Source organism: Nipponia nippon, unplaced genomic scaffold (assembly GCF_047370975.1).
Source record: "Nipponia nippon isolate SJK-2023a ecotype South Korea unplaced genomic scaffold, ASM4737097v1 scaffold_30, whole genome shotgun sequence".
Classification (NCBI taxonomy): domain Eukaryota; kingdom Metazoa; phylum Chordata; class Aves; order Pelecaniformes; family Threskiornithidae; genus Nipponia; species Nipponia nippon.
Window position 1 is genome coordinate 2,386 of NW_028262348.1, and position 121,896 is coordinate 124,281.

The 121,896-nt window shown below is 43.8% G+C and overlaps 4 protein-coding genes and 4 long non-coding RNA genes across 27 annotated transcripts in view; 2 read left to right on the plus strand and 6 right to left on the minus strand.

The window, feature by feature from the left end:
* The window catches only part of LOC148054374 (uncharacterized), a 12,745-nt gene extending 1,599 nt beyond the window's left edge, over positions 1 to 11,146 (minus strand). The window contains exons 1-4 of one of the 5 annotated variants that reach the window (XM_087768802.1): positions 10,844 to 11,146; positions 8,265 to 8,364; positions 7,641 to 7,736; positions 1 to 1,577 (exon numbers count right to left, since the gene is read on the minus strand). The exon at positions 1 to 1,577 is cut by the window's left edge and continues 1,599 nt beyond it. In XM_087768802.1, the coding sequence (XP_087624928.1) occupies positions 1,563 to 1,577; positions 7,641 to 7,736; positions 8,265 to 8,364; positions 10,844 to 11,115 (483 nt within the window). In that variant the 5' untranslated portion in view covers positions 11,116 to 11,146 and the 3' untranslated portion in view covers positions 1 to 1,562. Of the gene's footprint in view, positions 1,578 to 6,480; positions 7,740 to 8,264; positions 8,365 to 9,223; positions 9,283 to 10,843 lie in introns of those variants that run through there. The other 4 variants (XR_015707236.1, XR_015707237.1, XM_087768804.1 and 1 more) reach the window with 4 other exon arrangements.
* Positions 11,147 to 15,085: 3,939 nt separating this feature from the next.
* On the minus strand, positions 15,086 to 20,793 carry LOC148054375 (uncharacterized). Its single transcript, XR_015707242.1, has 2 exons — positions 18,651 to 20,793; positions 15,086 to 18,206 (listed from the first exon to the last, which is right to left on the minus strand). It is a non-coding gene; the product is annotated as an uncharacterized LOC148054375 (long non-coding RNA).
* Positions 20,794 to 23,798: 3,005 nt separating this feature from the next.
* Positions 23,799 to 27,508, minus strand: LOC148054376 (uncharacterized). Of its 4 annotated transcripts, XR_015707239.1 has the most exons (4): positions 27,415 to 27,508; positions 26,545 to 26,603; positions 25,586 to 25,685; positions 23,799 to 25,054 (listed from the first exon to the last, which is right to left on the minus strand). It is a non-coding gene; the product is annotated as an uncharacterized LOC148054376 (long non-coding RNA). The 4 variants fall into 4 exon arrangements; XR_015707238.1 differs by having other exon boundaries at positions 25,586 to 26,603; XR_015707241.1 differs by having other exon boundaries at positions 23,799 to 25,057; positions 25,586 to 26,603.
* A 4,139-nt stretch (positions 27,509 to 31,647) lies between these two features.
* LOC148054377 (uncharacterized) lies at positions 31,648 to 33,330 on the minus strand. Its single transcript, XR_015707178.1, has 2 exons — positions 32,290 to 33,330; positions 31,648 to 32,089 (listed from the first exon to the last, which is right to left on the minus strand). It is a non-coding gene; the product is annotated as an uncharacterized LOC148054377 (long non-coding RNA).
* A 2,741-nt stretch (positions 33,331 to 36,071) lies between these two features.
* On the minus strand, positions 36,072 to 38,450 carry LOC148054378 (uncharacterized). Its single transcript, XR_015707184.1, has 3 exons — positions 37,315 to 38,450; positions 36,689 to 36,784; positions 36,072 to 36,590 (listed from the first exon to the last, which is right to left on the minus strand). It is a non-coding gene; the product is annotated as an uncharacterized LOC148054378 (long non-coding RNA).
* Positions 38,451 to 45,282: 6,832 nt separating this feature from the next.
* On the minus strand, positions 45,283 to 110,467 carry PI4KA (phosphatidylinositol 4-kinase alpha). Of its 13 annotated transcripts, none has more exons than XM_087768317.1 (57): positions 110,221 to 110,349; positions 108,184 to 108,400; positions 107,607 to 107,723; positions 106,279 to 106,372; positions 105,513 to 105,601; positions 104,717 to 104,789; positions 104,115 to 104,374; positions 103,354 to 103,420; positions 101,446 to 101,594; positions 100,757 to 100,822; positions 99,624 to 99,720; positions 99,047 to 99,238; positions 98,184 to 98,284; positions 97,297 to 97,426; positions 96,105 to 96,237; positions 95,337 to 95,432; positions 94,410 to 94,593; positions 93,520 to 93,623; positions 92,398 to 92,566; positions 88,563 to 88,613; positions 75,323 to 75,431; positions 74,632 to 74,768; positions 73,568 to 73,701; positions 72,498 to 72,580; positions 72,150 to 72,220; positions 71,908 to 72,032; positions 71,301 to 71,382; positions 70,499 to 70,582; positions 70,049 to 70,138; positions 68,721 to 68,840; positions 66,989 to 67,081; positions 66,479 to 66,635; positions 66,076 to 66,203; positions 65,294 to 65,392; positions 64,653 to 64,811; positions 64,235 to 64,386; positions 63,607 to 63,714; positions 62,775 to 62,902; positions 62,575 to 62,694; positions 61,841 to 61,920; positions 61,499 to 61,692; positions 60,670 to 60,760; positions 59,702 to 59,869; positions 59,091 to 59,144; positions 57,720 to 57,840; positions 57,292 to 57,421; positions 55,092 to 55,162; positions 54,142 to 54,214; positions 53,951 to 54,021; positions 53,242 to 53,351; positions 52,526 to 52,630; positions 51,933 to 52,058; positions 51,487 to 51,607; positions 50,124 to 50,283; positions 48,768 to 48,857; positions 47,809 to 47,892; positions 45,283 to 46,002 (listed from the first exon to the last, which is right to left on the minus strand). In XM_087768317.1, the coding sequence occupies exons 3-57, from the start codon at positions 107,703 to 107,705 to the stop codon at positions 45,951 to 45,953; spliced, it is 6,234 nt and encodes a 2,077-aa protein (XP_087624443.1). In that variant the 5' UTR covers positions 107,706 to 107,723; positions 108,184 to 108,400; positions 110,221 to 110,349; the 3' UTR covers positions 45,283 to 45,950. The 13 variants fall into 13 exon arrangements, 9 of the variants coding, with proteins under 9 accessions (XP_087624443.1, XP_087624440.1, XP_087624439.1 ...); XR_015707141.1 differs by lacking the exon at positions 108,184 to 108,400 and adding an exon at positions 48,349 to 48,459 and having other exon boundaries at positions 45,865 to 46,002; positions 110,221 to 110,465; XM_087768314.1 differs by lacking the exon at positions 108,184 to 108,400 and having other exon boundaries at positions 96,105 to 96,234; positions 110,221 to 110,465.
* Positions 75,987 to 85,959, plus strand: SERPIND1 (serpin family D member 1). The gene is made up of 5 exons (XM_009461725.2): positions 75,987 to 76,930; positions 78,992 to 79,863; positions 83,661 to 83,934; positions 84,898 to 85,042; positions 85,458 to 85,959. The coding sequence occupies exons 2-5, from the start codon at positions 79,008 to 79,010 to the stop codon at positions 85,647 to 85,649; spliced, it is 1,467 nt and encodes a 488-aa protein (XP_009460000.1). The 5' UTR covers positions 75,987 to 76,930; positions 78,992 to 79,007; the 3' UTR covers positions 85,650 to 85,959.
* Positions 110,468 to 110,665: 198 nt separating the features above from the next.
* On the plus strand, positions 110,666 to 121,024 carry SNAP29 (synaptosome associated protein 29). Its single transcript, XM_087768614.1, has 5 exons — positions 110,666 to 111,165; positions 112,723 to 112,919; positions 113,684 to 113,769; positions 114,875 to 114,979; positions 116,649 to 121,024. Exons 1-5 carry the CDS (start codon positions 110,947 to 110,949, stop codon positions 116,804 to 116,806), a joined length of 765 nt encoding a protein of 254 aa, XP_087624740.1. The 5' UTR covers positions 110,666 to 110,946; the 3' UTR covers positions 116,807 to 121,024.
* Positions 121,025 to 121,896: the final 872 nt, after the last annotated feature.

Here is a 121,896-nt window from a genome sequence, read left to right on the forward strand (position 1 = left end):
AAGCACGCAGAGGAACGCGTGTTGATGACATCTCGGCTGTTGCACCTGAGAACCAGCGATGCCATCAACTTCCGGAAGACGTGCTGTGCTCGGGTCTTTGGAAGCAAACGGACTTTTCTTTCTTTTTTTTTTTTTTTTTCTTTTTTTTTTTTTAAGAGAGCGGAAAGTCTCGCTGCTGCTGACTTCTACTGCCAAGCGCATCACCTCTGAAGATCCCCACTCTGATGGGGAGTTCATAAAACACACTTTCTCTCTTTGAATGAGAAAGACTTCCATTCTGGAAAATCTCTTTCCAACTGAAGTAAGAAACCACACGCTGTAGGTTAAGGAAAAAGGACGCTGCCGAAGCAGTAACTCACCGAAACCACGTCAGGACTCGCTGTCGCTACTTACAAGGCTGGCAATGCTTCTCGGGAAAGCGACGCCGATTCCTCCTCTTTTGTCCACGTCTCTCCTTGGACCTGGATCGCTTTTAGTACGGACGCTAGTATCTCAGTAAGCTTTTCAAGTACTACTCTAAGATATTTTCAAAACTTACTGACTGAAAAAGCACACAACAGACGATCCCTCAGAAACATCTGTAACGCGACGCTTCCCGGACACGTCCGTGCTTTAAGCTACGACGGCAAGATAAGCAGGGCTCAAGAAACGCCATGCCGATGAGGCGACGCGTTCGAGACCCTCAGGAGGCTTACCGAGGGGCCCCATGATCACCAAGAGCTACGGAAACATCAAGACCCGAGAAAGCCAGGGTACGAGACACAGAAGACAGACTACGCAAAAGCAGAACGCACAGACACAGGATGGAACCGCCCTGCCCAGCCAACGTCAGCAGCGTGCTAAGAACAGTAACCCGGTCCTTTTCCCTTCCCAAAGGAGACTGCTCCTGGACAGGCCTCTCCCCGACACCAACTTTATAACCCCTCCCTGCAATTCCTATCCTTGATACCTCCTCAGCCCTCACCCCGCAACTGAGCTTTCAGAGGGCCAGGGATCTGAATCCACCCTCAAAAAAGAAAAAAAGAAAACCACCACACACCGAACTAGAACATTCCTGCACTCACTCAGTTCTTCTTCATCATCTCAAAAAAAACCAAAAAACAAAAAACAAAAAAACCCAAAACCTCCCAACCCAAAAACCCACAGCACACTAACAAACTAAAACACAGTGCTGGTATTCAGCATCGGTCTGGTTACTGCCAACCGCTTCTGCGACACCCTCCCCCTCAAAAGCACCGCACCGCTCTGCTCCCCTGCTCCACGCCTGTTCTCAAGAAAGATGCTGCGGCTGTCGCTCGGTGCGCCTAGGATGCCAGGAGACACAAAGTTCCCGTGGCGCTCGGGTGAAATAGCCAGCCCCGTGTGCCTCCCCTCTACCACCCAGCTCACCTCAACTTCTCGGCTGATTCTCAAGGCAGCCAGCACAGCTCCCACAAAACCAAACGGGAAATGATTAACCAACATGCCATTTCATACTTTACTATTAAATGACGACCCGGCTGACAACCACCTCGCCTCCTCCAGCCGCTCCTCAGCGGGAAGCGACGCCCCCTCCGAGGCTGTTAAAAGGGAGGACCCTAAGGAAAGAGAACAACTCCTTGAAAACTAAAGACAGGGAACGGGATAAAAGCAAAAAAAAAGTCAATAATGACGGGAATTAGGGCAACAAAGAGAAAAAAATGAAAACCGGGGACAGTGAACTAAAAGAGAGACGTAGGAAGACAACTGAAAAAGCAAAGGTACTAATAGAGACAAGGAAGAATTAAAAAAGGGAAACGGCAAACGGAATACAAGTAGACAGAAGCTTTTGTCGTGGTTTAACCCCAGCCAGCAGCTAAGCACCACACAGCCGCTACGGGGGAGAAAATTGGAAGGGTGGAAGTCAGAACACTCGTGGGTTAAAGGAAGAACAGTTTAACAATTGAAGGAAAAGACAACAGAATAGTAGTAATAGTACTAGTAGTAATAATAATAAACCAATAACAGTATACAAAGCAAGCGATTCACTCTACAGGTGCTCACCACTCGCCGACCGATGCCAAGCACGTCCCCGAGCAGCGATCGCTGACTCCTGGCCAACGACCCCCCGTTTCCCTACCGAGCGTGACGTCACACGGGAGGGAACAGCGCTTCGGCCGGCGCGGGTCAGCTGAGCTGGCTGTGGCGCCTCCCAGCTTCTGGCGCACCGGGCAGAGCACGGGAAGCTGAAAGGTCCTTGAGCGGTGTAAGCGCTACTTAGCGACAAACAAAACGTCAGTGCGTTACCAACACTGTTCTCATCCTCAATCCAAACCGCAGCACTGTGCCAGCTACTTGGCCCAGCCCCGTCTTCGCTTCATGGGTCCCACCTGGGCTGCCCTAGCTGGAACCCATCAGGAACTGAGGCCATCACCCCAGCCCCACAGCACATCACTGCGTCCCCTGGACCCAACCGCAGCCGCTCACCCAGAGGCCAGGGGCTGGAAACACATCTGGGGTCACAAAGGAGGCAGCAAATGTTTGTTCCTTCACGCCCATCAGAAATCCCAGCAATGAGCTGGTTACGAGGCTTGGTGCCCAAAGGCAGCGGGACAGAGGGAAAAGAGGGACGAGGAAAGCAGAAGGAAGGATGGAGGGAGGTAGAGAAGAGGGGTAGGACAGGGAGCCAGAAAACGGGATACTGGGAACAAGAGAGGGACGGGGAACCGCACAAGGGTGTTGAGAGAGAGAGAAATGGAGTGCAGCGAGGAGGAGGATGGGGAGATCCCACAGGAACAGGGAGCAACAGGGGGCAGGGGAGAGAGACAGAAGGGACCGAGCGGGACAACAGGAACAGCAGAGAGGGACAGAGAGAATAAGAGACACGCAGGCAGCGGCGGGGCGGGGCGGATAGAGGGAAGTACAAAAGGGGGAAAAAGCAAAAAGAATTAAAAAAAAGTGACAGGAAGTTGGATAGAGGCAGTCATAGAAATAGAAATTAAAAAGCAACAAACATAGGCAAGAATTAAAAATTAGAGAATGTAAGACAGAGCGAGAAATAGAAAGGGAACAGGACAGAGAGGCAGGAAATGTAAAAAATTGTTAGAGAGAGACAGATTTGAAAGGGAAAATAAAAAACAATGGAGTACAGGAAACACAGGAAAGAAAAATGGGACAGGGAACTAGATAAATGGAGACATAGAAATAAGACGTTAAAAGCAACATGGTACGTGACAGGAAAGTATTAAGAATAAGGGAAAGGGAACTAGATAAATGGAGACATAAAAAGAAAATTTTAAAAGCGACAGGGTAAGGAAAACCAGAAAAAATTAAAAACAGGGAGAGCAAACTGCGTAAAAGATGAGAGAGAGAAAAATTCAAAAAGGATGGGACAGGAAAGAATTAAAAAACAGGGATAGGGACCTTGATAAAAGTAGACCTAGAAGGAAACTTGAAAATGCCAAGAGGTACAGCACAGTCAGCAAAGAACTAAAAACAGGGACAGCAAACCAGATTACATATGGAAACAAAATTTTAAAAGCCGAGGGATAAAGAGAGGGGAAAATGAAAAAAATAGAGATGGCAATCTAAATAGAGACATACGAAGAAAAGAGATGAAGTGAAGCACAGGCTGGAGGACAGACAGGAAAGCATTAACAAATAAGCGCATTGGATGGGATAAAATTAGACATCGGAAAAATAAAAGCCACGTCTCTTAGGAAAGACAAGAAAAAACTACAAAATAAAGAAAGGGGGACAAAGAGAGAGACGCATACAAAGTAAATTTTAAAAGCAACGGGGTACGCAACAGACCGAAAACTATTAAAAAGTAAGGATAGGGAGCTTGATCAAAGTAGATGTAGAAAGAAAATTTCAAAAGCAACTGGGTAGAGGGACAAACAGAAAGAAAATTAAACACAGAGGCAGCAAACTAGATAAAAGTAGACATAGAAACAAAAATTTTAAAGCCGAGGTACTAAGACAGGAAAGAATTAAAGAAATAGCAACAGCGAACCAAACAAATGCAGAGAGACAGAAATTGTAAAAAGCGACCGCACTAAGGAAAGATGAGAAATAATTAAAAAATAATGACAGTGAACGGAATAAAGGTAGAAAATTTTTAAAGCAACAGAGTTTAGGGAAATAGAGGAAAAAATTTAAAAGTAGGGGCACTGAACTGAAACGGGGACACAGGAAGAAAATTGAAAATCAAAGGCACTAAGGAAATAATTAAAAATAAAGACATCGAAGGGAAAAATGTAGACAGGGAAAGAACGTTTTAAAAGTGATGGGTATGAGGGAAATAAAGGGAAAAATTAAAAGATAGGGACAGCGAACTAAAACAGATGCGGAAAGAAAATTTAAAAAGCAACGGCACGAATGAAAGAAAAAGAAATAATTTTTTAAACAACAGCAAAGGGAATAAAAGTGGGCATAGAAAGAACATTTAATAAGCAGAGGGGAACTAGGGGAATAAAGGGGAAAAATTGAAAAATAGGGACAGCAAACTCGGAGATGGAGAAAGAACATTGAAAAAGCGAGGGCACTAAGGACAGACAAGAAATTATGAAAAGAAAAGACAGCAAAATAAAGACTGCAAAGGGAATAAACGTAGACAATTTTAAAAGCGACAGGGATTAGGGAAATAAAGGGAAAATTATGAGATAAGGAGAGCAAACTAAAACAGAGATGTAAAAATAAAATTTTTAAAGTGATGGCACTAAGACAAGAAATTATTAAAAAAATTCAAAGGTAATAAAAGTAGGCATAGAAAGAAGATTTAATAAGCAGAGGGGAATTAGGGAAACAAAGGAAAAAATTATGAAATAGGGACAGTGAACTAAAATAAATGCAGAAAGAAACTCTAAAAAGCAAGGGCACTAACAAAAGACAAGAAATTATTAAAAGACAAGACAGCAACATAAAGACAGTGAACGAGGTAAAAGTAGAAAAATCTGAAAAGCAAGGGGGATTAGGGAAATAAAATGGAAAAATTTAAAAATAGGGACTGAACTAAAACCGAGATGTAGAAAGAAGAGAAATAATTAAAAAATAAAGGCATCAAAAGTAAGAAAAGTAAGCATAGAAAGAACATTTTAGAAGGGGGCGATAAGGGAAAAATTAAAACATAGAGACAGCAGGCTAGAACAGATTAAAATAGACCATCTAAAAAGCAAAGGAACTAAAGAAAGGCAAGAAGTAATTAAAAGAACAGCATAATAAAGACTGGGAACGGCATAAAAGAAAATTTTAAAAAGTAACAGGGATTAGAGAAATAAATGGAAAAATTAAAAACTAGTGGCAGTGAACTTAAAGAGATGGAGAAGGAAAATTTAAAAAGTGAAGGCACTATGGAAAGACAAGAAATAATTAAAACATAAATACAGGGAAATAATGACAGCTACTGGAACAAAAGGAGACAGAAAACTTTAAAAGAAACTGTGATTAAGGAAATAAGGATAACATTCAAAAATAGCATCACTGAACTAAAATGGAGGTGATGAAAGAAAATCTAAAAAGCGATAGCACTAAGGAAAGACAAGAAAGGACAATCAAAAACTAAGAGCAGCAAACGGGATAAAAGTAGAACATTTTAAAAGCCAAAGGACGGAGAAAGGAAAGAACTAAAAAATAGCAGCAGTGAACCACAATGCAGAAATAAAAAAAAAATGCACTAAGGAAATACAAGAAATCATTCAAAACTACAGATGGTGAACAGGAGAAAAGTGGGCAGAGAAAGAAAATTTGCAAAGCCGTGAGCATTAGGGAAAAGAAGGGGAGGGAACTAAAAACTAGGGACAGCAAACGAAAGGCAGAGCAAGAAAATTTAAAACGGGAGGGCCCTAAGGAAAGACAAGAAATAATTAACTAGAGCACAATAAAGACAGCAAAGGGGATAAAAGGAGACAGAAAATTTAAAAGCAATGGAGATTAAAGCCATATTGAGCAAATGAAAAAACGGCGATGGCAAACTATAAGGAAAATAAGGAAAAAATGAATCGAAACTGTGAACTAAAAGAGAGATGTAGAATTAAAAAATTGTAAAAGCAATGGCAGTAATGAAAAACAAGAAAAAATAATTAACATCTCATGACAGCAAAGGAGATAAAAGTAGAAAATTTTAAAAACCAATGATCAAGATTAAGAAAGGAAAAAAGGAAAACCCAAATATTAAGATTAAGAAAGGAAAGCACTAAAAAATAGTGACAGCTAACTACAACACAGACATAAATAGAAATTTTAAAAAGCAAAGGCACTAAGGAAAGACAAGAAATCATTAAATAATAAAGACAGTGAACAGGATAAAAGTAGGCATAGAAAGAAAACTAAAAGAAAAAGAAAACAAACTAAGAGAGAGCTGTGGAAAGAAAATTTTAAAAGGTAGGGCACTAAGGAAAGACAAAAAAATAATTAAAGATAAACACATCAAAATAAAGACAGGAAATGGTATAAAAACAGACAAACTTTTAAAAGCAATGGTGATTAAGGAAATAAGGAAAAAATTTTAAAATCCCATTGGTGAACTAAAATGGAGATGGAAAAGAAGATTTAAAAAGTGATGGCACTAAGGAAAAACAAGAAAGAATAATTAAAAATTAATGACAGCAAACAAGATGCAAGTAGAAATTTTAAAAGCCAAAGGATTAAGAGAGGAAAGCAGTACAAAGTAGCAACATTGAACTACAATGCAGACATAGACAGAAATTTTTAAAAGCGACAGTGCTAAGGAAAGACAAGAAATCATTCAAAATAAAGACAGTGAACGGAATAAAAGGAGGCATAGAAAGAAAACTTAAAAAGCAATCAGCATTAGGGACAGTGCACTAAAACAGAGATGCAGAAACAAAATTTTAAAAAGCAAGGGCACTAAGGAAAGACAAGAAATAATTGGGAAAATTAAAAAACAGGACATCAGGAAGTGATTTAAAAACCCGCATCGGTGAACTAAAACGGAGACGGAAAAAACGGAAAAAGACAGAAAATTATTTTTGAATCATTTATATAATACAGCAGATATAGGTTTGTATTTGGAAATCCTTCTTTTTATATATATATATATATATATATATGAATTCTGTATATATACATATGAATATTATTTATTTATATATATATATAAAGGCGAGAGATTTTTCTCTACTGCAATGCCTCACACCCGTATTTACAGTTTTGAACGTTTTTAATCACACACACGAATTTTCGAGGCTGATTCCTCCTCTTTTGTCCACGTCTCTCCTTGGACCTGGATCGCTTTTAGTACGGACGCTAGTATCTCAGTAAGCTTTTCAAGTACTACTCTAAGATATTTTCAAAACTTATTGACTGAAAAAGCACACAGCTTCTATGACGAAAACAAAGCCTGTTTCTTCTGAACGCCTGAACTCTTACAAACGGCGTCTTTCCTCTTTTAGGACGCAATTATTGTCCCCGATATCATTTCCTAGTAAGCGCACAGAAACAGAAGATTGCGCTTTCAGGAAGGCAAAATAAACGGAGGGAAGTCGGCTTTGCACAGGCAGAACACGCTCCAGCGCAGACCTTCTTTTCCTTTTAGGATCTGCGTTAAAATAGCTCCTAGAAAAACTACAGAAGGAAGGAGAGCTGGCGCATTCTTGACGTTAACTTGGAAGTCCATGCTACAAGCGCCTTAGGAAAAACGCGGACACGCATCGCGGACGCACCTTGTACTCGCAGACCGCTACGCAGCCTTTCCGTCCGTCTTGCGCTTTCACGGCAGAAGAAAGGGCGACCACGGTGAAACGGCGGCAGCTGACACTCTGCTGAGAGAGGAAAAAAAAACTGTAGCATAAAGCTGGGGAGGAGTCCCAAGCTGCCCGGTTTTGTGAAGTCTTGCAAAGGCTACAGCCGAGCAAAGGAAAAAATAGCCGTTTGGAACATATTGCCAAACAACATTCGGCAATAAAACTCGGAGGCGTTTGACACGCGCCCAGTTTTTGGTAACTTGCTATTTGCTTCCTGTTATCGTTGTTCTTCCTTCAGAACCTCTACTTGGAGCCAACTTCTTTGCTATCCGTTCAAGCGTTTCCCTTCCTGGTATTACTAGCACACGGGCCCAGGCAAGTCCCTGAACTGCTCTTCCGAACTTCTCCAAACGACAATTACAGCCACAAAAGAGGACTTCAAGAGAGGAAAAGGAGAGGCCGGGCAGCAAAAGAGCTCTGCAGGCTGCCACCAGTCAACATTCCACTCTTTTTTTTTTTTTTCTTTTAAATACACCCCCCCCGCCCCCAAATACAAACAAAAAAACCCCATGACCTTGTATTTTTTTTCCTTTGGGAGCTCACCCCTGTCTCAGCACAGTGTCCTCCACAGAGCAGGAAGCGCAGACGATCTGTATCCCGATCTGCACGCGACGAATCCGTGTTCAGAAGAAATAGGCCAGATCTGTAAGACCGGTGTTATTTTGGGGGTTTTAACAATCACAACGCAATTGCATCGACCGACGCGTTTGTGAGAAAACTCCTTAACTTCTAAACGTAGCACCTCCTTGGGTAAAAAAACGTGTGCGAGACTGAAAAAAAGGGATGATTCAGAGCTCCCGCTCACGATGGAGCAGTGGCGAAAGGAATGAAAGTGAAGACAAACAGCAGCAACAGGAAGTGAAATTCGGCTTTAATTCTAGGCACGTGCTTAAGAGACTCGCCAAGCCCACACCTCAATCCTAGGAGCGACTAGCCCTTTTCTGGAAGGACAAACTTTGTTACTTCAAAGTCCTAGACCGAAGGCTCCACGGAACAGAACGTGCACCGAGCCACAGGCCACCGTGCCATCAACGCTCTGATGGCAAAGAAAAACCAAGGAAAACTAAAGTTTAAAGATCGGTTTCCATCGCGTTTCATTCCTTACGTTTCCACTGGCACCTAGGTGCTCCAAAATGAACTCTACTGACCCCGCATGTTACTAACAATTTAGTTCTGCGTATCAAAACAACAGGCTATTTCCAGCTCGCCCATCAAAGTAGCACGACCGACCAGAAGAGAAACACCGGACCCTAAAGAAGGGAACAGGCAGCTCTTCATTTCTCCTAGAGGAAAGTCTGTTCTTTTGCCCGGAAGGCAAACAGCCGAAACTGCCAAGGGAGCACTGCAGGAACGCGGCGCGCTCTCTCAGCTGCAATTTGTCATCGGCTTTTCGGCACGGGCAGCGGCGTTGCCTTTCCTCTGGCTTTGATGTGGCGCCCCTGGAGCGTCCTTGACCCGGCAAGGGTTTCTCCCCGCTCCCGCAGCCCCAGACACGCGATTACCTGAGCGCCGAGCGGAATCACCCACGCGGGATTTTCTTCCCGGGACGCAGAAGGTGACGCTGGGAAAGGAGGAGGCAAAAAAGGAAGCGGTTTGTCCGGCAGCCACGGCCCTAGAAACTACACCTCCCGGCATGCCCCGGGGAACCAACGTGGCCGACCAAAAGCCCCGGATGCCAGGGGACGCAGCCCTCCGTGCTTTGGGATCCTGCGGGGACACCGTTCACCGCGCCACCGCCGCACGTGGAAGCCCCGCCGAGCCCCCAGCGCGGCTCCCCCCCGCCGCCCGGCCCCGGAGCGGAGCGGTGCGGCTCGGCGCGGGGCCCCCCCGCCCCGCACCGGCGCGGCGCCCGCCCAACTCCGGGCTCACCTCGCCACCGGCCCCGACCCGACGCGCCCCCCCTCGCCCGGCTCCGGGAAGCCCCGCCCGCCCGGCTCCCACACGGCACCGAACCCTCCCCGCTCCGTGCCTCCCGCCGGCCCGCCGCTCCCCCGCAGGCAAGGGAAAGGAGGAGGCAAAAAGGAAGCGGTTTGCCCGGCAGCCACGGCCCTAGAAACTACACCTCCCGGCATGCCCCGGGGAACCAACGTGACCGACCAAAAGCCCCGGATGCCGCGAGACGCAACCCTCCGTGCTTTGGGACCCTGCGGGGACACCGTTCCCCCCGCCGCCGCCGCACGTGGAAGCCCCGCCGAGCCCCCAGCGCGGCTCCGGGCAGCCCCCGCCAACACCTCCGGCTGCCCGCCCCCGCCCGGCGCCGACGCGGCGCGGCGCCCCCCGCCGCCCGGCCCCGGACCGGCGCGGCGCGGCTCGGCGCGGCACCCCCCGCCCCGGAGCGGCGCGGCTCGGTGCGGCGCCCCCCCCGCCGCCCGGCCCCGGAGCGGCGCGGCTCGGCGCGGCGCCCCCGCCGCCCGGCCCCGGAGCGGCGCGGCTCGGCGCGGCGCCCCCCGCCGCCCGGCCCCGGAGCGGCGCGGCTCGGCGCGGCGCCCCCCGCCGCCCGGCCCCGGAGCGGCGCGGCTCGGCGCGGCGCCCCCCGCCGCCCGGCCCCGGAGCGGCGCGGCTCGGCGCGGCGCTCCCCCGCCGCCCGGCCCCGGAGCGGCGCGGCTCGGCGCTCCCCCGCCGCCCGGCCCCGGAGCGGCGCGGCTCCCCCCCCCCGCCCGGCACCGGACCGACGCGGCTCGGCGCGGCGCCCCCCGCCGCCCGGCCCCGGAGCGGCGCGGCTCGGCGCGGCGCTCCCCCGCCGCCCGGCCCCGGCGCGGCTCGGCGCTCCCCCGCCGCCCGGCCCCGGACCGGAGCGGCTCCCCCCCCGCCCGGCCCCGGAGCGGCGCGGCTCGGCGCGGCGCTCCCCCGCCGCCCGGCCCCGGCGGGGCTCGGCGCTGCCCCGCCGCCCGGCCCGCACCGGCGCGGCGCCCGCCCAGCATCGAACCAGCGCGGCTCAGCTCGGCGCGGCGCCCCCCCGCCCCCCGGCCCCGGAGCGGCGCGGCGCCCCCCGCCGCCCGGCCCCGGGAAGCCCCACCCGCCCGGCTCCCACACGGCACCGCACCCTCCCCGCTCCGTGCCTCCCGCTGGCCCGGCCGCTCCCCCCAGGCACCGCCGCCCTTCTCGGGACTTTCCCCGCTCACCTCCTCCCTGCCTGCAGCCGCAGCCGGGCTCCCGCTGGCCCCTCCGCGGGGGGAAGCTCCACCCACGGCGCGATGCCCGCCCCCGATGCACCTCGCAGGCGCTGGCGAAGCTCCGCCCTCCCAGCGGAAAACCCCGCCCTCTGCAGCCAAGCTCTGCCCTGCACACAGCACGCATGCGCCGGTGAAGCTCCGCCCCCTCGGCAAAGCTCCACCCTCCCATGGCAAAGCTCCGCCCCCCCGCAGCAAAGCTCCGCCCCTGAGACAGCGCGCATGCGCAGACAAAGCTCCGCCCTTCACAGCAAACCTCCGCCCTCCCACGGCAAAGCTCCGCCCCCCGCAGCAAAGCTCCGCCCCTGAGACAGCGCGCATGCCCTGGTCAAGCTCCGCCCTCACGCGGCAAAGCTCCGCCCTCACCCGGCAAAGCTCCGCCCCCCCCGCGGCAAGGCTCCGCCCCCGACGCATCGCGCATGCGCTGGTCAAGCTCCGCCCTCACCCGGCAAAGCTCCGCCCTCACCTGGCAAGGCTCCGCCCCCCCCGCGGCAAAGCTCCGCCCCCGAGGCAGCGCGCATGCGCGGCAAAGCTCCGCCTTTCACATCAAAGCTCCGCCCCCACGGCAAAACTCCGCCCCACGACAGCGCGCATGCGCCGGTTAAGCTCCGCCCTCACACGGCAAGCTCCGCCCACCCGCGGCAAAGCCCCGCCCTTCAGAGCAAAGCGCCGCCCCCCCCTCGGCAAGGCTCCGCCCCCGAGACAGCACACATGCGCCAGTGAAGCTCCGCCCTCGCACGGCAAAGCTCCGCCTTACCACCGCTAGGCTCCGCCCCCCCGCGGCTAAGCTCCACCCCAACACAGTGCGCAGGCGTGGTCTCCAGGGGCGGGGCCTGTCGCTAGGGGTGGTGCCCTTCCCCTGCCCGGGGGCATCCAGGGGCGGGGCCCGTCGCTAGGGGCGGGGCCGCTCCACACCAGGACCGGGGCAGTCGGCGGGGCGGGGCTGCAGCGGAGGCGGACGCCGCGGGGCGGGGCTGCAGCGGAGGCGGACGCCGCGGGGCGGGGCTGCAGCGGAGGCGGACGCGGCAGTGCTAGCAGCGGCAAGCGCCTCCCGTGCGGCGAGAGCGGCGCTTCCTTACCGGGAGGCAGCAACGGCTGCGGCGGCAGCACCCCGCGGCCACCGCGCTGTCGCATGCCCGTTACCGGCCACCGGCACCGGCGACCACGGGGACGCCACCGCCCCTGCGCGGCTCCCGCCCTGCAGTACCCGCTTTTGGCCGCCAGGCGGCAGCACCACACCAAGCCCGGCGCTCCGACCGCGCCCCGCGGGGAGAAAGGACTCGCCCCCCGGCCCGCCTGGGGCCGCCCGCAGCCGCCGCCGCCGCCGCCGCCGCCGCCGCCTTACGGGGGGCGGGGGGTGTCACAAGCCTCGCCCTTCTCTGCCCCTGCTCCCGCTCACAGCCCACGCAGCCACAGCCATCGCCTCGCCACCAAAAAGCACCCAAGCGGCTCGAGCATTTCAGTCCTCTGCACTTGACAGCTTGCAGCGGCTGCTGGCCCTTTCTCTCCGCGCCCCCCACCCCAGCACCCAGCCGGGGGACGCAGCACAGGGAACCTGGTCAATACCTTTGCCTTGCCTCGGCTTTTTTGCCCCCAGAAAAAGCCCCCGGGAGTGCTGGATTCATCTGCATGTGGCATCAGGGGTGGGAGAGTGACACCAGCGAGTCAACAGACCCTGGAGAGATTTTAGGAAAAAAAAAAAAAAAAAAAAAGAAAAAAAAAAGAAAATAAAAGCGACACCGATGGCATCCTCAAGGCACTGAAAGCTGCTTTGCGTCAGAGGGGCAGCTACGATTATCAGGAAGCGGTGCATGCGAGCAGACCACGGGCAAGCGCGCGATCTGCGAGCGAGCGATACGCTGGCGCCCCTCGGGCTCTGCTGCGGTGCCCGCCCTCTGCTCATCCTGCACACGCACCGGGCTTCCCGCGCAGGGCTTGCCGCTTAAACAAGACGCTGCGCCATGTTACTTACCGCCCTGCCCTGCGGCGTGCAAAGGAATGAGACGTGAAACAGGGAAAGCAAAGGGGCACGGCGGCCCCTCAGCTGGCCGCACCAGACGGCCGTAGAGCCCTGCCAGTTCCCTCGCTGCTCTGGACGGCAGCGCAGCTCCGCGCTCCCTGCCGCTCCCGCCAGCACGCGCGGCGCCCGCGCTTGGCCGCCTGCAGCGCGCGAGACTCGGGAGGCTGGAGGGGCCGCTCGCCTCCTTCGGCTGCTTCATTTGCCGCCTTAAAACAATCGCTTCCACGCTCCGTTTCTTCATTTGAGACCCCTCTCCACATCTCCTGGCCTGCAAGCCATTTGCAGCAAGCAACACGGCTGAAATCCTGTGCTGCTAGACACCTAGCTGTCATCTTGCTCCCACGCCCAAAGGCTTTGGGAACCTGAACCCCCTGCTTGGTTGGGCATCGAGACTGCGAGGCGAGAAACACGCCTGGACTCCACCAAGCCAGGCGCCTGCCACATCGCTCAGCACGGTGCTACGCGGCTGCCTGACCGACACCTTCTGCCGCTAAAACCAGAGCGCGGTTCCCTTCTGAAGAGTCACCGGCAGCGCGGAGAGTCCCTCGCCTTTCCCTGCGCCAGGTCCCCCGGGAACAGCGTCTCAGTCGGACTGGAGCGTGCAGCAGCCTCCGGTCGTCCCAGCCCCTCGCCCGTCCAGAAAGCGCCTGCCTGTAGCAGCGGCAGAACCGCTGCTGCCCAGAGGGGAAAGGAATGGCTCGGGGCAAAGCTCCCCAGGCTGCCCGTGTCCCGTGCGGAGCTGGGGGTCCAGAAGCAAAGGAGCTATGGGAGGGGGGAGCAGGGGAGCGGGGGCACGAGACTGGAGGGCAGGGGACGCGGGGGGCACGTCACGGGGAAAAAAAAAAACCCGCACGGGGGGAAAAACCTTGTGTGGGGGGACGTTTGGGTGGAGAGCACTTGGGAGGGCGCAGAGACAGGCAGAGGAGGACGGGGGGCGGAGACGGACACGGACGGACAGCGGCTGTGTGTGGGTAGAAAGGTGCACGGGGGGACACGGGTGGGGATGACCTACACCAGGGGGTCCGCCCGGCATAATCCACAGCAGATAACTCACCTGGGATAAGCCGCAACGGATAGTCCGCTCCGGAGAAGGAATCCACGCCAGATAATCCCCAGCAATGCCCCTCAAACTGCCAGCGGTTCACCCCAAATTGGGCCCAAATTGGTGCGGGTTTTGCGTTTGGGTTTTTTGGTTTGTTGGCTTGTTTTTTTGTTGTTGTTCTTTTTTGTTTTTTCTTTTACATCATACAAAACTTGGGGGTTTCTGCTTTTCAAAACTATTCAGTTCTGGGGTTTTCCGGCGCTTTTCCACATCATAACAATGGGTCATTTTTGGTTTTCTGCGTTAAAATGGGGGGGGGGGGGGGGGGGGGCGCGCGCGCTTGCTTTCCAGCTGCACAAATCCAGGCGGAATCGGCTTTCCTGGGAGCCCCAAACCGTGTTGCTCTTGGATATTTTGCTCTTGGACTTGGATATTTTGACACTTTGGTATCTTAGACTTCGGTATCTACTTACAATTCTGTCTATTTAGACTTAGTTATCTGTTTACACTTCCATAGAACCTTTGCTTCCATTACACAGACGACCTACTTTGGCTTACTCGGTGACACACGGTAAGCGTAGATACCTCTACCTATCCAGACTTTCTTCTGTTTTAAATTCCTTCATCTACATCATCTCTTTTTGCGTTTTAAACTCCTTTATTTCTTCACATATAGACAAGTTCTTTTTTATTTTAAAACCCTATCTATCTCCATTTAGATTTTTTAATAATTTCTAGAACGTAGCAGGTACAGGTTTGTATTTTGAAATCCTTTTCTCTCTCTCTCTCTATAGAAATGAATATTATTTTTCAATATATATATATATATATAAAGGCGAGAGATTTTCCTCTACTGCAATGCCTCGCACCCGTATTTCCAGTTTTTAACATTTTTAATCACACACACACACACGAGTTTTCAGGCATTTTGGGGCTGTGACCCCCCCTCCTCTGGGGGGGAACCTCCCCGTGACACCTTCATCCCCCACTCACCTGCTCCTCTGTTTCATCATCACACCCCCCGCCCCCAGGGACGTTGGGGTGCCCCAAATGACATCATCACCCCCCAGGCCCCTCCAACACTTTTTCATCACCCCCCCCAAAAAAGGCACAAAACAAGGAAAACAGCCCCGACCGGCAGCTCGCTACTTTAATAATGCCGTTTACATATGTAGGCGCCCCCCCGAAAAGGGGAGCTCCGCCAGAGAAATAAAATGGGGGCAGCCCCCCCCAGCCCCTGTCCCGCAAGCCGGCGGCTGCCCCACGCCGCGGGGGGAGCCTGCCAGGGGACGGTGACGCACCTCTCGCTCAGGCTCTGCTCTGCCGTGCTCCCCCTCCGTTCCCGCGCTGGGACGGGCTCCCCGGGGCAGCGAACCTCCCCGCTCCCTCTTGGCCCGGCACTCTCCCCACCAGACAGCCCTCGCTGACGCACCCGCGGGGCACCCGCCGGAGACAGAGCCAGGAGCCTCCAGGCACGGGGCCGGCCCCTTACCCTCGGGACGCTTCACGACCAGCAGGCCAACCTGGGCCGGGGGGGACCTAGCGAGCATCACGAGACGCCTGCAACGAGACACCTGAAAAACAAAAATCCCAAGCGATATTTCCGCATGTGAAAAAAATAGCACAGCAGCGAGTAGAGGAATTCAGTCGGAGCAAGGGAGAGGAGAGCAGTTGAGCTCAAGGAGGATTCGAGGTAAGCAGGTCAGCTCAAAACACAAGACGTCCTTTAAAAGCTAGAGCGACCTGAACGCTTCCAATCAGCATGAAGACTAACCGGTACGATTCCAAACACGTTCTTCGCGTAAAAGTACGCGCTCTTGCCGGCGTTGGAAAACGTCTCGCCCCTTCCTTACGGCACGGCTGCAGGGAGACAACCCTGCGAGGCTGCAGGACAAGGGCGTACCGCAATCAGAATCTACGCTTACAGATCCGCCGCAACAGCTACGGTCCTCGCGCTCCTGCGCATCTTGCTGGCTCGGTCGATAAAGCTGGAAGCGAAGCGTAACGCTTTCGAGGGTAAAAGGAAAACCAGAGGACAAATCGCAGCAATTCGCTTCCTACTAAAAAAGCTGTGCGTGTGCTTACAGACATCCAATAAAAATACTTCTACTGGAGAAGGGCTGGATTTTCCTTTTGCGTTAATTTAACTTGCACAGCTGTGAATCGATACCAGCAGATTATCTGTCTCCAAGATACGCAGTTATCATTTGACCAGGGTTTTTTTGCGCCTTACGTCATTAGGAGCGACATCTGGCCAGCCGCGCTGCCCGAGAGAGATGCTACTGAACTGCCAGGGAAACGCACCCTTGAAAGCCAGACAGAAAGAAAAGTACTTCAGAGCACTCCGTCAAACGAGCGGGGGGGGGGGGGAAAACCCGTAACGTTCAGTTGCCTCTCCTGGTCAACGTTTAGAACAAATACCTAACGGCTCAAATACACCTAAGCAATTGTACGCCACAGCTAGTTGGCAGTTGCAGGTGAAACAATGCAAGGCAGTTTGTATAGACAATTTTAACTTTTTTTTTCTTCCTAAAGTTACATCTAGGGTAGAAAAATCAGTGAGAGAAGAGATCCCCCATACGGTTTTACTTTGCGGGCGGAATCCAATCCCCGGGGCTGCAATGCCTAAGGCTACCAGAAAGGACCGGCAGATTTGCTAACGCTTTTGGCTGCACCGAAGCACGCAGAGGAACGCGTGTTGATGACATCTCGGCTGTTGCAACTGAGAACCAGCGATGCCATCGACTTCCGGAAGACGTGCTGTGCTCGGCTCTTTGGAAGCAAACGGACTTTTCTTTCTTTTTTTTTTTTTTTTCTTTTTTTTTTTTAAGAGAGCGGAAAGTCTCGCTGCTGCTGACTTCTACTGCCAAGCGCATCATCTCTGAAGATCCCCACTCTGATGGGGAGTTCATAAAACACACTTTCTCTCTTTGAATGAGAAAGACTTCCATTCTGGAAAATCTCTTTCCAACTGAAGTAAGAAACCACACGCTGTAGGTTAAGGAAAAAGGACGCTGCCGAAGCAGTAACTCACCGAAACCACGTCAGGACTCGCTGTCGCTACTTACAAGGCTGGCAATGCTTCTCGGGAAAGCGACGCCGATTCCTCCTCTTTTGTCCACGTCTCTCCTTGGACCTGGATCGCTTTTAGTATGGGTGCCAGTATCTCAGTAAGCTTTTCAAGTACTACTCTAAGATATTTTCAAAACTTACTGACTGAAAAAGCACACAACAGACGATCCCTCAGAAACATCTGTAACGCGACGCTTCCCGGACACGTCCGCGCTTTAAGCTACGACGGCAAGATAAGCAGGGCTCAAGAAACGCCATGCCGATGAGGCGACGCGTTCGAGACCCTCGGGAGGCTTACCGAGGGGCCCCATGATCACCAAGAGCTACGGAAACATCAAGACCCGAGAAAGCCAGGGTACGAGACACAGAAGACAGACTACGCAAAAGCAGAACACACAGACACAGGATGGAACCGCCCTGCCCAGCCAACGTCAGCAGCGTGCTAAGAACAGTAACCCGGTCCTTTTCCCTTCCCAAAGGAGACTGCTCCTGGACAGGCCTCTCCCCGACACCAACTTTATAACCCCTCCCTGCAATTCCTATCCTTGATACCTCCTCAGCCCTGACCCCGCAACTGAGCTTTCAGAGGGCCAGGGATCTGAATCCACCCTCAAAAAAGAAAAAAAGAAAACCACCACACACCTAACTAGAACATTCCTGCACTCGCTCAGTTCCTCTTCATCATCTCAAAAAAAACCAAAAAAACAAAAAACAAAAAAACCCAAAACCTCCCAACCCAAAAACCCACAGCACACTAACAAACTAAAACACAGTGCTGGTATTCAGCATCGGTCTGGTTACTGCCAACCGCTTCTGCGACACCCTCCTCCTCAAAAGCACCGCACCGCTCTGCTCCCCTGCTCCACGCCTGTTCTCAAGAAAGATGCTGCGGCTGTCGCTCGGTGCGCCTAGGATGCCAGGAGACACAAAGTTCCCGTGGCGCTCGGGTGAAATAGCCAGCCCCGTGTGCCTCCCCTCTACCACCCAGCTCACCTCAACTTCTCAGCCGATTCTCAAGGCAGCCAGCACAGCTCCCACAAAACCAAACGGGAAATGATTAACCAACATGCCATTTCATACTTTACTATTAAACGACGACCCGGCTGACAACCACCTCGCCTCCTCCAGCCGCTCCTCAGCGGGAAGCGACGCCCCCTCCGAGGCTGTTAAAAGGGAGGACCCTAAGGAAAGAGAACAACTCCTTGAAAACTAAAGACAGGGAACGGGATAAAAGCAAAAAAAAGTCAATAATGACGGGAATTAGGGCAACAAAGAGAAAAAAATGAAAACCGGGGACAGTGAACTAAAAGAGAGACGTAGGAAGACAACTGAAAAAGCAAAGGTACTAATAGAGACAAGGAAGAATTAAAAAAGGGAAACGGCAAACGGAATACAAGTAGACAGAAGCTTTTGTCGTGGTTTAACCCCAGCCAGCAGCTAAGCACCACACAGCCGCTACGGGGGAGAAAATTGGAAGGGTGGAAGTCAGAACACTCGTGGGTTAAAGGAAGAACAGTTTAACAATTGAAGGAAAAGACAACAGAATAGTAGTAATAGTACTAGTAGTAATAATAATAAACCAATAACAGTATACAAAGCAAGCGATTCACTCTACAGGTGCTCACCACTCGCCGACCGATGCCAAGCACGTCCCCGAGCAGCGATCGCTGACTCCTGGCCAACGACCCCCCGTTTCCCTACCGAGCGTGACGTCACACGGGAGGGAACAGCGCTTCGGCCGGCGCGGGTCAGCTGAGCTGGCTGTGGCGCCTCCCAGCTTCTGGCGCACCGGGCAGAGCACGGGAAGCTGAAAGGTCCTTGAGCGGTCTAAGCGCTACTTAGCGACAAACAAAACGTCAGTGCGTTACCAACATTGTTCTCATCCTCAATCCAAACCGCAGCACTCTGCCAGCTACTTGGCCCAGCCCCGTCTTCGCTTCATGGGTCCCACCTGGGCTGCCCTAGCTGGAACCCATCAGGAACTGAGGCCATCACCCCAGCCCCACAGCACATCACTGCGTCCCCTGGACCCAACCGCAGCCGCTCACCCAGAGGCCAGGGGCTGGAAACACATCTGGGGTCACAAAGGAGGCAGCAAATGTTTGTTCCTTCACGCCCATCAGAAATCCCAGCAATGAGCTGGTTACGAGGCTTGGTGCCCAAAGGCAGCGGGACAGAGGGAAAAGAGGGACGAGGAAAGCAGAAGGAAGGATGGAGGGAGGTAGAGAAGAGGGGTAGGACAGGGAGCCAGAAAACGGGATACTGGGAACAAGAGAGGGACGGGGAACCGCACAAGGGTGTTGAGAGAGAGAGAAATGGAGTGCAGCGAGGAGGAGGATGGGGAGATCCCACAGGAACAGGGAGCAACAGGGGGCAGGGGAGAGAGACAGAAGGGACCGAGCGGGACAACAGGAACAGCAGAGAGGGACAGAGAGAATAAGAGACACGCAGGCAGCGGCGGGGCGGGGCGGATAGAGGGAAGTACAAAAGGGGGAAAAAGCAAAAAGAATTAAAAAAAAGTGACAGGAAGTTGGATAGAGGCAGTCATAGAAATAGAAATTAAAAAGCAACAAACATAGGCAAGAATTAAAAATTAGAGAATGTAAGACAGAGCGAGAAATAGAAAGGGAACAGGACAGAGAGGCAGGAAATGTAAAAAATTGTTAGAGAGAGACAGATTTGAAAGGGAAAATAAAAAACAATGGAGTACAGGAAACACAGGAAAGAAAAATGGGACAGGGAACTAGATAAATGGAGACATAGAAATAAGACGTTAAAAGCAACATGGTACGTGACAGGAAAGTATTAAGAATAAGGGAAAGGGAACTAGATAAATGGAGACATAAAAAGAAAATTTTAAAAGCGACAGGGTAAGGAAAACCAGAAAAAATTAAAAACAGGGAGAGCAAACTGCGTAAAAGATGAGAGAGAGAAAAATTCAAAAAGGATGGGACAGGAAAGAATTAAAAAACAGGGATAGGGACCTTGATAAAAGTAGACCTAGAAGGAAACTTGAAAATGCCAAGAGGTACAGCACAGTCAGCAAAGAACTAAAAACAGGGACAGCAAACCAGATTACATATGGAAACAAAATTTTAAAAGCCGAGGGATAAAGAGAGGGGAAAATGAAAAAAATAGAGATGGCAATCTAAATAGAGACATACGAAGAAAAGAGATGAAGTGAAGCACAGGCTGGAGGACAGACAGGAAAGCATTAACAAATAAGCGCATTGGATGGGATAAAATTAGACATCGGAAAAATAAAAGCCACGTCTCTTAGGAAAGACAAGAAAAAACTACCAAATAAAGAAAGGGGGACAAAGAGAGAGACGCATACAAAGTAAATTTTAAAAGCAACGGGGTACGCAACAGACCAAAAACTATTAAAAAGTAAGGATAGGGAGCTTGATCAAAGTAGATGTAGAAAGAAAATTTCAAAAGCAACTGGGTAGAGGACAAACAGAAAGAAAATTAAACACAGAGGCAGCAAACGAGATAAAAGTAGACATAGAAACAAAAAATTTTAAAGCCGAGGTACTAAGACAGGAAAGAATTAAAGAAATAGCAACAGCGAACCAAACAAATGCAGAGAGACAGAAATTGTAAAAAGCGACCGCGCTAAGGAAAGATGAGAAATAATTAAAAAATAATGACAGTGAACGGAATAAAGGTAGAAAATTTTTGAAGCAACAGAGTTTAGGGAAATAGAGGAAAAAATTTAAAAGTAGGGGCACTGAACTGAAACGGGGACATAGGAAGAAAATTGAAAATCAAAGGCACTAAGGAAATAATTAAAAATAAAGACATCGAAGGGAAAAATGTAGACAGGGAAAGAACGTTTTAAAAGTGATGGGTATGAGGGAAATAAAGGGAAAAAAATTAAAAGATAGGGACAGCGAACTAAAACAGATGCGGAAAGAAAATTTAAAAAGCAACGGCACGAATGAAAGAAAAAGAAATAATTTTTTAAACAACAGCAAAGGGAATAAAAGTGGGCATAGAAAGAACATTTAATAAGCAGAGGGGAACTAGGGGAATAAAGGGGAAAAATTGAAAAATAGGGACAGCAAACTCAGAGATGGAGAAAGAACATTGAAAAAGCGAGGGCACTAAGGACAGACAAGAAATTATGAAAAGAAAAGACAGCAAAATAAAGACTGCAAAGGGAATAAACGTAGACAATTTTAAAAGCGACAGGGATTAGGGAAATAAAGGGAAAATTATGAGATAAAGGAGAGCAAACTAAAACAGAGATGTAAAAATAAAATTTTTAAAGTGACGGCACTAAGACAAGAAATTATTAAAAAAATTCAAAGGTAATAAAAGTAGGCATAGAAAGAAGATTTAATAAGCAGAGGGGAATTAGGGAAACAAAGGAAAAAATTATGAAATAGGGACAGTGAACTAAAATAAATGCAGAAAAAAACTCTAAAAAGCAAGGGCACTAACAAAAGACAAGAAATTATTAAAAGACAAGACAGCAACATAAAGACAGTGAACGAGGTAAAAGTAGAAAAATCTGAAAAGCAAGGGGGATTAGGGAAATAAAATGGAAAAATTTAAAAATAGGGACTGAACTAAAACAGAGATGTAGAAAGAAAATTAAAAGCAAAGGCACTAAGGCAAGACAAAAAATAATTTAAAAATAAAGACGGCCAACAGAATAAAAGTAGACAGAAATATTAGAAGCAAATAGAATTAAGGAAATAAAGAAAAAAATAATAGCGACGTTAAACTACAACAGGGAAGTAGAAAGAAACAAAATCTAAAAAATGATGGCAAAGAAGCAAGAAAAAAAATCATTTTTAAAAGACAGTGAAGGGGAAAAAAGTAGGCATAGAAAGAACTTTTAAAAAGTGAGAAGGATTCAGGAAATCAAGGGAAAAACTAAACAATAGGGACAGAAAACTAAGATGGAGACGTGGAAAGAAAATTGAAAAAGCGACAGCACTAAGGAAAGACAAGAAATAATGAAAAAATAAAGGTAGACAAATAAAGACTGTGAATGGGGTAAAAGTAGACCAAAAAATATTAACAAGAAAGGTGATTAAGAAAATAAGGAAAACATTAAAAAATAGTAGCATCGAACTACAAAAGAGACATAGAAAGAAAATTTTAAAAAGGAGATTGCACTAAAGAAAAAAAATAAAAAATACGAACGAGATAAAAGTAGAAAATATTAAAAACCGAAGGATTAAGAGAGAAAAAAACCTAAAAAATTGAAATGGCGAAATAAAAGGCATACATAGATACAAAATTTTAAAGGCAGCGGCACCAAGGAAAGAGAAGAAATAATTAAAAAATAAAGGCATCAAAAGTAAGAAAAGTAAGCATAGAAAGAACATTTTAAAAGGGGGCGATAAGGGAAAAATTAAAACATAGAGACAGCAGGCTAGAACAGATTAAAATAGAACATCTAAAAAGCAAAGGAACTAAAGAAAGGCAAGAAGTAATTAAAAGAACAGCATAATAAAGACTGGGAACGGCATAAAAGAAAATTTTAAAAACTAACGGGGATTAGAGAAATAAATGGAAAAATTAAAAAATAGTGGCAGTGAACTTAAAGAGATGGAGAAGGAAAATTTAAAAAGTGAGGGCACTATGGAAAGACAAGAAATAATTAAAACATAAATACAGGGAAATAATGACAGCTACTGGAACAAAAGGAGACAGAAAACTTTAAAAGAAACTGTGATTAAGGAAATAAGGATAACATTCAAAAATAGCATCACTGAACTAAAATGGAGGTGATGAAAGAAAATCTAAAAAGCGATAGCACTAAGGAAAGACAAGAAAGGACAATCAAAAACTAAGAGCAGCAAACGGGATAAAAGTAGAACATTTTAAAAGCCAAAGGACGGAGAAAGGAAAGAACTAAAAAATAGCAGCAGTGAACTACAATGCAGAAATAAAAAAAAAAATGCACTAAGGAAATACAAGAAATCATTCAAAACTACAGATGGTGAACAGGAGAAAAGTGGGCAGAGAAAGAAAATTTGCAAAGCCGTGAGCATTAGGGAAAAGAAGGGGAGGGAACTAAAAACTAGGGACAGCAAACGAAAGGCAGAGCAAGAAAATTTAAAACGGGAGGGCCCCAAGGAAAGACAAGAAATAATTAACTAGAGCACAATAAAGACAGCAAAGGGGATAAAAGGAGACAGAAAATTTAAAAGCAATGGAGATTAAAGCCATATTGAGCAAATGAAAAAACGGCGATGGCAAACTATAAGGAAAATAAGGAAAAAATGAATCGAAACTGTGAACTAAAAGAGAGATGTAGAATTAAAAAATTGTAAAAGCAATGGCAGTAATGAAAAACAAGAAAAAATAATTAACATCTCATGACAGCAAAGGAGATAAAAGTAGAAAATTTTAAAAACCAATGATCAAGATTAAGAAAGGAAAAAAGGAAAACCCAAATATTAAGATTAAGAAAGGAAAGCACTAAAAAATAGTGACAGCTAACTACAACACAGACATAAATAGAAATTTTAAAAAGCAAAGGCACTAAGGAAAGACAAGAAATCATTAAATAATAAAGACAGTGAACAGGATAAAAGTAGGCATAGAAAGAAAACTAAAAGAAAAAGAAAACAAACTAAGAGAGAGCTGTGGAAAGAAAATTTTAAAAGGTAGGGCACTAAGGAAAGACAAAAAAATAATTAAAGATAAACACATCAAAATAAAGACAGGAAATGGTATAAAAACAGACAAACTTTTAAAAGCAATGGTGATTAAGGAAATAAGGAAAAAATTTTAAAATCCCATTGGTGAACTAAAATGGAGATGGAAAAGAAGATTTAAAAAGTGATGGCACTAAGGAAAAACAAGAAAGAATAATTAAAAATTAATGACAGCAAACAAGATGCAAGTAGAAATTTTAAAAGCCAAAGGATTAAGAGAGGAAAGCAGTACAAAGTAGCAACATTGAACTACAATGCAGACATAGACAGAAATTTTTAAAAGCGACAGTGCTAAGGAAAGACAAGAAATCATTCAAAATAAAGACAGTGAACGGAATAAAAGGAGGCATAGAAAGAAAACTTAAAAAGCAATCAGCATTAGGGACAGTGCACTAAAACAGAGATGCAGAAACAAAATTTTAAAAAGCAAGGGCACTAAGGAAAGACAAGAAATAATTGGGAAAATTAAAAAACAGGACATCAGGAAGTGATTTAAAAACCCGCATCGGTGAACTAAAACGGAGACGGAAAAAACGGAAAAAGACAGAAAATTATTTTTGAATCATTTATATAATACAGCAGATATAGGTTTGTATTTGGAAATCCTTCTTTTTATATATATATATATATATATATATGAATTCTGTATATATACATATGAATATTATTTATTTATATATATATATAAAGGCGAGAGATTTTTCTCTACTGCAATGCCTCACACCCGTATTTACAGTTTTGAACGTTTTTAATCACACACACGAATTTTCGAGGCTGATTCCTCCTCTTTTGTCCACGTCTCTCCTTGGACCTGGATCGCTTTTAGTACGGACGCTAGTATCTCAGTAAGCTTTTCAAGTACTACTCTAAGATATTTTCAAAACTTATTGACTGAAAAAGCACACAGCTTCTATGACGAAAACAAAGCCTGTTTCTTCTGAACGCCTGAACTCTTACAAACGGCGTCTTTCCTCTTTTAGGACGCAATTATTGTCCCCGATATCATTTCCTAGTAAGCGCACAGAAACAGAAGATTGCGCTTTCAGGAAGGCAAAATAAACGGAGGGAAGTCGGCTTTGCACAGGCAGAACACGCTCCAGCGCAGACCTTCTTTTCCTTTTAGGATCTGCGTTAAAATAGCTCCTAGAAAAACTACAGAAGGAAGGAGAGCTGGCGCATTCTTGACGTTAACTTGGAAGTCCATGCTACAAGCGCCTTAGGAAAAACGCGGACACGCATCGCGGACGCACCTTGTACTCGCAGACCGCTACGCAGCCTTTCCGTCCGTCTTGCGCTTTCACGGCAGAAGAAAGGGCGACCACGGTGAAACGGCGGCAGCTGACACTCTGCTGAGAGAGGAAAAAAAAACTGTAGCATAAAGCTGGGGAGGAGTCCCAAGCTGCCCGGTTTTGTGAAGTCTTGCAAAGGCTACAGCCGAGCAAAGGAAAAAATAGCCGTTTGGAACATATTGCCAAACAACATTCGGCAATAAAACTCGGAGGCGTTTGACACGCGCCCAGTTTTTGGTAACTTGCTATTTGCTTCCTGTTATCGTTGTTCTTCCTTCAGAACCTCTACTTGGAGCCAACTTCTTTGCTATCCGTTCAAGCGTTTCCCTTCCTGGTATTACTAGCACACGGGCCCAGGCAAGTCCCTGAACTGCTCTTCCGAACTTCTCCAAACGACAATTACAGCCACAAAAGAGGACTTCAAGAGAGGAAAAGGAGAGGCCGGGCAGCAAAAGAGCTCTGCAGGCTGCCACCAGTCAACATTCCACTCTTTTTTTTTTTTTTTTCTTTTAAATACACCCCCCCCCGCCCCCAAATACAAACAAAAAAACCCCATGACCTTGTATTTTTTTTCCTTTGGGAGCTCACCCCTGTCTCAGCACAGTGTCCTCCACAGAGCAGGAAGCGCAGACGATCTGTATCCCGATCTGCACGCGACGAATCCGTGTTCAGAAGAAATAGGCCAGATCTGTAAGACCGGTGTTATTTTGGGGGTTTTAACAATCACAACGCAATTGCATCGACCGACGCGTTTGTGAGAAAACTCCTTAACTTCTAAACGTAGCACCTCCTTGGGTAAAAAAACGTGTGCGAGACTGAAAAAAAGGGATGATTCAGAGCTCCCGCTCACGATGGAGCAGTGGCGAAAGGAATGAAAGTGAAGACAAACAGCAGCAACAGGAAGTGAAATTCGGCTTTAATTCTAGGCACGTGCTTAAGAGACTCGCCAAGCCCACACCTCAATCCTAGGAGCGACTAGCCCTTTTCTGGAAGGACAAACTTTGTTACTTCAAAGTCCTAGACCGAAGGCTCCACGGAACAGAACGTGCACCGAGCCACAGGCCACCGTGCCATCAACGCTCTGATGGCAAAGAAAAACCAAGGAAAACTAAAGTTTAAAGATCGGTTTCCATCGCGTTTCATTCCTTACGTTTCCACTGGCACCTAGGTGCTCCAAAATGAACTCTACTGACCCCGCATGTTACTAACAATTTAGTTCTGCGTATCAAAACAACAGGCTATTTCCAGCTCGCCCATCAAAGTAGCACGACCGACCAGAAGAGAAACACCGGACCCTAAAGAAGGGAACAGGCAGCTCTTCATTTCTCCTAGAGGAAAGTCTGTTCTTTTGCCCGGAAGGCAAACAGCCGAAACTGCCAAGGGAGCACTGCAGGAACGCGGCGCGCTCTCTCAGCTGCAATTTGTCATCGGCTTTTCGGCACGGGCAGCGGCTTTGCCTTTCCTCTGGCTTTGATGTGGCGCCCCTGGAGCGTCCTTGACCCGGCAAGGGTTTCTCCCCGCTCCCGCAGCCCCAGACACGCGATTACCTGAGCGCCGAGCGGAATCACCCACGCGGGATTTTCTTCCCGGGACGCAGAAGGTGACGCTGGGAAAGGAGGAGGCAAAAAAGGAAGCGGTTTGTCCGGCAGCCACGGCCCTAGAAACTACACCTCCCGGCATGCCCCGGGGAACCAACGTGGCCGACCAAAAGCCCCGGATGCCAGGGGACGCAGCCCTCCGTGCTTTGGGATCCTGCGGGGACACCGTTCACCGCGCCGCCGCCGCACGTGGAAGCCCCGCCGAGCCCCCAGCGCGGCTCCGGGCAGCCCCCGCCAACACCTCCGGCTGCCCGCCCCCGCCCGGCGCCGACGCGGCGCGGCACCCCCCCGCCGCCCGGCCCCGGAGCGGCGCGGCTCGGCGCGGCACCCCCGCCGCCCGGCCCCGGAGCGGCGCGGCTCGGCGCGGCGCTCCCCCGCTGCCCAACCCCGGCGCGGCTCGGTGCGGCGCCCCCCCGCCGCCCGGCCCCGGCGGGGCTCGGTGCGGCGCCTCTCCGCCGCCCGGCCCCGGACCGGCGCGGCGCCTGCCCAGCATCGAACCAGTGCGGCTCAGATCGGCGCGGCGGCCCCCCGGCGCCCGCCCGGCCCCGGGCCCGCGCGGCGCCGCTCGGCGCTGCCCCGCCGCCCGGCCCGCACCGGCGCGGCGCCCGCCCAGCATCGAACCAGCGCGGCTCAGCTCGGCGCGGCGCCCCCCGCCGCCCGGCCCCGGAGCGGCGCGGCGCCCCCCCGCCGCCCGGCCCCGGGAAGCCCCACCCGCCCGGCTCCCACACGGCACCGCACCCTCCCCGCTCCGTGCCTCCCGCCGGCCCGGCCGCTCCCCCCCCAGGCACCGCCACCCTTCTCGGGACTTTCCCCGCTCACCTCCTCCCTGCCTGCAGCCGCAGCCGGGCTCCCGCTGGCCCCTCCGCGGGGGGAAGCTCCACCCACGGCGCGATGCCCGCCCCCGATGCACCTCGCATGCGCTGGCGAAGCTCCGCCCTCCCAGCGGAAAACCCCGCCCTCTGCAGCCAAGCTCTGCCCTGCACACAGCACGCATGCACCGGTGAAGCTCCGCCCCCTCGGCAAAGCTCCACCCTCCCATGGCAAAGCTCCGCCCCCCCAGCAAAGCTCCGTCCCCAACTCATCGCGCATGTGCCGATGAAGCTCCGCCCTCTCCCGGCAAAGCTCCGCCCCCCCGCGGCAAGGCTCCGCCCCCGACGCATCGCGCATGTGCTGGTCAAGCTCCGCCCTCACCCGGCAAAGCTCCGCCCTCACCCGGCAAAGTTCCGCCCCCCCGCGGCAAGGCTCCGCCCCCGACGCATCGCGCATGCGCTGGTCAAGCTCCGCCCTCACCCGGCAAAGCTCCGCCCTCACCTGGCAAGGCTCCGCCCCCCCCGCGGCAAAGCTCCGCCCCCGAGGCAGCGCGCATGCGCGGCAAAGCTCCGCCTTTCACATCAAAGCTCCGCCCCCACGGCAAAACTCCGCCCCAAGACAGCGCGCATGCGCCGGTGAAGCTCCGCCCTCACACGGCAAGCTCCGCCCACCCGCGCCAAAGCCCCGCCCCCCCTCGGCAAGGCTCCGCCCCCGAGGCAGCACACATGCGCCAGTGAAGCTCCGCCCTCGCACGGCAAAGCTCCGCCTTACCACCGCTAGGCTCCGCCCCCCCGCGGCTAAGCTCCACCCCAACACAGTGCGCAGGCGTGGTCTCCAGGGGCGGGGCCTGTCGCTAGGGGTGGTGCCCTTCCCCTGCCCGGGGGCATCCAGGGGCGGGGCCCGTCGCTAGGGGCGGGGCCGCTCCACACCAGGACCGGGGCAGTCGGCGGGGCGGGGCTGCAGCGGAGGCGGACGCCGCGGGGCGGGGCTGCAGCGGAGGCGGACGCCGCGGGGCGGGGCTGCAGCGGAGGCGGACGCGGCAGTGCTAGCAGCGGCAAGCGCCTCCCGTGCGGCGAGAGCGGCGCTTCCTTACCGGGAGGCAGCAACGGCTGCGGCGGCAGCACCCCGCGGCCACCGCGCTGTCGCATGCCCGTTACCGGCCACCGGCACCGGCGACCACGGGGACGCCACCGCCCCTGCGCGGCTCCCGCCCTGCAGTACCCGCTTTTGGCCGCCAGGCGGCAGCACCACACCAAGCCCGGCGCTCCGACCGCGCCCCGCGGGGAGAAAGGACTCGCCCCCCGGCCCGCCTGGGGCCGCCCGCAGCCGCCGCCGCCGCCGCCGCCGCCGCCGCCTTACGGGGGGGGGTGTCACAAGCCTCGCCCTTCTCTGCCCCTGCTCCCGCTCACAGCCCACGCAGCCACAGCCATCGCCTCGCCACCAAAAAGCACCCAAGCGGCTCGAGCATTTCAGTCCTCTGCACTTGACAGCTTGCAGCGGCTGCTGGCCCTTTCTCTCCGCGCCCCCCACCCCAGCACCCAGCCGGGGGACGCAGCACAGGGAACCTGGTCAATACCTTTGCCTTGCCTCGGCTTTTTTGCCCCCAGAAAAAGCCCCCGGGAGTGCTGGATTCATCTGCATGTGGCATCAGGGGTGGGAGAGTGACACCAGCGAGTCAACAGACCCTGGAGAGATTTTAGGAAAAAAAAAAAAAAAAGAAAAAAAAAAGAAAATAAAAGCGACACCGATGGCATCCTCAAGGCACTGAAAGCTGCTTTGCGTCAGAGGGGCAGCTACGATTATCAGGAAGCGGTGCATGCGAGCAGACCACGGGCAAGCGCGCGATCTGCGAGCGAGCGATACGCTGGCGCCCCTCGGGCTCTGCTGCGGTGCCCGCCCTCTGCTCATCCTGCACACGCACTGGGCTTCCCGCGCAGGGCTTGCCGCTTAAACAAGACGCTGCGCCATGTTACTTACCGCCCTGCCCTGCGGCGTGCAAAGGAATGAGACGTGAAACAGGGAAAGCAAAGGGGCACGGCGGCCCCTCAGCTGGCCGCACCAGACGGCCGTAGAGCCCTGCCAGTTCCCTCGCTGCTCTGGACGGCAGCGCAGCTCCGCGCTCCCTGCCGCTCCCGCCAGCACGCGCGGCGCCCGCGCTTGGCCGCCTGCAGCGCGCGAGACTCGGGAGGCTGGAGGGGCCGGTCCGCCGAGGGGGCAGCTGAGCCGCTCGCCTCCTTCAGCTGCTTCATTTGCCGCCTTAAAACAATCGCTTCCACGCTCCGTTTCTTCATTTCAGACCCCTCTTCACATCTCCTGGCCTGCAAGCCATTTGCAGCAAGCAACACGGCTGAAATCCTGTGCTGCTAGACACCTAGCTGTCATCTTGCTCCCACGCCCAAAGGCTTTGGGGACCTGAACCCCCTGCTTGGTTGGGCATCGAGACTGCGAGGCGAGAAACACGCCTGGACTCCACCAAGCCAGGCGCCTGCCACATCGCTCAGCACGGTGCTACGCGGCTGCCTGACCGACACCTTCTGCCGCTAAAACCAGAGCGCGGTTCCCTTCTGAAGAGTCACCGGCAGCGCGGAGAGTCCCTCGCCTTTCCCTGCGCCAGGTCCCCCGGGAACAGCGTCTCAGTCGGACTGGAGCGTGCAGCAGCCTCCGGTCGTCCCAGCCCCTCGCCCGTCCAGAAAGCGCCTGCCTGTAGCAGCGGCAGAACCGCTGCTGCCCAGAGGGGAAAGGAATGGCTCGGGGCAAAGCTCCCCAGGCTGCCCGTGTCCCGTGCGGAGCTGGGGGTCCAGAAGCAAAGGAGCTATGGGAGGGGGGAGCAGGGGAGCAGGGGCACGAGACTGGAGGGCAGGGGACGCGGGGGGCACGTCACGGGGAAAAAAAAAACCCGCACGGGGGGAAAAACCTTGTGTGGGGGGGACGTTTGGGTGGAGAGCACTTGGGAGGGCGCAGAGACAGGCAGAGGAGGACGGGGGGGCGGAGACGGACACGGACGGACAGCGGCTGTGTGTGGGTAGAAAGGTGCACGGGGGGGCACGGGTGGGGATGACCTACACCAGGGGGTCCGCCCGGCATAATCCACAGCAGATAACTCACCTGGGATAAGCCGCAACGGATAGTCCGCTCCGGAGAAGGAATCCACGCCAGATAATCCCCAGCAATGCCCCTCAAACTGCCAGCGGTTCACCCCAAATTGGGCCCAAATTGGTGCGGGTTTTGCGTTTGGGTTTTTTGGTTTGTTGGCTTGTTTTTTTGTTGTTGTTCTTTTTTGTTTTTTCTTTTACATCATACAAAACTTGGGGGTTTCTGCTTTTCAAAACTATTCAGTTCTGGGGTTTTCCGGCGCTTTTCCACATCATAACAATGGGTCATTTTTGGTTTTCTGTGTTAAAATGGGGGGGGGGTGTGGGGGGGCGGGGGTGTGGGTGTGTGCGCGCGCGCTTGCTTTCCAGCTGCACAAATCCAGGCGGATTCGGCTTTCCTGGGAGCCCCAAACCGTGTTGCTCTTGGATATTTTGCTCTTGGACTTGGATATTTTGACACTTTGGTATCTTAGACTTCGGTATCTACTTACAATTCTGTCTATTTAGACTTAGTTATCTGTTTACACTTCCATAGAACCTTTACTTCCATTACACAGACGACCTACTTTGGCTTACTCGGTGACACACGGTAAGCGTAGATACCTCTACCTATCCAGACTTTCTTCTGTTTTAAATTCCTTCATCTACATCATCTCTTTTTGCGTTTTAAACTCCTTTATTTCTTCACATATAGACAAGTTCTTTTTTATTTTAAAACCCTATCTATCTCCATTTAGATTTTTTAATAATTTCTAGAACGTAGCAGGTACAGGTTTGTATTTTGAAATCCTTTTCTCTCTCTCTCTCTATAGAAATGAATATTATTTTTCAATATATATATATATATATAAAGGCGAGAGATTTTCCTCTACTGCAATGCCTCGCACCCGTATTTCCAGTTTTTAACATTTTTAATCACACACACACACACGAGTTTTCAGGCATTTTGGGGCTGTGACCCCCCCTCCTCTGGGGGGGAACCTCCCCGTGACACCTTCATCCCCCACTCACCTGCTCCTCTGTTTCATCATCACACCCCCCGCCCCCAGGGACGTTGGGGTGCCCCAAATGACATCATCACCCCCCAGGCCCCTCCAACACTTTTTCATCACCCCCCGCAAAAAAGGCACAAAACAAGGAAAACAGCCCCGACCGGCAGCTCGCTACTTTAATAATGCCGTTTACATATGTAGGCGCCCCCCCGAAAAGGGGAGCTCCGCCAGAGAAATAAAATGGGGGCAGCCCCCCCCAGCCCCTGTCCTGCAAGCCGGCGGCTGCCCCACGCCGCGGGGGGAGCCTGCCAGGGGACGGTGACGCACCTCTCGCTCAGGCTCTGCTCTGCCGTGCTCCCCCTCCGTTCCCGCGCTGGGACGGGCTCCCCGGGGCAGCGAACCTCCCCGCTCCCTCTTGGCCCGGCACTCTCCCCACCAGACAGCCCTCGCTGACGCACCCGCGGGGCACCCGCCGGAGACAGAGCCAGGAGCCTCCAGGCACGGGGCCGGCCCCTTACCCTCGGGACGCTTCACGACCGGCAGGCCAACCTGGGCCGGGGGGGACCTAGCGAGCATCACGAGACGCCTGCAACAAGACACCTGAAAAACAAAAATCCCAAGCGATATTTCCGCATGTGAAAAAAATAGCACAGCAGCGAGTAGAGGAATTCAGTCGGAGCAAGGGAGAGGAGAGCAGTTGAGCTCAAGGAGGATTCGAGGTAAGCAGGTCAGCTCAAAACACAAGACGTCCTTTAAAAGCTAGAGCGACCTGAACGCTTCCAATCAGCATGAAGACTAACCGGTACGATTCCAAACACGTTCTTCGCGTAAAAGTACGCGCTCTTGCCGGCGTTGGAAAACGTCTCGCCCCTTCCTTACGGCACGGCTGCAGGGAGACAACCCTGCGAGGCTGCAGGACAAGGGCGTACCGCAATCAGAATCTACGCTTACAGATCCGCCGCAACAGCTACGGCCCTCGCGCTCCTGCGCATCTTGCTGGCTCGGTCGATAAAGCTGGAAGCGAAGCGTAACGCTTTCGAGGGTAAAAGGAAAACCAGAGGACAAATCGCAGCAATTCGCTTCCTACTAAAAAAGCTGTGCGTGTGCTTACAGACATCCAATAAAAATACTTCTACTGGAGAAGGGCTGGATTTTCCTTTTGCGTTAATTTAACTTGCACAGCTGTGAATCGATACCAGCAGATTATCTGTCTCCAAGATACGCAGTTATCATTTGACCAGGGGTTTTTTGCGCCTTACGTCATTAGGAGCGACATCTGGCCAGCCGCGCTGCCCGAGAGAGATGCTACTGAACTGCCAGGGAAACGCACCCTTGAAAGCCAGACAGAAAGAAAAGTACTTCAGAGCACTCCGTCAAACGAGTGGGGGGGGGGGGGGGAAACCCGTAACGTTCAGTTGCCTCTCCTGGTCAATGTTTACAACAAATACCTAACGGCTCAAATACACCTAAGCAATTGTACGCCACAGCTAGTTGGCAGTTAAAGTTGAAACAACGCCACAGCTAGTTGGCAGTTGCAGGTGAAACAATGCAAGGCAGTTTGTATAGACAATTTTAACTTTTTTTTTTTTCCTAAAGTTACATCTAGGGTAGAAAAATCAGTGAGAGAAGAGATCCCCCATACGGTTTTACTTTGCGGGCGGAATCCAATCCCCGGGGCTGCAATGCCTAAGGCTACCAGAAAGGACCGGCAGATTTGCTAACGCTTTTGGCTGCACCGAAGCACGCAGAGGAACGCGTGTTGATGACATCTCGGCTGTTGCAACTGAGAACCAGCGATGCCATCGACTTCCGGAAGACGTGCTGTGCTCGGCTCTTTGGAAGCAAACGGACTTTTCTTTCTTTTTTTTTTTTTTTCTTTTTTTTTTTTTTTAAGAGAGCGGAAAGTCTCGCTGCTGCTGACTTCTACTGCCAAGCGCATCATCTCTGAAGATCCCCACTCTGATGGGGAGTTCATAAAACACAACTTCTTTGAACGAGAAAGACTTCCATTCTGGAAAATCTCTTTCCAACTGAAGTAAGAAACCACACGCTGTAGGTTAAGGAAAAAGGACGCTGCCGAAGCAGTAACTCACCGAAACCACGTCAGGACTCGCTGTCGCTACTTACAAGGCTGGCAATGCTTCTCGGGAAAGCGACGCCGATTCCTCCTCTTTTGTCCACGTCTCTCCTTGGACCTGGATCGCTTTTAGTATGGGTGCCAGTATCTCAGTAAGCTTTTCAAGTACTACTCTAAGATATTTTCAAAACTTACTGACTGAAAAAGCACACAACAGACGATCCCTCAGAAACATCTGTAACGCGACGCTTCCCGGACACGTCCGCGCTTTAAGCTACGACGGCAAGATAAGCAGGGCTCAAGAAACGCCATGCCGATGAGGCGACGCGTTCGAGACCCTCGGGAGGCTTACCGAGGGGCCCCATGATCACCAAGAGCTACGGAAACATCAAGACCCGAGAAAGCCAGGGTACGAGACACAGAAGACAGACTACGCAAAAGCAGAACACACAGACACAGGATGGAACCGCCCTGCCCAGCCAACGTCAGCAGCGTGCTAAGAACAGTAACCCGGTCCTTTTCCCTTCCCAAAGGAGACTGCTCCTGGACAGGCCTCTCCCCGACACCAACTTTATAACCCCTCCCTGCAATTCCTATCCTTGATACCTCCTCAGCCCTGACCCCGCAACTGAGCTTTCAGAGGGCCAGGGATCTGAATCCACCCTCAAAAAAGAAAAAAAGAAAACCACCACACACCTAACTAGAACATTCCTGCACTCGCTCAGTTCCTCTTCATCATCTCAAAAAAACCCAAAAAACAAAAAACAAAAAAACCCAAAACCTCCCAACCCAAAAACCCACAGCACACTAACAAACTAAAACACAGTGCTGGTATTCAGCATCGGTCTGGTTACTGCCAACCGCTTTTCTGCGACACCCTCCTCCTCAAAAGCACCGCACCGCTCTGCTCCCCTGCTCCACGCCTGTTCTCAAGAAAGATGCTGCGGCTGTCGCTCGGTGCGCCTAGGATGCCAGGAGACACAAAGTTCCCGTGGCGCTCGGGTGAAATAGCCAGCCCCGTGTGCCTCCCCTCTACCACCCAGCTCACCTCAACTTCTCAGCCGATTCTCAAGGCAGCCAGCACAGCTCCCACAAAACCAAACGGGAAATGATTAACCAACATGCCATTTCATACTTTACTATTAAACGACGACCCGGCTGACAACCACCTCGCCTCCTCCAGCCGCTCCTCAGCGGGAAGCTACGCCCCCTCCGAGGCTGTTAAAAGGGAGGACCCTAAGGAAAGAGAACAACTCCTTGAAAACTAAAGACAGGGAACGGGATAAAAGCAAAAAACTTCAATAATGACAGCAATTAGGGCAACAAAGAGAAAAAAATGAAAACCGGGGACAGTGAACTAAAAGAGAGACGTAGGAAGACAATTGAAAAAGCAAAGGTACTAATAGAGACAAGGAAGAATTAAAAAAGGGAAACGGCAAACGGAATACAAGTAGACAGAAGCTTTTGTCGTGGTTTAACCCCAGCCAGCAGCTAAGCACCACACAGCCGCTACGGGGGAGAAAATTGGAAGGGTGGAAGTCAGAACACTCGTGGGTTAAAGGAAGAACAGTTTAACAATTGAAGGAAAAGACAACAGAATAGTAGTAATAGTACTAGTAGTAATAATAATAAACCAATAACAGTATACAAAGCAAGCGATTCACTCTACAGGTGCTCACCACTCGCCGACCGATGCCAAGCACGTCCCCGAGCAGCGATCGCTGACTCCTGGCCAACGACCCCCCGTTTCCCTACCGAGCGTGACGTCACACAGGAGGGAACAGCGCTTCGGCCGGCGCGGGTCAGCTGAGCTGGCTGTGGCGCCTCCCAGCTTCTGGCGCACCGGGCAGAGCACGGGAAGCTGAAAGGTCCTTGAGCGGTCTAAGCGCTACTTAGCGACAAACAAAACGTCAGTGCGTTACCAACATTGTTCTCCTCCTAAATCCAAACCGCAGCACTGTGCCAGCTACTAGGAAGAACCTTAACTCTCTGCCAGCCGAAAGCAGGAGGCTTTGAACAGCAAGGGCGATGGAAGAAATAAGGAAAAACTTAATCAATAGCGACAGGGAGCTCCCTCGGAGAAGGAAAATTTAGAAAGCGAGGGCACTAAGGGAAGAGAAGAAACAATTAAACCCAACTAAACCCCAAGGGGAAAAGTCAACATAGAACACTGAAAAAGCAACAGGGATTAGGGAAATAAATGGGAAAATTAAAAAACAGGACAGCAAACTAAAGGGACGGAGAAGGAAAATTCAAAAAACGAGGGCCCTAAGGAAAGACAAGAAAGAATTAAAACATAAATACAGGGGAATAAAGGCAGCAAAGAGGACAAAAGGAGTCAGGAGAGTGCTTAAAGGAAGCGGCGATTAAGAACATCAGGAAGCGATTTAAAAACCCGCATCGGTGAACTAAAACGGAGACGGAAAAAACGGAAAAAGACAGAAAATTATTTTTGAATCATTTATATAATACAGCAGATACAGGTTTGTATTTGGAAATCCTTCTTTTTATATATATATATGAATTCTGTATATATACATATGAATATTATTTTTATATAAAGGCGAGAGATTTTTCTCTACTGCAATGCCTCACACCCGTATTTACAGTTTTGAACGTTTTTAATCACACACACGAATTTTCGAGGCCGATTCCTCCTCTTTTGTCCACGCCTCTCCTTGGACCTGGATCGCTTTTAGTACGGACGCTAGTATCTCAGTAAGCTTTTCAAGGACTACTCTAAGATATTTTCAAAACTTACTGACTGAAAAAGCACACAGCTTCTATGACGAAAACAAAGCCTGTTTCTTCTGAACGCCTGAACTCTTACAAACGGCGTCTTTCCTCTTTTAGGACGCAACTATTTTCCCGATATCATTTCCTAGTAAGCGCACAGAAACAGAAGATTGCGCTTTCAGGAAGGCAAAATAAATGGAGGGAAGTCGGCTTTGCACAGGCAGAACACGCTCCAGCGCAGACCTTCTTTTCCTTTTAGGATCTGCGTTAAAATAGTTCCTAGAAAAACTACAGAAGGAAGGAGAGCTGGCGCATTCTTGACGTTAACTTTGAAGTCCATGCTACAAGCGCCTTAGGAAAAACGCGGACGCGCATCGCGGACGTACCTTGTACTCGCAGACCGCTACGCAGCCTTTCCGTCCGTCTTGCGCTTTCACGGCAGAAGAAAGGGCGACCACGGTGAAACGGCAGCAGCTGACACTCTGCTGAGAGAGGAAAAAAAACCTGTAGCATAAAGCTGGGGAGGAGTCCCAAGCTGCCCGGTTTTGTGAAGTCTTGCGAAGGCTACAGCCGAGCAAAGGAAAAAATAGCCGTTTGGAATATATTGCCAAACAACATTCGGCAATAAAACTCGGAGGCGTTTGACACGCGCCCATTTTTTGGTAACTTGCTATTTGCTTCCTGTTATCGTTGTTCTTCCTTCAGAACCTCTACTTGGAGCCAACTTCTTTGCTATCCGTTCAAGCGTTTCCCTTCCTGGTATTACTAGCACACGGGCCCAGGCAAGTCCCTGAACTGCTCTTCCGAACTTCTCCAAACGACAATTACAGCCACAAAAGAGGACTTCAAGAGAGGAAAAGGAGAGGCCGGGCAGCAAAAGAGCTCTGCAGGCTGCCACCAGTCAACATTCCACTCTTTTTTTTTTTTTTTTCTTTTAAATACACCCCCCCCCCGCCCCCAAATACAAACAAAAAACCCCATGACCTTGTATTTTTTTCCTTTGGGAGCTCACCCCTGTCTCATCACAGTGTCCTCCACAAAGCAGGAAGCGCAGACGATCTGTATCCCAATTCGCACGCGACGAATCCGTGTTCAGAAGAAATAGGCCAGATCTGTAAGACCGGTGTTATTTTGGGGGTTTTAACAATCACAACGCAATTGCATCGACCGACGCGTTTGTGAGAAAACTCCTTAACTTCTAAACGTAGCACCTCCTTGGGTAAAAAAACGTGTGCGAGACTGAAAAAAAGGGATGATTCAGAGCTCCCGCTCACGATGGAGCAGTGGCGAAAGGAATGAAAGTGAAGACAAACAGCAGCAACAGGAAGTGAAATTCGGCTTTAATTCTAGGCACGTGCTTAAGAGACTCTCCAAGCCCACACCTCAATCCTAGGAGCGACTAGCCCTTTTCTGGAAGGACAAACTTTGTTACTTCAAAGTCCTAGACCGAAGGCTCCACGGAACAGAACGTGCACCGAGCCACAGGCCACCGTGCCATCAACGCTCTGATGGCAAAGAAAAACCAAGGAAAACTAAAGTTTAAAGATCGGTTTCCATCGCGTTTCATTCCTTACGTTTCCACTGGCACCTAGGTGCTCCAAAATGAACTCTACTGACCCCGCATGTTACTAACAATTTAGTTCTGCGTATCAAAACAACAGGCTATTTCCAGCTCGCCCATCAAAGTAGCACGACCGACCAGAAGAGAAACACCGGACCCTAAAGAAGGGAACAGGCAGCTCTTCATTTCTCCTAGAGGAAAGTCTGTTCTTTTGCCCGGAAGGCAAACAGCCGAAACTGCCAAGGGAGCACTGCAGGAACGCGGCGCGCTCTCTCAGCTGCAATTTGTCATCGGCTTTTCGGCACGGGCAGCGGCGTTGCCTTTCCTCTGGCTTTGATGTGGCGCCCCTGGAGCGTCCTTGACCCGGCAAGGGTTTCTCTCCGCTCCCGCAGCCCCAGACACGCGATTACCTGAGCGCCGAGCGGAATCACCCACGCGGGATTTTCTTCCCGGGACGTAGAAGGTGACGCTGGGAAAGGAGGAGGCAAAAAAGGAAGCGGTTTGCCCGGCAGCCACGGCCCTAGAAACTACACCTCCCGGCATGCCCCGGGGAACCAACGTGACCGACCAAAAGCCCCGGATGCCAGGGGACGCAGCCCTCCGTGCTTTGGGATCCTGCGGGGACACCGTTCACCACGCCACCGCCGCACGTGGAAGCCCCGCCGAGCCCCCAGCGCGGCTCCGGGCAGCCCCCGCCACCGGCTGCAGCCGGCCCCCCACGACCGGCGCCGACCCGGCGCCCTCCCACTGCCCAGCCCCGACGCGGTGCCCCCCCGCCGCCCGGCCCCGGACCGGCGCGGCCCCCGCCCGACTCCGGGCTGATCTCGCCACCGGCCCCGACCCGACGCGCCCCCCCCTCGCCCGGCTCCAGGAAGCCCCACCCGCCCGGCTCCCACACGGCACCGCACCCTCCCCGCTCCGTGCCTCCCGCCGGCCCGGCCGCTCCCCCCCAGGCACCGCCGCCCTTCTCGGGACTTTCCCCGCTCACCTCCTCCCTGCCTGCAGCCGCAGCCCAATGACCGCTCCGCTCCGCCCTGGGCTCACGCTGGCCCCTCCGCGGGGGGAAGCTGCGCCCACCGCGCGATGCCCGCCCGCGACGCACCGCGCATGGTCTGGGAGGAATTCCAGTTTAATCTCTGTGGGCTGGACGACCTTCTGTATCATCCAGGGGACTTCTCGTTTCACCTCTATGCTCTGGAGGGCATTCTCGATGGTCTGGGTGGACTTTCGGTGTCATCTCCATGGTCTGCGGAGCCGCCCTATACTCCGGGAGGACTTCCGCTTGCATCTCAATCGTCTGGAGGACAGTCTTTAAAATCTGGGAGGACTTTCTGTCTCCTCTCTATGGTCTGGAGGACCTTCTCGATGGTCTGGGTGGACTTTCAGTGTCATCTCCATGGTCTGCGGAGCCGCCCTATACTCCGGGAGGACTTCCTCTTGCATCTCTATCATCTGAAGGACAGTCTTTCGCATCTGGGATGACTTTCTGTCTCCTCTCTATGGTCTGGAGGACCTTCTCGATGGTCTGGGTGGACTTTCGGTGTCATCTCCATGGTCTCCGGAGCCGCCCTATACTCCGGGAGGACTTCCGCTTGCATCTCGATGGTCTGAAGGACAGTCTTTAGAATCTGGGACGACTTTCTGTCTTATCTCTATGGTCTGGACCACCTTCTCTGTGATCCGGGAGGACTGTGTCGGCCATTTTGGTGGTTTGGACGAGTTATTTTTTTGCCGGGGGGGGTTTGGTTTTTTAAGCTTTTGTGTGCTCTGTGCAGCTGCAGCCCAACGACCGCTCCGCTCCGCCCCGGGCTCCCGCTGGCCCCTCCGCGGGGGGAAGCTCCACCCACGGCGCGATGCCCGCCCGCGATGCACCTCACATGTGCTGGCGAAGCTCCGCCCCCCCCAGCGGCAAACCCCGCCCTCTGCAGCAAAGCTCTGCCCTGCACACAGCACGCATGCGCCGGTGAAGCTCCGCCCCCTCGGCAAAGCTCCACCCTCCCATGGCAAAGCTCCGCCCCCCCGCAGCAAAGCTCCGCCCCTGAGACAGCACGCATACGCAGACAAAGCTCCGCCTTTCACATCAAAGCTCCGCCCCCACGGCAAAGCTCCGCCCCAAGACAGCGCACATGCGCCGGTTAAGCTCCGCCCCCACACGGCAAGCTCCGCCCACCCGCGCCAAAGCCCCGCCCTTCAGAGCAAAGCGCCGCCCCCCTCGGCAAGGCTCCGCCCCCGAGACAGCACGCATGCGCCGGTGAAGCTCCGCCCTCACACGACAAAGCTCCGCCTTACTACCGCTAGGCTCCGCCCCCCCGCGGCTAAGCTCCACCCCAACACAGTGCGCAGGCGTGGTCTCTAGGGGCGGGGCCTGTCGCTAGGGGTGGTGCCCTTCCCCTGCCCGGGGGCATCCAGGGGCGGGGCCCGTCGCTAGGGGCGGGGCCGCTCCACACCAGGACCGGGGCAGTCGGCGGGGCGGGGCTGCAGCGGAGGCGGACGCCGCGGGGCGGGGCTGCAGCGGAGGCGGACGCGGCAGTGCTAGCAGCGGCAAGCGCCTCCCGTGCGGCGAGAGCGGCGCTTCCTTACCGGGAGGCAGCAACGGCTGCGGCGGCAGCACCCCGCGGCCACCGCGCTGTCGCATGCCCGTTACCGGCCACCGGCACCGGCGACCACGGGGACGCCACCGCCCCTGCGCGGCTCCCGCCCTGCAGTACCCGCTTTTGGCCGCCAGGCGGCAGCACCACACCAAGCCCGGCGCTCCGACCGCGCCCCGCGGGGAGAAAGGACTCGCCCCCCGGCCCGCCTGGGGCCGCCCGCAGCCGCCGCCGCCGCCGCCTTACGGGGGGGCGGGGGGTGTCACAAGCCTCGCCCTTCTCTGCCCCTGCTCCCGCTCACAGCCCACGCAGCCACAGCCATCGCCTCGCCACCAAAAAGCACCCAAGCGGCTCGAGCATTTCAGTCCTCTGCACTTGACAGCTTGCAGCGGCTGCTGGCCCTTTCTCTCCGCGCCCCCCACCCCAGCACCCAGCCGGGGGACGCAGCACAGGGAACCTGGTCAATACCTTTGCCTTGCCTCGGCTTTTTTGCCCCCAGAAAAAGCCCCCGGGAGTGCTGGATTCATCTGCATGTGGCATCAGGGGTGGGAGAGTGACACCAGCGAGTCAACAGACCCTGGAGAGATTTTAGTAAAAAAATTAAAAAGATCAGAACCAGAAGGGTAAAACTGAGAAAATTCATGGATTGAGATAAAACCAGTTCAACAACCACAGCCACCATTACAGAAAAGAGGAAAACTAAAAATCTAAAAGAAAAACAAAAGCCAATGCAGACAAGCCATACAACTGAAAACAATTGCTCACCACCAAGCGACTGATGCTCCGCCAGTCCCTGAGCCGCAGCCCCCCGCCAGCCTCCCCCCTCATTTTATGGCTGGACGTGACGCACACGGTGCGGGATGTCCCCTTGGTCGGCCAGGGTCCGCTGTCCCAGCCCCCTCCCCTCCCAGCTTTCTGTGCCCCCGCCTGCTCGCCGGCGGGGCAGGGTGAGGAGCAGAAAGGGCCTTGACTCTGTGCAAGTGCTGCTCGGTGACTAAAACATCCCTGCGTGTGTTATCAACACTTTTTCCAGCACAAATCCAAAACACAGGGGCAGGGAGAGCGGGATGGGAGCAGGGTGCAGGTGGTGTCTTGCGGAAACAGTCATTTTCCAATTAGCAAAACTGCTAACTGCTTGTGCCTTGGGAACGGAATTTGGGAGGGAGCTCAAAGAGATGAAAGTGTTTGTGTAAGTAACAAACTGTGGGCAACTAACGGCTCCAGCCTTGAGGAAGAGCTCACAGACCGATAAAAGGGAGCATCTCAGCACCAAAGACTGGACGGTGGCCAGAGAAGCGTGAAGTTTGATCAAACTGCAGAAAGTGGGTGAAAGGTAAATGTGGCGAGGGGAGATCGCGACCGCCGACTCAATTCAGGACCGAAAAGACTTGCCCCCCCACCTGAAAGGGGCACGCGTGCTAATTTACATAGCAAGCGAGGCTAATTTAAGTACAGCAAACCAATAGTGTATGAAATGTTAATCACCAGCCGATAAGTGTAAATTTAGGCAGGTTTATACCGATCTTGTAACCTGACAAATACACTGCCGGTTTGTGTGAGGGTGTGCCTGATTTGTGGGAAATCGCCAAGCACCCAGCTTTGCGCAGACCTGAAATAAGTGATCAATGTCTCTCCTGAGTGGGTGGTTATTGGGCCGTCGCACACCGGGCAAAGGATCCACCTTTCGGACAGCACAGGGAGCGGGTGGGGGGGTGTTGGAGTTTGGGTGGTGGCAATGGGCAGACGGGGGGTGCAGGCATCGCCCCGGGGGTCCAGAAGCAAAGGAGCTATGGGAGGGGGGAGCAGGGGAGCGGGGGCACGAGACTGGAGGGCAGGGGACGCGGGGGGCACGTCACGGGGAAAAAAAACCCGCACGGGGGGAAAAACCTTGTGTGGGGGGGACGTTTGGGTGGAGAGCACTTGGGAGGGCGCAGAGACAGGCAGAGGAGGACGGGGGGGCGGAGACGGACATGGACGGACAGCGGCTGTGTGTGGGTAGAAAGGTGCACGGGGGGACACGGGTGGGGATGACCTACACCAGGGGGTCCGCCCGGCATAATCCACAGCAGATAACTCACCTGGGATAAGCCGCAACGGATAGTCCGCTCCGGAGAAGGAATCCACGCCAGATAATCCCCAGCAATGCCCCTCAAACTGCCAGCGGTTCACCCCAAATTGGGCCCAAATTGGTGCGGGTTTTGCGTTTGGGTTTTTTGGTTTGTTGGCTTGTTTTTTTGTTGTTGTTCTTTTTTGTTTTTTCTTTTACATCATACAAAACTTGGGGGTTTCTGCTTTTCAAAACTATTCAGTTCTGGGGTTTTCCGGCGCTTTTCCACATCATAACAATGGGTCATTTTTGGTTTTCTGCGTTAAAATGGGGGGGGGTGTGGGGGGGCGGGGGTGTGGGTGTGTGCGCGCGCGCTTGCTTTCCAGCTGCACAAATCCAGGCGGATTCGGCTTTCCTGGGAGCCCCAAACCGTGTTGCTCTTGGATATTTTGCTCTTGGACTTGGATATTTTGACACTTTGGTATCTTAGACTTCGGTATCTACTTACAATTCTGTCTATTTAGACTTAGTTATCTGTTTACACTTCCATAGAACCTTTACTTCCATTACACAGACGACCTACTTTGGCTTACTCGGTGACACACGGTAAGCGTAGATACCTCTACCTATCCAGACTTTCTTCTGTTTTAAATTCCTTCATCTACATCATCTCTTTTTGCGTTTTAAACTCCTTTATTTCTTCACATATAGACAAGTTCTTTTTTATTTTAAAACCCTATCTATCTCCATTTAGATTTTTTAATAATTTCTAGAACGTAGCAGGTACAGGTTTGTATTTTGAAATCCTTTTCTCTCTATATATATAGAAATGAATATTATTTTTCAATATATATATATATATATAAAGGCGAGAGATTTTCCTCTACTGCAATGCCTCGCACCCGTATTTCCAGTTTTTAACATTTTTAATCATACACACACACGAGTTTTCAGGCATTTTGGGGCTGTGACCCCCCCTCCTCTGGGGGGGAACCTCCCCGTGACACCTTCATCCCCCACTCACCTGCTCCTCTGTTTCATCATCACACCCCCCGCCCCCAGGGACGTTGGGGTGCCCCAAATGACATCATCACCCCCCAGGCCCCTCCAACACTTTTTCATCACCCCCCCAAAAAAGGCACAAAACAAGGAACACAGCCCCGACCGGCAGCTCGCTACTTTAATAATGCCGTTTACATATGTAGGCGCCCCCCCGAAAAGGGGAGCTCCGCCAGAGAAATAAAATGGGGGCAGCCCCCCCCAGCCCCTGTCCCGCAAGCCGGCGGCAGATGTCCCTGCCCATTGCGGGGGGGATGGACTGGACGACCTTTAAAGGTCCCTTCCATCCCAAAGCATTCCGTGATTCTATGATTATCAGAGTTCCATTTATTATTCCTAATATTATTATTGGCACAAGACCCATTTTAACACCTGTGGCAAAAGTCCAAGCCATTTTTTAATTAAACAGGCAGGCTGCAGCCCTTCCATACTGGGAAACGGGACTCTATCTCACAGGCAGAGCCAAAGCATGCTGCCTTTGCTGCCCCCGCCTCCCTGAGCTGAGAGCACAGCAGCGCATCGCTCTGCCACTGCCTCAGCTGCCGTCTCTGAAAGGGACCTCCTTGGCCAGCCCAGCTTTGGGCCGGCTGCCCCCCTAAGCAGCTCCAGCTGCCCTGGGCCAACTGGACGCGCTGGGAGTCCTATCAGCAAAGCAGAAACTCACCCAGGGAGATTCCAAGTTCTGACCCAAAGGTGCTCAAAAGGGCACGCTGCCACGTGTGTGCGGCCACACCATCGGCCCTGCATGGCAGGGACCAACCACCCCCTCACACACAGACCTCCCTGCACCCGGCAAGGCTCGGCCTGCTGCAGCAGCCCAGCTCCCAGGTAGCCCTAGGAGCCCGGGCTGGGCGACTACAGCCCAGGGCCCTCCTCAGGGCCACCGCCGCCTCTCGGGACTGAACCCACCTCACGGCTCCACCCCGCCTCAGGGCTGGGTCTCCCTCACGACACCGGCGCCCCCCAGCGTTGAGCCCTCCTCAGGGCTGAGCCCCCTCGGGGCGCGACTTCTCCTTCAGAGCTGGAGCCCCGCAAAGCGCGGCCCCTCCTCAGGGCTGAGCGCCCTCAGGACGCGTGCTCGCCGCGGCGCCGAGCCCCCTCACAGCCACGTCCCTACGGGCGGGCCCGCTCAGGGCTCCCGAAGGCCTCGTCAGCCGCAGCTGCAGAGGGCCCGGGCAGCCCTGCCCCGCTGCTCCCCGAGCCGCGACGGAGGCGACAAGCGCTGTGGCCGAAGGAGGGCCCCAAGGCCCCCTTCCCCGGGCGCCAGCCCCGCCTGCCCGCCCGCTGTAAGCGGCCCAGCCCCGCTCCTAGCAGCCCCTTCCCAGAGCGGGCACGGACTGGACAGCCAGGGGGAAAAAAAAAAAAACAAACCAAAAACCTAAAGACGGGACTGTCTACATTTCAAGAGCACATTCTGGAATGACGAGCCGGTAGAAAGGGACAGACGTTTCCCAAAGGCCTGTGTCCCAGCCCGGGGCTGGGCTACTTCGTAAGCAGCGCGCGGGGAGCTCCACCGTTCTCCTACATTTCAGCTCCATGGGCATCCTGCACCAATCACTTCTTTTATGAATAAAAAATTTAATTATGATGGATGAAAGCTGAAGAAGAAATCTGATTTCTCTAGGAGAAAGAAAGGTCACAACATAATGAGCAGTATACAAACGTGCAGAATCATGTAGTGTATAAACTAAAACTCAGCGCATGGCAAAAGATTTGCAACAGACACAAATTCTAAGGTCTTTTATTACATTTTATAGATTAAATATATTTTCAGTAGAGTCTCTTTTTTAAAACACACAAAAGGAAAAAATACATTCTTCATGTACATATGAAATACTGACCACATAGCAGGGACCATGTACAGAGCAAAGTATGAACACAGCTACACAGACATCACCACCTTAGATGATTAGCAGGCTTTTTCTACAGTAAAATTAGAACAAGTCAACGTTTCTGCTTCGAAAGAGAAATCCATACCCTTCCCTTCCATGGCATTTTGTGGGATTGTGCAGGAAAGCATTTGGGTTTTGGTTTGTTTGTTTGTTTTTTACTTTTTAAAGGCATTATAAAATCCTTGCATTGCATGAAAAATTATCAAACTCCACAAGCTTGACCTCTTTCACACATTCATAATCGTAGTACAATTTTTATTGTGATTGCAGCCCAACTCCAAAAATCCATAGAAAAACAGAAATACATATAACCTGGTAAAGAGAAAGGAATGAATCGGATTGATTGTTGCAATGTCCAAGAAACATGTACCCACGTGTACGCACACATGCACAAAAGATGGAAGATAGCCAGGTGTGATTGAGCATCTCCTATTTATTACAAGCTTGGAGTGAGGGCACAGGGTTGCCTGTTTCACTTCGGCAGTGACTCTCTAGTGTCTCTCAGTATGGGATGTCATTCTGGTAGTACTGGATCATGTCATATGTCCTACTCCTAGAGAAGAAAAGCAAAGCCAGAGGTAAGTAAAAGCTTAAAAAAACAATTGCACGCATTGTCACAGAAACAAAGATCAAGATCCCACAGAAACAAAACATGGGTGAAGGAAATTATCTGCTAATCAAAACTAGCCCTTCACACTTCGAAGGCACTGTGAAGGCCCAGTTACTACTATGAACAGCACAAAACATCCTGCTCTTCTTTAAACTAAGTAAAAAAAAGCATTTCCATGCTTCTCAGTGTTGCAAAAGCAATAGCAGCTTGGATCATGTGTTGTGATAAGCCAGAAGCACCTCATGTTGCATTGGCAGTTTGTTTTAGGAGAAGGAAAAACCTAATGAACGAAGCAAGATCATCAGGGCTGCATGGAGACAGGATTATGTGGAAATAGAAGTAATCTTAATTAAGGAGAACGCTAATAATGAAAATAAAAGTGCAGGGGAAACAGCAGCATTAATAGCAGCATCTCTGATGAGTGACTGAACAAACAAATCTAAGCCTTGTTACAGGTAACTCAATTATCCATGGGCAGAGCTTATTCAGGTCACAGACTAACCACACCACAGGTAGAGAAGCTCAAGCTCCTCAGAACTAAGCTGGCTCTGGGCATTCACACAGCAGTGAGACTGCCTTCGTAACCCCCAATATTAATCTAAGATTCTGAACAGATGCACCAGCAGCCACTAGAAAAATCCAATTCAGTTCTAGCAAGGCTATATCTCAGCCAGTAAGCCTTACTGGTCTGAAGCTGACCCCGTATGGAACTACACAAGAGTTTGCATTAGACTCTCCAATATATCCCACAAAGTCTGTATTATCTGGGCTAATAATAAAACATGCACTTAAGATGTTTAAGTTTATTGTACTTAAAGTATTAAATTACATTTTACACGTAATTTCCTTTCAAGAGTTTTGCACAGGATACCAAACTATTTGTATACTTAAAGGGAAATAACCTACAGTTGATTGGCTAGCTGGTGATTAAGTTGATTTTTAAATTGCTAAGAACTGATTATTCCATGCAGCATACTGAGTAGTAGATGACAAATAAACATGGCCCAGCTACAAAGACATTAAAAAACCACATTGCCAGGGTTCTCTACCTGAGGCATTTTTCCTAGCCAGTATTATACAATAAGTAACATACGGTCTCGCAAAATGATTAATACGTTAATGTAATACCAAGTCATGAAGAAAAAATTAGTAGAACGATTAGAACTCATTTCTAGAGAAGAGTCAAATACACTTTTGCACAGAATAGCAGCTTTGAATTTCAGGAGGGTATTCAGGCAACTTAATGCCTACAAGCAATTATAACAAAGATTTTGAGAAGTTACTGTAGTCCTGTTTCAGCTTCATTCTTGCTCAGATCAATGGACCGTGCACATTGTTTTTTAAGAAACCTTCTCTTTACAAAATAAAAAGGAACAAGCTTCAAGATCAGTCTCTCTTCATTCTGACCAGAAGGCATGCTGTTCCTGTTGCCATTCAATACCATTCTTTACTCTTTATCCCTTTATTCATAGTGGTGACGGTACCCCATATAAAGGGGATATCACAACTAGACATATAACCCTAATAGTACAGTTGGCTGTGCTGTGACACGGGAGCCAAAATACTTCAGTTTTGGGGCAAAGATTCACTCGGACAGAAAATCATCTATTCTTTAGACTAGCCAGCCTTGCTATTTGACCAGCCTGGGCTTAAGCCTTCCTTCCCAGGGTAAAAGGGAGGAGATGCAGGCATGTTCAGAAGCAAAGCTGCTATCCTGCATTATCTAAATATCGACAACTCATGTCAAACCTGTTGCTGAGGAAACAATTCTGAATGATCTTGATGATGAAAGTTGCAGCCTCCCGTTCAGTCATGTTGGGGCTGAACCTGTGTCTGTATGCAGAAAATCACAAAAAGCAAGAGTAAAATTAGTGAGGTTTCCTTTGAGCATGATAGAAATGTCATTGCACAAGCTCAGCCAGCTGTTGATGTCACTTGCTGCAAGTACCTGCTTCTTGTGAGACTACCTCGTACAAATTCTGTAATGTTTTTATAAGCACTTGCTGTTAGTCTTACAGCAGAGACAGAGGCTGTGAACATCAGTCTAGTGGTAACTCTAGGAACAGCAGATCCCTCTTTCTAGGCAGCTGCTACTTTGAAAATATTTTTGTACCTAGAGTTGCCCTTGAGCTCCAGCCCATCATACTTCATGAATCTGTGCTTATCTTTAGGAAATTGTAGGAAGTTATATGCAGGAAATGCTGAGCTAACTCTGCTCATTCTGGAGCTAACTCTGGAGGCATAAGCCTGAAGGGCTGTTTAAAGTGTCACATTAGAATTTGTACTTGCCTAAGCTGCCGGATGTTACAACATAGTCTCATTCAGTTCTGCATTATCTGTAGAACAAATTTTAAGATGCTATTCTTCAGAGTCCAACACTGTTTCAGAGGGCATCAGACTCTGCAACACATTACCTCTCAATTAAAGCAGATCTTTCCTTTACAGTCTTATTTTGCTAGTCCTATGAATTTAAAGATAATCCACACGCTTGCACAGTCATTGAACAGCTTGAACTTAATTCTATGAAAAGGCCTCTGGAATTCCTACTTTCTGAGATATTCTATAAACAAAAGTTACCATTTTTACAACGCTAAAACATTTAAGATATTTGAGTAGCATGACACCTATACTCACTGCACAAGTTGTGACAGTATACATTCTGTGAAGAACATAGGAACATTTTCCAGTTCATACATATGCTGACTTACTTCAACAGCTTAATTGTCTGCCCTCGGAAACAGGGCAGCCCTGTATCCAACATTAATGTAACCAGTGAGACAACAGCATCCATATAAGGCCTAGAGAAAAAGAGGACAAAAAGGTTACAGCACTCAAACTTCTGCAGCCGTAGTAGGTAAGGCAGGCGAGCTGAAGAGTTCAATGAGTGGGATCACACCTTTTTCTGTAATTAAATCAACACATGTAATCCTCTTACATTTGATGGTGGAGCTACACCATTGCTTGCAACTTGTCACTTTAATTAAATTTCACTCCTTTATGTTGGACTACCGGATACTCAGAATGCTGCAAGATGAACAGTCTCAAGGAGGATTATACAAAGCAATGCTTTAGTAAACAACATTTCTTTGGCATCAGAAAGCTGAATCAGTGCATCAAAACAGAACAAAAGGCTGAAACCAGCAATATCACAGTAACAGACTATCTTCTAATTCTTAATTACTCTATGTAATTCTTTGCTACATCAGCCCAGCTTCCCTTCTCCTTCCTCTCCTCCCACTCAGAACATTTATTACCTACCAAGCAAGCTATTACTCTACTACTTGGGTGACGTTTTTGCCTTGACACAAAACTTTCTCCAGACTGCTCCCCCTTCAAGGAACCAAACTGATCTTGTCTCCAAGACAGCCCCTTCTGGGGCTACTAGCTGAAGAAACTTTGATTCTGTAAGGTAACATCAATAATACTTTATACTTGTGATAGAATGAGCTTTTATCTGGACTCTGTTGTACTGTCTTCTTCCTACCCACATGCAACATCCTCTTCATATAGATTAATTAGTGCTCCTGCACATTAAAGCAAACCCTGTTTACTTGGTATGGAGCGAGGTAAAGTTGCAAATCTCTACTGTGACTGGCTGGCAATCACAGCTAAAGAGCTGAGCTACCAAAACCCCTGCATATTTTACATCAGAAAACTGTAGCACTTTTTCACATCTCCTACCTAATTAACTCTAGCTGAAATGGCGATCAATGTGATTGTCCTATTTGGGAAAACAAGAAAGATTTTGATTCTCTTGTAGTTTCTTACTGCAAAGTTTTAACAGCACACTAAATTGTGTGAGGAAATGTGTGTAACATCACATTTACAAATTGAATGTAATATATAAAATTTTCAAATATAAAATTTTCAAATAAGAACAGAAAAAACCCCACAAAGTTAGGCTGTAAAACTGCAGGATTATTAAGTTGTTTCAAAGTTTGCAAGATGTACCAGGACAGTTTGACAGGCTCAGACCCTCTACAGACAAACATTTATTATTTATCTTCTCATCTGGTTTTAGGCATGCAAGCACTTCCACTTTTGAGCAGTTAAGAACACCTTACCTGACTGCCAGATAGCCTCTGACACACATCTCCATAAACCATTTGAATGGAGTTGCCTCCATTTTTCCTCCCATTATCATCACCATCTCATCAGTCAGCTTAATGTCAGGCTCCCAGCCCAGATTTCCACCAGGTGAGCTTTCAAACATGAATCCAAAATCTGTGCACAAAAGATAAGCTGCCTCATAAACTTTGTTGTTTAATTGTATGCTGTCAAATCTGACAGAAGAAAGGAGAGGTGGATTTCATGTATTAATACATAGTTTTCTACCAACATTTCAACTCCAACAGGAAAAAAGCTTTGGTGAAGTGTAGGAACACCAACAAAAGAGTCATCACCATGACATTAGACTAGACATAAGAATGACGACACCAAATAAACTCCTTGCTGAAACATCTATGCAGTTCCAGAAAAGCAAAGCTAAAGCAGAGGTTACAGCCTCACACAATTATATAAATTTACTTGCCAAATTTAATTTGTATCATAGAATCATTAAGGTTGGAAAAGACCCTTAAGATCATCGAGTCCAACCGTTAACCTATCACTGCCAAGTCCACCACTAAACCATGTCCTCGAGCACCATGTCTACCCTTCTTTTAAATACCTCCAGGGATGGAGACCCAACCACTTCCCTGGGCAGCCTGTTCCAATGCCTGACAGCCCTTTTGGGGAAGAAGTTTTTTCTAATATCCAACCTAAACTTCCCCTGGCACAGCTTGAGGCCGTTTCCTCTCGTCCTATCACTTGTTACTGGGGAGAAGAGACCGACCACCCCCGGCTCCAGCCTCCTTTCAGGTAGTTGCAGAGAGTGATGTGGTCTCCCCTCAGCCTCCTCTTCTCCAGGCTGAGCACCCCCAGCTCCCTCAGCGGCTCCTCCTAAGACTTGTTCTCTAGACCCTTTCCCAGCCTCGCTGCTCTGCTCTGGCCACGCTCCAGCACCTCGATGCCCTTCTTGTGGTGAGGGGCCCAACACTGAACACAGTACTCGAGGTGCGGCCTCACCAGTGCCATACAGTGATGAAAGGAACCCAAAGATACATTTACATATTTATACATATAAATACACGTATATAGGTATGTATGAATGCATAAGTATGTACACATGCATAATCCGTACATATGTGTGTATATACTTTCTGGAAGCTGGCAAAACTTTGCAAAGCTAAATTCACACAGAATCAGCCAACAAAAATATACATACAATACTGAACAGGCATGAAAAAATCCCATGTATATTTACAAACCGTGAAATCAGTATATAAATTGTTCTCAAAAGGGAAATGGCTTACTGTCTTCTATGAGCAATACTTTACATCAGAAGGAAAAGGTAACTACTGAAATTCAAATGTGGGTATGACTGACCAATATGAATGATGTGTCCGTTTTTGTCCAGCATGATGTTGCCATTATGCCTGTCTTTAATCTGGAGCAGAAACAGGAGAAGACTATACGCAGCCATACTGCGGATGAAATTATAGCGAGCCTGTACAACCAAGAAGTTAAAACAAATCAGAAGAACACAGAGAATTTAATAACTCTCCATTCCAGGAGCAGATACAGCTGAACAAAGTTTTTTTTCTTTTTTTTCCATTCATGATTAGTTTGAAGCAATGTTCAGTGGTATGCTCCATACATCTACAGCTGCAATAAATTCTTTAGCTAACTCACTTATAGCTAAAAACGGATTATCAGCATCAGAAACCAGATACAGCATTATGGTAGTCATTATCCAATTATTTGTCATTATTTCTTATACCTAGAATGTTTCTCAGTTGAGATTTTGCTGTGCTTGCCAACTGACATTTTACCTTCTGGAATGCAAGGGTAGACTCGTCTCCATATTGCCTTGTAAAGTAATCATACATCCCAAAGTCTGTCTGCCTGCCCAGCTGGTCACGGGATGTGCAGTCAGGAATGCATTCAATAACACCGCACTGAAGGGGAAGAAGAGAAACAGGTCTGTAAAGCACACTCCCAACATATATTTTGTTCGTGGCTCTTGGCAGTCATACAGGTCTCCTGGGAAACGTGGGGAAGCCTATAAATCACTGAATACAGAATTTCTAGTTTATTCATTAAAAAAGTATATAAATTTTTTTTAGGATTTCCATGCAACGTAAGACAAGCTCTGTGACTTTCCACTGACTTGCATAATGTAGTCCCAAAATATCAAACAACAAACATGAATAACCACAGGCAGAAAAATTTCAGAGCCAAAAGCTTTAGAAAAGCAGGAAGCAGGAGAGGGAAGACTCTTTTTGTTGCTGGTACTCCAAATATTTGGCATAAGTCATGTGGGTAGTATTTCCTTGCAGTATGACATTTTTATGTGTGCTGGAAGAGAAAGTCTTTTTTAATTAGGAACTATTTTCTACAGCAGTACAGTTAATTGCCCACTTACCCCAGGAGCTGTGGCCACCACTCTGTATGGAAACACAAAGAGATCCAGGCCTACCAGCTGAAATATGTTCTTGAAGAGATCGATGATTTGTAAAGCTAACATATCCTGTTATACAAGAAAAAAATTGCACAAGCATTACAGGGGTTACGGATCATAAGTTAGATTACAAAAATCCTCTGAAGAACTCTGAAGAGAACATTAAGTTACCCCAGCAGGTCTGCAGATGTGTGCTTGTGCATGCACTGTGGCTCTGGAGGAAATCAAAAAGGGAAAAGATAAATGCTTTTTAAGTGGGTAGCAAGCAACACTGAAGATTTAACTGCTGACCTAAGAAGAACAGACTTTTCCATCACTCTCTGATAAGAGGCAACTAATAACTCCAGGTATAATAGCTAGCATTCCCTCTTAATCAAAACCAATCAAACTTCAATGTACAAGATATCACCTTGGAAACTACTGCTATGTTACCAATAGTACAATCGAAAAATAAACTCTGAAAAAGAACGTTAAGTCATGGGAAATTCTTGAAAGAATGGCCTTTGTTTCCAAACCAGAATTTCTCTAGTGGTACAATACAGTTCTCTCCCTCAGTCCATAACTAGTGGAGATTCCCAAAATTCCAAAGAAAAAGATTTCTATACTAAAATTATTTTCTTCTTACATATTGTCACCTACGAATCTGTCTTCTATAACTGCAAAGCCTGATAGCTTTGTACCTGTCTGCAGTCGTCGCCCACTTTAAAGATAGCTGCCTGCCAACAGATTTTCTTACTGTCCACCCCTTCTTCTGTACTCTCATCTATGGAATCAGAACGACAACGCAGACCTGCAAGAAGAGTACAAAGCAAAACCCAGATGTGGATTTTAATTAGTAACTTTCTATCATGACAAGCCCTCTGCACTCAAAAACACATTTCGCTGCAGGTGCACTACAGATATTTCTGCCTTGCAAGGTGAATGCCATAAAATAGTTCCCTTTGTCTACTGGAATATATCAAAATAGTGTTCATGATTTACCTGATAAATACCTGAATTGCATTAAGCTAGTCGGCTAGAGCATCCCACAAAATTTATTATGAGAAAAAACTGCCAAAACCTGGAGTTTGCTACAGTGGAAAAACCAGGGAAAGGCAATCCATTTATATGTTAGTCTAACATAACTTAACATTTCTTCAAGACACCTATATGGCTTGCTTCCTGGAACTTAAAAAAAAAAAGGGGGGGGGGCAAAAAATGGATTTAAGTTTTCAGAATTTTCTTCTCTCTTCCTTTGATCCAGTTTCATTTCTAAGTCAAACCATTGCAGATAGAGTTCAACATGGAAATAATTTTACTGCAGCAGTACAGGTCACTAAAAGCAGGTGATTTCAAAGGAATTGCTGACTCTTAATTAGTAGTGTCAATGGTTAAGATGCAGTTACTAACCTTCTTTTTCAAGCTCACTAACTCCACATCGTTTCACTTTAAATTTGGCCAGGTAGGGTGCTTTTGCTGCACTAAATGGTAATAAAAACAAAGATGATGATGGGTGCAAGTTAGCCAAACAAGAATTTATAGAAAAAATACCTAAATATCATGAATTAACTTAATGGAAGAATGTAACAAGAGCATGGTACCTCTGCATAGGAGTTCCTGATTTGTAATCAATGTCCAGAACAATAGCTTCAGGATTGCTGGGCAAATAACAGCCTGCAAAATGGAACAGACAGCTGAAGACAAATCCATTGTCTAGTGTGACAATGCAAGTTGGAGAATAACTGATGTTAGTGTCTGTAACTTCAGTACATAGTTTTGAATTAAATAAAATGTTAGAGATGAACTGGAGATTACAGTCTGTGAGCCACGAAGGATGCAGTATCCTTTGCATTAGTGAGTGATTGCCAGAAACTAATAGAACACGGTTTTGAATTAATACTGCAGAATCTGTATCACAGAAATGTACAGACAGGACTTCTCTTACAATAGTCCCTAATAAGATGTGGCAGTATGTCCCCGTGCACTAGGGAGGGCCCTTAGCAAACAACACAGGGTAGGAGAATTGAGACCTGTTAGAGATCAGGAAAAGCTTTCGTCAAACTCCATTTTAAAGAGAAGATTCAGATTGGGAAAACATATGTTCAAGATTTGTAAGGACCTTCAAACAATGACGTTTGAAGGGAATGCCTGATGGGAGAAAAAGGAGAATGAAAGGAACTGGACACACTTCATTCTTGAGATAACATAACTTCTCAAAAGCGCCTCATCTCTTTTAAAAAGAGGGTGGTCCAAAGAAAAAGAGCTTATTTATCTTCCCTCTTCAGACATACATTTCTACTTTTATCCATGATGTGCGTTACCTAACTTGCTCTTGGGCAAGTTTTGATGCACCATATAGAAATTATCAGGTGGGTAAAAATATTTGAATTGTGTCAAGAGAGAAACAATCCAACTCTAACAGAAGAACAGCCACCAGCACCAAAACTGAGAGCTGCCACTTGCAGAGATTTCAAGAATTGCTTGCAGAAAATACAGTATTCATGTTGAATGCAAAAAGCCCAATATATTATATGATTAAATCACTTCTTACCAGGCTGAACTTTCACCTCAGATAGAGCACTCAAACAAGCTTTTTTTCTTTCATCTCCTTTAGGGAATGGCCTAGAAAGATGAATGATTATTTATCTGCATGCTATATATTATTCTATGTACTAGTCTCAAATTTGTTTCAAATTTATACAAACTTCACTAAAAATGTTTCTTCCTGTAATGACAAAGATCTTACAGCACCATTTCTAGAGAACTTACAGGCTCAATACCTAACCAGAACATTTTCTATCTTAATGAAGGTTATAGTCTTTGCTTTGTAGTTTTAACACTGATTTGACATACAGGTTGTTGACAAACCCAAACAGCATAAGAGATGTGAATGAAACATATGAAGGCTCTTCCTTATACAGAAATTTGAGCATAATTACACCTTTGTAAGCACCGCTATAGTTATACGGATATAGTTTTCCCTTGTGGAACTTCTTCTAGAATATGAACATTGCTAACTGGAAAAGGACAAGCCAGTAAAACGCCCATCCAATTACATGCTTAATTTGTTCACGTACTTAGCATGACTGCAGGTATCAACTGGATAATTGGTAACATGGTTAATGATTAGTACGTACAATTACCCAATTTGAACAGGCACTTGTGTTAACCATCTATTGAAGTCAGTCACACAATTGCATGCTCACCTGGTGTAGCAGCATGCATCTGAAAGGTATTACTCATGCTCTAGTTTTAAGCAGTACACCACATTACTGAAGCAGCAACATAACATTTAAGATAATGAAATCATCACAGATGATACATTTATTCACTTATGCCATCTACAAAGCAAACAACATCTCCTCTATGTTGTCTTTACATTGGAGATGCACAAAAAAATTGATTCATTTTAACGCTTAGGTGCAAAATGCAATGTTTGAAAAGCACAATTATTATCAGTTACTTAATTATGGCTTCATACTAACAAACAGTGGATTGATTTAATTCTAAGTATCAAGATATTCAGATCCTAACCCCCGCTTTTCACTTATCCTACTGGGTGAAAACATCTTCACATGCACATAGAAGGCACCTAATATTTGATTGTTTCTGTGATGTAAGTGTCCTTTACCCTGATGCCCTTATACCAGTGGTTTACAAAGCTTCATTTTAAAGGAGGTATGTTCCAGGAAACACATTTTATATGACTTTCAAATACTTTCATACACCAGAGAATGTTTTAAAAATATGCAATGAAACCACACTTACAGACTTAGAGCTTGTGTGCTGAGCTGCTGCCATCCACTGGCAAAGCTTTATAAAAGTTAAATTACATATCTTACTGCAGTCTTCACAGTCAACAGTGAGAATCTCTCTATGAGCAGGTCTTTCAGTTTTAAGAGATCAACAATCCAATGTTTATGACACCAAATCTTTCTCCATAACCACGATTTAGGAATGAAGGAAAAAGACTTACATATGCAAAAAGAACAATCATCTTTGTATTGCACTGCACAATGAAATCTTTTTGAGAAGAGGAAAAGACAATTTCATGGCATTTTAGCAGAAGGTAAACCATTTACCCACGCTTGAGATTTTTTGTGTGTTTGTTTTTAAACTCCACAGAAAATGCTGATAACAAGTTATAATATGCAAAAAAAATGACAGTCAGTCTGGACCTAAACAGAGAAGTGCTGTTTTTCCTGCCTGAATTAAGCTCTGCTTACTGTTCCAGAGAACACTGGCAGCATATCGAAAAAGCCAAATTAATGATGCAGGTGACAACTAGACTGATGGGATTTCAACTAGGACTAGAGCACCAATTGCTTTACCAATTCCATTCCTGTATTAGTGCACTTTTCTATGGAACCTCATTCCACTATTATGAACGTCAATGTATTTTATAAAATCAGATGAAAAACTAAAGTTCAAGTTTAGAATCATCTGCTTCCAAAGTAAAAAGTTATAGCTGTTTCAGACAGACTGCTAGCTCAAAGCACGAGCACTGAGATCAGGGCAGATCTGAATTATCCCTGAAAGTCAAACTTAAACGAGCCTTTGCATCCTGCTGCAACTCTGAAGTTACATTTAAGAAAAAAAATCCTTTTCTTATCATAGAAGCAATTAATTCTTTTTTCCTGAAAACACTACCCCAATACCCCTAAAAGCAACTTAGCCTCTTAATCAGGACACTGGGCATTAACAGAACAGTGAGCCCCAAAACAGCATAATTTCCGAAGTACAATACTTACTTGATAATGGCTGAAACATTGGTGATTTTATTAAAGAAATCAAATTCCCGTTGGTAGAACTCCTTGGCTGGGCCAGATAATGAGCCAGTTATCTCCTCTACTAGCTGCTCCAGAAGTTCCCCAATGTCAGCTGCATGTGAAAAAGGAAGCATTTGTGTCAGAAGCTTATTTCAGAAGGCTAAATGATAAGGGTGATGGAAATAGCCACTTTCGGATAGTATTCAAAAAAAGGTACTGATGAAAACATTGCCACATCTCTTTTGATGCATTCGGTCAGGTAGAACTACAGAATGGGCCCTCTCTCTACAAATGAAAGAGAAATTCCTAGCTAAAAGGATTTCTCCTGCCAAGAGAGAAGCAGGAAGGAGAACTATTCTGAACTGAGACAAGGAAAGGAGTCAAGCTAGATTATATTTTAAAGCACTCACGATCTTTTTGGTGTCCTTCTTCATCCAGGTAGATATTAGTTTTCATGTTCCAGATGAACTGGTGAGCCAAGAGCTGGGATTTGGCAGCTGCCCACAGGATGTATTCTCTAACGTAACCCATCTGCAACCACATCCAGTCCAGTAAGGATCAAAGATCATTACAACTCTAGCAGACTTGGTATTACTGCTTCTAACAGCTATTCTTCAAACTCAAAAATATTTAATGGATGGAAAAAAGACCTCTGCACTCTCATTCATGTTGCTAAAAAGACCTTTGAAGAATGGCAGTGTATTTTAACAAGTAGTGAATTGACCTAAATTGTTTTCAGCTTTATCACTGACCTATTCCGTTATTCTAACCAAACTTCTTCTCACCTCTGTGCCATTTTCTATCTGTTCTATTTGGATTTCAAATCTCTTTGAGCTTAGGGCATCTCCTAGTATGCGTACAAGGCACAGTGCAACAGAGACATTGGTCTTGCTTGGCATCACTAAATGCTCCTGTAATACCAGAAATCTAGACAGCGTCATATGGACTGCACATTTTGGTGGCAAGAACTGCACACGCTAGCACAGTTCCACAGAAATCCTAGAAAATAAGAACAAACTTACAAAAGAAGTTGAAGTGTACAAGGGAATCCTACTCATTCCAGAAGTTGCATTCCCTTTCCTCTACTTGCAGCTACTTCTGTGGTCTGTACATGTTTCTATGTTTGACTGATATTAACAGACAAGATGTCTGCTGTTCATGTTCCACATTGCAGAGGATACTTATCTATGCAAAGTTCTCAAAGAATAACTATATACAGTCACCTACACTACTGGCTGGGGATGTCTTCACCTGAAAAGAATGGACTGACCAGAGTTGACATACCTGGTGGGCAGATAACAATGATATCACATTAATGAACTCTGAACTTGGTCATCAAGCTTTACTTCTGGCTTCTGCAAGATGAAGCTAAGATCCAATTTCATATACATGATCGAGACACCCCCTAGATGTCTTCTCTGGTTAACTCCACAGCAAAATGATTAAGGATAGTGATTTAATTTCATTACTGCTTGTCTCATGCAGACCTTCAGAAGCTTTACTGAGACAGAGTCCTCATCTGGGGTTTCCCATAATGAAATCTCTTTCCTGACAGATGAAGTACATAGCCTCTGGTTTCTCAAGTTTACCTGTTCATAGAAGAGGTGTATCCAAAGCAAGCCAGCCTCTAGAGACAATAATTTTTCTTCTATGTATTAGATATAGGACAATCATAAGCAGCATTAGTTTAAGCTTAAATTTTGCCTGATTTGCAGTTTTAAGTCTAAAAGCTGCTTTAAAAAAATCTGGTTTGTTCATATGCAGCTGTTTCGTATCCTTACCTTGTCATACCGAAGTGCCTGAACAATCTGTGGAATGTAGAATAAAATGGCATCCTGAAGAGAGAACATGGTAGGGTTTTTATTGTTATTGTTTTAGTAGTCAGAAGGGAAGACAGGTCACATGCACAGAGAAAAGCTCCCTTCAGCTAGGTGATGAACAAAGTACCACTGCCTCTTTATTTTAAACTACATATATGCCACCTCCTCATTTCAAAGTATTTTTCTGTCCAGTTACTCCCTTCAAAAATATCATTAATAATCATGTGTTTTACAGTCCTAATACAAGTCTGACAAGTGTTAAAAATCCAGCCTTCTGCTGCTTTAGAAGAAACACCTTTCTACTGAGAGAAGATTAAAAAGGAACAATCTGAGAAGAGCAGTCTGAAGAATTCAGCTCAGTGTGATTTACGACAAAAAAGTTGCAAGTACACGAGCCAGTAATATGTGGGACAATCAACTAACTTTTCATCCCAATCTATTCTCATTCTGCAATGTGGTGTGCCCATTTAGTGTACATGTCTCTCCATGGTATTAAAATGAAGCCTGTGGCCACAACGACTAAGGCCATAACTTTACTTGGAGTGTTAAGGCTCTCTTGGAACTCATCTTACCGGAGGAAAAGATCGCAGGACTTTAACCCCGTACTGAGCTGTTAGAGGATGAGGTGGATACATGCTTGAAAAATAGGAAAGGCCAGTTGGTGGATCTGTTGGTGCCCAGCACAGAACATGGCTGAGCTCAGGTGCATCAGCATCAATTGTATGCCAGGTAACCAGGTACTGAAAAAGCAGATCAGACACGTTAGGAGTTTATAGCACCCAGTAATGTCTGGGTAATACACATCAGACAGTAATGCTATAATCTAGCTTCCTATAGCAGGGGAAGTGAAACATGGTACATATTGTTTTACAAAACCACAGGTATTTTATCTAAAGCATTTTTTTCTTCCATGGAAACCTAACTACTGGAATCGCCTCACCCCCCAGATCACCAGATGAAGTTAGTGAAGTCAAGTTACTGAAAGCAAAATACAGGAGTTCTAGCATAGGAAGAAAGAAGAAAGGATGACCCCTTTTATAAGAGTCAAAGAAGGTTCAGTTTTCCTGTCATCTATTTTACAGGTGACATACAGAACGCAGCTCTGACAAGACTGTCCCTCACATGACTACAATGCTTTACTGCAGATCAGCACGATGAGTCTCCTGAATCTCAAGAGGCTTGGCCTCTTGACACACAGAACGGGTTAAGCTTGAAATAATTTCAGCAGCAGCACTCACCATGACTTGGTCCAGTGGTCTGAAATGGTGGCTGTACTGCAAGTGATGAGTTTTGAGACATTTTGTGCACGGTCAGAATATATGCAGGAGCAAGATGTACCATTAGCTAACTAGCCACCTATTCTTATTACTGTGATTCTTGCCTCAGCACCCTATTTCCATAGCTGTTCTGTCATTCTCTCTTACAGAGCTATGGTCAGCACTAGAACATACACTGTGTTAAATAAAGACACTATTTTCCAATGTATCTGAATGAAACTTGCATACTGGGGCTCTGTAACAGTATAAATATTCGTAAGTACCTTTATTGCTTCAGGAACATCACTAACAGCTCCTGGGTCCAACCGGACCAGACGGGTCACTTCTGTTCCAATAGCTTCAGTGTTCTTAAATCTAAGTATAACCAGGAATACAATAACGTTATTAGAAAATTTTGACGGCCTCTTTTATTTATGTGAAGATGAGGACAGCAAACCGCAGAAAAGTATATGCTTAATAAACAAATAGTCCAACTATGAAATAGTGCACACTGAGGGACCAATATGCTGTCAAAAGAGGATTCAGGAACAACTGGTCCTCATCCAATGCTTTTGTATAAACCACTAGTATTTTAGCCCACTATTGGATTCTTGGCTGAAATATACTGCCTGGGATTCTACAGAAACCAGTGTGCAGAACTCTACTTGGCAAAAACTATCACTGTTGTAAGGGGGAAAGAATTTCCTTTCCATTCGGGAGCCAACTATGCTAATTCTCCTATAATACTTATTAAAGTGCAAGCCAATATATAGCTAGAACACTTCATTCAAAGATACTTTTAGCACTGTTTAAATGCTATGCCTGCTAATGGGTTAAATGCTATTAAAAACCAAATATGATTTCTTCTGAACAAAACACTAAGTGTTAGCGAAGAATGGGTGGCAGGAAAGGAAGCTGGACTCTACTGGAGCTTGAGCCAAATGAGTCTATTAAGTAATCCAGTTCTTTTCATTCCAAAGGTCTCAACCAGCTGTGAAAGTATGCAAGGGGGCTGTAAACAGGAGCAAGTGGCATCAGTACTTACAGTGTAAGTACTCACTCAGCTTCTAAGCAGCAGGAATTACATCAGTTCTGTTTCCTGAAATATCTCACCTGGTAGGCAGCTGTACAGCAAGATGAGGAGAAATGCTCCAAGCCAGATTTACGTTATCCTTCCATTGCTTCTCACTAAGACTGATATACTTAGACCTCCAGTTTGCTACACTGCTCTCTCCAGTTTGATCCAACTCTAGCTCAGGGGAAGACAGTGGATTGTACCATGTGATTAAGCGTTCAATCTCAGTAGCCTGAAGGAAACAGGGGGGGGAAAAAAAAAAAAAGTGTTTTCTGGAAGAAGAAAACACACCCTCAATTTCATACTTGAGTTTATGTATCCTGCAACAACAACAGGGTCTTAGAAATTCATGCAGTTTTCCCATTCTTCTGATGACCCACCAGCAACGAGAGCAGTAATGTTCTTCGCTTCATGTAGTACTTGTGTAGTTGCGTACCTCTGTTAGTCTTCTTAGACATTCCTTGAGAAAAGGATAAAAAAGTTTTCAGTGGCTTTTGTTCAGTATGTTAAATGCTGCTTTCAAACTGTCTACACTGGGCAACATTAGCACATAAGAACTGAATAACCATAGGACATGTGTAAATTTAGATCAGAGTGACTTCAGAAAGTCAGCACTGCAGCTACTCAACATACAGTTGTTCTCTGAATATATGGAGTACGACAGGCTACAGGGATATCAATTTAGCCAGCATTGCATTCACTTTAGAAACACGACAGCCTACTAAAAAGAACAAGCACATAGTTTACAACTGTACAAAAACACAGTCCACAATCTAACGTCACCCTGCTGCCCACAAAAAGCACTAGGGGCATTTTTGCACAAACAAAGCAATGTCCGTACAGGATTTCAATACATCTTGACCTCCAGTCTTATTTCTTCTGCACTACGGAATTGAACATTCTATCAAACAAAACAGGTAATTTCAAAACTTTGCTGCTTGCTACCAGTGAGACTTTTTCTGCCCCCTCTCCGAAGTTTGCCACCAGTAATTAAATACCCTGCTAGAAGAACAAGAGCCCGATATTAAAGGTAAATATTGACTTTAAGCAGTATCTGTCTATAAAATATGCTGTAAAGTTGGCTGCAATGAGCTGGTTTCAATCAAAAAGATACCTGATTTTTTAGATATGGTTGACATGCCACTGGACAAAGGATAAGTATTTATCCATCCTTGTGTAGCCTGTTGCCGAGATCCGACATTGATATCCAGGTTGCTCCTGGTGTCTTGATTATCTAACAACACAGCACAGATCTGATGTAGAATCCGATCAAAGAAACAACAGGCTTTTGAAACAGCACATAAAGGAACTCACCAGGAGGCACAAGTTGGCTGGCTGTCAGATACTTCTTGTCTGAGAACATGGCTGTCCAAAATTTGATCAATATGCTGATATCCTCACGAAGCCTCTTTTCCCCTTGTGTAGGGAACTTCGAGGGACAACTTAAAGAAATCACACAAATAACGTGAAGTCGAATGTATTAGAAAAAAACAAAACCCACACAAATCTAATCAAGTCATATTTCCTATTCTGAGCAGAATCTACAAGGATGAGACTACACATCACTACATTTTATCCTCATTGCCTTATTCCATCTAACTGAAAAGTACAATCTTCCTATTATAACTGAAAATTAAGCAGCAGTCTGTCAGCATCCTGGATTAATTTGAAATTTAGTATTATAACTGACTGACCTCCTCACATTCAGACATTCCTACCAATTCTATTATTTTCTGTTGTGCCTGTGTCAAATGTTGAAATCATCAGATTCAGTGTGGGTGTATTTTCAAAACAGTGAAACTATTATTTCAGCCACACACTCTGTAAGAGCAATTCTTTACATCTTATAAATCTGGGTACAGTTTTGAGCATTGAATAAACTCCAAAATAAGGAAAGAAAGAACAGAAACATTCCTGAAGATGCTACTTTATAAACCACACATAAAAACTGGTACTTTTATCTAAGCCTCTTTGAGATGGTTTATGAACTCCACAAAAGCACAAGGAGAAGAAAAGTTTCTCTTAAAATGGGTGAAAAAGGAAAAGGAAGAAGTTAAATCACTAGAAGAGAAAGACAGCTGCTGCTTTCAAGTATCATGGAAATCACACACACACTTTCAGTAAGTAGTTGCAAATAAAAAAGTACCTGAAATAATCAAAGGCGGTTGAATAAATCTTTTCTCTCAAAACGTTTCTAATAGTTGCATTTGGAACCACATCAGCATGCAGCAAAGACAACCCCAAAGTCAGCAACCTAATAAGCAAAATAGTTAGAGAATGAAAATGTTGGCATTCCCAAAATGGTGACCAATGCAACGCCTTACAAACCACAGCTACAGCTGTAACTCTGTTCAACTCATTGAAAAGTGTCTGTTTCAGAGCTCGTGGCAAACTGTTTTCATTATCACCAGTGTGTTCCTAAAGCTGTGACTACTGAACCATAGAAAGTTGAAGCCTTCAAGTCACAAAAAGTGAAAACAATTGATGCAGCAATATTATCCCCAACTGATACATTGACTGGATCCACAATGCAGGCAATTCACTCCATGAAATTATCCCATGAAGTTTTCTGAAGCACCAAATACGACTTTCAAGCTAACGTTAGCTACTTCTACTTTGATAACACAGCTTAGACTCTACATCATTCCAGGATTTTAAGGGAATTTTCACCACTTGAAGCCAAGGACAAGTTAGACATTTAGCGTTTTTTTTTTTTTCTCCCACCCCCCTATAACATTATTTCTTCCAGCAAGGAAAAAACCCAAACTACTCACTTAAATCGGGGTCCAATTGCTGCCACATGCCTATTCAAACTGCCTTTCGCCCCTCCAATGTTCAATGAAAGAGACCGCTGGAGCAGGCTGGAGAAGATCTCTATTTGGTCAGAACTGCAGTACTTGGCTATTTCAAATCTCTGCACCAAAAACTGAGAAAAAGAGAAAGACATGCCATGCTTCCTTTGACCTTTTTTCATGTCAAAAAAACCCCCAGTCTTCCTGGCATCAAACACCTTTCTCCCCCCTCAATTATTATGCTCATCGAAAAAGAGTGTGTCTCCTGGCTTTGAGGCAGAGGGACGAACCATCATGACTCCACTCCTTCCTGAATCATGAGAACAAATAGCGCAGAGTAGCTTAATCACAGCATCACTGCAACACTGCCATACATGGGACATTCAGAAGAAATACACACCTCTATCCAGATGTAATGTGGAGTCACCTCTGGCGGACAAGGCCTCGGCTGGCTCTCTTCTGAGGCTGCTAATGGATCTGCTTCTTTCTGCTCAGCAGAAAAGAGGCCAACTTTCTGCTCCACTGTCATTTGCCAGGCTCCTGCCATTTCCCGCATGAACTACAAAAAGGAAGGTCACGGTGTTTCCTGTCTCCAGAGCATCTTTTTATATGGAAAGCACAACCTTTCTCTATAGGGCACAGAAGAATCTAATACATCAACTAAAATTCACCGCAATATTAATGGAGAGGCAGAGACAGGTCTATACACCCCACCAGAAAAAAAATGTTTCTTTCACGTCCTAAATTACAACGGGAAGAAAGACTCCCCCCCACCCCTGCCCCCAGAAGTTCAGCTAGTAACGGAAAGACTGAGGGCAACGGCGGACAAGCGCTGTATTTTGTTGAGGAGACTGAACCGTTAGATCAGCTGGTGCCATCCGTCCTCCCGCTCTACTAAAGGTTACTGCCTCCAACACCAGGACAGCAGACACAAGCGTATGCCAGGTTCTCACGTACTGCGGGACACAGTCTGGCTCATGAGCACACACAACTGATGAAGCGCACAACATAAAGATGGCACGCAATTCACTTTTGCTGAACCTGCTCCAGGGAGAGGCATCCTCTGGCAGAAAGGAGGCCCAGCAACCAAAGGTGCTTATCTGATCTCCTCAACAAGATACAAAGAAATTTCCCAGAAGCCTAAAGAGAAAAAATGAAACCGATGCTTAAGAAGTTAAACACCAAAATGTGCATGTAAACTGACCTAAGTACATTTAGATTGATCATTATCTCCAGCAAGTGAAATACTTAGTGCTCACTAATTGGAGCAATTTCCAGAGGCAACTTTCTCAGCTGTGTGTAGACTGTCATTACACCATGTTCAGTTGCTTTATTACTATTACATTCATCCCCACTTCACAAAATACAGCTGGTCTAGCCTGTTACAGGATTAGGACAGTTACAAGCCTATTTTTTTTTTTTTTTTGCAAGGATGCAACGCCAGATACCAGAGGCTCTGACTGATGAGCAAGGACATTGATTTCTATTTGTTTTAAAACACCATTCTATAAATTGTGGTAGTTCACAACCTGATTCATGAGCAGCTCAGGCATCTCAGCGGCAAAGTAAATTGTACAGCTGAGATCCTAACAGATTTCCTTTGCTATAATCATTGCTGCTGCTAAGAAGGATCCATTTCCCACAGTCCACTTTGTGAGGGTGCTCAGACTTCCAATGATACATGAGCAGAGATTTCCTGGCAGCCTAAAGTGATTAACAATGCATTTAACATCCTTACTTGACACAGATTCACAATAGCTGTGAATCTCTCAAAATTTTTTTCTTCTCAGGGGCAGAGAAAGAGTTGTTAAATAGCTTCCTACCGGCACTTCTATTCCGTTCTTGGCAGCAAGCAGCCACTCCCAGCAAGCAATTGCTGTTTCCATGCCATGTTCATTGAACATTCGCAAGGGTCCCCAACACAGATGATGAAGGAGCTGGGGATCACAGTCTGAAAACAAACATTCACTCAGATTTCTTCAACAGAATAAATAAACGCTTTTCACATCAGCATGAAATTGGTGTGCACAGCATGTAATAATAAATTCCTAGTAAATAGTTTCTAGTTTAAGAAGGCTTCTCCCCAGTATAAGCCTAATTGAAAAAAGTCAAAACACAGTTTTGCTTCAAGTTGATGGGTACTGGGTTTCTATATGGATAGTTTTTGTAGTTTATTACTCTTGGCATTCACAGTCAGAAAGCAGAACTCCATTTGGTTTTCATTACCTTTGCTGCTTATTAGCAGTGCAGTCAACTTAAACATCGCCTGGGTGTAGAATTCAGTGTGGCCTGATTCAAGAGCATCATTCAGCTCTTTGACCATCAGTTTATTCAGGTCAGATGTTCGTCCTGTAGCATTTGAGAACTGAATCATTCCAGAAACCTGTAAAATACAATGGGTTTTTCAACAGAGAACAGTATTTTTAGGAATCTAGTTTGGTATTGGTCATGTGCTGATTCAGGAACTCCACAGAGACATCTTTTTTTACTACTTTGCTAAATCTTCAGCTTTATCTGCAATCTAAGGACTCTCTGCAAGACCAACAGTAAAATGATCTGCTTAATAACCTAGGAAAACTATACCCGTTATCTTGAAGGAATTTAACTTTAGAGTCCATGCTTAAAGTAACATCGAACCATACAATAGTTTAAGTTGGAAAAGCCTTTTCAGCCACGGCTGAAAAGCCATGCCAGAGCTCGTGGACACTCCACACTCACGAGAAATCCTGTACTTACCTCTCCTGCGTAGCGGTTGCGCAAGTTAAGAGAAGCCATGAAGTTGGAGTAGTCCTTCTTCACACAAGTTGGTCTTTCAGTTAGCTGGGTTGCCTATGACCAGACCACATATAGATGTTTATACTGTTCACATCCAACCACTTGTCTTTTTTTCTATTTGTACCTTCACATATATTTTAAGTCTAGTTTTCTTTATGGTAATAAACAGAATAGTATCAGGACTATTAGGTATAACAGTACCTGGACTGGTAAAAATGAAATAAGGAATCTTATTAATCTGCATTAATTCCATGTATACAGTTTGAAATATATATGTATTTGTATATACTTTTTGAAGGACCAAAAAAAAGCATAGAAAGGGTAGAATCTCTGGGACTGTTGTTCCCTTTTCATGAACAGGTAAGGAAGAAGACAGAAGAATAGATGTGATCTTGGTTCTGCCCTCTCCATGCAACAGCTTGCTGAACTGACAGTAATGCAGAGAAAGTATTTTGTTCCTGTCTTTAAAAAGTACACTAGTAATCCATGGCTCCCTCTGCAGAAGCACTCAGGAATTTGTGACTCAGAGGTTTCTCCTCAAAAACAAACAAACAAAAGAATGATTCTTTATACAGTAAAATGAAATTTTTATATTGAGGATTTAATACTAAAATACAAGGCCAGCAAAACCACCAGAAATTCAACACTCCTGTAATGCTTTGCTTCAGTACTGCTAATGGCTAGCTTGGCTGAGCAATGGATAAACTTCTGAGAATTACTCTTATTACGTCTTGGATATAAAAGTTGCGTACTATCATCTTTGCATTAGCAATGTCCAGCCCATGGGAATAAAGCAAGAGGAAAACCAAACTGCAATCAATCTGAAACCTTTCTTAAAGAGCTTTTGTCACCTGATTGACATGCAGGAGGGCCCCAATCAAAACAAAGACTGTTAACATATTAAGAAAATGAGAAAGTTGTTTCTCTTATTTCCTTTCCAGTTATTAAGTTTCTAGTTTCTTCCAGCACAGTCTTTATTCTATGAAGTTTTTTCACCTTGCCCCTTTAGGGAACAACATGACTGCACTCCTGAGTCCTGGGAGTTCTTTATCCTATTCACATTTAGTGACTAGCGCTGTCTAGAAGGACAACTGTAACAGAGAACCAAAAGGAAATCCTGATAAAGCTGGGCATGGAGGCAGTTCCAGAGCTGCTGCTAGAAAACCAGCTGGCTGATGATACAACCGATTCTACTGGATGTTTCTCCAGGAGATCAGAAATTACAATCACAAATGAGAAAAAAGTAACTGTAAAAACCTGCATATAACTGCATGAGATGTTCAACACAAAAGCTTGCTTTGAGTGAATCTATGTAAAACTCAGAGCAAATGGTTGTCACCCCACACTCATCTACGTTACTATTCTAGAAAGCAGTTCATTTCAGCCTTACACAAAGACACTACTTTCAAATCATTAAAAATAATGTACGGAAAACTCTTAAACAGCATTAGATACAGCTTTATTTTCTTGCTTGTTACCATCTTACTTTTCAGTATTTTACAGAACAACATGATTGGAAGATACCCTGATTTGAGATGGAAGAAATAAGGTATCTTTCTGAGTAATATTCAAGTGCTATGACAAAGGTGACTTAGAAAATCTATATTATGTGGCTATACTGAATGTTATAAAATTAACATGATAGCTATACAGCTGCACAAACAAATGAACAAGAATTTTGTCCAATACTCACGCCCAGAGTGGTGTTCTGTCTGTTGTAGCCTGCGAAGTGCAAAACGCTTTCTGTAGCCATAGCCAGTCCTGTGTGCTGGGACAAACCCGATACCCAGTTCTGATGTTTGTTTAGGTACTCCTGACAAAAAACCAAAACAAACAAACCAAACCAAAAAGTGTTTGTTGGAAAACTACCGTGTTTTTCAAAACAAGGCAGTTTATAAGCAAGCATTGCGCTCATTGCAAACTACCAGAAAACTTAATTACACACATACCTGACAACAAATAGACTGTTTCTATTCATCCCTTTTAGGCACTGCTCCCCTGGCAATAAGAAACTCTGAATGTCCTCCTAAATATGTAAAAGGTAAGACTCGTTCCATTTTGTAAAAGGATAAAGTGGTCTAGATAGGCACTTGAAAGCTGAGGTCTTCTTTAAAAAGAATCACCTTTCGCAACAAGAACCTTTAAAAAGGAAGTGCTTTGGACTCCATGTAAGAAGGGAATATAATTAGTTATCCTTTTACATAAGGATAGAATCCCTTGAGTTTTTTTTAGGGAAGGAAATATAAACTTCAGGTAGATATGCAGTGTCCAAGATCTTGAGCCTCCCCAGAAATTCTGTTATCAGCACTAGGTTGGGCACCTCTAGACAGAATACTAGTCTAACCTGGACTACATAGTTTCTTCAACTACTCAGCAAAGGATTAACAGAGACCTGCATTTTACTGTAGTGAGACTTTTTGTTTAAATAAAATGTATTATTTTATTTATTTCATTAGTACATCATAAATAGCCTTTTGTAGTCTTTGCTTGTTGTCTTGTGACAGCGTTTATGAGCGTTTACTACACCCATGCTCAAATTAAAGTCTCTAGTTTACAGTGTTCTCATGTATTAGCAGTGTTTCTCCATATTTAAAAAAAAAAAAAGAAAAAAAAGACAGGAAAAAAAATCCTCCCAAGAGGGAAACAAGAAACAAGTTTTACATCCTAATCATACGTTTCAGTTCAGCTGATATTTTCAGCTAATGCACCAGCATTAAAACAAACTTTGCGAGGCAAAGCATTCTATTATACCAAATTCTGACTTCTGAAGTAAATCCAGGATGATCAACTGTTTACAAACCTGTTATTTTCAAGATACACAGGTTTGGACTACATCGAAAGTCATAGCACATCAAAAATTCTAATTATTCTCTGCCAATGCTATAAAGGAAATCTTAGAGCAACAGAAAAATTTAAAATGATGCTTAGATACCCTGAAAAGTCAAAAACATCACATAATTTAATTCTCATTTTGAAGATCTGTGAAGATCAAAAATTCTTTCACAGAAGCAGGCTCATTACCTGTAGATGAGATTTGGTAACTGAGGGAGCCCATTTCATTGCTTCTTGCAGAATCATCCCACAGCGTGCAGCAAAATCCTTGACTATACTCTAGAATTAGAAAACATTAATACAATCAGTAAAATACAGGACATTAACAAGAGGCACTGGTTTTAATGGTGTAATAAGTAACACAGGGAGTAAGACAGGTTGCAGCAACATGGTAAGGTTAACATTTTCTCTAACACTTAAATGTACCCTTGGTAAGCAACAAACTGCCACACTTCAAGTCAAGTAAAATAATAAGATTCAGAAAAACATAAATACCAAGTGTCATATTGTATTTGAAAAACCTTACCTAGGAAAGTATTTTTTAAAAAAAGGACCATTCAGAGTAGCTCGCTAATTTACCTCCAAGACATAAAAAAATCAGGTATTATTTTGTTGTTTGATCAATCAAGGACCACCTACCTCTCTGGCTTCATGCGTGTCAGGGACAGTTATTCTATATGGAGCATCAGGAATGTCATAATAGGGTTGGTCCTTGTGAATGTCCTAAACAAAACCAATCATCAATTCTTAATAAGATAAAATTCATCATCACTTAACTTGAACACTACAGGTAGCACTCTTCCCAAAAAACAAATCTGATATAACAAACCTTTTTGCTAGTATTTGCTCTCAAAGTCAATCTGAATAGCTCTAATAAACTGTTTGTATTCTAGTTTGGTTCTCAGTATAAATAATTCTAAAGATCCAATGCCCTTTCCTCAACATTTAGTACAAAAATAGCACTCTATCAAGCATTTCCATCTTCAAAAATACTAGTATGTAATAAATCCAAGGAATATGGATACATGTACATAGACTGAAAAGAATATAATCTGACAACCATAATTCATAAAAAAAGCCCCACAAACAAAAGAACCACCACCAAAATCTTATTTCAAATGAGACAGTTACAGTTACAACCCAGAATTGTTAATCCAGTGTTTTATTCTTGATGCTAAATTTGACTTTCTGAACCACACCTGACAACAACCTTCTAGCACCAGTTTTACTGCCTATGAAATAAGGAAGCAAATGCACTCCTTACTTCACAGAACTTAAAATTAAGATCTTATCTATCTTAGTGATTAAAGCAAAAACAAATTAAGAACTCAAATAAGTATCAAATAAATACAAAACAAAGCAAAAAAGTTCTACAAAAGGAAAAGAAAAATGGAAACATACATTTGATTTCCCTAATAGCAGTACTAAAAAAGGAACTTACTGCACTAAGGGACAGTGACAGTGTCTGCAGAATATCTAGCATAGTCTTCAGCACAGTTCCACTCCACAGCAAGTGAGGAAATCTAGAACAAGACAGGATTCAGAAACACAATAACCATGGAGAGCTGAGGAAGGAAATTATTTTATCAAGAAATGGAGCTGCTCAAATAGATATAGAGAGATATATATATATAGCAGCTACATATAGCTATAGATAGCTGCTCTTTGAGCAGCTATATACATCACTAGGTAAGCTCATACTCAACAGAAGCCACAAAGCTTGCCATGGCTCACAACAGCCTAGCTCAATACAGAGTCAAAAGCTCTCTAAGAGCAAGCTAAGCAGAGCTATTTCATAGGCGTTGAGATTGCATTTATTTCTTGGGCACTTTGCTTTGCTCCATCCATGGGAATACTAAGCAGACACAGACACTTTAAGCAGGGGTTTCAGACTCCAGGTTAAAAATACTATTGAATGTTAGTTTTCAAGAAGATGTTTCAGCAGAAGTATCAGCCAAGAAATCCACTTGACCGTTGCCATCAATTGCATAAGTAATCACTAAGCAGTCAATGTGGAAAGAGAACAGGAAAATTAAATCTATACTCACTTGTCTACCAGACCAGATAAGTATTTGTCTGCAACTCTCCTGATCCTCTTGTGAATGTGGTTAAAATTCACCAGCAAGAACTGAGCATGTCTCTCCAGCTCTTCTTCGTTCTCCTTAGTTTTAGGCTAAAAAGCATGCCAAAGAGAAGTATGAAGCTCTTAAGGAAAACAACAAGCACACTTTCATAAACTGAAATGTGAACATTTATACAAATTTAAAATTTTAGTTTCCATGTAACCTACTTTATCAGCCATCATTGTCAGGAAAGCTTCAAACACCTTATCAGCAACAGCTATCACACACTGCATCATGCCTAAGGAATCGAGAGAAGTGACAGGTTTGATTATCAGAATTACATTTGCTTTATAAACCATGTTTAACAGGTAAAAAAGTGTTTACGTTTACTCAGCCAACACGCAACTAAGCTGTTTCAAAACAAACCCACCATTCTTGGCAAGAATAAAGCAACAGCAATCTACTGAACATGATTAATTTCGTTACGTAGTTGCCTGATTTGTCTTAGTTTTGCATGCCTGGAGGTAACTTCCTAGCATCTCAAGTTGCAAGGTAACCCAGACAGGTAATCTTACCAGATTTGTCTTTTTGAATTGCTTTATCCTCAAAATAGCAAAACATAACTTGGAAGCGATCTTGGTCAGTTGAACGCAACACCCTAGGAAAAGAAGAGTTTTGTGGGTTGTTTTCTTTTAAACATCTTCAACACAAATCTATGTACTTTAATTCCACAGTACACACCACACATACAGTCATTGTTCATTTCATGATAATTTTAAGTCTCTAATAAGTGTGATATTGCTATTTGTTTCTACATTCAACTAACAGGGCTCAGATCATAAAATGCTGGTTTGTTACTGCGACAATAACTTTCACACCTCAGGAGTGCGAAACCCGATGATGATGCACTTACACAATAATCACAAACATATAAACATGGTACAATCTTTGGCATTTCTATAGGCTTTGCATCTGTTGAATTTGCATATGATGGAAATACCACTTATTAAAAAATTGTTTCTAAAATACAGCCACAACGTTTCTGGAAACAGTCATCCCTGTTGTCAGTTATTGTCAAAGTCAAAACGTGATGGAGAAGTTTCTTCCTACTTTCCTCACTGCTAGACCTCCACCTCCGCTTTCAGCTACACACTTCTTTGAATTGCAGTAATAAATACACTTAAAAAAAAAAAAGTCTGAGTTCAGTATGTTTGATTAGTACAACCTAACACACAGTACTGAGGAGGGAAAAAAAAGTACACTACAAAAAAAAATTTCTCAGCACCTACATTACGCTAATCTCGTAAATTAGGCAAGTGTCTACACTGTCCTTCGGAGGTGCAAGCACAAGACTCTGTGCAGAGGATACATTACGCTTGCAAGACATGCCTTTGAAGAACCTTTTTGTCCATCTTCTCTTAGTTCCTATACAGAGAAGATCCCATTTTTTGGGCCATACTATATTATTCCATCCTTTTTATCTACTCGAAAGGCATTTTTGCACAGATGAATTCCCAGTCTCGGAATCTTCAATAGAGCTAATAATTCTCATTTATCTTAGTGTCTGGCAAGTCTGGCTTGAACATATGCAGTTTTTAATTTATTTTTTTTTTAGTTCATCAGTGAAAAAAAAAAATATATATACCTCATATACTCTAGGCGGTAAACAGAAAGGAGATAGGTAGACATGGCAAAGTCCAACTTATTGATCAACGCTGACACTTCTGGAGGAGGATCCAAGAGATTTATTATGGTACTCCGCAATTCATTTAATTCAGCCTAGAGATGAATACATGAGGTTATCTGAAGCGGGAGTTACTATATTAGTTTGTGTTCTGAAGACATTTGCTTTCAGCTATTACTCTTTTTCCTTCTTAACCTTCACAAACAATATGCTAGGATGCCTCTGTCTGCAGACTACGACCAACCTGCTCTGACTCAGCAAGTCACGATTCTTCAAATACAGAATTAAACAGAATTAAATACTGAAGTCAAGCTCCCTGCTGAAATAACTGCTAGTCTCCATGCAGAGAAGAAATACAATTCCTACACTAAATGCGTGTAGTTTTGATCAACATCAACCTCGTCCAGCTTCTGAAACTTCAGGGGTCTGTTGTGCCATTCTTTGATGTCACAGAACTAAGTATCTAGGCACAACGCAGATTTCTGTATTATTTGGGAGCCAAAGACATTTCATAAGCTGCAACTCTTCAATCCACTTTACACTGCTACCACAAATAGTCCTCAGGTAAAATCTATCCTGCAAACACTAGGGAGAAAGAAGTATACCAGTACCAAGCCAGAGCATAAAAAGGGAAAAAGCTCACTTAACATTTCTTTGAAAGACTGAATGTGTTGTTTCCTTCCAAAGTTTGTTTGTTTGCTTTTTTTAAACAGTGCAATTTTTGTTTGTCTGATACAAAATGGATGAAAAATTATTCAAAGGCTTCCATCTCCACAAAGACTTGGTTTCTACACCTAATCAAAATAGTGTTGCTACCACCCTAAACACTTGCATTAACACTCAATAAAACTAAACCCAAGTCGTTTAAGTACGCCGCTGTCATAAGAGTAGTGTAAAAAAGCTGTTTTTCACTAATAGGAGGCAGGTTGAATGGGTACTGTGCTATTTCAATATATCATGGTTAGTGTATCATTTAACTCTGATAGGCATTATGGAAGGAGATAACAGAAGAAGTTAATTCTTACAGAAGTCACTGTATCATTCTTCATGGCAGAATTGTACTGAAGAACAGATCGAAGTGGTTCTTTGCTGGGAAATGTGAGTAATGGAGACTTGGTGGCAATTTCACATACACCTTCATACCATTCTTCTGGCCAGAGACCTGAAGCACAGCACAAAGAGGAAGGTGGGGTGAGGGAGAAAAACAGTATTAAGATTCAGAAAGTTAACTAACATTGTCAAGCTTTGTACTACTTCCTAGGGCCAATTTTTCATGCGCTTAAGCACAAACACTCAACACAAGTGATCCATGTTCCAAACACAATAAATATGTTTTGGTAATTCCAAGTGAAGTTTCTCACTGGATTAGAAGTTTCTACTTCATTACTATTGTACTCCATGTGTCTGATCTTCCATTTCAGGAACTTAGCTATCAAAACTCGTACTTAACTAAGGCTAACTGCAGTATTAGCTTCGGAAAAAAACCAAACCCTAAGTACAAGAACTAATTGTACTGTGCTGAATCTCATTGCAGAACAGAGAAAAGATGTAAAGTAATCCTCCCAGAGAACAGTCATGTAAGCTGTTTGCTTTGTAGTGTCTTTATGCCTACAAATTTTCTTCAGCCTACCGCGAATGGTTTACATGCAGGCACACTTACATTCATCAAGAGTTTATATGTGACCATCCATATTGCTCTCTTAGAATTTACACTACCTGATCCTTCCACAGCAAATCCCATCAGCACTGAATACAACCAGAAGTCACGGAACAGCTTTTGCAACCTGGGCTTGGCCTCCTTGATGGGTGGCAAGCGTCTAGTGAGCTACCAAAGAAATAAAAATTAACATCAGAAAATGATGGGAGTTACAATAACTTAATTCCATGCCAGGGGATCAATTCAAGTACCTTCTTTACTACGATTTATGGAAGTAATATTCTGTCATCTATGAAAACTAGTATTACTTTGCTATTGTTATATTGAAGAAAATGAGATCTTGTTAGAATATCTTAAATGCTAACATTTGAGATGCCTGAAGTAACAATTTCCTTTGTTTTACACAGGAATAATACCATGCTGATACAGTAACCTCTGAACAGAATACATAACATTAGTACACTATCAACTGCAGCAAGGAAGAGACCACGCGGTCCTTTAAGCTGTATTGAAGACAATGCCATGCAGCTTTGTTTCAGTGCAAAGGAACTCAAAACCAAATAAATATTAGTCAAACGTACTTCTGGTTGCTATTGTTTATTGGCTTTGTGGAAATACATTGAGGCACCAGTTGGGGATCTTACATTGTCTGCACCCACGCACACAATGACATCAGTTCTGGAGAATTTACTTACTATCTAAACAAGCAAGTAGAGGAGCATTATTTTCAACACGTTTATTAAAATTCTCTGATACTTTTTGCACAAACAGCTGCTACCACTAGAGGAGCACAGTTTATACTCCCAGCCAACATGATATGCAATGTTAGATAAATTTATATAACAAAGCTCATAGTGTGTTATCCTTGAAAGCGACAGACGCACAGGCAGTGTTTAAAAAGTGAAAGAAATGGCCCATTAAACTGCAAGCTTTATTCAGTATGACTGTATATTATTACTGTAAACTTTATTAAGAAAATGTTAGGTTCTAATCTAGCTTGAAGGAGTTTTCTCTAACTGTACAATAATTCCCTTGAGGTATGAAAGCCAGCAGTATTTCAGTGAAACCTTATACAAAGCCAATTTTGGATATACTTGTAAATCATGAGGCAGATTGTTCATTTAAAAAAAACCACACATGAAGAAATCCCTGTATTATAGTAAAATTAATCTGAGTTTAAGCTGGTGAATACCACTGTGGTAAAGAGTTGCTTGTGCAACACAAATGTTTGCACCAATATAATACTGACTGAAGAAGCCTGACCATCACAACCACAGAGGCCTCAACCACATCTGCAGTAAGATGCCCCCCCATTTCAGCACAAAATAGCAGCGACATGGCTTTTACTAGTCATTAACAGTCAAGTTTATGTGCGCGCTTGACTTTGAAACTTTACATACACACCAATTTTTGCTCAAAGATCTTCCTCAAAAGAGAAGAAGTACCTGCAAAGCCATAAAAGTAGTTCAACAAACAACATACAATTCAGCAGAGATCACTAGGCAAGGGAGGGATTTTGGCTGACGAAGTAAGTTTAGCAGTGTTTGGTTTAGAGAATGTTTACTTTGGGAGATACACAAAAAACTAGCGTCAAAGTTCAGATTTCAACTCTGCCATTCCCCTCACTTGAGCTATTCAACACATCCCTTCTGTACAGTGGCTTAAAGGTAAGCTTCATTTACATCTTCTGTTATTTTAAGTAGATCTGACCAAAGACATATACATTGCAGAGTGGGGGAATGTTTTGCCTGTGTAAGCGCAGCTAACCAATAATCGAACTTTGGTAAAGACGAGAATGCAAAGTTGGGAACTAGAGAAAGCAAATTCTTCTATACCAAAAGCAGAAAACATTTATCAATGGTTACTGGACAGAGTGTCTCAGCTGTAACAGCCTGACTTTTGGGGGCAGGGAAAAAAAGTGATGAATTTATGAAGAAACAATAAAAAAAAAAAGACTGATTCAAGTCCTTCAGTCACAGTGTAAAACCATTTAAAAAGCACTTTCTATGGATCCTTCATTGTTGCAAAACAATTCATTTTTTATATGGGATAATCACCTTAAATGGTTTTAGGATTTCAGGCTAATTAGTTTGGGGGAAGAGTTTTGAAAATTTAACTGTTAGTTCAGTTACTTCAGTCCTGCTACAACATGTTTGAAAATATTTTCCTTCAAGCGCTGGTTTTATTCATAGATGTGCAGGTACATATACCTATGTATTTTACTTCTACAGAACAGTTCTTTGGACTATTTGCTAATTTAAAAAAAACATTTAAATCAAGATATTAGTAAGATTTTTGTTTTAACTGTATTCAGTGTTTTGCCCTAGATTATATTGCCATTTTACTCAAAAAAGTACTATCAATAGAAATTGACTTTATATAAAGTCATCAAGTAACCTTCTAAAGAAGTCTGAGCAAAAACCAAGACCCTGGCATTCAGACACCCATTTCACAGTCTCAGTTGATACAGAGCTATTGAACACTTACATTGTGGTCTTTCTTTGACTGTCACAGGAAGGAATTACACTTTTTCATATCTTTTTAAGATCATTGTAATTATTGTAACCCATCACTATGGTGAAAAGTCTCTCAGACCCACTTCTTAGTACAGTGTTTTACAGCTGAGTAAGCCTGACGGATTCTCTTCAAACAATACATATCTAAGATAGTTCTTGATTTTAAAAAAAATTTTAAAAATGCAACAGTCCAGTACTCAGTAGATGAAGAAGAGATTAAGGTCCCCTTCAGAAAAATGCAGGTTCTACTTAAATATATCCTCACACAAAAGAAGTGAGGTTAGAAATCCAGCACTGGGATAACACTAAGACCAGAGAAAGTTCTGTACAGGAACTTACAGAGACTTCACATCATGAAGAAAACGGAGAGCACATGTTGTGCAGTGCTACACAAAAGTAAACCGAAACAAAACATAACTAAAAAGCAGAATCAAGCCAATCCTTTACAGAAGCAGCAGATGAGTATACACAGCTGCAAAAAGTGTGCACAGACATGTAGTAACACACCTGAGTAAGACCAGGAACAGGCCAGGACATATGTTTATGCCTAACGCTTCCCACAGTGCAGTCCCACTAACGGTATTTAATGCAAATACACATCTTTCTCCAGGTTGCTGGAGGTTTTGCTACATCCCTTGATCTCCTTTATTCCATCAAATTTCAGCCTTGCTCCTCCAAAAATACTCGCACAAAACTCCCATTTTTGTTGCAGCTACAGGATGTCTGTTTTTCAAATTCTTCAGTGTATCTCAGCCTTCTGGTATGCTCCTGTAGTGGATCCCTCATCTCTCCTCCTACCAAGTTCAAATCTTCAAACTTATCTTCACGTCGTATTTTTGGCATACACTAGTAACACAGTTGGTACACATTTTAAGTGTTACAGGTTTATAAATAGAGTCCCACATACTTTAGGTAATGAGTTTGGTACTGCTGAAATATGCCAGTAAGAACGACTTCTATGGGAGGAGGTCAACCAATTCTTTGGCAGGCTGGAGGCATTATGTAAGCAAAACCGATTACCAGCAGAACAGATTTATCCATCTAATTAAGCTCTGTTCCACTAAAAAAAAAAAAAAAAAAAAAAAAGCTGTTGAATAAGGTAACTATAGACCTTCTGCTGTGACAGAATTCAGCGTGGACCTAAAATTAGGGAATAGATAACTAAAATTCAATTACCCTGTGCTCTCTCAACTGTGTTATGTTGTCTTCCAGGTTTTGACCTGTCAGAATGAAGTTCCTATTTCATTTGCTTGCCTTTGCTCTCATCATAACCTCCACATTTTGTGGCGTCAAAGACTTCACTGAGCATTTTGAAAGCCTTAAAGATGCACAGCCACATGAAAATGGGACCTATGATATGCCAAACTTACCACCCGAGTTCCACAGAGAAAACACTATCACTAATGACTTGATTCCTGAAGAGGAGGAGGAAGAGGACTATCTAGATCTCGACAAGATACTGGGTGAAGATGACTACAGTGACATTATTGATGCTGGCCCATACATGGTTTCTGAAATTCAGCAAGGAAATATTCTTGAACTATTCCAAGGCAAAACCAGAATCCAGCGCCTCAATATCCTCAACGCAAACTTTGGCTTCAACCTCTACCGCAGTGTGGCAGACAAAGCCAACTCTTCAGACAATATTCTCATGGCTCCTGTTGGCATTTCCACTGCAATGGCTATGATTTCTCTGGGTCTGAAGGGTCAGACTCATCAAGAAGTGTTATCTGTTCTTGGCTTTCAAGACTTCATTAATGCCAGCACCAAATACGAGCTCATGACTGTTCATAATCTCTTCCGCAAACTCACTCATCGGCTATTCAGGCGTAATTTTGGTTATACGCTGAGGTCTGTCAATGACCTTTATATTCAGAAGGACTTTTCTATTTTGAATGATTTCAGAAACAATATGAAAACATATTACTTTGCTGATGCCCAACCAGCTGATTTTTCAGATCCTAACTTCATAACTAAAACCAATGAACGCATTTTGAAGCTGACCAAAGGATTAATAAAGGAAGCTCTTGTGAATGTAAACCCTACAACACTGATGATGATTCTTAACTGTCTTTACTTTAAAGGTAAGAATCTGTTATTTCAGTCTTAGCAATGGATTTTCTCAGTTTGCCATTCACTGCATACTTCATTAGAAACCCCAGACTGAACTTAACTCTAGTCTACAGTTCAAAAAAGCTTATTGACTCCCTCATTAAGAAGAATCTCTATTATTAGCCAGTTTTTTGCATGTTTCTATAGCACACTGATGTTCCAGTCATGCCCTGAAGTTAGTGGGCACTGTACAAACACACCAAATGCTTACTACATCCAAAACCTTGTAGTCTGAAAGTGAGACTAAAAAACAACATATGAATGCAGAACAGCCTCAGAAAGCATAAGCTTTGTAGAAGTCAGATGATGAGGTATTACTTCATGTGCAAGTTATTAGTCACATTCAGTCCTGCTTCAAGTTATTGGCTTCACTGAAATGGTACAGGTTGATTTCAGTTAAAACACTTAACATTTCTGAAGCATTCAGGATTCGTAGGAATGACTATAAAGAATTTCAGCTTAAAGTACGTATTTTTTATACGATCAGAGCATGATCCTTGTCAACAAGCCTATGCAGGGGACTGAAGAGAACCACCAAAACAGTATTCTTCTAAAACTAAAACCAAACACATTCACTACTTGGAATATTTCAGTTAATTAAGCAAGAACTGTCTGCTGCTAGGGGCTCCTACATGTTTCACTATAGGCTGAACACTTAAAGATGCTTGAAGTAAAGACTGTACAATATATTCTTATTATAAATCCTTATTTTCAATTGCTTTACATTTAAACTAAGAGTCTGTGGTGAGATTTTCAGCATTGCTTATCTGCCTCAGGTTGAAAGTTCAGTAATTTTTTTTCAACAAACTTTTAAAGTGGTATTAAAGGAGCAAAAAGTGGGAGGTGCCAATGAAAGAGGAACTAAGGGAAAAAAAGGGATCTGTTACTGACTAAGATGAAAATCAGATGAAGGTGACTTAGAACACTGGTAAGGAAAGACAGATTAGCACAAAAGGATAACAGTGTTTGGAAGTACAACATACTCCTTTCCATAACTTATAAAGGAGTTTCAGTTTTCCAATTATGTCCCTGCTTCCAGGAAACACGCTCAAGGGCTCTCTTACACCTGCCTTCTCAGCATTTGATTATAGGAACTTCTAGGAACACCACTCCTGTAAGTTTATGAAACGTACCTTTTCCCACTCACTTGCAAGGCACTACTTCCTTGAATAATGCTACTTGTCTCTTTAAAAGATCTGAAGCAGTCATTAGCATAAGATCCAAATAATACCCTGTTCTGAAGTACCATCCCAAAGGGACTTATTTGTATCATTAAGTACATCTCTGATGATCATATCATATATTAAATACATGGCTTTACTGTCCATCAGACCATCCTAAGAAAAGGATTATGCAAAGTGAAACAGATGCCTTGTTTTTTCACAATTCCGTCAAATTTAAAATACCTTCTTGTTTTACTTTGAAGTTATTAAATACTTGTACTATCTCAAAATAACAAAACCACCACCAAAAATTAAATAGCTTTAGTACTGGATCTCTTAAGACCAAAAAGACTCTTGGCTTTTTCTTCTCTCCATGGAGTCCTTTTAGTCCAAATTGCCTTGGGCGCTGTCTGCTGAAGGCTGTAATTTCTAACCCTCAAAATCAAAAAGATCAATTCTATATTGCTGTCTCCCATGCTTTCGTGTTATAGTGACAGTCTCCTGCTAATTCTATTCCGCGTGGAACCGAACTTTTTAAAAGCAAGTTCTGCTCCTGGGTTTCCTACTTTCCCCACTAGTCCTTCTAGACGTGCTAGGTTTTGTCCACATCTTTCCATTTACAGTATTTACACTGTCTGTATCATTGCAGACAAGCTCTGTTAAGCCCTCAGAGCTAAAAAAACTATGAGTATTCTCTGGTACACAGAGATGCTCAGTACAAGTGATACTGAGTAGTGGGATACTTGCCAAACACCATGAAGTCTCAAGCTCCTTTTATATTAAATACCATCAAGAAACTATTGGAAATTATTCACGTTGGTAAGAAGCAAGTTTTATCTTACGTAGGTGTCCAGTCTACCTCTAACTGAGATGCACCCTCCATTCCGCAGAGGTCTGAACAATCGTTTATGAGCTTCCTATCAAGTAGCAGCTGGTTATTTTAGCCATGGTAGATCATGGCAGCTTTTGACAACTGACAAATTTTGACAGATCCAAAATTGCTTCTGTGAGATTCTAGTCACGAATGCAAGACAGAAGTCAATTAGTGGAGACAACACTTGCCACCACAGATGGATCCAAAAGACATCTCGGTGGGAAGATTCAAAACAGGAAGTCACAAAAGTTAGTGAAGTGCCAACTGGTTGCAGCTGATCCCAGACGACTACATGCCTCCTGCTGGAGAACAGTATTTTACCCCAAGACAAACACTGAATTAAAGAAAAAAGTTCCCCAGCTCCTCTCTTTTACTAGGAAGAGCTGATAAATGTCTTCCATTCCTCAGGTGACAACAGTGCTGCTGAAGCTCCCCCGACCCACAGCAGCTTCATGTCTTTACTTAGCTAGAGTCCTACGCCTGTGAATTCTGCTCCCTGAAGAACAGACAGATGTTGGCTTTTCCCGAGAAGTGAGACAATTTGTTAGGGAACAGCACAATCCATTTTATATCCCGTTCCCTTCAGAATATTAACCACACTCTGATCACTTCTCAAACTGCTCCCCATCAGCCCAACATATGAAGAAACTATTAGAATGAAAGTTGGACTTAAGGCTTTTTTTGTTACTTCACAGTCAATTTTGCAAAGTCAGATTAAGGATCTCAGAATCACTTGCAACCTTTTAAAAAAAGGTTACTGATTAAGGTTAAATTTGTAGTCTCTCCACACAGTCACAGCCACACTTCCCATGTACTTGCTTGCCAACAGTGACCGAAAATCCAGAGTTTTATCAGGAAGTACCAGTAACCCTGTTTCCACTACAAAATTCTAGCTTTTTCTGCCCGTTAAGAAAAAAATAGCGTTTTTTCCAGAGCCTCAGTTCTGAAAAGAGATCAATAGGAACACCACTTTAAAAAAGCACCTTCTTTTACACAGTTGATAAATATTTGGGGTACCCAAAGAATCCTCACATAGGAAGATTCAAACCCTGATGGCAAAGCTTTCTGGGCTGCAAAATACGTTGAAATGTATTCTCTGGGCACAAACCTGTCAGATGACAGGCTCATGTAGGTGTGCTGAAATCACACCAAACTGGCTCATAGAATTAAGCATTCAACACCCGAACTCTTCAGGATGTCTTTACACAGAAAGTTAACTGGCTTGAATAGACTAAGTCAAGGTAATGCCTTCAGCATATCATCTTCTATGCAAAATGAAAACAGCCATTACTTAGCTTGATGTTTCTGATGCTTTGAACAGTCTGGTTTCAAGTATCAGATCTCTCAGAAAACACAGCTGTGTCAGTTGTTTTGCTAGGTGCAAACCCTGTCAAATATTTTGCATCTGTTTAAACTTTGTAATTTCTAGGTTCCTTGTAGAAAAAAAATCGTACATACAAAGCCCTTTCAGATCTCCAGTTTGTGTTTACCTGCTTTTGTAATTCAGAACATTCAAATCAGACAAATGTTAAGTTAGAAAGAAAGTCAGGAATTTTAAAGTCACTTCAAAACTTGTCTTCTTAGTCAGGCTTAATTGAAATCAACAATCTCCTACAGTAATTCCCAATTCTCATGAATTAAAACTTAATGTAAATGGTTATTCTGGGAATATTTTATTAAACAAGGACCTTAGGGGTTTTTTGTTTATCTGTCTTCTGCATTGTATTAACAGGAACTTGGGAGAATAAGTTTCCAGTGGAAATGACAACGAAGAGAAGTTTCCGACTGAATGAGAAGCAAACAATAAAGGTTCCTATGATGCAGACTAAAGGGAACTTCCTAGCGGCTGCAGACCCCGAGCTAGATTGCAGTGTGATCCAGCTCCCCTTTGTGGGTAACATCAGCATGCTGATTGTACTTCCACACAAACTCTCTGGCATGAAAGCCCTAGAAAAGCAGATAACACCCCAAGTGGTGGAAAAATGGCAGAAGAGCATGACAAACAGGTATCTGCTGAAAAGTACACCTTGCTAAAGTCTTAATGTATTTTCTTGATGAGGTTGATAAGGGTAAATAAAGAGCACAGAAGATAACACGATATTTTGATTAAAAACATTAAACCTAAATAAAAACCCCAAAAAGATGGATTTATTGAATTAAAAATTCAGGACCAGTGATCTCTCAAAATGTAAATATCATCAAGAAATCAAGGATGATTGAGGTGGGAAATTCCAATGGAGTTCCAAAATTCTTTCTATTAAGTATTTAATGCTGTAGATTTAAAGAAAAAATTCTAACTGATAAAGTTTACAGTGAGGAGGAAAAACAGGAATTGAAAACAACAGGTTATTTGTGCAGAATAATCTCAATCATATGGAAAGCAGCCTATTTCATTTCAGCACTATGCATTTCAACATATCTGTTGCTGTAGAGGCACGCATTCAGTAATCAACAGTGGACATCGCAATTACGGGAGAGAAAAATTATCTGGCCTCTCTTGTGCAAGATGAGACTAGGTGGTATCTGTCTTCAGACTGGATAAAAACATAAAAAGAGCTGATTTGATGTGCTATTCAGGAAGCCAAGCTATTTCTATTGCATACAATAAGCGACAAATTTCCAGTTTAGTACTCCAGAAAACCTGACAGTTCAACATTTATTACAGGCATATCCAACCATATACTGAGCTGCTCAAAGCCATATATCATATACACATAAATCAATCGTAAATGAAATATTAAATTGACGAACTAACAGTGTTGGGAAGGAAATTAATTCTTTAAAACACAGCTTAAAAGTAACGATGCCCAAGTTTTGAAAGTAGAAGTACAGTAAACAGTCCTGTATATTACTGTGTCCTGTTTGCTCAAGACAGCAAAAAAACCAAACTGCAACAGATATGTAAAGCAAAGGAGTCATGCAAATATGTATCTCCTCAATGATTTTTTTTTTTTTTTTTTTTTAACTAGAACAAGAGAAGTGGTTCTGCCTAAATTTAAGCTGGAGAAGAGTTATAACTTGATTGGTTATCTGAGATCCATGGGAATAGAAGAACTGTTCAATGAAAAAGGCGACTACTCCGGTATATCAGATGAGAAAGTCACCATTGACAGGGTATTTACTCGTCTCCTCTTTTCATTTCCTTTCTCATTAAACTATATCACCTGAAAACATGGCAACACAGTAATAATAATTCACAGCAAGCCAAAATAATATTTTTTCTCATCTTTCCTGGAGGACATAAGAGGGATGTGGGTTTCTCTGCATGTCCTTGTCTATTCATGTAACGAGGAACATGTTTAATCAGATGTCAAAGGCACTAAAAGTGGCATGGTCAGTTGGGAACAAGCTTATTCACAAAACAAAACCAAAGGATTGCTGCCGCATAGGAGTTACCGGCAAGAGTGTCACAAGGAGGCCACGTGCAGCACATGGAGGGGGGGAAGGCTGCGAGCACATCATTTGAGTATACTTAAGAGATCCTCAATTTCTTTTTTGTTTGTTTTCCTTTTTTTGTTTGTTTAAACAGTTCAATCATCAAGGCACAATAACTGTGAATGAGGAAGGCACAGAGGCTGGAGCAACAACCAATGTCGGGTTCATGCCTCTTTCTACTCAGATTCGCTTTATTGTCGACCGGCCCTTTTTGTTTCTCATCTATGAGCATCGTACCAGTTGCCTTCTATTCATGGGTAGAGTTGTCAACCCAGCCAAGTCTTAAAAGCAGAGACGACCTCCAACACGCTGTTATACATGGGATGTATAATTACACGTTAATATACCAGTATCATAAAGGAAATTTTATTGTCATATTAGCCAATACAAAAGCCACTGGTATCAAAAGAAAATATATTATCTACAGGTAGTTTCACATGAATGGACTCATAGCAGTAGATAATTTAACTGCAATTTAAAATGGTTAGTGCCATGTATCGATACAAGTGTATTAAAAAAAAAATCAAAGTAACTTACACTTTGTGTTCTACTTCAGTGTATAAAATGTAATCAATAAAATATTTAGACTATCTGGATTCTTGCAGTTTAGTTCTAAATTTGTGCTAGGACACTACTATAATAAATAGGAATAAGGAAATCCTGAATACCTGGCCAGTCTTAGAAACCTAAGTCTCTCCTGGGTATTTTACATAATCTAACTTGGAAAAGAGTAGGTGTCTACATTCTTTCTTTTGCTTGCATCATTTAATATTCAGCAGACTGATACACACAATTAACCTCATGGACCAGTGTACCAAATAAGAGGAGATAAAAATGTCTTGGAGGAATGAAGTACTAAGGGATCCACTACTTTTCCCCAACCTAACTTGTATTGTTTCAATAGAGTTCTCAGATCTTCATCAGTACAAGCAGTATCAGAATTAGGCCAACCAGGTAAGTTATATGAAGATACTTAGAATACCTTTTCTAGTGAAAGCAGCTAGCAAAATGCTCTTTTCACCAGCTCAGTACCACCTAATCCTTTCATGATTTATAGCAATCACATTTGTTAAGAATTCAAATACACTCTCCACACCTGATTCAATGGATGAAACCTTTCAAGTCTTAAACTAAGACTGTAAGCTTTCTGAATCATTCTGGTAAGAACATGAATGCTGTACAGAGCTTGTTTCACATTTGAAAAAGAGAAATTTATGTGCGCTCTGTAGCATATTACTACCTGCCCGGTACAAGGAACAGAGTTCCAGCTTACATTCAAGTTATTAAAGCCAATGAACATCCTCACCTTTCCATACCTTCCTTTGGATCGTACCTTTTAAAAAAAAAAAAAATGCTTCACAATCCAGTGAGCATATTTTTATTATTATTTGTGCTATCAAATATTGTATCCATCTAAATATATTCCTATTATAAATTTGTCTTATGTTAGCAAAAATATGCAAATTAAGCTATAAGAAAAGCATATTCAAAAGATTAGATATTCACACCCTAGGTTTAATTAGTTTATCAATGATTAAATGAGCTGGAGCATCTGAAATATGGGGGTTTTGAGACCTAAGTAACAGGAATTATTCAAGGGAAAGAGGTCAAACAGAAAAGCAAATCAGCTACTGCTCAAAACTCATGATCTTCATACATTGTGCAAGAAAGTCAAATATTTGCTTCAACAACCCTAATGTAACCATTAACTCTTGCTTCAGATTCTGGCACTATCTGACTCCATTTAAAGGTCACATTGGTTAAGAAAAATACAGTTATCACTAGCTATTCAGAACAAATATATCATCAATAAAAATTTGAAACCGAAAAGTACTTCCATAACTTTTACATTAGGTCTCTAACAAGCACTGATCTTTTCTCAATATGCAAGGAATGATCCTGCTTTCACTCAAATCAGTGCTGGCATTACCGACAGTTGAAAAATACTACCCACTAGAATATATCTCTCAACACAGGACTAGCTAGTTCATGCAAAAACTGAGCAGCTATTGAATAACAGCCATCCAAGACATTTATAAACACATTTCTGTAAAGCTAGGATCTGGCCCTTGTGATCGCTGGTGAATTCAGGAAGAACTTATGTTGGAAACTGGTGGAAGAGACAGGGAAAGGAAAGGAACCGTTCTTTGATCTTTAACCAGTGCTAATTTTAGGCTCTGCTCTTTGAAAAGCTTCAGTAAAGAGGTTTGTGAGGGCAAGGTATGAAATGAATTATTTTTTTCTGCTTGTTAATGGATGTGCACTATGAACAAGTTACGAGTAGGCATACCTACTGCAAGTATGTAATACATTTTCCCCTTTTGCCCCACTAGCTGCGTAGGAAAAGTTCCACAGAAGAATTCAACTTCAGGAGGGGAGAAAGCAACATGATGCTTTTTGTCCTCTACAAAGTTTGTCTACGGATCTTTTAGAAATTATGTTTTTTTTAAAAGTTACAGCAGTTAGGCAACTAGTCCTACTGACTTGGAAACCCAGCTTGGACATATCAAATTTTCTGTTGGGAGATCCAGAATGGTTGCACACCAATTTTTGGCTGAATTAGTAGTTATACTTTGTTAAAAAAACTGGTTTTCCCCCAGAAAAAGTTGTCATCCAAGACCAAAACCAGATATACCTCAAAATAAATGAGTCTGGAACGGACATCAGTGTCCTTGCACATTTCCTAAAATGCTTTCAAGCATGACAGCCAATTCTAGTTTCAGAAGACACAGGACACTTCCTCCCTCCTTTCTCAAGAATTCTTTTTTTTTTTTTTTTTTTTCTTTTAAGAAGCAGAATTCACTGTGCTGCCAAACTAAGATTTATTTTTAACTCTGTTTCTATTCACTTTTGTTTTTCACTTTTCTCCCCAGGCCACAGATACGTGCTGTTTATTACATTGCATGCCAAACGCTATTCAAAGAAATATCTCCGGTGGTATTATTTAGCTCATGAATCTCTTGAATTCATGACTAGCAACAATCTAACCCTGAATCACAAAAGATTAATTATTTTAAGAGATATGTCGTTATTAAACAAATGTTTCCCCCCCTCTTAGAGCAAAAAATATTATTTTACAATACTATTATATTTCTCTTGGATGCTTAATCAAATCCTTTGACCATGAAATAGCACTGATATTTGATGTATGTGAAAAAAAATTACTCTGTTAGCAACAACCCAACCATTGGATACTCACCACAGCAATAACAGGAATAAGCACACCCAGATTCCCTGCGCTACTGGAGGCCTGGAAAAGAAGCAAGCAAATTATCAAAACATCTACAAAAGCATTTCTAAAATACCTGCTACAAGACATATTTCAGGCATCAAACATTCCTACTGTCTCTGCAAATGAAAATATACATTGCCAATTACAACTCTGTATCTTGCAAACAGATGTGCACGAGGTGGCCAAGAGAGCACCCCAAAAATCCACAGGACTGGGCACACCCTGGAGTCTTCCAACAAAGCTTTTCAGGTGGCTCCTCACAGATTATTGAAGGGATATTTTTTCCCCTTCCAGCACAGGGTCTTCTATGTTTGGAAGTTAGGTATTATGCCTTGAGCTAAAGCAGGGGGAAATATTCATTGATACCACATCTACTCTGGCATCCAACAACTGCAAGAAAAATGCTCACATTAAATGGGTAGCCACAGTCAAGTGACAAATGTTTACTAAAAGTCTCATTTTACTACCAAAATGAAGTAAAAAAAAAAAAAAAATAACAAGTCTGTAAAGAGACACAGTTTTCAAGAAGTTATATAAGCAGGGGGAGCAGCCTTTTCCATTGAAATATAAGAAGCATAAGGAAAACACATATTTCTTTTGACTTGTTAGGACTTTTTAAATTGCACTCTCTACAAGTGTGTTTGCTCCTGGCCAAATACAGTGTTAAAAAACTGAAAACATTCACTGCACACAGCACGTTGCCTCTCACCTTCTCTGATAAGGCAAACAGTGATAGCACAGACACCATCCTCAGAGACATCTCCTCTCTAAAGTCTTTCCCTACCTCCCATGTCCCTCCACATTGGATTTGGGAGGGAAAGAACTCTCCAGCTTCCTCCTTACAAGAGAGGGACCAGGTACAGAGACTGCTGGTCCCACAGGGAGGAGGCAAGGCAGACATGCTAACAGGGCGCAGCTTTGCATGAAGCAGGATAAACCAAAAGGAAGCAATTTTTTTAAAGAGAGAGAGCGAGGGAGAGAAGAAAGGGGGGGGGGAGGGGAAGGAGAGAAACAAAGCCAAATAGTCTTCAGATGAAACAATAATGATACAACCCAACTAAAACATATTTTAGTTATCCTTCCTGCAGTGTCCAAGATAAAGCAAAACAAAAGATGGACCCTTAAATATTTTTGAAGGGAATAAAAGAACAGCACTCAAGTCACTCTAAGGGGTAGGAACAACTGGAAAAAGTCACTGTATTTTTTTTTGCTAGCATCAGGACAGTCCCCTGCACATGACTAACTGCTGCAGAGTCAGAGTAGAGATGCAAGCTAAATGATAGCCAGAACCAAGCACACAACACCAACAGATAGAACTGTAGAAAACCCACTTTTCTACTAGCATTTTTATTACAAACATGGAATATCAGCCTCTTTATGACAACATATGGCCCTGAGGATGAAGAAGATGCAATGACTTCCATCCCTGGGCATACTCTGAGGACATTCGTGTTAACTATCAGCAACAGAAAAAAAAAAAAAGTTATTTTTCTTCCCCTCACAGAAGCCACTTTTGCATGGTTGAAAAATCTGGTTTAAAACAGAACAAATAAGCCACTGAAGCATTTTAATTATTAGCAAGCAAATTTAAGTCCATAAAAAGATATGCTGAGAAGCAGAGGACATAGGCAAACTATCAAAGAAAAAAAATTGCTTTTGTTTGGGAGCACAGCATGTGCAGTGTTTTACCTACTCTATCTCTTCTTGAAAATGAAGTAACTCACTCTTCAGAACACCTTTCATAACTTACTCTACATTGAGTATTCTAGTGAAACCTTCTATCAGTATCTTCATAATAAAGAAACACTGCCTCCTAGCTCAAATCCATGTTAAATCAATCACATATTTTTCTGTTTCCAGGTGGCTTTAAGTCAGTGCAGCACTTTGTCTGCCATAGTGATTCCAACACTGAACCAGTGGAAAAATATCCCTGGAAGGAGGAGGGTGGAAACTAATTTAGAAGTGTCACTTTAGAGCAATGTTTACAATATGTTTTTCACCATTTCAGCTCACTTATCTGTGGTTAAAAGGATCTACGAAACCTGTGGAGAGAAATTTTCCACCATAGACTTCACGAAAAGCAGATTCTAGACATGTCCTAGGTCCCTTTTAAGGGAAGAGCCGATATCCCCGATTAAATGCAGTCTATCTTCAAAGCAAACAGATTCCTTTCAGAGGGATTTACCAAGACTTCACCCATCCCATAAAAGGATAAAGAAAGAACTTAGTACTATTAAAATGTAGCATGCACAGGAGGGGGAAAATAAAAGAGGTTAAAAAGAAAAAAACCCACATTGTTCCCCTCACTACTAGGAAAATGTGCCTATTTCAAAAGGAAGTGTTACCTATCTGCCCTAAAAAGCAGGGAACAGGTCTCAAACTGCATCTCCAAGAAAACCTTAACTTTTCAGTATGAACACATTTGAATTATTAAAACATACAAGTGTATTTTTTGTATATAAAATCACTATCAAACACGGTGAGGTTTTACAAGTTATCCTAAGGCAGTGCATGAATGCCCAGAGGTTACAGTATTTGAACACCAGGGAGGAACATAACTGGAGGAAGGCTCTAATTTTTTTATGAGTAGGGTGCAACCACATTTTGCTTTTCAAACGATAATATATATCTCAAGAGCAAAAGTCAAGGTTAACAGCTTGTTTATGAGTATATTTTTAGAGCAAAGATGAGAGGAACGCATTGTGGGAAAGGCTGAGATTTTTGTTTGCTTCTTAAATAGAATAGGCACATTGAGTACTGTGGATACTTTATTGAAATGGAAAGAAAAGCTAATACGAAGCGAGGTGAAAAAGTCTTCACATTAAGAAAAAAAGCAGAGAGTTCTGAGTGAATAACATAACTGCATATAAACTGCTCCTGCAAAAATTTAGTTAGCATTTAAAGACATTCCTCCTCCAAACCTTCTCATAGACTTTTAACGGCCAGTATGTGTTAAATTTCACAAATCACAACTGAAAATTGCATTTTAAAAGAGTTCTATTTTAAAACAAAATCACTCAAATATACTCTTCTGCAAAGCATTCTTACCATACAAATTAATCTAAGAGACAAGTCTCATCTTCCTTAGGCAAGTTTTTTGAATGAACTTGCTCTCTAAATAAAGCACCCCTAAAAATCATCAGAGATTTTTATTAAATCTGTAATTTTCACTTCACTGCACCGTTTCCATTATAAGCCTAGATAGACAGACCTGCATCAACTTGGATCTTGGGGTGGGGAAAAAAAAAAAAACAAATCAAGATGCACCTACTCATAGAAGCAATTCAGGATTAATCAGGATGACATAAGCTGACTACTTCAAGCTGGACGTTGGACTAGATGACTTCTTGAGGTCCCTTCCAACCTGAGTTTTCCTATAATCCTATGACACCACTAAAATTAGAATTAGAATTCTGTCACATCTGAAGACACTTTAAGAATCAGTAAGAGGCATTCAGTAGTCAGCCTTCCGTATTTCTCTTTGCAGCTCTGCCTCTAACAGCTCAACACTCAAGACAGTTTACTCAGCCTCACACAAAAGCAGGCTCAGCTGAACAATAGACATACCACTGCTTTATCTCAGATACTATGTACAGATTAGTTAGGTGTTTGAAAGGCATTATAGACTTGCACTCATATTCCATGATCAGAACACATTCTTGGGTTTAATAAAACATGATTTTTTTCTTCTGTGTGTGTAAGGTGTGGGTTTGGTTAAAAAAACAGACAGAAGACTATGTTTAGTAGTGCCATCCATATAAATGCACAGTTGCATACAATTAAAAAACAGTGAATATCCAACCTTCAGTGCCGGTCCTTTCTCACTTGCTCTCTCACTAGCTCTCTTTCCTTCTAGCCCAAGCTGAACAAACAGTTCGAGCAAGTTCATCAGTAGTTCATCCACAAGGTGTTCTCCTTGAATGTTAGCAGCGATGTTGGCTAGGGCATTAATGACTGCTAAGGAACAGTGTCTGAGAAGAAAGAACAGTTATGAACAAGCAATTCCTCAAAGTTTTATAATTTCAGTGCTTTCTTCATAATGCTGATAGTAACTCTTGTAATTAGGCTGCTGACATTTTTTCACTCAGGTTTTCTTGGGAGGGTTTTTTTTTGTTTTTATGAATAGCACATCACTTTGCTAATAACTGAAATGCAATCAGTATTTAAGTGAAAAACTATTTGTAAGCTTTGCCTCTGGAGGGCATTTCATTTACGATACTGTCATGGCCAAAAGGAAATTACTTTCCTGTAGCAGATATGGCTACAGATAAAAAGCAGCAAAGGGCTGCGTTTTTGCATAGGGAAAGCTCTGGAGCAGAAGAATCAGAACTAGTACCAGTTGTTGTTAAAGCTGAGATTGAATTGGGTCAGACAGTATGTTAAAACATACTGACAGGAATAGTCCTCTTGGTTACTCACATACTACATTAAAAGATACCCAGCCTACCCTAACTATCAACCAAGTCAGTGATAATTTTCAGGGACTACAATGCATACTTACATACTAAGAATTAAATTATTAATGGCTTGCATTTAATCCCTAACAAATAGTGGGACCACATTTAAAAAATAAAACACACACAAACCCAATGGAACTTCATTAGCTTTTCTAAGCTAAGAGATTAATTACTCGAGTTAGAGATAACATAAGTCATCAACGTCAATTACCATTTACAAACATTAACTCCTTACGGGGATGGGGAATGAATACTACCTGTAGTGAAAAACATTTTTCGGAATCTCTACATTATGAAGTGCTACTATTTTTAAACTAATATATTACTTTTTAACATCAAAGAAAAAAGAACAGTACTATTTATAACCTCGTTATAAAACATAGCGGGAAAAAGTCAAAGTCCCTGATGTAGCATAAAGGATATTCGATATAGTATTCATACATTTAAGGGACACAGCTAAGTGTTACCTGTATCCATGATCCTTATAGTCCTTTGTGGCAGAGTAAACAACTGAGCTTGCTTTAACACTGATTTGCTGAAACAGATTCCACACCTCCTGGTAAATATATTGCTGGGAAAAACAAAAGAAAACAAAAACCAAACCACAAATCACTCAGTAGAGCTTATTGAATACAATCTCTCTAAAGAACAACCCTGTAAAATACACTAAGTACTACAAAGTTCTTCAGATACGTATCTAGTCATAGCCTGAGCAACGGTTTCAGCTTCCATAAAGCACACAGTGGAAGTGCTTTCATTAGTGTTTTTAATTGCTCCAATTTTACAGATTTCTTTTACAGAATTCTTTAAATCTGTGTTCCTGATGGAAAACTTTTTTTCCAGGCTTCTGAGTTCTGGCAATTAATTGATTGCTCAGAGGCTCTAATTACATTTAGTACAGGTAAGTCAGTTAATCCTTGTATAACTGAAAAAGGCAATCTATACTTTCAAATATATGGACCTACAAGACTTCGAAAGTTAATTACTGATATGAAAAAAGATACTGTGCACCTATTTGGGACATAGGCCAAGTTTACAAACTTCTTAATAACTTTTGAAAACATTGAGTTTGGTGTTTTGTTTTGGTTTTTTAAGAAACTTTTATTATTTTCTATGGGGACTAATCTTCTTTACAGGGACAGCATTTTACACATTATTAATTAGCTTTTGTTTTCTGATGCCACAGAGACATGAGGATTATACAAGCGCATACCTGTGGTGAAGAAAAAAAAAAAAAAAAAAAAACAAACAAAAAAACTTAAAAGCCTTCTGCAAATACAGTTTCTAAAATATGTTTCCTTTTAACTAAAGGAAAGGGATCATGAACTGGCACTCTCTTGGCCAGTTCTTTCCTTACATTTCCAGTGATAACCAAGCAGCCCAGCTGATCAATGATGAGTACATCAAGATGAGAAGGCGGCTGGCAAAACTTCTGCTGTAAGATCTGTAGGATGGGTTCCATCATTTTTGGGGTGTCCCTCAGTGCCACTGCAATGTGCCCTAGAGCACGAATTGTGTGGTCAGGAATCAAATGAGCTTCCCTGTTACAAAAAAAACAAAACAAAACCAAACCCAAAACCATACATGTAACTGTTCAACAGTTATCAAGACCTCCAAGCATGGTTACATTTCATGCAAGAAACAGTTCATATAACTAAATTTAAACATCACTAACAGCTTTAATATTGCCACTCTATATACCCATCTACTCCCAACATTAACATTAGAGATATACTTCCACAAGTTGGTTTTCGAAATAAAAAACACCTCCCCCCCAACACTATCCAAGAAACCCACACTAATCCATGAAGAAACTGTTCTAGAAACAACAGTGAAGAGAGGTAGAAGTGATCTGCAAAACATTAATACAGGACAGTTAGACCAGCTACTATAGGACCTCCCTTTGGAGGTTTCTTGGTTGGCAAGTCTCTTAAAAATGAAGCAAGTCAAATGCCACAAGTGAGAAGCCGTGTCTAACCATAAAAGATGACTGAAGCCTGAAGGGTACAGCAGAGAGAGTATCACTCAATCTAGGACTCAAAATTGGCTAATACTCACCAAAGATTTGCTGATTCAATCAGATAAAAATGAATCCATACCTCTCAGTATGAAAACAAGGGCTCAGCTCTGCAAAGATTTGCATGGGAAGATCTTGACCGCACATACAAGCTCACTAACCTCAGAGACACTTAATTCTAAAATAATGCTGCCTGTACTTACATCTTCGAATAAGCTTTAGGTTCACTGAGTGAAGAAAAAATTGGTTTGATGACTAACAACTTACTTATCACTCTCTTGAGAGATGTACAGACGGTTAGATAAACTGGCAAGAAAGGCCTCAACAATCACCGAATCTATAGTCAAGCCAGCTTTCAAGCATCTGGAATAACAATGAACAGAAAACTTGCTAGAACAGCCAAAAAAAAAAAGTGCATGAATTAAACATTTGACTTTTTACTACTTTAAATGCATGCCAGGTGTAAGAGAAAAAAGTTTATACTGATGTATAAGAACTGACTGCCTAGGAACGCTGTAGGTGTATTTTAAAAAATGAGCGGAGTTTCTACTGCTGCTTTCTCCAGCAACAATACAGACGAGGATATGCAATAAGCTAAGTTCAGAATCCACTGCTTTAGAAACTTTAATCCCTTGTCTCTAGTCACCAACTATTTGTCTTTCCTCCAGCTCTCTGTAGCTGTCTAGAAGGGAAGGATAATCATTACACTGCCCACGTCTGAGTGCATAACAATCCTTCTGTTACAGGAGGCTCACTCAACATGATAACCTAAGCAGAAAACAAAAACTCCACTGAGTATCAAAACGGCGACTCGCATGAATTACGTAGGTGGGAAGCAAAACAATGAGACTGAATTATTATTTTACAATTAGGTCATAAACAGAACCAAGAGATGTCTGAAGGAAAATGAACTCATGATTCAAAAAGGCAAAAAGCCTTTATAGCAGCACGAGCAGCACCTTCTGAACGGTCACAATACTTTTCTGCTAGGGAAATAAAACACGTGTTCCAACATGGTGCAAGTCTCTCTCTTACCTGCAGATGTTGTCTATGGCAATGTCACGCAGCTGCTCATACATGGATGGTTGACTTTTCTTGCCAGGCATTACATTTAGAGTGGACTCTGAATGCTCGTTGGTTACGCTAATCTTGATGTCGTTACCACCTACTAAGAACACAGAGTACAGAAATCAACACCATTTGAAATACCTTTTTTTCCCCAAGATGAGAGCACACAGGGAGGGCAATATCTGGTCAGTGAGTGCAAAACAGCTTACTTTACAGCTCAGAGAGCTGAAGAACTTTGGAAGTGCACGTGTTGTCACTAGCTATGCAAGATATTACTGCATTTAACTATTCCTAAACAATTATTCCCAAATTTAGTCACCTTCAGTTCTCATTTTACCTGTTCTGCTTTAGTATTATGATACTGCTTTTGCATTAGCAAGCGATTTAAATTGAACATTTTCATTTTGGAAATCATAACTTGATATTACAATTTAAAAACAACAACAAAAAACCTGCCAAACGCCATCAAGACGGTCATGGGGCTGGAGCACAAGACCTGTATGGAGAGTCTTAGGAACACAGCCTTGTTCACCCTGGAGAGGAGGCGGCTTTGGACAGACCTAATGGCTGCCTTCCAAAGCGTAAAGTAGGTTACCAAGAAGACAGCAGCAGGCTTCATGGGAGAATGATACACAGCAGCCATAACTTGACGCAACGGAGGTTCCAACTGGGTATGTGATTCCCCCCCCCCCCGCTACGAGAATAATTGTGCATTGGCTCAGGTTGTAGAATCTCTGTCCTTGGAGGTTTTTGAAGAACCACGTGGACAAAGCCCTAAGCAAACCGCTCTGAATTGAATGCAGGAGATTGACACACACAATACAACTTTCAATACTGCAGCATCACACTATAGTAGTTAGTGATCTCACTCAGGACAAAAGTGCTTGAAGTAAGACTATCTCAGTTTCAGCAGAAGAGGCACAGCAACATTGGCGCTAGGATAAAATGTAGTTCTACATATACTGCTTGCCCTTAGATACACTCCTATTTTGATTTTTATTTGATTTCATTCCTCCTCTTCACCTCCAAAAACATCACAAATGCATCTCCATTTCCCCCTACAGCTATATCACCACAAAATATCCAAAAGCATCAAAGACATGCAAGTTGGAAAACAATCACTAGCATATCCTTTGGAACATGACCTTTTTTCCTTTACCTGTGTGATACTGGCTATGATACTTGTAAAGTTTCACAAGCACTGGGGAAGGTATCACAAGAAAGTCTCTCAAGGATGGATTGACAGAATGAACCACAACAGGGAACCTCTCACACAAACGACCTAGACCCTAAAAAATGAAAGGAAAAAAAAAAAAAAAAAAAGGAACATAGCTTCAGAATATCACAGCAGAATTTTTATTTCAACTGTAAGCTTGCAACTTCACCTCAATAAAAAAAAAAAAAAAAACAAAACAAACACCCAAACCATACATACTTCTGAGGGATTCAATTTTTAGCGGAAGATTTAGAATTTCAAGCCTCTAATTCTTTTAGGTTATCCTAGAGCACGTCATGCCAGTCAAGCCTTGCTGCTCTCTTCCTGGGTGATTTCACAGGAGTTACATGAAATGAACTGCACTCTCTAAAAATAAAGTTACTGGACAAGTTCCAACACTTAGAGAATCCTGATAATGTACTATTTACTATGTGGTGGAAAACACCACATTTGTAGGACTACGAGTAAGTGCCCAATAAGAAGACATAAGAATTAGAATAACGAAGTCTTAGTCTTAAAACTCAGTGATCTGCCAGTCCCAATATTTTAACTGTTTATGTAATGGACTAAGAAGAGAACTATTTCAGAAATGAAATACTGATTAAAAAAAGCTCATGAATATTATTCTTCAAGAAGTAGTTGAGATGAGAAAATTTTGAAAGCACTACTCTACCACAGTTCTGGTTTCCACACCAGACTTCTAAAATCCAAACACAGAACACACTGATGGAAAGTAATACAAATAGCAGACAAAAAGTGTTATTCTAGCAACCTGTAAGACCCCGCAAACTCTCACTCACTGATGTAGTACAAATACTGTAAAGACAGACCTGCAAACAGCAAATTAGCAGTGGCAAGTGAGCAATAATGACTTTGCTTGAGGTTTTCGACTGCAGCTTCTCTGATAACTTGATGCACAGGTTTTCTGCACCTTAAATGAAAAATCCAACAGAAAAATTTATGTTTATCAGATTTGTTATTAGGCCACACACAACCCAATGCTTACTGGAATTTCTAAAACACCACAGAAAACTTATCAGCTTCACTCTCCTCATACTACAATTCTTCAAAGAGATTTAATGCTTCTTCTGTGAAAACAGTTTTGGAAACTTAGTATCTGCACCAAACAACTGTCAAACACCATGACTGAAAGAATGTCAGTACTTGAAGTTGATTTTGAGCGTACTTCACATTTGACAGCAATTAAGTATTGCAAGGTCCAAAGGAAAAAATTCTTCACATATTCAGAGAATGTGTAAGAATTATACAACAAGAAAAAAAAAAATTGAGAAAAAGTGAGAGCGAGCTTCCCAGTCCTGTTAGCAATGAAGAAAAAAACATTTTCTTGAAAAGAACGACTGAGAAATATTTAAGACACTAAGAGCAATAATTAAAAACATAAAATAAACTAGAAAATAAGCAGCTGCATGTAATGCAGCAATTATACCACCTCTTGTAGATAAGCCAATAGGATGTTTCTGTTTCCATTTCTGTGAAGTTATGTCTAACTACCTAGCTAATTTGACGACTTTTTGATGGAAGTTTTACCCTTGTATTCTATTAGCAAAAAGTATTCTGCTGAAATTTATTTTATATTTCTCCGAGCGTCATCTACTCTCAGAGACCTCATAAGTATTTCTACAACTTAAAAAAAAAAGACAGACATTCCAGAGACCGAAGAGCATTTTTTTACCTTGCTCATCTTTCACAGCCCACACCATGAGATCCACACAGGCAGCATTAGCCTGACAACGCAGTTTTAAAGGACTCAGTTCATTGTGCAGTCGATCCACATCATGAAGGATTTTCTGAAGTTCTGATTGACTGCTGTTGAATTGCTCTAACACAAAATCATGGATTTCCTTCACAAATGAGTTGGGAAGGTCTAAAGAAATAAAAGGAAATAGCATTATGCTAGAAGGATGGGAGTCAGTGTGTCAGAATGACAGCATATATGAAATCCATTGCTACGTTATAAATGAAATGATTTCATAAAGTTCATCCCCTACCTAAAAGATAAATTTCACAGCAAAGACCACCAGTAAGCAGACAATTGAAATGCCATCTATTAACCCTTTTAGTGGTGCTTTTTTTCCTATTTCCATAGCACTTTTTTTATATGGAAACATTTCAAAATACAAATTTTACCACGTACGTGGAGTTCCCATTAAATGCAAAACCCTGTGTTCAAGCCCTTCATACAATGCAGACAATGCTTTGGATCCTAAACATAATGAAGGATAAATAAAAAAAAAATACAAATACTATACCTTTCATATAGTATAATGTGTCTCTCAGCATTTTAAACTGAGCAAGATAAAGAGGGTCACTGAATGTTTTATAATAGAGATCTGTATTAGCACCCGTCTGAAAGAGAAAAGAAGCAACCTGCTAGATTCAAAATTAAGTATTTCCCATTGTATGGATAAACAAATCTTCTCATTCTAGTCACATAATTATTTTCCTCCACAATGAAAATAAGTGTTTAAAACAGGTACCAAAAGTAACCTCACAGCTTTCCCCCCCTACTTTTATCAAAAGGAAAAGTATAGCCATTCAGCGCATTAAACAATTCAGTCACTCTTTCAATTTGAAGAGCACATACATGTTCTCTCTAACAGTGGTGTTAGAAAAAAAAAAAAAAGAGGAGGATTAAAACCTATTATTCTACTGAGATAGCAAAAAGAGAAACTGAAGCTGTCTCTTCAGCCTACATTTCAAATATGGCAGTAATCGAAGGAAGGCTGGAGAGAACAGCAAAGTAATTCCCCACACAACTAAAGACATACTCTTTTCAACACAGCTTTACGCCCTCGAGGAGATGAGGCTAACGCCGTAAGACGTGATGGAGGCTGTTACAGAGCTGCACCCAGGAAGGGGAAAACAAGGACTCACAGCCCTACAGAAACAAGTACGCCACCTCTGAAAGCAAAGGTCCACAAACTGTAACGCTATTAAACTTGCAGAAATGGCACCTAAAAGAGCAGCAGTGATTTCCAAGCCAGAAAAAGAAAACAACCAACACATTTTATCTACATGAAAAAAGACAATGTTACTGTAATATGCAATAAAGACCTTAGTCTACAGTAAACCAGTTTTGGGCAACCAATGCTGTAATTTAGCAGGATAACAGAGCTGAAGTAAGAAAATGATTTTTTTTTTTTTAAGAGAATAACTATTTCCTTCCATGTTAGTGAAAAACATTCCCCCCTCACCCCCTCATTTTTACACAGTCCAAGGCTAGATTTAAACCACTGAAAGAACAGTTCAAACAGGAAATTAGTATTGCTTTGCAAAGAGAAGGCATACCTTATATAGGTGAAAGACTAATTTTCCAAGTATTAATTATTAAGACAAAAAAATGAAGCATTCAAGTCATTAGAAAAGGAATTTAAAAACATACCTCTGCAACTTCAGCTACAACTGCATCTAAGGTCTTTAGCAGAGAATCCCCAACGATCTGTTTTACCTATGGAGGAAGAAAGAAAAAAAAAAAAAAAAAAAAAAAAAAAGGATGTTTGCTCTTGATGGCTCTAGATAGGAAGACAATACAATTTTGCCTGTGCACAGAAAACACAGGTCACTTGACCGCAAAGTGTCAGATGAAATTAAGACTACAAGAAGTTCTGGCTGTAACAAGAATGAATATATTTGAGCCTCTGCGTGCAGTTCCAAAATAGCTGATGCAGGAAGCAGACGGGGCCAGTAGTTTCTGTGACTTCCGTGAATTCCCAGCAACTAAATCCTTCTAGAAAAGGGTCTCATTCTCACAGCAAAAGCCAATCCTCTATTTCAGCAACTAGCAGCACATAAGTTACCTCAGATCAAGTGGTCCGCAAGACTCAAACAGGAATAAGCTGGCATAAACGTAGTTGATTTTCCAAATTCTTCATGGTTCACATGAGAGCTTTTTAAAAATATTCTTGAAGCATGATGTTTAATGCCATAAAAATAACATGACACAAAGCTTGAGAGACAAACACTGTCTTTTTATTTGCAATTCTGAAAGCTTAAACTTAAACTGCATCTACTTCTAGCATGAATATCTACAATGCAATCTCACTGCAGCCTTCATAAGAACTCATCACATACCATGTTCAACAGCTGACGGAGCATTTCCAGTGGGATGTTAAACTCTCTATTGTTAATGCCATTGAAGAGAGGAGAAACTGAAAAGCTGGAGCTGATTGTAGAGAAGTAATAATCAGGATCCAGTGCACTCCCATCAGGAAGATATGAACCTGATCAGAAAAAAATAACAGGAATAAAAGTTTGGGAAGAGAGAGAATATATAAATTTTGTTTAATGGTAATGTTTAGTCACTGCTAAAGAGTTATTTCCAACACAGGTACAGTCTTTAACTTGCAAGCTATCAAGAGGTGCATTTCAGCTAATCTACTGGTAAATCAGACAGAAAATTCACCAATTCACTACAGCAATTTGAAGGCAAAGAGAAATCAAATTATTTGTCAGATTCAATTAAGCAAACAACTTGCTAAGCATACTGCTTTTGGCACTGTTTCCACTATAGAAATTACATCTCCGCCTTTTTAAAGTACTCAGCTGCCTGTGCTAAAGTAATGTTCTTGTGATTAATAGGCTTTCAAGCAACACTATTTATTGACACCCCACCCCCCCCCCCAAAAAAAAAAGTTTTCAGTCCTTTTTTCTAAACCATTAGCCTTGGCCAGAATAAAAACAAGCCCATTACTCATCCTCTTCAGAAAGTAAGACTATCACAAACTATATTATCAGAAATAATACAAGGGCTGCCTGTATCTGAAATATCTGGTAGGAGTCAGTATTGAAAATAAAATCCTGATTAAAATAATCATAACTCTGCTAGAGACACAATTAAAATGGTTCTGAAATTTTTACAAAGTTGTCCACTATCCACCTATAGTTTTAATTGATTATTTTTGTTCTACAACTATAGTCGCTATCTAACCTGCAGAGTTTTTGTTTTTGGTGTTGGTTTTTTTTTTTTTAAATTCAAAACATGAAGACCATAAAATCTAAGTAGTATAGGTTGGTTCAACAGGGTAGACAGCAGACAAACAGGTCTCTTCCTACTTGGCAATTTAAGAATGATATTTGAATTACCCTGCAATCCCATGATATGATTAAGGAAGACAGATGCCTCTACAAATAGTAACATGAAGTAAAAAGAAAAGTAATGTGGAAGAAATTAATTTAAGTCAGTGCTCAGGAGAGGAGAATGACCCAGAAACAGAGAATGCCCAAACTGTCAAAAACCTCAAAGGGCCAGACAAAACCAGAGACACAAAACCACCTCAGATGCAGAGCTAGTCCTCCACCTGATTCATGAAAGACAGTTCATTTTGAAGCCCTGCTTTGACACAGAACTCGCACCTAGAGCTCTACCAAAACTCAGTGGTTAAGAGTTTGTATATTAATTCGTGAAAATATTTCACGTTTCTGCCTTGTGATACAGTAATTAACACACATTAGTGAGCACTTGACTTCAGTGTCTCCTTTATTATTTCTCACTTCAGCAAATTACCAGGTCTTACACAATGGCCCATATCACCTTTCTTCAAATGGAGCAGTTGTTTTAGATTTATACAACGTGCCACAAAGGTCTCAAAATTCCAGACCCTAGTCCAACAATTTAGTTGTCTAGTGAGGCATGATATTAACATTTGTTTTTTCAAAGTTACTCAGCCTAATCTCCTGAAATATTTTTGGCCTAGTTGAATTAAGCTCTTCAGTACTAGGCACAGCCTAGCAGTAAGGAAATCACGTCTCTCTCAGAAGCCTGCTAGAAACAACTGAGCCTGGAAACCAGTGGTGTTAATAATAACTTCCTACTGTCTTTACATCCCCAAATTTTTCAAACTCCTAGCGGCATGTGCCAGAGAATTACTATAAGAATTCTAGAGGGCAAAGAAAGGGGTCAAAATTATTTTGGTTTTCAATTTTCTATAAATAGCAACAAAACCCCCAAATCACACACTGTTCCTTTGCAAAATAATTTACCTTCAAAGTAATGAATTGCAGATCCTCCAGGAGAGCTGGGAGGGGGAATTCCACGTTCAGGACTAACCTGAAACATCACACAAAAGCCATAATTTACAAACTATTTATAAAACATTGAAAAATCTTCCAGAAAATGGTTCATACACCTTATAATGAAGCACAGCTTCAAGCAAAACTAACAGGAACTATGTATTGCCGGGCCTAACAGCTCAATTCCAACCAAAAATGGGAAGTTAAAAAAAGCTAGTTCAGTGCTTTTGACTAAAGGGAAGAGATCAGAATGATGACTCCTGTACTGTATGAAACCATGCTAATAGCAATCTGTGGTTTCAAAACCAGCATTTGAATCCATTCTTCCCCTAAGACAACAAACATCCACAGCTCCTGGTGAAACCAGTGAGAGCTCACATATCCTCAGCACTTCCGAAAACGTTAGCCATTAAGTGCCAGCTTCCCAAATTCGCAGATATACGTTACAATGCTTTTCCACGAGAACAACACAAGGAATAGGATTTGCCAATTGTTCCATGTGAAGACTTATTAGTACAGTTGTTGGTTTAACTGTCACTGATTATTCTGTAGCTCAGAAACTACAAAATTATTTTGAAACTCAGTAGCAGAACCAAAATAAAGATCCCTGTATCTGGTCAAATAATGTGTTAAGAGACTGTGTGCATATCCAGGCTTAATGCGGTCTTAGCTCCACCAGGACCACAAAATCATCTAAGCACTGACTCAAACACGCAGCAAGTCATACAAACCTGTGAGATGCTAGATACACTGCTAGCCTTTCTCTTTAGCGTTCCTTCTTGACAAACAGTGAGTAGAGAACTGGGAAGAATTGATCTGAAATCATTAAAGGATCGTCGGCGAATTCCTTCAAGCTCTTCGGGAACTCTCAGGGAATGTGGGGGAATTTTTGGAAAAAGCTTTGAAAGGAGAGCCTCCTCTGAATTGCTGTAGCGACCAAAGGCTCGAGAAATTCCTATCAGGCAGGGTACTGCATACTTGCATAAATATTCTGGAAAAGAAAAACACATATAACAGTGTATTAACAGTAACTTAGGGCTTCCTCTTCACAGTTTTGCTACCACTTCACTAAACTGTTTCAGCCTAATGGGCTTCGCAAAGACTTATTTGTGCAAGCAGAGGAATAACCATGAAGGTACTGCAAATTAACACACTTCTCTTGCTTCCGTATTTACCAGTCAGCAACAAACAGAATAAATATGTGTTAAGAGAAGTCGAAAGAAAAAGCTGCTCACTTTTCAGGAGTGATCCTCATAATTAGAAAACACAGGAGAAGTTCAGAGGACAGGAGTTATAGGTACAGCAACAATATAAAGAGTTATTTCAGTAGTACCTTTATCATGCATTTGCGGGGTCTGGCACATTCCCAACAGGAACTGCATTACTTGTAGAATTGCATCCAAAATCTAAAGTAATCAAGACAGACATTTAAAAAAAAAAAAAACACAACCAACTTTTGGTAAAGAGATATTATTCTCTTATATTAGATCACTACAACACAAAAGAAACTTGCAAATATTACCGTAAGCACCTCTGTAAACAAGATTTTTTTTAAAGCTATGTGACTAAAGTATATTGCCCTCACTCAGCTTACAGAGCTTATAGAATCATAGAATCGTTAAGGTTGGAAAAGACCCTTAAGATCATCGAGTCCAACCATTAACCTAACACTGCCAAGTCCACCACTAAACCATGTCCTTAAGCACCACGTCTACCTGTCTTTTAAATACCTCCAGGAATAGAGACTCAACCACTTCCCTGGGCAGCCTCTTCCAGCGTCCAAGGAAGCTGTTCCAGCTTCTTTTGTAAAGTCTGCAGTTAGCTGGTATGTACTAGCAGAATAAAACTGCAGCAGTCCTAACTTCAGTATCAAAACCTGAATTCTAAAACTCCGGGCTCAGCAAGGGACATCCTTTGACACCTGGAAGTGACAGCAGACTTATGAATATCTTCTAGGTGCCTGGCTATTAATTAACACAAGCAAAATAATGCAACAATACGCACGTTAAAGCAATCAATCCCTTTGCAAGAAAGAAAGCAGCTGTGGTGTACTCTTCTCTAGACATTTGTCAGTACTGCAGCATTGGAGAATTGGGTACTATACCAGCACAAACTAAAATAAACTCTACCTGCTCTCTGAGAGACGCATCCCTGTAAGCAACGTCTGATAACAACGTTACCAAGCAGAAGCTGAAGTTTTCTGCAACTGGAAGCAAGCCTGCAAAGTAACGGACAGAAAATAAGCCACATAAGCATTATTAGAGAGAATCAACATAGAAAGAGGAAATAATAATAAAGCAAGAAGACATAAGCGATTCCCACGTCATACAGTTCTGAGACAGACTGTAGAAAAACATAGTATTGAATAAAAAATTTAGAAGTACACTCTGAGTATCATAATTTCAGCATAAAATGTTAAAAGAATAACTTCAATAATTAAAGACTTTTCCAGGCTTTCAAGTAATTAAAAAAGGATTAAATTTTATAATAACCCTTGTGGAAAAGTAGTCTTATATTAATTTTAATTAAGGGAGCAAGAAATTAAGTAGTTTAAATAGCAACTAAGCATCAAAGCTAAAAGTAAAGTGTACAAATCTCAGGTTCCACTCTCCTGCTCTAACTACTACACAATCTTCTCCAATTTAGTAACAAAATACATTGAGCGCGGAATTATTTGGAAAGTGCAATTTATGACAAAGCAGTCAAGGAAGAAAGCTGGGAGCTATTCAGATTCCTCTTTGCTTCTAAAGAAAAATCAATATTAAAGGCTGTTGAGTCAGGAGCTAAGAACTTAGCAGGACCTATCGCCTCCCCTTGTACCATGTCCGGAATAACCTTTGTTATGTCTATTTCCTGGCTGGCATTCCATAATAATCAAAAAAACCCAAACATCACCTCTGCCTTTCCGTGCAGTGCTTTCTTCTATCCACTGGACTTTGGGAAGACCCTTCAGAAGTCGGAGGAGGTAAGGAACCACATTATCTTTGTGCTAAAGAGGAAAATACTCTATTGAAAATGGAGAAGAAAAGCTGAACCATATCATCTCAAGGTATTTTAGACATACGGAAAGACTACATCAACCACACACAGAACTCGCTTCTAATGATTACTCCACAGGCTTCCTGAATATTGCAAAACTGATTTCAACACAGGCAAATGAAAGTAAGCCAATTCAGTGCTGTAAGTCCGATCCTTTCATTCCAGGCAACAGTGCATTCTCCGTGAAACTTGAAGAAAAAAGTGCCAGAACAGTGACGAACCCCAAACAATTTATTAGTTTACAGCCAGGTCACAAAATAATTTTAAGGCAGCTAGAAATTCAGAGTGCCAGTCCCAATTCAGTACGTGATCCATCCCATGGCCTTATGCAAGTCACTTAACACACCTCTGTAACACTTCAGCTTCCTAATCTGCAAATCAAAGGATAGCACTTTCCTTCCTCATAGAGTAGGATTAATTAATATTAACGGCTGGCTTTGAAAACATCATAAAAATGCTACGAAACGTGAATACAGCTGCCTTATTTAAACTTTACGCTACAAAAAAAGCAAACAGGACAATATGCACGTAAGCTGTATCATAGTACATAGATACTAAATAGGAGGAAATTCAGGCCTGATACAAACCCTAGCAACATTAAACAAATTAAGAGTTAGGTCTACTGACTTTGGACCTAGGACTCGGTATATCATTCCTTTCCTCTGCACGAAATCACGCCCAGAATTCGAAGGGAAGAGAACCAGCTTGTCATAAACAGGCTGACAGACACGAGAGGGATGTTCGTATACAATGCAGCCTATGTGCACTGTTTGTCTTTTTATCCTGGCTAGTGCCAGGCATCAAAAGGCCTATTACAAACCTGACATTCAGGAGTACGGTGGAACATACCCGTCATTTAGAAGCATGTGGGGAAGAACGCAATGACACGTGTGGTTTGAGCGAATCCTCCTGAATAGCCTTTCCTTTCTCTCCTTAAGATATGATGACCAAACACCACAACAGCAGTTTGGCCGCGGCAGTGCCATGACTGCTGTCTATCACACTTGTCAGCACTGTCCTTGTTTCCTTGTGCTCTCCTCCTGCCTGCATCCATCTGTTATCTCTGATCTTTTTATTTATTTTTGTGAATAGCAAATACCAACTTTTCATTCATTCAACAACTACATTTGAATTCATCCAAAATCTTTCAAGTTAAATAGAGTTAGCCTAAGTGGGAAAAATACCTGAAGGTCAGATTCAATTAGAAAGATTCCTAAAGCAATAACAGCATCTCTGCGACGTTCATCTAACTGGAAAATCCCATGGAAATCCACTGGACACATACAGAGCAGTTTTTGTACCTGAAAAACAGTGGAGGAAAAAAACAGCGGAACAAAACCGAAGTGTCAAAACAATGCAGGGGAACAACAGTACATGCGTTAAAACCGTCTTTCAAAAATCCACCAGTAGACCTCAGGAAAGCAATGCAAAAAGCTCCCAGCTTCTCTTTTATGGAGCAGAGCTAGACATCATGTCCATGCCCCAGAGCACGCCAAGCAACAGGCCTGGGTAGCACTAATACAATGGCAAATATTTTCACAGCAGAGAAACGAGCTGCCAGGCTGTGGTTTTCAAGACTCATTCAGACCTCCTGTGTTTGAAGTGGACAGTAGTCTTTTCATTTTCTGGAAAACAGATGGCCACATCGGCCTCCTTTAGTCATCAATCTTAATGAGAGCATCTAAGGGCTAGGAAAGAGTGATGAATGACAGAAACTAGAAAAAGACAGAAAAATCTCAAGTAGATGTCAAACATTTTTACCACCACATGGGTCGATTTAAGTTTTCTTCAACACTTGATCAAGCTGCTTGCTTGTTTTCACATCTCAAGAGAATTTCTGAAACTTTTCAGAGCATCACATTCACAGAGCTTATTCCTGCATCCCAGGTACAACAAAGTCTTCCTTCCACTAATTCACTAGGCATTTTGGATGTGCAAGAAATATGCAGCAGGCACGTATATCATATTTACTCAATTCCTATAAACAAAAACCAGGCAGATGGAGCTTTGGTTACAGCTGCACCAATGCATTCTTCATATACGGCACTGAACGATAAACTCTTACCTAGCCGAGTATGACTTTTGCTCAAATCCTTTTAACATAACAGAGTAAGTTTCAAGAAGTAGTATTTTCTCACTACTTACCTATTACTTCACTCCACACCCAGCAAACACACATCTAAAGAATATATCAAATCTCCCAAACACTTTGTTTTCCTATGGAATTGTTAAGAAAGGGAAAAATGCAACAAGCATATTGTCTGTTTATAAATCTCCTTGATGTTAATAAATATTCCCTAAAAAGGGCTGTCATAATAAACACCTATGTTTGAATGACCTATGTTTGAATGTCAAGTTACTTCCTATTTAGATAACTCTTTAAACTTTGAAATTTCTAAATCAAGAACCTATTTCCCTAGAGGATTAGAAGAATTTACTGGATGCTCAGTGGAATTTAAGGTTCTGGTCCTTAAACTGCCAGACCTCAGAATTACAAGACCTGTAACGCAACACAAATAATCCTCTTGCTCAACATAAAATACAGCAGAGGAAATAGGAACTTTGGAAAATAACTAATGATGCACGTGTCCCACATCAGGTTAATATTTGCAATAACATGAGTGAGCTAGACATGAACTGTTAATATCATTTATCTCCTACTGTAGTCCCTCAAACTAAAAGAAAAAAAAAAAAAAGAAAAAAAGAAAAAATATCCCTGGATATTAGTGAATCAACAGCAAGGCTTAAAAAAAATGTTCACAGTTGGCTGTCAGACCAACGGTAGACTTCCGGAACAAGAACTAAGAAAAGAAGCCTGCAACAGCTAGCCAAGAACAAGCACTATAGTTTTCACCAGCTCAGAGCTGTGCTTTTCAATAATTTAGTCATCTTTCATTATTGCACGGAGCAATTTAGAAGTTCAAGCACTTCGTGCTCAGAGAAGCCAACTCCCAAAACACCAGGCTGTCCACCTCTGCTCCCAGCAACAGCACAGCACTTGCCCGTGCCAGCAGCAGAGACCCATGAGGGGAACTGCCCACAGAAAGACCCCCTGTCTGGTGCTACAGTCAGTCGAGGTTTATCTCAACCAGGCAGATTTTACCTTGAGCTGATTGCATCGCTTGGATTTAAGCAGATACCTAGAATAAAGCAACTAGCTCTAATTAGGCTGAGACTAATTATGCCTACAAGACCATGTTCCACAAATTTCAGGGACGCGCAGCCGCTGTGAGGACCCACGTTCCTCCGGAGGATGTGGGGGGCTGCTCCGAGGTCTCCGGCCGTGGCTGCTGTGCCAACGCCTCCCGCCGCAACGGTGTTTTTCGGTCAAGACGGGCCTCCGGAGCGTCCCGTAGGCCCGGCGGCCCCCCCCCGGACACAGCTGGGCTGCCAAAGCCCGCTCCCACGGCCACGGGACAGCCCCCGCTTGAAGGGCGCGGCATCCTCCGGGGCACCAGCGGAGACGCGAGGCCCGGCCTCCCACGGGCGCGGCCACAGCCCCCGCGGGGTCATGACGGGGCCACGGACACCCCCACCCTCCCCACCCACGCGGCACAAATATTCTGCACAGGAAGGGCCCCATGCCCCCCCGCCACAGCACCCGTGACGCCGGCCCTTCCACGCAGACTCCGCTCGCGTGACATACACACAGATCGCACCCCGCACTCGCATGACGCCCCTCCGCCCCCGACAAACGCAGCCCCCACGCGTGCGACACTCCTACCGCCCCCGCCAGACGCAGCCCCCCACGCGTGTCGGCCTCTCCCCACACATGCAGCCGCGCCGGACGCCCCTCACCTTCTCCAGCGGCGCTGGGCTCTGCACCGCCAGCGACCGCGCCAGCGACAGCACGGTATTGAAGTAGAAGCCGCGCGCGGTGCCCGCGCTGCTCCCCCGCCCCGCGCCCGCGGACGGAGCCGCCGCTGCCGCCGTGGTGGTCGCCGCGGCCGCCGCCGCCGCAGCAGCAGCTGCCGCCGCCGCAACTGCCGCGGCCGCCATGTTGCGGGGGAAAGCAAGGGGCCGCCCCGCCCTTTCTCGCGAGACCGCTGCCTTGCACGCGATCACGCTACACCAATCACACCGCAAAGATGGCAGCGCCCGTGGCGGCTTCACTGCCGGCCGGTTCCCCTCCCCGCCCCTCGCCGGTGCCCTTCCCTCCCTGCCTCACCGCGCGTCCCCAGGCCCCGCCCTACAGATGGGCGCGCCCAGCCCGGCACCCTCCCCCCCCCCCCCGCGCCGCCGTGGTCTCTCCCAGCAACCGCCCTCCCTCAGGGGCGCTCGGCGCGCTCGTCTCGCGCCGGAGGGGGGCGCGTGCCTTGGTTCCGCCCGGCGCGCGGCGGCGACCTGTGGGCGGAAGGAGCGGAGCGGGCCGCGGCCTGCGGTGGCGGCTCGGCGGCGAGCGGCGGGGCAGGCTCGGCTCGGCTCGGCTCGGCTCGGCTGCCGTGAGGAGCGGGGGCTGGGGGTGCCGCCTCCCTGAGGCGCTCACCGCGGACGCTTCCTCCGCGACCCGCTGTCAGCGGTACCATGTCGGCGCTCCCGAGGAGCTACAACCCCTTCGACGACGACGATGAGGAGGAGGCGGCGGCGTGGCCGGCGCGGGGCAGCGGGGAGGCGGGCGGCGCCGAGCGGCAGCGGTACCTGCAGCAGGAGGTGCTGCGTCGCTCCGCCGCCACCGCCGACAGCACCGCCCGCTCTCTCTCGCTCCTCTACGAGTCCGAGCGGATCGGCGTGGCCGCCTCCGAGGTGGGTCGCGGCCCCGCGGGGCAGCGCAGCTCGGGGGCGAGCGGGGAACGGAGCCTTGTCCCGGGGGCGGTTGCGATGTAGCGCCGGGGGCTGCGCCGCGGCTGCCGCCTGCCGCCAGGCCTGTTGGCTTAAACCTCCGCGGTGGGGGGGGGGGGGGTGTGTGTCTTGTTTTCCTTTTTCCCCCCGAGAGTCTCCCGAAATATCTCTTTTTACAGTTTTTCACTGTTTCAGAGGCAGCATATCCCTCTGTGGTACTGCGGACTGATTTTCTGGGTGGCGGCGGTTTGTTTTTTGAAGAAAAAAATCCCAGTTAGACCTTCTCTGTACAATACTGAGACTCAGCTGTGTTTTTATCTGCTTTTAACAATTCTTACTAAGTCTTATTAGGGGCATTTCTATATATCTTTATCTGTCTAAAAAGTTTCCAGCTCTTCTCTTGGTTAAACGAAAAGTCTACTCAGTTAGTTGCTTGTGATGTGCTCGCTTCATCCCGATTAATCATTTCCTTCATTCTTCTGCACTTGTTTCAGAATAGAGCTTATACTCAGAGACATCGCTCTAAAGGTCTTGTCCGTTGTGTCACCTGCTAATGGGATGTTTCCTTGAATGTTAGCAATGCGATTGCCTAAGTTAATGTGAGAGCATCCGCCAGCTGCAGTAGGTGCTTATGCTGAAGAGGGTTCTCAGCAGCACTTCTGCAAACTTGCAGCCGCGTGATTTGTTTGTCCAGAAAAGCACAAATGAGGAATCAAGAATTTAGGCTTAACACATGGTAAAGCTTGAATTGTATGTGTTTGCTGCTTTATTGGGGGAGGGGGTGAAGTCATGTTCAGCTAGAGTTACCCAAAGTTTCGAGAGAATATGAACACAAGTTCTTTGTTTTGTACTGATTTAGCTGCAGGCAACTTTCCTGCCAGAATTAATCTTTGGATTACTTTAGGATAGCATTTGTGCTGCTGAATTAGAAAATAACATAATTGTATATATCAGAATTTCTAAATTCTACACTGTTAGTATTAGCTAAAAGATTATTCCTGCAGTATGGTAAAAGTCTATTTGTGTTTATTTCCTTTGGTTATTCTCTTTCTAAATTACCAGGAGCACCCCAGTAATGTGAGAATAGTATCCCTTTTCAGTGAATGTGTCATTCGCAACTAGAAATAGTTCTGCTTGCTCATTTCCCTGCCATAAACCTTTGCATTTTCACTGTATCACCAATCTGGTGCCGTGCTTGTTTCATCAAGAAGAGACACAGATGTCAACCTGACGAAAGGCCAATACAGAAAATTCCTGGATGCTGTTTGTAGTAGGTGTCAGGAACCTGGCGTTGCGAAGTGATGAGGATTTTGTAGCTGGTTAATACTATGGCTGACTAGCAATTCTTGATTGAAATGCCCTGGAGGAAGAGGAGTGAGGAAGAAACTGTATGCCTTTAGAAATAATCTACACAGATGAAGGAACTCTGTTATTTTCCCTTTAGAGTGTCTGTTAAAAATATTTGATGTTTCAGTTTATCTTGGCTTTACTATCTTCTCTTTTTCTGTCAATATCTGTTAGGAGCTTGTACGTCAAGGAGAGGCGCTGAAGCGCACAGAGCAGATGGTAGATAAAATGGACCAGGACTTGAAGACTAGTCAAAGGCACATAAATAGCATTAAGAGTGTTTGGGGGGGCTTGGTAAACTACTTCAAAGCCAAACCACCAGAGAGCAAGCCAGAGCAGAATGGAACCCCTGAATATTATGCTAACAGTCGGTAAGTAAAATAAAAATTTTACTTGGGACTTTACCTCCTACAGCATCTCTGAAATGTCACCAGAAAATCAGAACTTAAAAATCTGTTGATTCTGTCAAGTAAACTCCTGAGAGGGTGTCTAGCTCCCTTTTTTCTTTTAACTCTGAGAAAAATATTTCTACTTCTATTTATATTTGTAGTGGTAAGAATAACTTTGTATTTGTGGGAAATTAATGCAAACAGTTACGCAAAATTACACAAGTAGTTCTTCAGTCTTCTGAATTATCATGCTTACTTCAGTCTTATCAGGAAATCATGATATGTGGCATTGACATGCTTCCAGTTAAATATTGCGTGTATTTCTCTAGCTTCTATTAAAAGCTGTAAATAAAACTTAACTGCTGTGAAATTACTGTGTCTTACAGTACTTGTCTCTCTTCAGCTGAGAAATTTATGTAAAGCCTGGTAATGCTGCATGGATTGATTTTTCTCCTTCCCTTCCCCCTCCATCCTCCACTAGAGGAAAGGAATAGGTTGCCTCCAAAACAGAAGATACAGCTTTGGTTTTGATATCAAAGTTTCTGTATGCTGTTTTCAGCACTAAAATGTCTGGTTCTGCTTTCACTGAAGACAAATGCTAATAGGTCATTTTAAAGGAACATTTTGGGTCAGGTCTTACAAATTTGGTCTTCTTGGATAAATTTTATACCTGTTCTTGTTTAACAGATTCAGAATGAGGCCTGTGGTCCACAGGAATGTTTTCTTTTCATTCTCTTTATTACTAGATTAAAAGAAGCAATGATGTCTAGTAAAGAACAAGAGTCAAAATACCAGGAAAGTCATCCAAATTTAAGGAAGCTAGATAATTCAGGTTTGTTAACTTTATTTTACTCTGAATGTCTATCATCAACCTGGGGCAAACTTGCACAGTGGTGAAGGCAGAGACCCTTCAGCCTGCCCAACTGCTGACTTACGTTGCTGCCTAATGTCTGGAGATATGTATCCCAGCCTTCATGGCTTTGAATCCTAGGGAATTGTTTCCCTTAAAACTCTTTATACCCATACTGAAGATGTGATTTTTTTTTTTTTTTTTTACTTGGTTACAGATTTTATTTAGCCCTTTCTGTGGGGGATTTATGCTATATCCACTAAAGATTTTAAAAGTATCCAGTGCTTATATTTGCACAGAGGAGACTATAGCCAAGAATCCACACAATGTGCAGGCAGCCTTGTCCTATGTTTGCTAAAATGTTAACTTACACGTTCAGAGGTTCTCTTTTTAAACCGTCAATTGTCATAGTTTTCAGATGTTTTCCTCGTTATTTCGAACACAGACTATAACCCTTCACACTGAAGTAGTTATTTGATTCATGCAAGGAAGTGTACATGGTTTGGTTTTGTTCCCCATTCTCACAATACATTAACTTCTGTGATGACTTTTATGTACAAACTAACTGTTCCTTTTTTAAAGTGAGGTTCAGTTATTTAGTTTAGTACGAGTTAGAAAGCAGCAGGATATCTTTATAGTTGTAGTTCTGTAAGTAAAGAAATGCTTTTTGGTAACATTAATCTCCATTCCACTCCACGTAATATTAAAAGTCTGTCCAATAGAGGGCAGAAATAACTCTCTGGTGGCTTGACCTGGGGGAATGCTAACTGCTGGTAGAAGTTACCAACCTACCTGCTTTGTTGGTTGGGTGGCTGGGTTTTTTTCTTTTTTTTTTCTCTCAACTACCTAGTAGAACTACAAAAGGCAGCCCAAAAGTTAATAATTGTAGCTTGATAACTGTTCATCTGAGGGGTGCCCTATAGGTAGGGTTGTTGGACTGTTTGATGCTCCTGCTAACAGGTTATGTTTTACAGGATTACATGGCAGCTCTGGTTAGACTAATTTTTAATAACCCTTCTAAAACTTTAAAGCCTCTTCTTGCTAGCTTTCTCATTATATAACATTCTGTATTTTATACTCTTAACAGACAATGATTTCAGCAAAGCAGACTTAGTTTCTTCAGTGCAACGGGATTCCTATCCGAAGAACCAACACCTGCGAGCTTACCACCAGAAAATTGATAACAACTTAGGTGAGCGTGAAAATTGAAGCTGTTTGATGTAATACAAAAGTAATATATTGCCAACAAACACCTTTTCCTTTAGTTCACATGTGAAGTTTGATAATAAAACCAAAATCCTTTGGTTGTATTTTGCATTTCAAAACTATTTACATGGCAGAATCCAAAGTTGGATTGAAACATACATTATTTGAATGGTAGAACGCTGTGGGATGTCTGTGGGTCAACTGCTTGCAAATATTAATAACAAATCTGAGTTAGAAATGCATTTCACGTGAAACCAGCGAGAAGCAAACTGGCTAGGATGCCTGGAATAGTATAAATCTGCTGTGGAAACTGATACGCTATTGGCATCAATACTTCAACTCTTCCGCAACATGCTTGTGCTTTAGAAATAGTTAGATTTTCAACTGTCCCTGAGCAAAGAGACCAGGGGAAAAAAACCCACACCAAAAGCTTGAGTCCCCTTAGATCATATATTGACAATAAGAAAAACATTCTTACCAAATGTGAATGTGCTAGCAAATCTCTGTCATTTGAAGGAGGAAATGGTGCTGAAGTATCCCATAATGCTTGCATTCGGGATATGAATATGTTTCATTGAATCATCCTATAAGTTGACTGGAATATCACTGGGACAAACAGGCTTAACCATCCATTCTGAAAGATCTTAAGCGGGTACTAGTAATATTAATAAGGAAATACTGCTTCAAATTGGCATCCAGATTATACCAGTATGGATACTGAAAAGCTTACCACTTATATTGAAAGATGCATTCAACTAACCTGACAGTTAAACTCTGATATTAAGTTGTACATCAGTTTGGACCCAGAGAATTTACAGCTGTGTGCAGCTTTTGAAATAAACACGTTTTGCAGAAAACAGAAGAATCAAAAGGCACTAAATATTTAATTTGTGAATTTGCTGCATGTCTTTTATTACTTCCCCAAACCATTCAGCTGACTTTCTCTTCCTTTGTTCTGTAGCATATATACAAAGTGCCTCTTTGCTTACACGTGTCATTGTTTAGCTGACCTAGAAAGAAGAGATTGGAAAGAAATCAGAAAGGAATAGATCAGAGAGAAATAATCAAGTGTAAGAGTTAGTGGAAGCACATTTGTTCTAATCCTAAGCTGTGCAAAACTTACTAGTCTCAGAAGCATTTACACCAATCAATCATACAATAAAATAGTTTCCTTGTAGCCAAATTAGAAAATCTGGAAATGGGGTTTTTCCATCTATGTTAAATAGCTAACTGCTTAAATCTTCAGTGTGTTGACGATATCTCTGCATGAAGTTTAAAGAAAAACAATTGAGGTAGTGAGCATATTCTGTATACTGAGCTGAGAAAAGATGTACCCAATTTTCTATAAAATAAGTTAAAAAAAAAAGTAAAAACTACATTACAGGGTATGTCATTTTATAAAGGTCCAATCTGGTTTTAAGCGTTTGTAGTTAACTTCTGATGGAAAAAAGAAGGAAGTGGTTATTTCCGGTAGTAAGGCAGTAGAAGTGTTAAAATATCGGTGCTTCCACTATTGGAGGGAGAAGACTTAGACTTGAGCAGTTGTAACTAGCACTTTCTAACTCAGGGTTTGGGAGAAGAGAGAATCCCGATAGTGTCTATTTAAACATTAAACAACTGCTTTGATTTCTTATGGTCCCTCTCTTCGTTGACAGATGAGATGTCTTCTGGGTTGAGTCGTCTGAAAAACCTAGCTCTTGGTCTGCAGACAGAAATAGATGAGCAAGATGATATGCTGGATCGGCTAACAAAAAAAGTAGAGACACTGGACGTCAATATTAAAAGCACTGATAAAAAAGTCCGACAACTTTAAAGGATTTTTAGAAGTTATTTTTTTTGCCCAGCATCAGTTCTCAGATGTCTTATCTCAACTGAACTCTTAAAAAATCTTGGACAGTGTCTGTTTCTCTTTTTTCTGATATGTTACTGATTTTGTTGTCATTAAAATTGCATAATCTTAAGTGCAGCATAATACCTTAAATTTCTTCATAATGTACATGGGAAAAGTGCGCGTTGAGTAAAATCTCTCAGCGCTTGGTAAATGCTTTTGTGCTGGATACCCCGCTCAATTGTATAACACTGCGTCATGTGCGTGGAGGAATTTGCAATCTGCAGAGCTTCAGTGTCCTTGGCCTGGGAGCTGTGATGAGAAAAGTAACTGCATTTTGCCTCTGTTTTGGGGAGGGGGCAGGGGGAACAGAATGCTGCTTTGTTCAGAACAAGTGTTGCTAATTCTGTCTACCTACAGCTATTTTAAATTCTGAAAAAATGCCGATTTCCAGCTGTAAAAATAATTCGAGGTGACGGTTCTCTGGCATTTCTGGGGCTTAAGGAACAAACTGTTCTGTGGAAGCTGTACAATATCAAGGGGGTCATGCGGTAATGATAATATCCTGAGCGTGTTCCCTTTCCGAAGATGACTTTTGCCAAATGGTGGATCCACGAACTGGGGGGTTTATGTTTGGGTCACTAAATGCTATCGCCTTTGCAATAGTTTCAGTAAAGATCTCTAAGGGTATCTTATGGTCTGCAGGATGGATGGTGACCCAAAATGTTTGGGTAACAAAATCAGGACTTACACGTATATGCTCTCAAAGATTCTTTTGTAGAAATTGTCACCATTTGCTTTTTTATTTTGTGCTCTTTCTCAGCTTATTCAGTTAGGTGGCTATTTGAAAAATAGCTTCCATTGTAGAAATGGAGAGTCGGTCTGATGTAGCACAAACAGACCATAGGAGATTGTTCTTTAATTTAACATCTAATTCAAATGTGATTAGGGATTGAGCAGGTGCTCTGTTTTCCTAGGTAATGTGACTGTTTTTAAGAAAATCAGCTATGGTTCACCATAGCTTCTGCACAGGCTTAGCAGGTATGAAAAGCTCCTGCAAATGAAGAAAAGCTCAAAAATGTTTTTGAGTCTTCCAGATACAAGCTGGGCCTTCCAATTCGTTTTATTCTTTTGTAAGTATCACTCACTGTAGAACAAAATTATTACAATTCTACTCCAACCTGAAGACATGACAAGGAGAACTTGCTGTCTGTCTTGAAAACAAATAACTTATTTTAGTTCGGAGAGGTCAAGGGACCCGTGTCAGTATTGCAGCGCTCGCTATCGCAGACGATAACGAGTGGCTCAGAAATAGTTACTTTTTTGAGCTGGCGCCACATTATCTTATGAATTAAAGGAAGACCTTGGGGTTTAGGGCTATCAAGCTTGTATCCTTCATGAACATCACATTCATACCCTCCCCTTTCCCTTTTTTCAAGGGATTTGTTACACTGAGCTCACTTGCTACAAAGTGCACCCAATTGTTAGGGAGATAAAAGAAAACTTGAGCCTTTCTTGTTTTACTGCGTCTCCTGAAAGTTCCCTTGCGGAAGAATAAGTCACTAAAAAAGCTACGCTGCTTGGACATAGTATTATGGAAAAAATATTATTCCTGGGATTACTAGCAAAATAGAGTTGTGAATTAGGTTTAAGGTGAGCCTCTGTTTCCCCTTACGTCATTGATTTCAGCAATCCTTTGATTGCTTTTTAATTTTCACTTTGTGTCATTTGTACTCATTTGGAACCATAAAAAAACTTATTAATATCAATGTATCATCTAACTTTTTGGGTGTATACCATGATTAATTCTCTCTTACTCTGTTAGAATATTTATGAATTGTATGATTTGATGTCTCAGGATGGTTGATACGTTTATTTAGTAAATGACACAATCATTAGTTTTAGAAATGTTAAGTACCGCAGTGAAGTAAGATTGAAATTTTTATTATACCTGTTTTAGTTTCTTATTTGACTTTCTCCTTTTAATAAAAAGGGTGGAAAGACTTGTATTTTTTCTTGTCCCAATACTGGTTAACAAACACTTGCATCTTAGAAAGGATGTATAAATTCTCTGCAGAGAATACCAAACCGATTGCGTAGGAATTAGTAAGACTTGTTTTAGTGTGAAATCGGCCTTCACCTGTATGCAACTGTTTCTCGCTACATTTTTTCCAAAGTAAGACTTTGGCAACTAGGACGTACACTGAGACTTTCTCCACTAAGTTATGGTTAATGGAGGAAAAGTGTAGCTGGAGGATCTAGCTGTGTTGTGTGTAATAAGAGATGTGGAGCTCGAATCCAAGCAAAAATTTTTGTTGATTTAAGAGTGAAGCGTGTTGCCTTTCTCGTGTAAGCTATTGCATTTTTTTAGTCTAAATTTTTTCTCAAAACGAACTCAAGTTTTTGGTCAACTGTTTAGTTGTATTAGCCTTATGAAACGTTTACTGCATCCTGCATATCTTTGCCTTTAAAAACGCAGGCAGGGATGGGGAATACAAAATTAATGCCTGTTTCTGCGTTGGGAACCTTGTGAACCAAGCAGACTAGAAAACCAGGATCTCAGCCGTGTGGAAGTCACACGGAGGTCTAACTTCTCATCTCTTCTAACAATCCCGTTTGCTGTCTCAGTAACGTATGTCTGTCTTTGCTTAGGCTTTACTGCTCTGTTCATTTTTTGGTTTGGTTTTTTTTTAATGGCCTTGTTTTAAAGGATTATTTCCCACATTGGATTTCTCTTGTGGGGAAAAAAAGATTGTGCATGGGTATAAATGAATTTCTGCTACAAACTGAATTCCCTTTCTCAGCTTTCATACAGATGCTTTATGCTGATAAAGACCTTAAGTCTAACTGACATGAGGAGACAACACTATTTTGTAATAGTGATGAACTTTGCTCATTAGAATATCTTCCCGTCCTGCAGAAGGGGGAAATTTAAAGGAAAAAAACCCATGACTTTTGCCTTTCCAGGAAATGCCATGTTGCATGTGTTATGAAGGATTTATTTCAGCAGCTGTTCTTATTATTTCCTGAGGTAGAGTTTTATTTCTCCTTGGATACTCTTGAAAAACTTACCTTGTGTAGGATATAGGACTTTCAGAAGAAATTTAACTTACACCGAAGCGCTAACTTTGTAAGGTAAATGATTTTGCCTAAATACTCATGTTGGCGTAGAAATTGGTGTCCTTGCAGCAAAATAGCTCTGGTTAATTTACTCTTACTGGCTTGAGTAGAAGCTTAATATTAAGGTCAGAAGAAGATAGCAAAAAAAAAAAATTGTCTTCTTTATAAAAGGTGATTTTCTTGCTTCTCAAACAGTTTGCTAATCAATTTTGCAGAGGTTTTAAACACTGAAGTAGCATACCCTTCGTAACATAGATGGAAGACGACATACTGTAAAAATAGCAAGGAAAAACAAAAAGTGGGACTAACCAGTATCTGACTACTAGGTTCCTCGGTGTATTCAATCTTTAAATTTCCTGAGCATTGAATTAAATACTGTAACAAATGATGTATAGCTAAATTTTAGTCTGTACTACAAAGATTTGTTGCTGTGCTGAAGTCTATTGGCCTACTGAAATTGTTGGGATACTTATACGGTGTTGGGTTCTTTTTTAATGTGTGAAATTTATCTGAAATATTCTGCTGCCTAGTGGTTTTTGTGAAATGATGTCATTTGTTAAATGGTGAAATAGGAAATACTTTCCAACCACTCTGCCTTCTGAACAAACAGATTTTTGTAGGCATTTTCACAAGCATAACATCATATGGAGGATATGTGTTAATTTTGACTTCGAAATATATGGGGCTTAATTTTCAAAACCACAGGTAGCGATTGCTTGTGTCTGGCTTTTTTAAATAGTACTTTACTTCTGTGCCACCCAGGTATACCACTTTTTGTACAAGTCAAATTGAAATATCTTTCTTTTTATTTAAATGCTAAACTGGACTGTAGTTCGGCAGTTTAGGAGATTGAATGAAATGAGTGTTGAATGGCAAGACGGTCAATAAAGGTGCTTATTGTTAATGGAGAGCTTTTGCATTTATTTCTTAAAATTCTTTGATTACAACTTCATTGACACTTCTTTCCCATAATAAGATCTGTTAAAATGCTGGACCTACTCTGTTAAGTTTGTGCCAGAATGGAAATAGTTTTTCGGCCGGTGGTTTTTGTCTTCTGAGAATAAAAAGAAGGTATTACATTTCTACTTGACTCTTGAGTAGATTCTTTCAGATCCTGAAAGAGGAATGCAAACAGGCATTTATTTTTGCAAACTTTAACTTGTGGTGATAGAATAATTCAAGACGTTGCTTGAAAGCTAACCTTGCCATAGTGCTTGGTATAGCATAAACTGGATGGATGCATGAGCAAGGCAGGCGGAACAGGAGTAAGGCAAAAACAAACAAACAAACAAACAAACAAACAAAAAAGTACCGTCTTGAAAACTCAGAACCAACAGGTATGTAACGTTCCCGTGTGCTCCCAAATCTGGTGATGGCAGAAAACTTCAGAATGTCCTGACCTTCAGTTAGGTTCTTAGCTGTACAGGAAGGGAGGAACTTGGCTTCTGAAATTTTTTTTGTAGTAGAGTTTAATTAACTTGGATACCACGAAGCAGAGATTCAGAAGTGCTGTTACAAAAGCTCTGAAAAGGGAAGGTCAATATGCTAGAGGGAGATTGACAGGATTTTTTAAATTCTGATAACTTTGTTTTGCTGCCTTTGTGCCAAGAGTTCTTCAACAAAGGGGAATTGAGAGCTCTTCCATCTCCGCACTTCATTGTTGCATACAGAAAAATCAAAAATGCAAAGAGCACAGTGGAAAACGGTGGAGAACGGAGCAGCGCAGTGGATTCGGGATCTCTGCTAGGAATATTATGAGCCTGCTCTGCTTGCATGGAGAATCAGTTTGAGTCTTAGAAGAGAGAGTATTTCACACAAATCTGTGTGTTTATGGCTGGTCAGGCATTTCAACCCTTTTGCGTTTTCTCCAGGGCTGCCTTGCTTACAAGACAGTCCCTGCCCTTCTGGGAAATGAGAGAGGGAAGGGGAGGGAAAAGATGCTCATGCAGATCTGT

Excerpts from the sequence above, each read along its gene's own strand:
- SERPIND1 (XM_009461725.2), top strand. The coding sequence starts at position 79,008 with ATGAAGTTCCTATTTCATTTGCTTGCCTTTGCTCTCATCATAACCTCC. Across the intron at positions 83,935-84,897 it reads CAGAAGAGCATGACAAACAG|AACAAGAGAAGTGGTTCTGC; the intron begins GTATCTGCTGAA and ends TTTTTTAACTAG. Across the intron at positions 85,043-85,457 it reads AGAAAGTCACCATTGACAGG|TTCAATCATCAAGGCACAAT; the intron begins GTATTTACTCGT and ends TTGTTTAAACAG.
- PI4KA (XM_087768313.1), bottom strand. The coding sequence starts at position 110,421 with ATGGCGGCCGCGGCAGTTGCGGCGGCGGCAGCTGCTGCTGCGGCGGCG. Across the intron at positions 72,221-72,497 it reads AATTCAAAAAGACAAATCTG|GCATGATGCAGTGTGTGATA; the intron begins GTAAGATTACCT and ends TCGATTCCTTAG. Across the intron at positions 60,761-61,498 it reads GCTGTACAGCTGCCTACCAG|ATTTAAGAACACTGAAGCTA; the intron begins GTGAGATATTTC and ends GGTTATACTTAG.
- SNAP29 (XM_087768614.1), top strand. The coding sequence starts at position 110,947 with ATGTCGGCGCTCCCGAGGAGCTACAACCCCTTCGACGACGACGATGAG. Across the intron at positions 111,166-112,722 it reads TCGGCGTGGCCGCCTCCGAG|GAGCTTGTACGTCAAGGAGA; the intron begins GTGGGTCGCGGC and ends AATATCTGTTAG. Across the intron at positions 112,920-113,683 it reads GAATATTATGCTAACAGTCG|ATTAAAAGAAGCAATGATGT; the intron begins GTAAGTAAAATA and ends CTTTATTACTAG.